Source organism: Petromyzon marinus, chromosome 21, assembly GCF_048934315.1.
Source record: "Petromyzon marinus isolate PM22_M1 ecotype Great Lakes invasive population chromosome 21, UKy_Petmar_22M1.pri1.0, whole genome shotgun sequence".
Taxonomy (NCBI): domain Eukaryota; kingdom Metazoa; phylum Chordata; class Hyperoartia; order Petromyzontiformes; family Petromyzontidae; genus Petromyzon; species Petromyzon marinus.
In genome coordinates, this window is record NC_133687.1 from 1,239,468 (window position 1) to 1,371,122 (window position 131,655).

At 49.2% G+C, this 131,655-nt stretch overlaps 4 protein-coding genes and 1 long non-coding RNA gene across 6 annotated transcripts; 1 reads left to right on the forward strand and 4 right to left on the reverse strand.

Moving 5' to 3' along the window:
• The first annotated feature begins 6,578 nt into the window (after positions 1-6,578).
• Positions 6,579-51,619, forward strand: LOC116944679 (uncharacterized). The gene is made up of 5 exons (XR_012942486.1): positions 6,579-7,014; positions 7,997-8,124; positions 43,516-43,791; positions 44,961-49,420; positions 50,164-51,619. It is a non-coding gene; the product is annotated as an uncharacterized LOC116944679 (long non-coding RNA).
• LOC116944678 (trace amine-associated receptor 365-like) lies at positions 22,207-24,459 on the reverse strand. The gene has a single exon (XM_032958444.2). The coding sequence runs from the start codon at positions 24,344-24,346 to the stop codon at positions 23,279-23,281; it is 1,068 nt and encodes a 355-aa protein (XP_032814335.1). The 5' UTR covers positions 24,347-24,459; the 3' UTR covers positions 22,207-23,278.
• Positions 51,620-64,981: 13,362 nt separating the features above from the next.
• Positions 64,982-80,942, reverse strand: LOC116944677 (trace amine-associated receptor 365-like). Its single transcript, XM_076068402.1, has 2 exons — positions 78,100-80,942; positions 64,982-69,802 (listed from the first exon to the last, which is right to left on the reverse strand). Exon 2 carries the CDS (start codon positions 69,736-69,738, stop codon positions 68,665-68,667), a length of 1,074 nt encoding a protein of 357 aa, XP_075924517.1. The 5' UTR covers positions 69,739-69,802; positions 78,100-80,942; the 3' UTR covers positions 64,982-68,664.
• Positions 80,943-81,483: 541 nt separating this feature from the next.
• TMEM167A (transmembrane protein 167A) lies at positions 81,484-93,778 on the reverse strand. Of its 2 annotated transcripts, none has more exons than XM_076068403.1 (4): positions 93,707-93,778; positions 87,263-87,372; positions 84,717-84,751; positions 81,484-83,746 (listed from the first exon to the last, which is right to left on the reverse strand). In XM_076068403.1, the coding sequence occupies exons 1-4, from the start codon at positions 93,719-93,721 to the stop codon at positions 83,676-83,678; spliced, it is 231 nt and encodes a 76-aa protein (XP_075924518.1). In that variant the 5' UTR covers positions 93,722-93,778; the 3' UTR covers positions 81,484-83,675. The 2 variants fall into 2 exon arrangements, with proteins under 2 accessions (XP_075924518.1, XP_032814334.1); XM_032958443.2 differs by lacking the exon at positions 93,707-93,778 and adding an exon at positions 89,642-89,749.
• A 19,490-nt stretch (positions 93,779-113,268) lies between these two features.
• On the reverse strand, positions 113,269-127,257 carry GOT1 (glutamic-oxaloacetic transaminase 1). The gene is made up of 9 exons (XM_032958442.2): positions 127,036-127,257; positions 122,611-122,789; positions 121,012-121,123; positions 120,422-120,534; positions 119,763-119,867; positions 119,355-119,505; positions 118,037-118,202; positions 117,020-117,162; positions 113,269-115,521 (listed from the first exon to the last, which is right to left on the reverse strand). Exons 1-9 carry the CDS (start codon positions 127,151-127,153, stop codon positions 115,382-115,384), a joined length of 1,227 nt encoding a protein of 408 aa, XP_032814333.1. The 5' UTR covers positions 127,154-127,257; the 3' UTR covers positions 113,269-115,381.
• Between the last annotated feature and the right edge of the window lie 4,398 nt (positions 127,258-131,655).

Here is a 131,655-nt window from a genome sequence, read left to right on the forward strand (position 1 = left end):
TCTTGTTGGGTGACTTCAATGCCCGAGTGGGTCATGATGCTGGCACCTGGTCTGGAGTGATTGGAGGGCATGGGCCAGATCAGCTACAATAACAACAGTAGGAGGCTGCTAGAGTTTTGTGCAGCCCATGGGCTTGTAATTACCAACACGCTGTTCGGGAATCGGCGCATCCACACAACATCATGGATGCATGCCGGGTCCAAGCAAGAACATCTGCTGGACTGCATAGTGACGGACCAGCGGATGCGAGCCCATGTCCTTGACACCAGGACCTACCGTGGAGCTGATCTGCCCTCTGACTATCGACTTGTCATCTGTAAGATGCGCCTGCCATTCTTCCGCTCCGGTGGTGGGTGTACACCCAGGACCCCATTCCAACCTAAAGTGGCCTGGTCTCAGTTATCTGATGAAAGTTGCAAGCGAGAATTCCATCATAGCCTCCGGCTGGGGTTGGCATCATCCCCCACTCCTCCGGATGTCGAGGGTAAATGGGCGAGGTTTAGGGCTGTCACTCATGCAGCTGCATTGGCTGCTTTGGGTACGCGGTCCAGACCTCCCCAGAGACCCTGGCTGACAGAGGTGTTCAGGATAGTTGAAAAAAACCGACAGGCCCACTGTCATCGGCTACAGAATCCCAAGTCAGAGAATGAGGAGGCTTACCGCAGCCTTCGCTCGGAGGTTCGGAGAGCCGTGAGGTGCTGCAAGGATGGGTGGTGGTCGCGGGTTGCTGAGAAGATGGAGTCTGCCTCAGTGGCCCGCAATCACAAATCTCTATTTTACTCCATCAAAAAAGTAACCTGCAGCGCCACACCTATTACCATCATTAGGGGAAAAAACGGTGATCCAATCTCCAACCCCCAGGAACAGGTTTGCAGATTTGCTGAGGTCCTGGGGGAGGGAAAATCCCTCAGCCAGGAAAACATCGTGGCACAAAGTGAGGATGACCCTGCTGAGGCTGCGGTGCCTCAAATATTGGAAGTCACCCCCTGTGAGTGGCTGGCTGAGGTGCCATCTGTTGAGGAAGTACTGAAGGCGATCCGGAGTCTGAAACCAGGAAAGGCAGCGGGCAGAGATGATCTCCCAAGCGAAATGCTGAGGGAGGGTGGCATTTGTGCACAGACTGCCCTATATGACATCATAACAACAGTCTGGACCACTGGACGGGTTCCGCAGGATTAGAAGGATGCCCTGGTGGTCCCCCTCTTTAAGAAGGGGGACCGCACAGACTGCAACAACTACAGGGGCATCTCACTCCTCAGTGTGCTGGGAAAGGTCCTGGAAAGGATTATTCAACATCGCCTTGCCAGGTACGCTGAGGAGAGGCTTGCGGAGCCCCAATGCGGTTTCAGGAAAGGGCAGTCCTGCACAGATGCCATATTTTCTGTCCGTCTGCTACAGCAGAGGTGTAGGGAATTCCAGCAAGACCAACATCTCTGCTTTATTGACCTGGTCAAGGCCTATGATACCATCAGTAAGCCAGGGCTCTGGGTTGTTCGTCGTGCTTTTGGAGTACCTGATCCTCTGCTCACGATCATTACGGACTTTCATGATGGTGAGCGGGCCCGGGTAAAACTACGTGGCCGGGAGTCAGAGCCATTCCCTGTACACCTTGGGGTGCGACAGGGATGTCATCTGGCTCCCACATTATTTAACATCTATTTTGACCACGTAGTTCGTGAAGCCTTCAATAGCTGTACCGGGGGAATCTCCATATGGTACAGATATAATGGGAGGCTGATCGATGCCCGGGTGCGATCAAGGGATGGCTCCCTATTGCTCAACCACGTCATGTATCCCGATGATTTGGTAATAGCTGCTCATTGAGAGGAGTTGGAGATGCTGCTGCTGAGACTGGAGCGTGCCACTAAGAGATGGGCCTTACCATCAGCCCCACCAAAACTAAGCACCTGCCTGGGTATTTTGTACCATCGGACACTCCACCCGCACAACTCCCAATCGGTGATGGGGCAGTTGTGGAGAGAGTGGAGAGTTTCCCATACCTGGGCAGTGTGCGTATGACCGGCTCCAGTTTAACAGCAGAGGTCTCACTCCGAATCAATCGAGCGGCAATATCTTTTCATCGGTTGCGTAACGCTGTGTGGAAGCTACCTGGTCAGTCGCTCCGCACTAAGCTTCAGGTCTTCTCGGCCACGGTCATTCCCTCCCTTCTCTACGCTTGCGAAACGTGGACCCCCCTAATGGAACATCTTCGCCGGTTAGAAACATTTAGGCTGGCCTGCCTACGATCCATCCTGGGTTTAACCAGGCTGGATTGTGTGAGGAGCTCACAAATCCTTGAAATATATGGGCACAGTGCCATCGGTGAGCTCCTCCGGCAGGCAAGGCTGCGTTGGCTGGGTCATGTAGCCCGCGTGCCCAGCCACCGCATGCCGAAACAGCTTTTGTTCGGCCGGATCGAGGGGGCTAAACGGGCGCGGCACGGGCTAGAGAAGAGATGGAGTGATGTGGTACAGGAGGACGTGGAGCTGAGTGGACTTGCCGATGACTGGTACCAGCGGTGTCAAGATCGGCCTCTGTGGAGGAGGCTCGTGAAGAACGCTACTGGGCAGTTGGAGGCAATTGCCCTCCAACAACAACGGAGCGCGGAGGAGCGACGCTCACAACAACGAGCGGAGCGCCAGGTGGCTAAAGCACAGCAGGTTGGCAGTAGGGGGCACAGGTGGTGCATCAGCCAGTCATCTCAATCAGTCGACCCGTGGCACCTGGGTCTGCCCTGTGACCTCCTGCCAGCGGGCGTTCGACACTTCACGTGGCCTCAAGGTGCACATGGCCTGGCACAAGCGTCGTGGTGATGTCACCGCTACTTAGTGGCGAATGGCGGTTGTTGTTGTTTTGTTTATGTCCGGCAAAAACAACGCCCTACCTATATTCTTGGTTCTTTCGGTAAAGTCACGTTGAAGGGATAACACGGGAACGCTGTGGTGAGCAGTGTCATGGGGGAGGGCCAATTTCGATTGGCCATTCCCCTAATGGCATTTGTAGCAACCACAGCGGCCAAAGGGGGCTGTGGTCAAGTGTGAGGGGCTGGTAACCCCTCCACCTTCAATTAATTACCACAAAAAATATATCCAACTAAGCTTGTGCTGGAGGCCCTGGGGGGGGACAGGCGTCTATGACATCTCCTAGCCAAACCCCATTTGGCGGAGCCAAGAGATTGAATCCTTACCCTTGGGGTTCCTCCAGAAACAGCAAGTCACTGCGGGTAACCACGTTGAATGTTCGAATGCTCACTGCGGAGGAAAGGCTGCCACTCCTCTGTCGGGAGTTGGACTGGTACCGCCTGGATCTGTGATATTTTAGAGGTCCAGTGGACCAGCTCTGGCTCCTGCCACTGAGGGGTGGACAGTCCTCTACTCGGGGCAGGAGACTGCCAAATAACAGGGAGTGGCTCTTCTTCTGAACAACAGAATGAAGGCAGTGTGGGAGCGTGACGGTGAGGTGTGGGTAGCTGTAATCCTCAGGATATTTTGGGTTCGCCTTCCCATTAATCAGAGGTGAGGAGTGGTGGTCATGGTTACTTATGCCACCACTGAAGATAAACATACAGTGAGGGAAAAAAGTATTTGATCGCCTGCTGATTCTGTACGTTTGCCTACTGACAAAGAAATGATCAGTCTATAATTTTAATGGTAGCTTTATTTGAACAGTGAGAGACAGAATAACAACAAAAACATCCAGAAAAAGCATGTCAAAAATGTTATAAATTGATTTGCATTTTAATGAGGGAAATAAGTATTTGACCCCCTCTCAATCAGAAAGATTTCTGGCTCCCAGGTGTCTTTTATACAGGCAACGAGCTGAGATTAGGAGCACACTCTTAAAGGGAGTGATGCTAATCTCAGCTTGTTACCTGTATAAAAGACACCTGTCCACAGAAGCAATCAATCAATCAGATTCCAAACTATCCTCAGGGACAAGATTGTAGACCTACACAAGGCTGGAATGGGCTAGAAGACCATTGCCAAGCAGCTTGGTGAGAAGGTGACAAGAGTTGGCGTGATTATTCGCAAATGGAAGAAACACAAAAGAACTATCAATTTCCCTCGGCCTGGGGCTCCATGCAAGATCTCACCTCGGGGAGTTGCAATGATCATGAGAACGGTGAGGAATCAGCCCAGAACTACACGGGAGGATCTTGTCAATGATCTCAAGGCAGCTGGGACCATAGTCACCAATAAAACAATTAGTAACACACTACGCCGTGAAGGACTGAAATCCTCCAGCGCCCTCAGGGTCCCCCTGCTCAAGAAAGCACATACATGCCCGTCTGAAGTTTGCCAATGAACATCTGAATGATTCAGAGGACAACTGAGTGAAAGTGTTGTGGTCAGATGAGACCAAAATGGAGCTCTTTGGCATCAACTCAACTCGCCGTGTTTGGAGGAGGAGGATTGCTGCCTATGACCCCAAGAACACCATCCCCACCATCAAACATGGAGGTGGAAACATTATGATTTGGGGGTGTTTTTCTGATAAGGGGACAGGACAACTTCACTGCATCAAAGGGACAATGGACGGGGCCATGTACCATCAAATCTTGGGTGAAAACCTCCTTCCCTCAGCCAGGGCATTGAAAATGGGTCGTGGATGGGTATTTCAGCATGACAATGACCCAAAACACACGGCCAAGGCAACAAAGGAGTGGCTCAAGAAGAAGCACATTAAGGTCCTGGAGTGACCTAGCCAGTCTCCAGACCTTAATCTCATAGAAAATCTGTGGAGGGAGCTGAAGGTTCGAGTTGCCAAACGTCAGCCTCGAAACCTTAATGACTTGGAGAAGATCTGCAAAGAGGAGTGGGACAAAATCCCTCCTGAGATGTGTGCAAACCTGGTGGCCAACTACAAGAAACGTCTGACCTCTGTGATTGCCAACAAGGGTTTTGCCACAAAGTACTAAGTCATGTTTTGCAGAGAGGTCAAATACTTATTTCCCTCATTAAAATGCAAATCAAATTATAACATTTTTGACATGCGTTTATCTGAATTTTGTTGTTGTTATTCTGTCTCTCACTGTTCAAATAAAGCTATTAAAATTATAGACTGATAATTTCTTTGTCAGTAGGCAAACGTACAAAATCAGCAGGCGATCAAATACTTTTTTCCCTCTGTATGTTTATCTTCAGTGGTGGCATAAGTAACCATGACCACCACTCCTCGCCTCTGGTTAATGGGAAGGCGAACCCAAAATATCCTGAGGATTACAACTACTTTTTTCCCTCACTGTAACTTCTAATTTAGCAATCTTTGGAGATCGTAATCAACCAGACTATGCGTTAACGTGTGTAAGCCGACTCTCTGTGTTGCATTGCATTACATTAAAAAAATGCTATTTCATTTCTCAAACTGCCTATTTCCCTTTCAAAAATTTACCAGGCTCTCATAGGTCCATTCGCTCTTTCTCTTCCTCGGTCGCTTCGGGGTGGATTTCCACGCAACTCTCTCTAAAATGTTCCAGTCTTGTTGAGTCTTTCAGTGACGTGCTAACTTATCTGCTCCAGCAGCTACTTCAGCAGACCCACCTCTCTCTCTGCCCCTCCCCCTCTCTATGCCCCCCCCCTCTCTCTCTATTTAAGGCCTCGACACAGAGGCATTGGGTCTCTCTGTGTCTATGTTGAGTGTCTCTCTCTCTGCTTGTGTGTGTCTGTGTTTGTCTCTCTCTCAAATTTAGTTCTACCTGATGACGGTTGCTTGTGTTGCAATCGAAACGTTGTATTCGATTATTTAATTTACCTTCTTTCTACGTGACTTTACCGAAAGAACCAAAGAGTAATTCCTGCAGTCACGAAAGTTTCAAATCAAGTTTGAACCACCCACTTTTAATTATCACATCCTATTTGAATAAGTCTGGGGTCAAAATAATGTACAGTATTTTCTACTTTGGAGTGCAAATAAAAACGTGTGCATTGAAAAACTAGCTTTTTTAAATATAACGTTATCAAGGCTTGACGAGGCTGGTTGTAATTACCGGCGAAACGTCGTACTCGAATCGTAAATGTTGTGGGTTTACTCTCCATCACACAGGTGTGCTGAACTAGTAACGAATTGGCATGTTTTGTTTACATGACAAACCTTACTTAATGGCTGTATCAATTATTAACCCAAAACAAAAACCTCTAATATGGACCAATCAAGGATGTATACATAAGATACGAATACCGTATTCATTTTAATAGCGTAAGCAGGTGATGCGAGCTTCCAAGTTACTCACGAGCTCATGGACACTACATCGCCTACATTTACAGCACTTGCCAATCCACTGCTGGATGAGGTCTCCCCACGCTGCTGCGGGCGGGCCGCAGGTGATGTTTGGCCATACTTCACCACGCTGGTCATACTTCACCACGCTGGTCATACTTCACCACGCTGGCCATACTTCACCACGCTGGCCATACTTCACCACGCTGGTCATACTTCACCACGCTGGTCATACTTCACCACGCTGGCCATACTTCACCACGCTGGCCATACTTCACGCTGGTCATACTTCACCACGCTGGCCATACTTCACCACGCTGGTCATACTTCACGCTGGCCATACTTCACCACGCTGGCCATACTTCACCACGCTGGTCATACTTCACGCTGGTCATAGTTCACCACGCTGGCCATACTTCACCACGCTGGCCATACTTCACCACGCTGGTCATAGTTCACCACGCTGGCCATACTTCACCACGCTGGGCAATGGGATTTGGCGAATGCGAATACAATCACAATAAAGCGATTGACAGTGAACGCGATTTCATAACGGCGACCGTAGCTGAAGTCTCACCGCCCTGGCCATCTGTGTGCAGTCTAATAACCAAAATTTAAACATCATCACTTGCACGCGAGACGATTTTACTGAACTAATTTGCAACAAATAAAGCGTTCAACGAAACGACAAAAGAATCTTCCACGTATGCGCAGGCCCGAGACGGCGAGGGCGACCTCGACTAGCGGCTTCGGCCGCGCGAGCTGCGAGGCAACGCGGCCACCGCGACAGTACCAATGGTAGGCCTCAATGTCTGCCAGGCCGCAGACATCGGTCTGTGTTTTAAGCTAAATTAACTTAAAACGAAGTTTACGCGCTAATATAGGCGGCGATGGCTGCACTCGAGTGATTAAACTGTTAAAGGGTTTTAAATAAACATGGGTATGCGGGTAAGGCCGTGTACCATAGCGGCTGGTGGTGATGAGGCAGGAGACGGCAAAGCCACTCGGAGGCGAAATGATGAGTTGAGGACTTTAACAAGTTTCACTCTACAGACGCAGCACACCCCTCTCATCTCACTCTGCCTCCTTTCAGCTCACTCTACCTCTCCCCTCACATTTCACTCTCCTACCTTTAACCTCACTCTACCTCTCCCTTCTCATCTCACTCTCCTACCTCTCATCACTCTACCTCTCATCTCACTCTCCTACCTCTCATATCACTCTACCTCTCCCCTCTCATCTCACTCTACCTCTCATCTCATTCTCTTACCTCTCATATCACTCTACCTCTCCTCTGTCATCTCACTCTCCCCTCTCATCTCACTCTCCTACCTCTCATCTCACTCTCCCCTCTCATCTCACTCTCCCCTCTCATCTCACTCTACTTCTCTCACTCTACCTCTACCCTCTCATTGTGCTCTCCTACACTCTCCGTTATCATCCCTTATCTCACTCTGCCTACTCTCACCTCACTCTCCCAGCTTTAACCCAACAACCTCTATTACGGTTATATGGTATTATCAATGTAACGTGTGCAAACACGCTTTGTGTTTCTATTATTTACTGCTGGATGAAGACCTCCCCGTTACGTGTGAGTCATGGGAGTTGTTTGGCCATACTTTGCCATTCAGTTTAATTCCTATGATTTTATAATTGAGATATTTCATCCGGGAAATGTTTTTGATAATGTTGTGCTCTTGAGATAGGGTTTACCACCTGGAAAATGTAATTTGTGTTTGGGTGGGAGGAATATATGTGTACTGAAATGTGGTGGTGGCAGGCTGTACAAAGATGTTGGAGTTCATCCGTCATTACTACTCGACTCAGTGCCCAGAGCGCTCCCTCCCTCCTCCCCATCTCAGCAGCGCGGTCTTGCTGGCTTCCAGCGTCAACTGCAAGTTCCCCTCGGTAAGGTGATGCTCAGGTGAGAAGCTCTATGAACACGGGGAGGGGAGTAGATGGGGGGATGGGGACGCAAAGCTCTGACCATCTTGACTGTGAATGCAAGTGCGTGATGTCGAACCGCACCCTCTTTTACAGGTACAACACCTGGGGTGTGGGTTGACCTTCCAAGATAAATGTCTCTCTGCGCGCCAAACCCGTTTGGCGAGATATACTGTAGATTAATTCATGTCGCGGATGCTGCCAAGGTGTAAACCAAAAAATAGTTATGAAGGACCAACTCCTAATGTGCTGCTGGAACTCAAGTTTCCTACCAAGTGCAAAGACTTAAAGGAATTGAATAAAAAAATATAAATTCAGGCCACTCACAAAACGGTTTTGCATGTTAACGGCAATATGAATTGGTACAATACAACGCGTGTGTAAACATGCCAGTTTTTACAGCCCATTGTCAATCCACTGCTGGATGAGGGCCTGCCCATTACGTGTAAGTTATGGGGGTTGTTTGCAACACCTATTTACCAGTTTAATTAGATGTTTTTAATTCAAATGTTTTACCTGGAAAATTATGTGGATTATTTAGTCTTTGGTTTCTATCTGATAAATGAAAACTGTGCTAAATAATAGGTATTCATGTGTATTGAGATCTGGTTTTATTCTGTTGTACTTTGTCACAGTACACTGCACAGTGTTGATTTACCTAGACTGACTGAGAAGCATGTCCCAGCTTGGTCTACAGTGGAAAGGATGTGTAGTGGTTCAAATCAGGGAGGCAGAGACTTCTTAGAGGCAACACGTTTATTTAACAATAAAGCCCTAACCACGAAGGGGTATATCTGCCCCTTCACCAGCTACCCTAGGGAGGTATCTCCTCCGGGATAGCTATCCCTAGCTCACACGGGGTGGCTATCTCGGACTGGACCCCAGCTGGGGTCCGGGTCTTGTAGTCGGGCAGGTCTTCTCCAGATGATGGCTTCAGTCTTCATTCTTGCAACAGCCAGCCAGACCTGTTCAGGGCTCCGGCTTATATTGCCCATGGCGGGGCTTACTCCGCCCCTAGGCACGCCCCCCTTCTCGAGCATTCGAGAGGGACCTGGTTCTGGTCCCGTGGTCCCCCAGCCCCCTCTTTGGGGCCCCCGGACTGGTACCTCCGGTCACCAGGCCTCCGGGTTCACATGGACTGCCATGGCCCCGTGTACCCCTGCACCGTCCCTGGCACTCTCGCCCCCTAACCTCCAGAGGCTGGCACTGCACATTGAGTGCTGTGCCATCCATCCTTGATCGGCGATCTCAGCCGGCCCCCGCTAGGGCCGGTACTGCATTCCCACTGCAGTGCTGTAGATGGTGTGAGCGGCGTGTGTCGTGCCTCAGGCCGGCTTCACACAACATCTAGTGACATCCCCCGATGCCACTACAGATAGTAAACCACATGTTATATCTATATATAAGGGAAATTTGTGAATGTGTCTGTTCGAAATGTTTAGCATACTTCCCGACATGCAACAAACTTGAAATTTGGCATGTGGGTAGCTTCCAGACTGTGCACAATGCAAGAAAGTATAAAAATAAACTTTTGTATTTTGGGGGGGGGGGGGGGCGCAATAATGCATGTAATATTTTGCATTGCAAGCAGAAGCGTTACGCAGTGTGCCTGCTAACGTCACACATTCCCCCCCCCCCCACAAACCCTCCGCGTAGGCCATGTATTAATCCAAGACAAGAATCCAAGTCCCGGGCAAAGCCGGGTAGTAAAGCTAGTCTCAGATAATTAATCGGACTCCAGTGTTGTCCCCGTTCTGTTGTAATATGCACTAATACCTGCTTCATTGAGGTCGATATTGGCACATAAAATCATAAAATACAGACTGATTGATTTGAGTTAGCCATGTCTGAATGCCTTGAGGACTACAGTACTGTAGGTTAGTCGCTCGCGCGACGTAGTTATGTTCACTCAATCGCGTTATAACCAATGCGCATCCGCGTTATAAAAAATAATTGTTCCCTAATATGTTAATCTGTTATATCCTATTCGCGTTATGAAAACACACGTTATAGGAGAACAGGCTGTATGTTGAACGTCTTTTGCAAGAGCTTTCTCCAGTATGCATGGAATTATGTGGACACTCCTTTTTCCAACCCCTTGCAAAAAAAACAAACTTAAAGGAATTGGATAAACATTAAACTCACCTTTTGCCATATTGCATCCATTCATGTGAAATTTGTAATGGTGCGGTGACACAGACCTATTCCATTTTAAGGTTATAATCCCTTGTTCATCATGATGCCCTTCTACTTCTATGTCTCAATAGCGTTACGGAGATCGCGTGACGTGAGGGTTCTGCCTTTGTATGGAGGGTTGTAAGTTGACGCCGAGGAGGGGGGAGGAGGCACCCATGTGGAGTGACGTCAGCCACTAATTATTATGAATGGAGGGTGGGGGGGTGTCCATTTGGAGGACGTCACCTTATCGTGATTATTAATTAGGGGGGCTGTTCGATGTGGAGTTGCGTCACCTGCTCATGATTATTAATGAGGGGGGAGGGTGCTCAATGTGGAGTGACATCACTCATGATTATTAATGAGGGGGTGTCCATGTGGAGGATGTAACCTGTTCATGATTATTAATGAGAGGGGCTGGTCGACGTGGAGTGACGTCACGAGCGATGCACACAGGCATTCTTGGCTCATAGTATATAATAATAATAATGGGGGGGGGGGGGTCCATTTGGAGGACGTCACTCACTCATGATTATTAATGAGGAGGGGTTCGGGGGGTGTCCATTTGGAGGACGTCACCTGCTCATGAATGTTGAGGGGGGCTGGTCGACGTGGAGTGATGTCACGAGCGTTAAAGACATTCCTGGGTGATTATAGTAGGTATGTGGCCACTCAAGAAACTGTTTTGCACGTGCCATTGGCAATGTGAATTGGTACAATGCAACACATGTAACACCAAGTAGCGAAGGTGTGGAGACAGTGGACCCCGATCCCACGGCAGCCCTGAGCTCCCTCGCCCGCTGCCTAATATTCTACCCAGCGTGGCCTCGCTCTGCCCCCGGCCACGCCCCCGATCTTCCCCGATGGTTCCCTCCTGTAATGATCCCTCGTGACCACTTGGCCATGCACTGTCCCTGCACCCGCACTGTCTCCCCCCATGCACTGTCCCTACATCACCCCCGTCCTCAAAAAACAACCAACGACAATAGGGTGGAACACCGCATGTAAAAAAAATAGCCGACGACCGACGCACGTTAAGGCAGCACACTGCATGTAAAAATAAATACATGACGACCAACGAACATTAAGGCAGAACACCGCATACAAAACACCCCGCTATAAGCATGGGAGACACGTTCAGTGAAACCGAAAACATTTAGACTGGGTCCTCGATGCCGGTCCATCACTTGTAGTGGGTTTCCGCGCCTCTGCGGGCAACAGGGGTTTGCATAAAAGCCCTGAAGGGAAAGGCCCCAGGATGTCCAGCGCAACCAATTCGTTAACGTGAGACACTGTGATAGATTGTAAGGGGGGTTGAGATTCTTTCTCCGGTGGCTTGCGGCACGCACAATCAGTGCAAACTTTTATGAAATGGAAGACATCGTTAGACATCCCCGGCCAATATAAATCTCTTTGCACCGTAAGCAATGTTTTCTGGTGCATCAGTTTCTCGGCATGCACAGCCTGCATCAACCTGTCTCGCAGGCCGGTGGGGACCATAAGACATAACTGCGCTAAAACCTCCTGCCACTGCATTAACAACCCTTCCCAAAGGACGAACTGCGAGATCCCCTTTTGGCCGGGTTTCTTGTGGTCAGATTCCGTGTGGCGTTGCAAGTTCAAGAGGGAGACATCCTCAATCTGCAATTTTCCCCATTCTGCATGCGTGATGCCCAACATGTCCCTATGTGCACCCGCCACGGTGGATGGCGGGTCATCTAAGGCCGCTACAACCCCAGGTGACCCACCCGTAGGCAGTCTACACCGGCCCACACCCGACGAGAAGCACAGCGATCATTTAACAGCAAGCGCGATAACGCATCGGCATTGCAGTTCCTCACACCCCAGCGGCAAACCACTCAGAAGGAATATTCCTGGAGTATTTCTAACCATCGAGAGAGCTGGCCGGATGGCTGGTCGAACTCTCTCAAAGAGAACTGGAGGGCCGCGTGGTCCGTGCGGATAAGAAAATTTCTGCCATAGAGATAAGGCCTGTACTGTTGGATAAAGTACACCATGGCCAACAATTCTCTGCAGGTGACACAATACCGCTGTTCAGCAAATGAGAGGACGTGACTCCCGTATACAATCACCCTTTCCACCCCATTTTTAGCCTGGGACAGGACAGCCCCTATGCCGATGTCACTAGAATCTGTGTCCAGTACGAATGGCAGGGAAAAGTCTGGATAGTCAAGAGGAGGCACATTGGAAAGGCGATCGTGCAACGCAGCAAACATGGCCTCCTCCTCTTGGCCCCATTTAAATTTCTGATTCTTCCCTGTCAGGGCATGTAAGGGTTTTGCAATCGTCGCAAACTGTGGAACCAACCTCCGGTAGTACAATGCAAATCCAACAAAACTGTGCACCTTGCCCACCGACTTGGGGATTGGCCAATTGTGCACGCACGCAGCCTTGTCCGGATCCGTCGTGATACTCTTTGCACTGACAATGTGGCCCAAATACCACACGGAGGTCTGTAACAAATGGCACTTAACAGGTTTTAATTTAAGGTTTGCCGACCTTACCCGAGAGAACACAGTCCGCAACCACTGCAAATGCTTGTCGAATGTGCGGCTAAAGATTATGTCTTCTAAATAAATGAGACAGGAGTCCCACCATAGTCCTGCCAGTACCAATTCCATAAGGCGTTGGAAAGTGGCCAGGGCTGAATGCAATCCAATTGGAAGGCGATTAAACTGGAATAGTCCCTGGGGCATGTGGAATGCCGTTTTTGTCTTGAACGATTCATCTAAGGGAATTTGACAAAATCCCGACAGTAGTTCCAAAGTAAAAAAAGAGCGCCGGCCAACACATCCAGGGAGTCGTCCATACGTGGCAGCGGGTAAGCTTCTGCCACTGAGCTGCCATCCTGTTTCTTAACCAACACCACAGGGGTTCCCCAGGGGCTGGTTGAAGGTGAAATTACGTCTGCGGCCAACATTTCCCCCACCGCCTGGTGTACATGTTTCTTTTTCAACAGGACTCAGCTGTTATGAGTCCTTCCGAATAGGTGCTGCGTCGCCCGTATTGATGTGGTGTTGCAACAAGTTAGTGCGCCCAATATCAAATTTCCCTTGGCTGAAAACGTCAGAGAACTCACTCAACGACTGCAGTTAATTCCGCTGCACATGGGACATCTGGGTTTTCTCTACACAATTTCTCCGTCCATGTCCCGTCTGACTTTGCTTGCTGTTGCACCGCACCCATGACCTCACCTGCCCCTGTGGGCATGCAGGCATCTGGATACCCACAGGGACGTCTGTGTCTCCTGTTCGACGACGGGCAGCACAATCCCCTTCTCTTGTGCCAGCCCCAAAAACGTATCCATCGTTGGAGAGTCAATCGCCGCTAGATCAATGCGCGGATACACTACCTGCCCCAGCGCTATCAGTGCACTGCGGTAAGCGAGGGGCGTCTCGGCCTCCCCTCGCCTCCGTTGCAGGAACTTCCTCCGCACATTGGATGGAGGATTGAAGACAGCTGCCATCTCTCCATATATTTGGCGAAGAGTGGCCCGCTTCTCCGGAGGGATGGCTCGGAACGCCACAAGAGCATCCTCATCGAGGGCCATGGGTTGGGCCCGCAAGGCCTCGTCTTCTGCCCCCTGCTGCCACGAACTTCCTGATGGGAGACAGCTTCCTTGGTCAGCCCTTTGCTCCTCCCTGCGCCGTCGGGGACGGAGCCGAAGCCGCGGCCCCTTGAGTCGGCCATTGCCCACGCGGTCTCTGGCGCGTGGGCAATGGCCGCCCCCGCTCACGCAGGCTCTGCCGCATAGATGGCGACCGGTAACTGCGCGGGCTCTGTCGCGTGGAAGGTGGTGGCTGGCAACTGCGCGGGCTTCGCTGCTTGGAAGGTGGCGGCCGGTGATTGCCTGGCCTCGGCCGCGTGTCCGATGGTGGCCGTCGTCCGCATCACATGGTCTCCGCGGCTCCTGCTTGCGCCACCGTCATGCCCAGTAGCAGCAGGTCCAGCCTCCTCGCCACTTCTCGCCACCCCTCCGCGGCACGAGACTGCTGGCCCGCAGCCCCCTCCTACGCCCCCGCCGTCGCTCCCACAGCACCCAGGGGCTCGTACACCGGGGCCCCTGTTCCCGGGGCTGCCTGGGGAGGGCTGTCCTCGTCCGAGGTCACAGTAGGTGGGTTATTTTTTCTTGAGTATCTTGACTTCTTTTGACATCAGTTGTAGCGCCGCTCAGACAACTTCTGTAGTCTTCATTTATTTATTAAGGCACTTCATGCAGGTAACTCGATCTCGTGTCCTATGGATACTTGGGCTAGGAGTAACATGCAGATACTTGGCTAGTATAATATACAGATACTTGGCAAGTATAATATACAGATACTTGGGCTAGGGTACCACACAGATACTTGGGCTCAGATAACACCAAGTAGCGATGACATGAAGACAGCGAAGGCGTGGAGACAGTTCAAAAGAACTGACAAACACCTTGTGAGACCCAACGCAGAAGATTAATGGGTTTGATCTTCCACGAAGCTCATGGTCCACCCTAATTCGCATCCACTGCACAAACCATGCCAGATGCGGATACCTGATGCACAAAATATGTACAATTAAAAACTCTCCATTGTGCGACTTTGGTCATCCAAAACAGGACCGTGCAACATATGATGAAGCAATGCCCGATCCACAAATACGAAGGAAACATCACAGCGATACAATCAGCTGCTATTTACGCAGTTGTCTGGCTTGACCACCTGAATGTGAAATTGTAGTTGTTGCTCTGTATCTACATCATCCATACGAAATAAGAGTAATACATCTGTAATGCCAGTACATCCCGTCATTCGGGTAATCAAGGGAGCGAGCCTGCTGGGGGGTGCCAGAAGGAGGATGTAGCTAGAGAGCGGGGGGAAGGCCCCGCTCGGAGGATAAAAGGGCAGCGTGCATACGGTAAAGCAGGGGTGGGGAACGTCCGGCCCACGGGCCGTATAAGGCCCGCGAAATCATTTGGTCTGGCCCTGCCAAGGCAACCGAAGACGGGACTCGAAATTCAATCAATCTAGGAGCAAACCTGGAAAAGCAGTTGCGAGTAGCAACATCATCAATACCAGCTAACATCACATGCCTCACCAAAGAGAAGCAGTTCCAGCCATCGCATTAGGGGTGAGTTAATTAAATGTTTGACCGAATATAACAGGCTAATTTTTAAGTTGATAATTTTGTATGGCCCGCGAATGATGTTATAAATATCCAAATGACCCTTGGCAGAAAAAAGGTTCCCCACCCCTGCGGGAAAAGGGTCGTCATTGTGGGTAACACTCGTTGGGTCGGGTTGGGATATTCAATAGACTCGTGTGTAAGGGGTTTACATAGTGTTACACAGTGTTACATAGGGGTAGTTACGTTTACACCAATTATAGAACCCGTCCCGTAAGGGAAGTGTTAATAAAAGACTCGCCTAAACTCACGTAGTGTGTATGTCTTTATTGAAGCACTACACATCAGCAACAGCCATCATCAATCCACTGCTGGCTGATTAGCCACACTTCACCATGCTGGTGAATGCACTGGGCTCCACTCACGGCCACCACTGACACCAGTGGCCTTTGACAAAACACGTGGGGCTGCTGCTCTTCATCACGACATCGCCAAGTTCACAGAACCACCCCAAACTAAACACAAAAAGCAGTTTATCAATGTCACCTCCCATATTAATTATTTTCATCCAGTCTACACTATTCTACAATATTTTTTGTTTAATAGGTCTCCACCTTTCTATCTACGTGACTTTACCGAAAGAACCATAGAATATTGTAGATATGTATCTCTCCAGCACTCTTTTACTGATTAAACTGTTTATTAGGTGGGGTGTTGAAACCAATCCTGGTCCCATTACCACCACATTTTCCACCACTCACCTGTAACTCAAAAGATTTTAAAAAGAGACCGGGTAGCCACAGCAGCCAGAGGCAATGCATAGAGCGGCGTCTTGTAGGGACCGGAGGGAGCGGGCAGGAGTGAGGACCCAGCTCAGGCCTCTATCCTCACCAAGACTACTGCCAGCTGAAGCTTGAGTGCTGGCCTCCCAGCTGAAGTTCAGTGGAGCAGATGTGCTGTGTAGACATGGAATCGGTCGGTGGACTGTGTGTAAAGATTGCATCGGGCCATAGGCGTGAAGTTCTGACTTTACAACTTTATGCATATGGCTTTGCGGTTCTTTTTCTCTGGGGTGTGTTGCACCATTTGAGGTGCTAATCACGTCTCCCTTTTTGTGTGTCATTGTTTGCACTCACTGAATGAAGTTTAATACAAAATCTGACAATCAGAAACAAGTTAAAGATGAAGTAGGACATCAGAATATAATGGTCTTGCATGTACTCACTGAATGAAGTTAAATATAACATCGGACACTCACAGAGTCAAGTTAAAAATGAAGGACATCAGAATACACTGAATCGCTATGATAAAATCGGACATCAGGATACAAGCTTTTGTATGTACTCACTGAATGAAGTTTAACACATCTGACACAGAATTAAATTAAATATGAATGACATCGGAATACAATGGTCTTGTATGAATTCACTTCACGAAGTTTAATACAAGATCGGACACTCACAGAGTCAAGTTTAAGATGAAGTTCGGTAGGCCATCGGAATACACTGAATCGCGGCTATGATAACATTTTTATTAGCATAACATTGATTTCTAAGTATAAAAATGGCATTTTTGCACAGCGATTTAATACAGCACTAATCAACTATATGAATAAACTACTATAACAAAATGTACCTACACTTCGGATATCAATGCCGTTGTTTTATATCCGTGAACCGCGTATTACAACCAGAATACGTTGAATCGCGGCTATGATAAAAAAAAAACTAGCACAACAATGATTTCTATGTATAAAAAGGACGTTTTAAAGAGCACTTTAATCGACTATATGAACAAACTACTTTAAAAGTTACATAAATATCGGACATCAATACCGTTGTTTTGCATCTGTGAACCATGGAATTAAATTTAAGATAAAATCTTTATTTTCAAGACGGCTGCCCGATCGACTTTGAGCTGGGAGCCGGATCGACAGAGTGGAATCTATAAAATTAGCCACGATTCACAAGACCATACATGGGCAAAAAGACACCACGCCCACTTACTTCCATATATGGGCAAATCTCTGATCGGTGATTTCGTCGGGTGTACGATTGTATCGTATTACAGCGCCTTATATACGGTGAGGCCACGCCCATTCCGAGTCTTATCTGGCCAATAGCCACATCTGCTTAGCTTTACAATGTGCGCAGCCACGCCCCCCAATGATTTCTGACATCCGCGATTCACGTGAAACGTGAACACCTCCAATGAACGTAGGACTAAGGTTGAGAAGCTTTGAGTTGTATACTCTTAGCGATTACAATAAACAGTAGAAAGATTAACACATGGACCATGGGACACATACCATTAAAATGCGTCACATCGTTAAAGGAGAGGAAGTGGGCTTTGGCAGGACATGACGCTGAAGGTTTGCCTGTAGTCGAGAATAATGAGTCAGCCAAAGGAGGGAATGCGCCTGAGAGGACGTCCATCGAGGGAGATGGATCGATGATATTAGCTTGTGTGCATGAGATAGATGCATCTCACATTGTAGGACCACGAGGTATGGCACTGTTTGGGGAGATGTTCATCCAGCATTGGGGTTGGTCATCACTGAAGGTGTTCATAAAATATTTCTCACTTGGTCTGTTACAACAACACACAGTCAACATGCAGTATGTATAAAACAACCCTCAGGCTCAGCATTATGCAAAACCTCCAGTTCTTGGAGAACGGCATGCATAATATTTAGTCGGATATAGCGTTATGCATGTAAATTAAATCTCACGCGTTCAGGAGCCACAACATCTGGAAGGCAACTAGGCGGGGAGCTGTAGTCAATCTTTGCCAAAGCTCTCATCATCAGGTCTTCTTCTATGTGCACCCTCTTCTATTTAAATTACTCTGTTGGTTCAGATAAGACGACACGCATGTTCTTAAGAAGTTCAGTTTGGTCTTGTGGCTGATTTGCTTACTTCTCCAGTTATTGAATCCTGCCATTACTCCTTTGGCCTTTGCGATCCTCATCTTTGTGTCTTTAGTACAGTTGTTGTCCCATGTCAGTAGACTTCCCAAGTATAACAATTCATTTACATTCACAATATTGCTGCTTTCTAGTATTACTTATTTCTCAATGTTCTCCATTCCGAACACCATCGCCTTTGTCTTTTCCATTATTCAGCATATGAACACTTTCCTGCAGTATTATGCAACTTTCTTCCATGAGATCTATGTTGTCCGTGAATCTCAGGTTATGTATTATTTCAATTTTCACATATTCCTGAATGGCATCCATCACTCTTTCCAAGTATGTGACGAAGTTGTTCGGTGAAAGTGAATCTCCCCATCTCATACTTATTGTTGTTGGGAACCCGTCTCCTATTTCCTGGCTAACCTTTACTGCTGACGTTGACCTTTCACCTATATCCTGCAAAATCTGGCAGTCTTTTCCCTACTCCGTATAATGTTAATGTGTCCCACGTTATATATTGCGTAGTTGAATCTTTTTCCTGGAAATCTATGAAACGGTTGTAAACCAGCCTATTTTTTCTCTGCTATAAGCCTTAACATCAAGATTTGCTGTACTGTGTTCCTAACTTTCCAAAACCCTGCCTGTTCATCCACCAAAAATCCTCAACCTGTGTTTTTAATCGATTTAATAGTACTATCATTAGTATCTTCCCCATGGAGTCCATACGTGCGATAGTTTTATAATTTTTAAAATTGGAGAGATCTCCTTTCTTGAGTATCGTCACGAGTGTGGATTTTATCCACTCCTCCTGTATTTTCCCTTCTCTCCATACTTGCTTACATAGCTCATGGATTTATTTTATAAGTTCCTTCCATCTAGCTTTTATTACTACTCCTGGACTTTTGTTGTTTTTCTTCAGATGTTTTTTATTGCCTTTTCTACTTTTTAAAGAAGATGCTATCATTTTCATAATCCCTCGGTGATGGGGATATCGTTTCTAGATCATCCAGTAGCTCGCAGTCACGTGCGGTCAGGGGTGGCAAGGAAGGCAGAGCTTTATCTGTCATACTCCAATGAAAATAGCTGTTACGAAAAAAAATACCACTGATCTGTGTTATAAATGTAATTTCTGTATGATTCCAATCATTTTTATAGTCAAAATCGCCACATTTGAGGAGCTCCACTGCAAATACAGGGAGAGACGAGAGGTAAGGCAGTAACGAGCTCAGCCTCCCCTTTGATTGTGCAACCCCTCAGAAACTGGATGGAGCACGGGCAATAAGCGCTTGCCTGTTACTATCTCTGTATGTAATGTTTGTAGACCTCTTCATTATATGTCCTCGCCTTCCATAGTCCAGGTAACTTATTTCACGTATGTGTAAAAATATATTTCGGTTCGCTGGTCTGGTCATGAAACTGTAATGAAAAAGCACCAGGGGAGGCAGCTATCACATCTGCCTCACTGAGGGGGGCGTGTCTTAGCCAGTGCCTCCCCAGCCATTGACCTCACCACACGTCACTGACAGCTCTGTCTTCTTTTGATAAATATCCCAATACAAATTGCTGCAATACTTCGTCAATGTGTTTTTTGCTTCTTCTTTGTCCATCAAGATCTTACCGTCCTTGCTTTTTATCGCTGTTTGCCTTGGTTGCCACTTCCTATTTGTGCTCTTCACTAGTCTGTACACTTCCCTGGTCTTGTTTTCCAGCATAGTATTCAATGTCACTACATTGCATTTCTAGCCATTCCTGCTTATACTTCGTCGCCATCTCATCCGATTTCTTTATTTTGAGCCTTATTTATCTCTTTTCCTAGGCTAGTTTCAAGGTTATCTTAGTTATCCATGTGCTTTTGGGGCTTACTACTCAGGCTCTCGCTGCTTCTACTGCTTGCTCCACTACCTTCTTTAATGATAATGCCTTGCTGTCTATGCTGAGATATTTTATATTCCCCCCCCCCTGATTCCACTCGATATTTCTTCATATTTCTCCTTGTCTCCTTGTTCTCAAGTGCCTCTATTGTGCCTCTTCTCAATTTGCGTTCTCGATATACATTTTAGTCGCAGGTTACATAGTATCAAGCTGTGGTCCGATGACACATTAGCTCCTCGGAATGGTCTGCATAGTCGAACTGATGTTTTCCAGCGTCTGTTGATCATTACCAGATCTATAATATTCATACGTTTTCCATCCCGTGCCCTCCATGTCCATTTTCTGCAGTTTTTTTTGTTTGAACCTTAGTATTACATATGAGCATGTCATGTTTTAAAGAAAATTCGAGCAGTTTCTTGCCTCTTTCATTTCTTTCCCCGTATCCATACATTTGCATGATGCATTCCTATCCAGTGTTATCCTTCCAAATTTTTGCATTCCAGTCTCCCACAATTATCTTAATATCTTTCCTAGGCAGTTCCTGTAACATGCTTTCCAGCATTCCATAGAATTCTTCATTATCCTCTTCTGCGCTATCTGATGTTGGCGCATATACAGTATTTGGATGACATTTAGGGGTTGCCCATTAAATCTCACTCCAATTACTTTTTGACTAACCAGTCTATATCACAATAATTATGCTTTGGCTTTTGCGCTCAACAAGAACCTTGCTCCTCTTGTGTGCACTGTATCTTCCCTTTACCAGATCACTTCACTTCCATTTATCTCCCCCGTTCCTGTCGATCTAATTTCTGCCAGTCCTTCCATGCTGTGCTTGTATCTTTCCATTTCCTCTGATTAGCTGGGTTGGTTACGTACGGTGTGAAAGAAGTTCTCACATGCTATGTCCCTACTGTAATCTCTTCATGCACCATTCTCAGCCTCTTCGTTGTTTCGGAATTTGGCTACTTTGTTTCCTGATGGTGTCGTAGCTGTTGCTGCTACTCTGCAGTTATCTATATATATAAAAAGCTGTTTTGAGCAAATTAATGCATTGTCGTCATTGGTCTGTTTGACGTCATTACGTGTAATTTTAGGAACTATTCAATTTCCATTAAACTATGAAATCTAAAATAATTATACACAGTCGCACATTAACTATTTAGAAAGATAATTGTGTACCACTTTATTGTAGGCCTATATAGGCTGACTACAAGTTTCCTTGCCATTTAAACGTGTCTATATGGGTTCTGTATGGCAGGGAAACATGGTCGATGACTGTGCATCCTTAAACAACTGGACGCCTTTCGCCAGTGGTCCTTGCAATGGATACTTGAATTTCACTTCAGTGAGCATATAACAAATGCTGAAGTCCTTCATCGAGCAGAATGTCACCCGGTGTCTGACTTCGAACAAGGAGGCTGCAACTCTTGCAGACACATTGCCCCTGCTGACAAGTTGTCAGAACTGTGCAATTATCGATGGCCTTGCTCGAGATTGGACGCTACCCAGGGACAGGCCGAGGTAGACCTGGATGCACACGGTTGGGGCCGATTTCAGACATCGTAATCTCAGCCTACACTTGGCGTATCTGGCGCATGAGAATGGCATCATCAGGCGATGTCCAGTATTGAGAACCGCTATGCCTCCTCTCGGGGCTTGCGACTAATTGACATAAAATTACCTGATATGCATCCGATCTCGTCAGATGATCGCAGAAGCTAAGCAGATTTTAAGACTGGATTTCACCTGAAAGGGCGATCACTGTGCATGCCAGGTGGTCAAAGGCTGCTACAGCAGACTATGCTGTGGTCGGTAGAGAGCAGTGCATAAAAATCCAATATTTTATTTGTATTGTACTATGCTTCTACATCTATGCTCCCTGCTTCACTCACCAGGCTGACCAACATAACGTCCGGTAAAATAACCGTTTCGACCTGCACGGTGTGGGCAGACTTTTTGTCCAGCAGTTGGTTTGCAAGAAAACTGAACACGTACTCTTCCTTATTTTACACGACAGCCGAAAACCACAGATCACAATAATCATAGCGAGCACTCAAGTCTTTGGCATCAGCTGTATTATCACACGATTTGACGTGGTGATGTCTTTAATCGTGTTTGTTAAAATTGAAAGCCAGAATGAGCCCTATTCACTATAGTGTGTGCTAATTATTGTCTCCATGTTAAATGTTTGACTTTAAAACTTTAAATGGCCGACTACCCTTGACCACATGAAAATAAAAGACTTTCCTCAGCCCATTTTACTTTGATAGTAATCCAACTGCAACAACATAGACCACTCACACATTTTAACTATTAGGCCATCAATCATCCATGAAAGATTCACTGTGTCAAGACTTCCAGCAGATCCTGCATTGAGAAGTTTGGCAAATTCCCTTCAAACGAATGGTTTACGTATTGCAACAGTCCTCCGTAACAGTCCCCACAACATCATCATTCTCTATCCCCTACACGCTGATATCAATCCCTGCACTTACCTGACCAGGAGTAACCCCGCAGTATGATGATCTGTGATTGGTGGCAGGAGATGAGGACACATGGTCCAAGATGTGACAATGTGATTGGCAGCTGGAAATTAGGTGACAGGGATGAGGTTGGGGGGGAGGAATGGGAGAGGGAACTGTGGGGATAAGAAAGCACATCCGAAGATGGGACGTGAGGAGAAAACTATGGATGAAGGAGGGAGCTGTGTGGTTCAGAGGTGAAATAAACGGACTGGAACCCTGATCTGTCTCAGCATGTTTGTGAGGAGAGTGTCCGCTACAGTAGTATGGGAGTAAAGCAACCAAAATCACAAGAGACCTCTTTTGCCTCGTCCATCCATAATGTATCCACGCGCAACAAATCTGGCAGGTAGTGTGAACCAAGGTTTAGGGAGCACGTGTTCTCCCCCCCCCCCCCCCACCCTGTTCAATAACTAGTGATGGGACTGAGAAACCATCAAACACATTACACACATAAACTCGATTTAATGTTAAATTAACACCTAGAAATCAAATTTAGGACCTCATTGGACCCTCACAGCTCGGCTGAGCGGCTCCCAGGCTGCCAAAACTTGCGGCTAAACATGATGCGGATGGCGTTGCGAAACGCGCGGTTGAAGCCCCCGTATAGGTAAGGGTTGATGGCTGAGTTAACGTGCCCGAACCAGTTCACCATGTCCCAAGTGAAGGAATTTGTTCTAAAATCGATCCAGGGATCTTTGACGATGGTGTAAAAAAATGGCGCATAGCAGAAAATGAAGACGCCCAGAATGATGGACACGGTCTTGGTAGCGTTGTGCTCTCGTTTCATGGCTGCCCACTGCTGTTTGTTGAAGCCCGACTTGCCCTGGCTCCCTTTCTGCTGGATGCTGATGGAGCGGGCCTGCTTGCGTGCCACGCGGTAAATCTTCGCGTAGGCAAGGGTCATTACCGTCATAGGCACCATGAAGGTGAAGAAGGCACCACAGCTCGAGAATGCCTTGTTCATGTAGAAGATGCAGTTGTTCGGACAGGTGCGGCTTGCCATCATGTCCTCGATGCCAATGACAATCCATCCTAGCATCACGGGCACCACGTAGAACACCGACCCGAGCCATGCGGTGGCAAGAAGGAGGGCTGATGTCTTCCAGGTGAAGCGCTCCCTATAGTGCATCGGGTCGCAAATGGCCAGGTATCGCTCGTAGGCGATGCAGCAGAGGTGCCAGGTGGAGGCGGTGCACATGAAGGCATCAAGGAAGTGGTGGACCTTGCAGAATAATTGGCCGTAGAACCAGCAGTCGTAGACGCCCTGCGTCGTGTAGAAGGGCATCACCACCACGCCCACCATGATGTCGGCCACCGCCAGGGAAAAAGTGAAGGTGTTGGGCAGCACCTGCAGCTGCCTGAAGTAGGAAATGGCCATGATGATGGTCATGTTTCCCAGGACGTTCAACACCGTGGTAACAATCATGACGATGAAGATGATGTTGGCGATACGCGCGGACATTCGAGCTGGGCGGCAGCGGAGGCCGGAATCCCGGATCAGACAGATCAGTGGCTCCACGTTGGAGGCATTGCGGTCAGGATCCCCATCCATGAGTCCCAGAGCCAGGCTGGAGTTCATGGTGCCACCTTCGAACTTTTCAGTGCCCAGCGTCTCAATCAGTTAAGGGCCTTCTGCTCCCTTCACAGTCGCTTTTTTGCCAACTTGTCCACTGTTCCTTGCATGCATTTGTCTTGCCTCTCTCTAGCACAGTCATTCACCCAGCATCAGTGTCTGGGGCACAGAAATCTTATAGCTCCTGACCATCTCTGATTCTTACAATTTTGGGAAAATGAAAAGCATCTTCTAAGATGTTTGGCCACTTCCTGTCCTTGAGCAGTTGGTGTGTCCACGTGTAGGAGGAAATCGGAGTGCCTGGGGAAAATCCTGCAACCATTCGAGGGGACAGCAATCAAAACTCAGCGATATATATCCTCTCAGCAACCTCCTTCATATTCTGTGGCCTATTCAGACAAATTCTAATTTAACGCTAAGTACTACAGTTGATATGGGTTTTGTCAATAAACTGACAAGACTCTGTTCACATCCGTCTCCCTGTATTTGTATTTTCTCCTGTCTATCTATTTCTGTCTTATAGCCTTAAACATTGTGCAATACCACGAGTTCCTGAAAAACTGCATGAATAATAATATTTAGTTGGATATAGCGTTGTGCATGTAAATTGATTCTCACACTCGCTGAGGCACCACAGAAAAGCTGGCAGGCAGACAAGCGGGAAGCCATAGTCAACAATTTCTGTCTTCCTATTGTTCTGTCTGTGTGCTGGGTCTCACTGTCATCTATCTATCTGTCCCGCCTATGTCCCTCTTTCTGCTAGAAAGCAATTTGTCAGAGTAAGAGGAGATGGTTCTAGATGTCATACTTGAAGAAGTAACCATTGCCCTTTACAATATTAAAACAGGGAACATTCTCGTTCCATATGGAATGACTGTGGGCATCACAAACAAAACAAGTAGTAACAGCTATTGCAACACAATGAGTGGATTAATTTACTACCCAATGTTTACACAAAATCAAGTACTTTTTTCCACGATACATTTTTTACAATTGAAATAAAGCATTTAATATGGAGGCTTTCGCGACCAATACTATCCATAATAGGGTTTGTTTTGGGTTAGATCGCGTAAATATAAATGCATCGTTATACGCACCACCAAACGAAACATGCCAATTAGTTACTACTTCAGCACACCGGTGTCCTGGAGAGTAAACCCACATTTACAATTCGAGTACAACTTATCGCCGGTAATTACAACCAGCTTCATCAGAGGACAGCCAGAATTGTGGAGAAATCCTCCTGTTAAAGCAACCTCGATTAAATAAAGAAGCAAACCTTATTTGGAACATTACATATATTGGTTAAAGACATGCATACAAAGTGTTCTCGAAGATCATAATGGAATTAGCGACAAATCCGAGCCCGCGCACCTTCGTTTGGACAGCCATTCAATACAAATACTTATAATGTACAGAGCGTCTTAAAATGAAAGGCATCAGTAGACGTTGTACAGAACCACTACTCTACTGATATAAAATAATGCGTGAAGAAAGACTTTCCACCATGATTCACAATTTGTTTATTTCGGGTTAGATTGTCTAGGCATAATGTGAATTAGTTTCAATCATAGCCCTCCGCCACCCAGCAGTCAACCAAAATCGAGTTTTCACGCTGGGGCAAATTTTGCCAATTTATTTGGATTTTCAGCAAAATCCGGAGGAGGAATATTGAAAGCGAGCAACAAGTTGACTATGGTGTTTTTTAAAATCGACGTTTCACTGGAGATTACATCCAGCAACATCACATGTGAACAAAACGCTCGACTCCTGATGACACTGGATGTAATCTCCAGCAAAATGTCGATATAAAAAAATATCATCTGACTGCCTGCTGCTCTGCTTACATGCTCGCTTGCTTACTATGTTTTGCTACCCATGCTGTAAAATGCTGCCGCTGGCTAGCCACCGGCTAGCTGCCATGGTGAAACAGGAAGCCGAGCGCGTAAATCTTCCTTGCCAGTACAGAGCCTCTCCATCACCAAGACTCCTACTGTGCCTCTCTGTTGGCAGCCCACGGTAACTGGTATCTCGCGACACCAGACCAAAGCAGTAGGGGATCTCGGAGCTACAGCGGCCCTCAGAGGTATCTCCAACTTCCCAACCACTGTCCCACTGCCTTGTGGGTAAACTTTGGCGAGGGGAGAAAACCCTGACTCCAAATCTGTGGTGAGGACCCGCAACAGTGGTATTCAACAAAACGATTCTCCGGTAGTCCCCTGCAGCTCTGGCCAGACGAAGGTTGTCGTGAGTTCCTCATGCCATTTGGCTGGAGTGAAGATGGTAGGCATTGGGACTGCACACCCCTACCCTCACTTTAATCCACTCGCTGTGCAAGCTTTTTGCTCCAACCCCCCCCTCACCTTCTTTAAAGCCCTGAATGGAATGCTACCAACGGAGCATTCCATTCAGTGACTGAAACTCAAGGAAACCCAAGACTCGTTTACTTCTTTAAGTTGCTTCATGGAACATCCACACCCTCCTGGATTCTTACGAAAAAAACTGACAAACCACACAGAAGGACAGCTCACGTGACCCATGAACTCAGGAAATACAATATCAACATTGCAGCGCTCAGTGAAATCCGCTTCCATGGAGACTCTCTCACAGAGGTTGATGAGGGCTACAGCTTCTTCTGGAAGAGTGTTCCAGAAGATGCTCGCCGTCTCCATGGAGTGGGTTTTGCTGTGAAAACCTCAATCCTCCAACGCGTCCCTGAATCCCCTGTTGGCATTAGTGAGTGGCTGATGACGTAGCACATCCCCTTGGCTGGGGGACGCTCTGCCATGCTCATCAGTGCTTATACGCCTACACTGGACGCAAACAATGACGTGAAGGAGGCATTCTATAAAGCTCTCGACACTGCCATTAAAACACACCACATACAGTAAAGCTATTCCTCATGGAAAACTTCAACGCCAGGGTGGACTCCGAACACCAGATCTGGAACTGTGTATTAGGCTGGTATGGGGTGGTTTAGCAGAACAGTAACGGGCTGCGGCTACTCTCCCTATTTTCCGAACACCACCTAGTGATCACCAACACCCTGTTCCAGTTGAAGGACAAACACAATAACTCATAGCAACACCCCTGCTCAAAACACAGGCACCTGCTAAATTACATCATCATCCATCAGTGCGACCAAAAGGAGCAGAATGTTAGACTGATCACAGTATGATCAGAGCCAAGCTCTGCATTGAGATCCGTCCACTAACAACCTGCAGCATCTCCTCTCCACCAAATTCCCCCCAAACTCCCCGGACTCCGACCCCAACACCACATGGATTGAGCTGTGCACAGCTATCTTCGAGGCAGCCTCCGAATCAATTGGGTACACCAAAAAGCATCACCCAGACTCGTTTGACGAAAATGCTGCCGACATCCACACACTACTTCAGAACAAACGCCAAGTCCACAAAAGGCGTCCTTTCCAACCCAGCCTACCCCACTCTCCAATCCACCCGCTCCAAGGCCAAAGCAGAGTCCCAACGTGCTCTCTATGCCATGGAGGACACCTGGTAGGTCCAAACAGCAGATAAGATCCAAATCCTCGCAGATGCAAACAACACCCAAGGATTTTATGATGCCATCAAAGCCCTCTATGGCACCCCAAAACAAGCCATCACCCCAGTCAGGTCTGTTGATGGCAAAACGCATTTCAAGGACCAACAAAAGATCTTGGAGAAATTGGCGGAGCACTTTGATAACCTCCTCAGTCACATCAACCCCACAGACCCACTCATCCTTGACAAACTCCCTGATATCCCGCCCATTCATAAACTTGACAGTCCACCACATTTTTCTGAGGCCAACTAAGTGGTCAAAGGCCTGAAAAACAACAAAAGTGCTGGACCTGACGGCATCTCAGCTGAGATCTTGAAGCAAGGGGGATACCTCATCCTTCGCCATATGCACCATCTCATCAAGTCATCTGACTGTCAGAAACCATCCCACAGTAATGGAAGGATGAAAACATTGTAGTTATCTACAATAAGAAGGGTGACAACATGGCTTGCGGAAATAGCAGAGGTATCTCCCTTCTTTCAGTCACCAGGAAGGTCCTCGCCAGAATAATGCTCTACTGGCTCGCAGAGAACCTATATGAAAAACGTCCTATCAGAATCCCAGTGCAGCTTCAGGAAAGACAGGAGCACCACCGACGTGATATGTGTGGCAAAGTAACTGCAGGAAAATGCCGGGAGCAAAGCATTGACCTCTTCATAGCTTTTATCGACCTCACCAAAGCATTCAAGACCATCGACTGTGAGATACTCTGGCAGCAGCTCATCAAATTTGGGGTGCCTCCCAAGTTTCTGAGCATTCTGAAACATTTCTATGAAGAAATACATGCCAGAGTGGTGCTTGGTGGGATTCAATCGGAGCCTTTCAACGCTGATGTCGGGGTCAAGCAAGGCTGTGTTCTGGCTCCAGCCATATTTAACATGCTCCTTGCTGCCGTCACAAATCTATCACATAACTCCTTCACCTCAATCGATGGAATCCAGCTACAGTAGGGATTGAGGTCTAAATCTCCTCAACCTAAGACGCCTCCAAGCCCACACTAAAACGAAAACCCAACAGATATTTGAACTGCCATATACAGACGACTGTGCAATCTTGGCTCACACCCCAGAATCCATGCAACATGCCCTCAATCTGGTCTCCTTCTACCACTACATCGGCCTCCAAATCAATACTAAGAAGATGGAAATAATTGCTCAACTGTCATCCACGTCCACCTCAATCCCTACCTTCAACATCGGTGGTGTTCACCTCAAATTGGTACCCCATTTCACCTACCTCGGTTCTGTCCTCTCCCCTACATGCTCCCTTGACGACGAAATCCACACTCGTGTCAACAGAGCCTCTGCTTCCTTTGGATGCCTCCGGGTCAGGGTCTTCGAAAATTGTAACCTCAAGACCGACACCAAGGTAGCAGTTTACAACGCTGTTTGTCTCCACACTGCTTTATGGCTCAAAGACCTAGACCCCATATAGGTGTCACATTAACATCCTGGAAGCCTTCCACATCAGATGCCTCCAGCGCATCCTAGAGCTAACATGGAAGGATAAAGTTCCCCACACTGAGATCCTCACCAATACCAAGTCATCCTGCATTGAGACAAGCATGGCTAAACGACACCTCCACTGGCTCGGCCATGTGATCCGCATGCCTGATCACCACCTCCCCTGTCATGTTCTCTACAGCCAACTCAGTGCAGCCAAACGCTCCGCTGGAGGACAGAAAAAGCGCTTCAAGGATCATAGCAAGGACCTGCTGAAGCACTCTAAAATCACTCCCTCCGGCCTGGAACCCCTGGCACTGGACAGGTCCACCTGGCGGTCCGGCTGTGCCAGAGGGGTTCAGCACCTGTAAGACACCATCTCACAGAGGAGATGCGAGAGACGCACACAGAGACACCAAGGCGCAGCTGGCATAACGCCATCCGACACCCAAAATACGTGTCCCAGCTGCAGCAGAATGTGTGGCTCTCGCATCGGCCTGCACAGCCACATGAATTGGCAAGTGCCAAAAACGCTAACCCATCCCTTCCCCCCATCCACAACAGGAGCACATCATCATCGTTTTTGATAGATAGCCAATAGAGAAAGAGAGAGACCGGGTGGTAAGTTGGATTTGACACTTGGGGCACCAACCAGATAGACATGGAAGGCCCAAAACGAATATTGCGGGTTTTCTGGGAACGTCTGGTGGAAGATACAGTGCAGAAACCTTTCAATTGCCACCTCCGGGAAAACTTATCTTACAGTCCAGGGGAGGTCATGGACTTTGAGTTCGAGTGGACGGTATTCAGGACCTCGATTGTCGATGCAGCTGCAATAGGCTGTGACCTGAAGGCATTTGTTGCCTGTCATGGTGGCAATGCTAGGACCTGCTGGTGGACACCAATGGTGAGGGAAGCTGTCAAGTTGAAGAAGGAGGCTTTCCGAGCTATGCTCGGAAAAAGGTGTCCCAACTCGATTGAGAGGTACTGGCTTTCCAAGGGAGCGGCAGCGGTAGCAGTCACTGAAGTGAAAGCCTGGATGTGGGAGGAGTTTAGAAAGGCCATGGAGATGGACTACCAGGCAGCCTCAAAGATGTTCTGGCAAACCATCCAACGCCTTAGGAGGGGTGGACGGGACATTACCCAGGCTGTTCTCAGTAAAGGTTGCGTAACATTTAACTCAACGAAAGAGATAGTCGTGAGGTGGAAGGAACACTTTGAGGAACTCCTCAACTCGTTGGACATGGCCTCCTCTCAGGAGGCAGCCCCGGAAACAGCTTGGAGTGTCGGATCCATTACAGCTGTTGAAGTCACTGCGGCGGTCGAGGGCCTTCATAGCGGCAAAGCTGCTGGGGTGGACGAGAAAGCACCAGACAGTGTAGGAGTGTCGTGGTTAACACGCCTCTTCAATGTTGCATGGAAGGTGGGTACAGACCTCTGGATTGGTAAACTGGGGTCATGATTCTCATTTTTAAGGGGACCAGAGGGTGTGCTTCAACTACAGAGGGGTCATACTCCTCAGCATCCAAGGTAAAGCCGATGTCAAAGTGCTGGAGAGGAGGCTCCGCCCAGTGGTCGAGCCTCAGATTCAGGATGAACCATGCTGATTCCGCCAGGGTCGTGGAACAATGAACCAGCTCTTTTCCCTCTCACAGATATTGAGGGGTCATTGGAGTATGCTTCTCCAGTCTACCTCTGCGTTGTCGACTTGGAGAAGGCATATGAACGTGTTCCCCAAAGTGTCTTGTGGGAGGTGCTACAGGAGTATGATGTACCAGTGCCACTTTTGCCTGCTATTCAGTCCCTCTATTCCCGGAGTGAGAGCTGTGTCTGTATTATTGGGGTTAAATCAAGTCGTTCACTGTGGGTGTTGGACTCCGCTAAGGGTGCATCTTGTCTCCACTCCTGTTTGTGATTTTCATGGAGAGGATATCAAGGTGCAGCCAAGGTATAGAAAGTATCCAATATAGGGGCATGGAGGTGGCACCGTTGCTTTTTCAGATGACGTTTTTTTCCTTGTCAGTCTGTGATCTTCAGCATGCAACTCGAACGGTTTGATGCCGAATGTGAAGGGGCTGTGATGAGGATCAGCACTTCTCAATCTGAGGTTATGGTTCACTGCCAGGAGTTGGTGGATTGTGCTCTCCAGGTGAGGGGGTAAAAGCTGCCCTTAGTGGAGGATTTAAAGGACCTTGGGGTCTCTTTCATGAGTGGGAGATGGAGATCGGCCGGCAGATCAGTGTGGAGTCCGCAGTGTTGCGGGCGCTGTACCGTTCCATGGTAATGAAGCGGGAACTGAGTTCTCGAGCAAAGCTCTCGGTTTACAGATCGATCTACGTACCTACCCTCACTTAATGGTCATGAGCTTTGGGTAATGACCGAAAAGATGAGATCGCGGGTATAAGGGGCCCTAATTTGATTTCTCCGCAGGGTTACTGGGCTCACTCTCCGTGATCAGGTGAGGCGCTCGGTAATTCGGGAGAGCCTCAGAGCCGAGCTGCTGCTCCTCCGGATCGAGAGGAGCCAGTTCAGGTGGTTCTGGCACCTGATAAGGATGCTCCCTGGTAGAATCCCCGTGGAACTCTACCGGGCACATCCCACTGGGCGAAGGCTCCGGGGCAGGCCGAGGACACGTTGGTGGGACTAATTCGCTCAGCTGGCTTGGGAATGCCTGGGAATTCCCCAGGAATAGCTAGAGTCTGTCGTCAGGGAAAAGAAGGTCTGGACCGCCCTACTCAACATGCTGCCACGACTCCCCAGAAGAAGCGGATTCAGAAACGAACAAACAAACCTGTTGGCGAGTTTGCCCCCACGTGACAAATTGATTGCCATTACTATGTCGGGTGGTGGAGGGTTATAATTTCTATAAAAAAAGGAAATTTTACACTCAATGAAGATCCAAACCAAATTAAACTAAATAAGAATCATCAAGACATTATTGGTTGTGAAAGCCTATATGTCAAAAAATATATATACAGTGACCTAGCACACATCGGTAAAAGGCTACATTTATTTCAATTAACATTGGATTAAATGTTAAAATCCAAAAACCAACACACTCTCCAGCTAGATGTGTAAAGACATACATTCATATAAGGAAGAACATATTTAACATGTAGAACACGGTCATACACAACCTATATGCGATATACACACACAGAGACATGTATAGCAGATGCTAACGCAAATTGACAGACTTTCTGTATACATACACACAGACACAAAGTCCCTCGTGTAACCGTTAACAAACTGTTGGGGCGAGTGCTGTGACCATAAACAGCACACAAGGGGATGGTGTGACCAGCACCACGCCTGGCCACTTTGGTTTCTCCGGTATTGGTATTTACCACACATAATGTAGACTGTAGCAATGGTTATTTTGCTGGGTGAGTGTACTGGCAGTCTATAATGTAGACTGTAGCCTGAAAAATTAAAAATAATTTTAAAAAACCAGACAAACAAAAAGCCACGACGTTTCGAAACGTCGTGGCTTTTTATTTTATTTATTTCAGTCTACATTATAGACTTCCAGTAAACTCACCGAGGTTAAGAACCAGGCTACAGTCTACATTATAGACTGCTAGTACGCTCACCGAGGTTGTCTACATTATAGATTGCCAGTACATTCACTCCGATTACGAACCAGGCTGCAGTATTATTTTTAATAATTTTTATTCACTTTATTTTTATTCTTATTTTTCTATCTACGTGACTTTACCGAAAGAACCCAAGAACATTTTTATTTTACCAAGTAAGGCGCACTGAGCTATATAACTATTTTTCAGAAGCGACCTGGCAACATATGATATCCCAACGAAGTAGCTTATGTGGACATTTAATGCATCCAAATAATCTGAAGCACGTTGATTCTAATTATGGAGGGAAAATCCGGAGGGACCCGAAGAAAAATCCAAATATAAAACAGGCGTCAGGGTCGGGATCGAACCCACGACCTCCTGTAGACCATGCGCGGTAGTCAACATCTCACCACCGCGGTGCCTCCCTGATGTTGACCGTGAACGGTAATCGACCTCGGGCCGCCGGTTCGTAGAGCAGTTGCACGGACCACTACACCACCGCTCTCCATACACACACACATGTTCACAGACAGTCTGGAACTCGCCACTGATAAATGCGATACAATACGATACTATATAAACACGGGGGAGCGGTGGTGCCGTGATTAACGCACTGCGTTACGACCCGGACGGTCGGAGCTCTATTCCCGGCTATTGATGTAATTTCAGTTAAAGCACCTACGATTGGCTACGTAGGGTCCGAAAGAAATTCAACATACATACATCAGTGGCGAGTGGTGTCTTTACTGGTCCTGGGCAACCGCCCTTCACCAACCCGTATTGACCAGCGTGAAGTATGGTCAAGCAACCCCCACGACCGAGAGTTGAAATTTACAACGGATTGTAAATTATGACACAAATACATAACTAAGCGATATTTGTGTACATGCATTGACATTCAATAAGCGCATGGAGACTATACACGCATAGACATTATACAGACAGTATACACGTATACACAATTAATAACTACATACAGACAGCCCACGTGTTAAATAGACATTTTTATAACATTTACATCCATTTATCAATCGCCTGCTGGGTTAAGACTTCCTTTATGCCATGGTGTTTACTTATACTTCACCAGGTGGGTTAGTACGAATTAATCAGAGGGGATGGAGGTGGATCGGCTCAGTTATCACTCGTCACTGAGATATAACAACCTACACATAGAGGGAGCGATGGCGAAGCGGTGAGCGCACTGCGCTACGAACCTGGCGACCTGAAGTCCATTCCCGACCAAGACCAACATCAATGGCGAGGGATCTGAACCGGTCCCAAGTTGTACCTGTACACACACAGACAAAGATCTCCCCGTATAGCCTTGAACAGACTGTTGTGGCAAATGCTGGCACCTATGAAGATTAGCGCGGCACACGAGGTGGTGTGGTCAACAACACGCGTGGCCGCCTTTGTATCCCCAGTGCTGAAGTTTACACACGACAACTGGTATTAATTTAATATTGAGTAGACCTAGAGGGGCACAGGACCGGTACAGATATTCTTCACCGATATTGGTCGTGAACGGGAATCAAACTTCGGGTCGCCTGGTTCGACACGCTGTGAGATTGCCTCTCAGCAGACTGTTGGGGCAAGTGCTGTTAGCGAGTAGCACCTATGAAGGTCGGCACAGCACACGAAGGGGTGGTTGGCCTGAACCACGCGTAGCTGAATGCGCTAACCACTGCTCCACCGCTCCCCCCGCCCACACAGAGTGACACATACAGTACTAGCCTAGCGGAACGAGCCACGATCGAGGACGTTCCAACGGAGATGAAACGATGAAAGCGGCTCTTGAGATATGACGAAGGGCTTGGGGGGGAGGGCAGGAGACCTTCATCCAGCAGTGGATAGACCACGACTAATGACGATGCTATACGGGGTTACGCGTGTGTCGTTTTTTTTATTATTATTACACGTTTTATATTAAATCACTCTGTTGTATCCTCAAACCTTGTAACTCAATGTTAACCCACTTCCCAATGTGGTATCGACTGCAAACTTGGTATACTTATGTCTTACTGATGACAATACTATATTCTATCATAAAAAAATAAGAAATACATATTTTTAAACAATCATTTTTACATGTTATGTTTCGGCTTGGGTCTAATTGTCCACGCTCAACTCACGTTGGCTGTAATTGGCCACGGCCCCCTTACGTTATGGCAAGCTTCGGGGCCACTTCATGGAGTCGTGAAGTTCTTCCATTACTAGTACGGTACATTTCATTAAAGCGTGTTTTAAAAAAATATTTTTAAACATTACTTATTACCGCCTCGTCTGCAATATCCTGTGGGTCTTACTGTTGATTCTGAACGAGAATTTCGCCCCCTTTTTGACATCAGATGCGGATTTCATTTAAAGACATTTATTAAAATACTCACACAAAGACAGTCAGGGACACCCCGTATAACCTAAAAAGACACGGCGTATTGTTTACGAGCTCCTATTATTGTCGTTGACGAATGAGTCTGTTTTTATTAGCCGGTGAGGCAAGGGCATCGACCTCTGTTGGGGATGCTGGGGTCAGATCCGCGCCTCACTGCCTCCGTCCCTCCGTTCGTGACGATTCAAAACTCACGGCAACGTGAATACTATTTAAGGCCGAGTCAACCTAGACAAGTTATCGTCGTCGTCGGTGCGGAGGGTTTGCTCGCGGTGGCCCCCCTTTTCCGCCTTCTGCCCCTCGCCCGACCCCCTTTGTCTTCCCAGTACAATGATGGCTCGTTACTTTTCAGCCCCCCAGCGTTCTGTTGACACTCAGCTACGACCATGGCCTATCCCAACACCTCGTCATCAATCCCTCTTGTACTACAGTCATCAACACTGCACCACCACTTATACAATAACCAAATTATTCATTTAAATTCATGACCATCTTACGTATAAAGTTACGATTGTTGTAAAGCGCATTGCTAAGGGATCGATAAATATATAGTATTTTATAAGATATGTTTAGGTAAATGACTTGCCACGGAGTCTAACCCAGGTTGACCGAGATCGCAGTGCAGTTGGCGAAACACGGTGCCACCACGCTCCTGGGTTGAACTCGGATCGCCGGGTTTGTTGCGCAGTGCTGCACACCCCCACACAGACGTGAAATGAAGACAAAGACCGCTCCCTATAATAGACTGTTGGGACAAGTGCTGCATACGAGGGGATGGGTGGCCAGTACCACGCCCGGCCGCCTTTGTATCCCAAGTGATATTAATGCCGCCCCAGGTACTCATTTAAGGCCAAGTCGACCTAGGGGAGGCTCAAGACTGATTCAAATGTTCACCACTGCTGGTGGTCATGAGCGGAAAACGAACTGGGATCCGCGGATTCGTAGCGCAGTGCGCTAAGCCGCTACACCTCAGCTCCCCACAGATTCACACAAACTTTCACTCGCAACAACCGCCGTTCGCCCCTAAGTAGCGGTGATGTCCCCACGGGGCTTGTGCCAGGCTAGGTGCACCTTGACGCCACGTGAAGTGTGGAAGGATCGCTGGCAGGAGGTTATGGGACAGGTTCAGGTGCCATGGGTTGAATGAGATAACTGATACCTGTGCTCACCACTGTGCCAACTTGGTACGATTTATACGCCCGGCGCTCCACTCGTTGTTGTGAGAATTGCTCCTCTGCCCTCCGTTGCTGGAGGGCGGCTGCCTGCAAATGCGCAGTAGCATCCTCCATAGAGGCCGATGTTAATACCAGTCATCGGCAAGTCCACTCCTTCGGTACCACATCAGTCAATCTCTTCTCTAGACCGTCCCGCGCCTGTTTTATCCCCCTTTATTCGGCTCCGCTTGGGTATGCGGTGGCTGGGCATGTGAGCTACATGACCCAGTCAACACAGCCTCGCCTGCCGGTGGGAGCTATTTGATGGTTAACGGATCGTTAACGGATCTGTGAGCTCACACAATTCAATGCTAAATTCCTCTGTTGATATGTAAACTCCTTTGTCAAGGCGCTCTCCTTCTCCCACCCAGCTTAAAATATACGCTTCCAAGCTTAGCAGTGTTTATTAGGACGCTGTCTTTCCGACAGCTCTGTTTCTTCACCCGAGGACGGCTGCTTGCGTTGTGGCCGAAACGTCGTGAGAACTGTATTATATTAAGTTTTATTTTTATTATTTCCCTTCTACGTGACTTTACCGAAAGAACCAAGAATATGAATAAAGAAATACAATTCAAGCTGCTGGTTAAATACAGGATGGATCGTAGGCAAGCCAGCTTGTTTGTTTTAAACCGGCGTAGATGTTCCATTAGAGGGGGTCCACGTTTGGCAAGTGTAGAGAAGGAGGTCGTAACTGTCTGTGGCCGAGGAGACCGGGAGTTTCGTGTGGGCTGATAGACCAGGTAGCTTCCATACAGCTTTATGCAGCTGTGTGTTTACACACATACGTGGAGAGTGATAGACCAGAAAGCTTCGACGCAGCGTTACGCAGCTGATGAAAAGATAGTTCCACTCAACTGGTCATAAGAAACACACCATACCAACACGTTAATTTTTTACAGCTTAAATGCCACATACACCGAACTCCCGTATAGACTTTTACAAATTATTGGGGCAATTGATCTTCGCGGGCCTATATTAAGGCCGGCATGGCACACGAGTAGGTGGTGTAGCCAACACCGCACGCTCTTGTCTCCCATGTTTACACACCGCACTCGTGGTAACTCATTTCAGGCCGATTTTACTTCGGAGAGGTTCTGAATGGGTTCAGATATCACTCACCACCGATGTTTGCCGTGAGCGTGAATCGCCAAAGACCGATCGCCACGTTCTTAGCGCAGTGCGCTTACGCACTCACAACCATTGTAACAACAATGGGCACTATTCGCCACTAAGTAGGCGGTGGCGTCACCACAGCGCTTGTGCCAGACTAGGTGCACACTTTGCCACACACACCCTCTCAAACTACTCTGGTTCTCAACCAGCTAAGTACAAGCTCATGTAACACATACAAAGACAAAGATCCCCATATGGCCTTAACAGACTGTACGAGCAGACCGTAGGAGCAAGTCAGAATCAGAGTATTTAAAAAATAATTTCAAGAAAAAGACAAAAAATTTAAGATTATATTAAATTTATTCAATAAAAATACTAAATATCACATTTGGTGTAAATTGACGATCATCTGCCAAAAGTTTTCCTTGAGATGCATTTTGTTGAATCAGCACTGTAATATTGGTTGGATATTTGCATCTTGCCAAAGCAACATAAAGTTGTCTATAGGAAAAAAAACAGGTTCGTTGAGATGAAGTCCAACGTACTCAAAAGTTTGTCCTCCTCACTTATTGACCGTGATAGCAAATGCAGGAATGGTAAAGTCACATCAAACGGTGCCAGATCAATTATGGGATTGAAGACTATCTCCACGACTGGATTCTGAATTGAGTTCAGCCACAACAAAATTACGGTATTTTTCACGAATCACCAGGTGTGTGCTGTTACATAATCCCTTTTTGGGGGTTGAGAATTCGAATAAGCATTACAATGGTTCCTTTTTTCAAAACCAATTTATGATTATGTTAACGTGTGCAGAAATTCTACGAGATCATTTGTGATTTCGCACTTGGCTATTATCAAAAGCGGTATTGGTATATTTTTGGATAAAATGTATTATTCTTACTTGATTTGAAGCTTTTGTGACTGCAGGAATTACTCTTTAGTTCTTTCGATAAAGTCACGTAGAAAGAAAATAAATTAAATAATAGAGTACGACGTTTCGATTGCAACACAAGCAACCGTCATCAGGTAGAACTAAATTTGAGAGAGAGACAAAACACAGACACGGAGACACACAGACACAATACAATCAGAGAGAGACAACACAGTGACACACAGAGAGGCACTCAACATAGACACACAGAGACCCAATGCCTCTGTTTCGAGGCCTTAGAGAGAGAGGGGGGGGCAGAGAGAGAGGTGGGTCTGCTGGGGCAGCTGCTGGAGCAGACAAATTTGCATGTCAATTAATCCACCCCGAAGCGACCGAGGGAAAGAAGATCGAATGGCCCTATGATAGCCTGGTAAATTTTATTATTCTTGTAACAAACTAATAATTAGTTACAATTTTAATAAGCCTTTCATGAAAAACAAAAAAATATTTGAAATTGCATGAAAATCCACGTAGCCTTCATAGCATTACACACAGTGTAAAGAGTGTTAGGCATTAAGCACAGATTACCAAAACGATATGTAATATACTGGAGAAATCTGATGAGGTATAAAGCTCCTTTTCACAGATGTCCAGTAGGGACGGGTAAGAATGGTACAACCACAAACAGTACAACAATATGATACTAGTGCAAAATACAAGAAAGGTAAACAAATCACCCAAACAAATACAACTAAACCATCCCAATTCTACCAGGCAAATCGTGGAAAGAGGGGGTGTGTGGCCAGCACCACGCCTGGTCGCCTTTGCCTCCCCAGTGGCTATGTTTACACACCGCACCAGATACTCATTGGAGACCGAGGCAACCCAGGGCCGGTTCAGATAATCACCACTGGTGTTGGCAGTGAGCAGGAATCGAACCCGCGTTGCCGGGTTCGTAGTGCAGCACGCTAACCGCTACACTACCGCTGCTCCCCAATCACCCATAACCGTAACCCCTGAAATACACACGGCAGGGCTCACAGTGCTAACACAAGGCAAGTTACAACTCTGCATGGACAGCAGAACGATAGGAAGAGACTCTCACCCAACTTCCTCTAAGCCCTTGAATCACTCGGGACTCAGGCCTCCTTCACCTCCAAGCCGAGACTCCCAGTTCTAAGAACCCCGGACACCATCTAGCGCAAAGCATCTCCTGTTCGCCGTATTTAAACTTCTCGTCCTCCTCACTTTTTTCACTTGAGCAATGACGTGGTCGACTCGCCCCCCCCCCACCCTCTCTTCCCTTGAGGGGGGGGGGGGCTGTCCATAAATAATTGAAGCAATTAAACAATTTAATTGCTCAGTTGTAATCGCTGGCGATCTGGGAGAGAGGTCACAGGTGTGTGGACCCCCGTGTATTCGGTCTTCACCCCCCAAAGCTATTAGCCGATAGCGCCTCCTCTAATTGATCACCGAAGGTGTGACCCCCCCTGAGTAATTCCACGCGGTCAACACGGGTAGAACAAGTTAGATCTTTACGGGCTCATCTCATGCCAAATATATAACAGCCCTAACGACGAGGTCGGTCCGTGTGTTCGGTGTCCTCTGGCTACAGGGGAAGTGGATTTCGGATCTATTTTGGGGGCTCAAAAGATTTGAGTTTGTGTTTGGTGTTTCTGGTCTCAGGTATTTAATCAGCTTTAACTTGCAAATTAATCTCAACACGTTCGTCAATAACGCTGCGTGTGTGAGGCCTTAAAAGGAACATAAATATAATAGGTGACGTTTCGAGCAACGTACTTTCTTCATAGCACGTAATTATATGAAGGGTCATTTCCCAAAGTGTCGCTCATTGTAATCGTTTCATTTAAAGGCCACACAGTATTGTTAACGAATGTGTTCGAGTTGTTTTTGTGCTTTGTGCACCACTGCCAACGTATCAGCATCACCACTAGATGATGTGCTTTCTTGATTTGAAGCTTTCGTGACTGCAGGAATCCATACTCTTTGGTTCCTTCTGTAAAGTCACGTAGGTATAAAATAAAATAAATCACGACGTTTCTGGCGCAACACAAGCGTCCATCATCAGGTGGGAAAGCCGGAGGTGGGAAAGCCCCATCTGATGATGGACGCTTGTGTTGCGCCCGAAACGTGATTTATTTTATTTTATACCTACGTGACTTTACCGAAAAAAACAAAGAGTATGATGTGCTTTGTATTAAAACTGGTCAGATCGTGACATCGCAGGACCATGAGAGATGGCTTAAGTATTTCAACCAGCGGTGAATCAATAATGGCTGATGACAATGATCCAAACCCATATTTTTTGGTAAATTATCTTTATTGATCCAACCACTGTGTGGGGGGGGGGGGGGGGTGGGGGGGAGGATGTATACTACTTCCGCGACAGGTGAGTGGTACAGAGTGGGATAGGCAGCTCGGAGAGACAACCAACGCGGACGTGTAGGACCGTAGCATTATGTGGTACGTGCATCAGATCCATTTTCTTCTGGGAAGGAAGGGGGAGGAGGGCATAGAGGGGGGCAGTCCGTCACATTTCAACTTCAATCAAGTAAACTCAGGGTCTCTGGAGTAGAATTCACGAGGGGGGCCCAGATCAGGGTGAACTCCCCTTCCATATTCCTCAGTTTCAGACTCAAGTGTTCTAAAGCCACTAGGGCGAATAGGGAGGTATGCCAGAGGGTGAATGAGGAGTCCAATGATTCTTCAAGGAGCTTAGGATGTTTTTTCTAACCGAAATGTTAAATGGTTGGAGAAGGATGTGTTGGTGTCTGGTGATACCTTGAGGTTTAAGGCCCAGGAGGAAGGATTCAATGCTGGGTAGTATCTCAGTACCACACATCACGTTGTACAGATCGGTTATTTATCATAGAATGTCCTGATGGTGGGACAGTCCCAGAAGGCGTGAATGTACATTTAAATGGTGCCCTGGGGGCACCTAGGGCAGTCTGGGGATATGGTCTAGGAGAATTTACACCTCCGTTGGTTAGTGAGATATGTTCCATGAAGGAACTTAAATGTAATCATCCTGAGAGGGAGGAATCTTAGACCTTGTCCAGAGGTTGTGCTAAATTTTTTCCAAGACTCTGATGGGATCAGGTGGCCCATCGCCCCCTCCAAAAGTATCCTGGTCTTTGGTCTCACCTCGGTAGGGCCCGGAAGTAGGATTTGGTATGCCTCAAAGATTTTATAGTGAGCCCTCTCCTCCGTCAGCCATACCCATCTTGTGGAGGGGATCATTCGGAGGTCAACATCCCTTGCCTTGTTCATAGAGTCCCTGATCTGGAGAAATTTGAAAAAATTGCTATTAGGGATATCATGTCGCTTTCGAATTTTTTGGAGAGTATCCACCCCCACTGAGTCAGATAAAAGATCACCCACTCTCCTGATTCCTCTCTGAGATAAACCTATTAGAAGTAACTGTTGCAGTCAGAAGAACATAAAGGAGTCGAACATTTCAATGGGGGGGGGGGGGGGGGGGGGTGAGAGGCTAGCCTCTGCATGGTGCCAAAAATAATCCCCCACTCTTCCAGATCGAAAGCCTTCTCTTCGTCGAGTGCAATGCGTACGCTTTCGTGCTTGACCTGGAGACAATATCAACCGAGTTAACCAAAGTTCGGATGTTGTCTGAGGAATCCCTGCCTTCGACAAACCCCGTCTGGGCAGGGCCAATGACCTCTGGAAGGGCTTTCTCAGGCACCATGCCAGGGTTTTAGCATACAACTTATAGTCTGCATTCAAGAGAGAGAGAGATGTGCCTGTAGCACTTGGTCTGGTTTACAGGGGATCTCAGTTTATGTATGATGGTGATTGTCACCTCTTCCATGGAGTCTGGGAGTTTCCCTTTCTGAACAGACTCGTTTAAAGTGTCAAGGAGGTGTATTAGCATCGGGGGGCCCAGGCTTCTGTAGAACTCCGATGGGAAGCTGCCGGAATCTGGGGCCTTCCCTGCAGGGGAGGAACCCAGGGCCTCCATGAGTTCAGGGAGCTTGATCATGGCTTCCATAGCTTCCTTTCAATCTGGGTGGATATGGGGTAGGGAAGTCCCAAGTAGGAATTTCTATATGTCGGGGCTCGATGAAAGGTCCAACCGGTACAGGTCCTTGTAGAAGCTGCAGAACTTTTCATGAACCTCCACTGCCCTCGTCCTAAAGTGCCCATCAGTATTCTGGATCCCAGCAATGTAGTTATGAGTTTCCTTGTGCTTGACCAGCTGGGCTAAGAGCTTGGTCGTGGAGAGAGAGGGGTCGTGAAACGGAATATTGGCCCTCAAAGAGGAGGGAGATTTGGTAATTTAACACTTGTCTAGTTCCAGATATAGTCTATTGACCTCCCCTTGAACCGCACGAGATTGGGTTGTCTTGAATAGGCTATGTTTCTCATTCAGCTTTTCCAGCTCTAGGATGTTTATAGTCTTTTGGCATCCCAGACCACTACACGGGAGGTTGGGGAGAATGATCTCAAGTTTATTTCCGTGAAACTAGTGACCTCATTTCTGATTCTCGTTAATAGGCCCGCATCCTTTAATAATCTGGTGTCCAGGGACCATGTGCTATGGGATTCTTCAGTGTGGTCCAGAATAAACTGTGTAAGAACAGGACAGTGATCACAAAGCTGTTGGTCAAGTATCCTTACTTTTGAGACCGAAGAGAGGACGTCTTGGGGATTAAGAAGTAATTGATTCTAGACAGGATCCTGTGGACCCGAGATACATAAGAGAAGTTGGGTGGAATTGCGGAGGTGGTGCGGGTGGGGGGGGGGGCGATGAGTGGATATCACGTTGGTCCCAAGTATCCACCAAGGCTGCTGGTATGATGGCTCCGACGTCAAGGTCTCAGGGAAGATAGGGGGACCCACATGGCTGAGGTGCATGAGGCGAGGGGTTCACCAGCTGTCCCCACCGCCTCACTCTTTGTGCCATACCTAGGTGTGTCCCGGCGGGTCATGTTCTCTCCCCTGGTCTCCGTGTGGTCCCTGCAGCAGGTCCTGCATCTCCCTGTTGCTGGGGTTGGTGAAGTCTAGGTGTGGCCACAGACAGCCGCGCAAGTAACTGTGCGAAGGCTGCAAGGAGGTCATGGCAGCTCGCCACCTCTCGCCATCCCTCCTCGGCATGTGGCTGCCATGGATCAGCGCCTCTCTCCCCCGACTCCACAGCCGCCGCTCACGTGCCTGCGGGATCTCCGACCGAGATCGCGAATCCCGGGGCTGTCCGAGGGGTCCCGTCAACGTCGTCCTCCTCATCCGAAGATGCTACCGGTGGGTTCGTTTTACGTAGACTCTTAGACATCATGTCTAAACACTTCTGACACCACATGTAATGTAGGACTCCAGAGACAATAACTGTAGAGGCACCTTCTTTATTTATATTACTCATACTCACACTGCATGACTCACTGAGCACATAACGTAACGCTGACCGTCAAGCTCGACGGCGCTAACTAACTGGATAGCTGGCTGACTATCCAGCAGTGGTGACGTCGGGCGATGACAAGGACGACAGCCACAACGGAGACAACGAGGACGATTTCCATGGCGAGACGACCCTGATTCCCACAGACAGCCTCGAGCTTCCTCTCTTGCCCCCTTTCATGCTTCCAGCGGGGCCCAGCCCTGCCCTGGCCATGCCCCCCTTCTCGAACCTTCTAGCTGGTTCTGGGAGCTCAAAGATGGATCCCTTCCATGACCGTTGGCCCAGTTCTTATCACTTCCATGACCCTTGCCCCAGTTCTTCCCCTTGTGGACTTTCCCATGTTTACTTTCTCCCCTTGGGTGGGTAAACCCACAATTGCTACTTCTGGCCGCCAGTCGGCGCTGCTACACGACACATGTATTCAGGTGTTATCGGTCAATTAATGAGTGCTTACATGTGGGAGGAAACCAGAGTAACCGGAGAAAACACCATGCCTGCGAGGGGGAAATGCTCTATGCCCGTGTAGTGACATCTCAGGCAGGGGCTAGGGGGTGGTCATGTGTCAGGGTGAGATCCTACGGGAAGGGTCGAGAAACGACAAGAGGTTTCTCGAAGGTGGTCGTGGCCAAGGGTGGGGCCAACCATGACCCGGGAGCATATAAACCAGGTCCACACAGGAACTGGGGCTCTGTGTTGCTGTTGTCATCTGAAGATCTACAATATGCATTCTACGTCCAAGAGAAGTAGTCACCAACACGTGGACGAGGACCCAAGCCAGGGTCCTGTCTGCTGTAGCTACTCCCAGTAACTAGCGTAGTTAGCCTGGTGGTCCACCACCATAGGTTATCTGGTAAAGGGACAGTAACCCCTTTGTGTTAATATGTTGGTGTAAATAAATGTGTTGCCTCCAAGAATTACGTCTGCGATTCAGTTGAATCCACGACAACTGGTGTCGGAAGTGGCCAAAAGCATTGTTTTACTTAGCTAGCTGTTAGACTATGTCTACGCGCTGCAGACTACGTACCAGGACGTCGGATGATGAAGACCTCATCCCGCAAACAGCCCCGGAGGAGGGAGATGAAGCGTTGCCGGTGGAGCAGAGCACCGACCAGGCACGCGACTGCTCCACACCGATGGGGAGGGTGCTCTCGGCTGCACACGGCCACCTCGCAGAGCTCCTCCATGCCGCGGCGTCCATCCTCGCGGAGCTCCACATCATGGAGCCAGCAGTGGAAGCGGGAGCAACGGAGCCACGTGGCGACGAAGATCCCGCCGCCATTTCCGGCCAAGCGGAAACCTCCGTGGCGCAACCCGCGCTTACAGCCGCCATATTCTCCGAAGAGCGGAGCGCGGGACCCGCCAAATCCAAAGTTGCGTCAAAATCGCCGGTGGACATTCCATCTCTCCGGCAAGGACTTCCTTTCGTAAAATAATTTATAGCCGCCGGAGGCGACTGGGTGGCCTTCAAGCGGTGGTTCCTGACGAACGCCGACTTGGCGGGGTGGACGGAGGCGGAGGCGCTGATAGCGCTGCCCGCCGCCCTTGATGACGACACCCTGGCAGCGTTCCTTATCATCCCGCCATCGGAGAGTGCCACGTTGACTCAAGCCTTCGACCAAATGGCAGCCATTTACGAGCCACCGTCCAACGTACGCTACAAGTTCGCTACGCAAAAGAAAGGGGAATCCGAGACGCCCCCTTGCCTTCCGTAGCACACTTTTGGTGGTAGTGAAGGCTGCCTTTCCAAGAAAGGACCACGACGGAGTCGACTCGTTGGTTCTTGAGAGACTGCTAGCTTTGGCTAAGGACCTCAACATTGTTCTGCCAGCTGTAGACGACGATCTATCGTCCATCAGGGTTGCAAAATGCATTCAGGCTCACGATCTCCTGCAACGGCACAAGAGGTCGGTGGCGTGTTCCGTGTCCCGCGAGGGGCCGAATACACCTGAAGATGTGGAGCCCGTCCCAGCCTGCGCATTGACCCAGAGTGGAGGCGGGCGAGGGGACGGCATGGTGTGGCGGGCGGACGACCAGCGACGGCGGAAGACATCTCCTCATTCCGAGAGCAGCCCTGTCGTGTGCTACAGCTGCGGCCTGCCGGGATACGTCTCGTCGGGCTGCCGCGTACCACGACGATGCCTCCCCGGACCACCGCCATCATCCGCCCGACCGTCCTTCGCTCCACTGCACCCTAAGATGAGTCGCGACACATTCCACACTCGGCCCCTGAATCCATCTGACCCATCTCGTGCGTTCGGGTTTTGTGCCGGTCACGGGTCGGGGTGGGAGGATTTTGATGTTGATCGGGCCGGCTGGACGCTCCGACCGGGTCATTGGTTGGAGCTCGCCAATAGAGTGGTAGCCACGACTGCAGGTTCATCCACTGTTGTTGGACTGATAGAAGGGGTGGAGATTAGGATGCTCGTTGACACCGGTGCATCAGCGACCATCATTTCAGAATTTATTTATAATATCTTACCCTCTAAATGTCGTTCCTTATTGGGAAAATAACAGTGGAGGTGTGCATTGCGGATGTTAAATTGACAGGATAGGTCCTTGTTTCGACATCCCTTGCTATTCCTTGCTTGCTCAGGACTGATTTTTTGGGATGAATGCCCCTGAAAATTTTTATTGACCAGGGGTGCCTGGAATTACCATCCGGCCATTGAATGACATTTTTGCCTTCTCCCACCCGCCTATACACGGCTAATGCTACCGTGCAAGGACTTGCGTGTAGGATGGTGAGGATTCCCCCCGGCACGCAAATGTTGGTTCCCCTATGATTGCAGAAACCGCTAGACCGGGAGTTGACGGCGGGAGGAATTATCTTGGGGGCGCAGATGTTGGTATCCAACGATCAGGAACCCTTCATTGAGGTCCTTAACGCAGGGTTAGACACGTCAGTCACCCAAGAAGGTACCATGCTAGCTCATGCGTCGCCAGCGCTTCCTGAGGGAAGCATTGTTGGCAATGTGCGTGCCGCGTCGAATGTGCGGCCGCACCAGAAACTTGATGAGGGGTGGATAGAGAAGCTGTGTTCCGAAAATGTGGTATTGTCCGGGTGTTTAAAGTAAAGGGAAATTTGATATTGGACGCACTATGCTTTTAAGTCATCACATTGATACGGGCGACGCCGCTCCCATCCAGCAGAATTCCTACCGGGGAGCCCTGCGGAAAATTACACGTTCCGCTGGCGGTTGACGAAATGTTAGCCGCGGACATTATTTCACCGTCCCCCAGCCCATGGGGAGCACCAATTGTACCTGTTAAAAAGCACAATGGTAGCTTGCGCTTTTGTGTTGACTTCCGTAAGCTTAATTAGGTCTCTGTCGCTGATGTGTACCCTTTACCTCGAATGGATGACTCACTGGATGCTCTAGCCAGAGTGCGGTTCTTTTCCACTCTCGATCTCCTATCCGGGTTCTGGCAGTTACCACTAGACGAAGCCTCTAAGCCCAAGACAGCCTTTTGTACACCACAAGGCTTGTTCGAATTCAATCGGCTTCCAATGGGTCTTCATTCCGCGCCGACCACGTTCCAGCAATTGATGGAATTGGTCCTGGCTGGTCTCCAGTGGGACTCGTGCTTGATATACCTGCAACGGCTACGCACTGTTTTTCTAAAAATGCGTGCGGCCAACCTGAAATTTAAATCGCAGAAATGTCACTTCCTCCAGAAATTGGCCACATAGTGAGTGAATCGGGTATTGCGACTGACCCGGACAAAACCACGTGTGTTCGAACTTGGCCGACCCTCATGTCGGTGGGGGAGGTACGCAGTTTCATAGGATTCGCATCCTATTACCACCGTTTTGTCCCCGGGTTTGCTACGATCGCTAAGCCTCTCCACACCTTGATGGCTAAGGGTCATAAATTCCATTGGGGGGAGGAGGAGGCCGCATTTGTTGCGCTCCGGGATGGCTTGGTGAATGCCACTCCCCACCACTACCCCGATTTTTCATTGCTGTTTGTCCTTTATACAGATGCTAGTAACACTGGAATTGGAGCTGTTCTGTCCCAAGTTGTCAATGGCGTCGAGAGTGTTGTCGCATACGGCAGCAGGGTGCTGTCTCCGGACGAACAACGGTATTGTGTCACACGCTGAGAACTGTTGGCCATTGTGTTTTTTGTGCAACAGTATCGTCCCTATTTGTATGGTAGACACTTTGAGGTGCGCTCTAACCACGCAGCGCTACAATACGCGCTGCGTGCTGATCAGCCGTCTGGCCAACTTTCACGCTGGTTGAAGGTCCTCCAGGATTACTCCTTTAAAGTTACCTATCGCAAGGGCTCCCGTCACACGAACGCTGACGCGCTGTCGCGATTACCAACGAGCGGCGGGTGCGCCTGCTTTTCGGGCTCTGGGCCCTGTAAGCCGGCTGCTGAGCCCTCATCCCCTCCCCTCGCGGCGTTGGCCGACTCGGTAACATCTGAGTTGGCCGAGGGTCCGGCGGTGCGTGACACTGTCATTGGGTTGGACCATGCAGAATGGGGGTGCCTCCAGGAGGAGGATTCCTCCCTGCTTAAATTGCCATGCCGTGTCAGAGAATCTGAGGGGGGACTGCTCATGCATTGGGATGGAGGTTTGCACCAATACAACATTGTTGTGCCCACTGCCCTACGGGGCAAGGTCATCTGTACGGTACACGAGCACTTGTTTTACCTAGTTTTGCATAAGACGCTGGCCACACTTAAGTTGGACTTCTTCTGGCCTGACATGGCTGAGGATGTCGCTAATTTGTTAAAAGGGTGTGTGCAGTGCGCGCGGCGGAAGCTGCCGGCGAAACCCTGTTGTCCACCATTACAATTAATTCAGGTTTCCCGCGTGAATGAGTTGGTTGCGCTTGACATCCTTGGTCCGTTTCCCACTACTCCTCGTGGGAATAAGTACTTGCTGGTGGGAGTCGAGTATTTTTCACGATGGCCTGTGGCCTAGCCGCTCCCCAACCAGTCAGCGGCGACGATCACTGAGGCATTCCTCAATGGCTATGTAATCGGGTGCTCCCGAACGTCTTCTGACTGACCAGGGCAAAAATGTTTCTTCAAAGATGTTGCGGGAGGTGTGCAATTTGTTGGGAACAAAGAAAGTACGCACGTCACCGTACCACCCGCAAACGGATGGCATGGTGGAGCGCCGATGTAGGGACGTAAGTAGCGTCCCTACGGGGTGTATGCTGTAAGCACCCATGATTTATGCGAGCGAGTGCACGTACCTCTGCAGGGAGTTGACGGAGACATTGCGGGAAGCGGGCCCTGCTCAGCGGGGTCCCGTCGCTAGAAGAGAGAGGGGACGTGCCGGCTCAGGGGAGTTAAGGAGGCCCGGAAATGAGGGCCCAAGGACATGTGATGCTGGCTCCTGTTCCGTCTCGAGAGACTGAGCAGGGGCGTGGCCGGTGGTGGCATGAGGCCAGGCTCGGGGGAGGAGAAGAGGAACGGGGGCGAAGCAGAGGACGGAGTCCAGCGTGGAAAGCAATCGGTGCGGCGGCGCAGGGAGCCCGGGGAATTGGCTATAAGGGGACTGAATTATAAGGGGACCCTTTCCAAGGGGTCTAGTGGAATCCCCAAAGTGTTGTGTTATCCCTAGCCATAAAAGTTATAATAAATTGTGGTGCCTCCAGATCTCTGTGGTTGCCTCGTCGGATACACACTACACGTCCATGTTGAGCCACCAGGTCAGCGAGTCCCAACTCGACTGGGATTTGCACATTCCCAGAGTCCTATCTGCATATAGGATGGCCCCTCACACATCCCGCGCCCGACAAAGCTAAATCTAAAAATTCTGACTCTGTGCGTTTCACCCTTCAAAAGCTTTCAGATGCGTGGGAAGCCTCTAGGGTAAATTCCGATTTGCGTCAATTGGCTAATGAGCGGATGAGGGGTTCCCGTGTTTCTACACATGAGTGGGCACCTGGGGACAGAGCCTGGTTGCACTGTCCACAGGTACCGGTGGGTACGTCGCCCAAATTGTTCAAACCTTGGAGAGGGCCGGTTGATGTCATTTGGGCCATTCGGCCACAGTGTGTCCAGATCTGCTTAGGGCGGCGGAGTTGGTTTGTACATCCCTCGGGCCTCAAGCCTTTCATCACGCTGCGCAAGTTCATTCCATCTCCACACCGCAGGGGCCGAGTGTCAGATGTGTCCAGTGAGCCCGGGTGTGTACCTGCTGAGGGTCCTGTCCGCTGGGTGGTCCTCAGCGGAGTCGTCTGATTCCGTCCCTAGGTGCCGCACGCACGACGTCCCCAGCGCCGCTGCCTGCGCCGTCTCCACTGGATTTGGGAAGGGACAACCCGTCGACCCGGCCTACTGCTCTTCGTGAGGAGCCGGGCTCCACGGGACATTTGCATGTTCCCCCCCCGGGACCTCCAGGGAGAGTGAGTCCACCTTCCCTGGAGGCCCGGTCACGATGGCTCGTTATAAAACTCTTCAGGTTTCGTGATCCCCATGCACACACACTCCCACACCCTCGGTTGGTTGTCACACTCGGTCAGCCGTATTGGTTATTGGCTGAACCTAGCCCTTATTGTGCTTGCGGGTGTTGTCACACGGTGAGGGTGGGAGATGCTGGCGATGAAAGGGGATTCCGAGCATTCGCAGTTCACTGCACTCTTTATTCTTTTTCTCTCTCATGTTGTTCTGTACTCACACCCTTTTCCCCGTTGTTAATGTACATTTGTAGGTAGTATAAATATTGTATAGGTGGGTTTGGGCATTTAATTGATGATGTTGTTATTTGTTGAGGCACACAGTGTTTAATCACTTTTTAATCACTTTTTATCACCTTACTCACTTAGTTCGTTTTAAGGGGGCGTTGACAGCTGGGACGGCTGAGTGCTACGAAGAGGGGGGTGATGTAGTGACATCTTAGATGTCACTGTGTGGTGACGGCCCTAGAGAGGCACGGCGTGCGATGTACTCAAATCGCGGACATCACGTATGTAGCGACATCAAGAATGTCGCTGAATAGTGCCGGCTCTAGCAAGGCACGGCGTGCGATGCATTGTCATCGCAGACACCCCGTAGGTGGGTGTAGTACCAGCCCTATAGGGGGCTCGGTGAGTGCTGAGATAGCGCAGTGACACCACGCGTGGCGTGTAGTGCTGACTCCTACAGGAGTGTGAGAGTGTCAGCCATGGTATGAGGTTACCCTCAGCCACGGCACTCTGGTTGACCCTGGAAGGCACGTGTAAGGTAACATCTACACAGGGGCCCCAGGCGGGGGCTAGGGGGTGGTCACGTGTCAGGGTGAGATCCTACGGGAAGGGTCGAGAAACAACAAGAGGTTTCTCGAAGGTGGTCATGGCCAAGGGCGGGGCCAGCCACGACCCGGGAGCATATAAACCGGTACCCCACAGGGACCGGGGCTCTGCGTTGCTGTTGTCATCTACCTTCTACGTCCAAGAGAAGAAATCACCAACACATGGACGAGGACCCAAGCCAGGGTCCTGTCCACTGTAGCTACTCCCAGTAACTAGCGTAGTTAGCCTGGTGGTCCACCACCATAGGTTTTCTGGTAAAGGGGCAGTAACCCCTTTGTGTTAATGTGTTGGTGTAAATAAATGTGTTGCCTCCAAGAAGTGCATCTGTGACTCAGTTTAATCCACTACACCGGTACAGATGGAACAGGTGGAGTCCACACTCTTGCTGTACCGCCTTCTCCTGGCAAAGCCAGCGGTACGGCTCCTCCTCGACGCCCACGGGAATGGAGTTTCACAGCAGCGTCTGCCGTGTGATCCACCAGTCCTCTATGCTGCCTCCACAGCGCTGGGTTACAGGCCACGTGGATAGCCACCACCACTCGGCGAAACCTGAGTGCACAAACCACACCCCATGCATGACACCTCGTTGGGTTATACATTAATCTACTTAATGCACTACCTCTACACACAATTGCATTTCCCAACAGTTAGCGGGCGATATTTAATCATGGAAAGTTAACGACTTTCAATTCATACAATTTACCAAGGAAATAAAACTAAATTCATATATATTTAAAATGTAGTCGGAAACCCTCATTTGTAGAAGGTGTACTGTGTTTTTCTAGGGAGACTTTTGTAAAGTTGATCCCACAATGAGCAGTTCCTTAAAATGAAGCATCTCGACACACGCTGCAAGTCTGCTGCCGAGTAAGTGAAACAATGCGAATTGCATTTTTACCAAGAACACCAAAACTCCCTCGGTATGACACTGAGTGGTGGGAGTGGGGAGGAGGGAAAACCTCGGATCTCCTACCACGGCACGCCTCCAGCGAGCGCGCCGCCAAGTCATCGAAACAGCAACAATTCCTCTCGTTCATCGTCGGTATTGTTAGCACTAGCCATGGTAATTCCACTGATGGATGAGGCCTACTGCAACCACCGCTACCACCACGATAATAAAGTTAGACCAAATAGTTGGGATGCGAGAAAATTACCCCCAGTAATGTTCGTCAATAACACTGCCTTGGGAATAATAAATAAATGCCTATGCGATACAAAAAAGTCCATCCCTTTAAGGCCGCTGTGTTATCGACGGACGCGTTTTTTGTGATGTTGTTTGTGCACCACTGCCTTACGCAGCATCACAAACGAACTGCAAGGAGAGAAAGATAATAATAATAATCATGATATTGATAATGCGCCAGATTTTTTAAGACAAGAGCACATTACGCGTGTGTGTAGTCGGAGGCTCACTTTAACCCAAGACGGAGGAGGTGGTGGTGGCGGTACAAAATGTGCGAGAATGTGACCGGTCCGGTTGGTGGCATTGGAGCATGCAGGTAGCATAACGGAGAGCTACGCGTCGAGAGACAATCCCGCACTTTGAACTAAATCGGTTACTTATGGATAAACTCTGCGCATATTCTGTTTCCTCGGGAATAGTTTTATACTGCGCTTAGGTATGTTTGATATTGAACTTCTGTCGCACCGTACGTAGCCAACCGTGCTGACAGGAGGTATTTGAGCTGTCTTCACGCTCCCTGGGGGGTGCCCGGAGGGGTGTGCCCCTGCTGTCTCTGTAAGGGGATGGGGACACGATGGCTCTTGCTTCCTCTTCCTCGTGGGCGAGGAGTGATCCGCAGCGCGCCGTCCCGAGCTGAGCTACCGAGGAGAAGGCAGCGGCGGCGTCGCGCCACCTTCCCTCTCGATCACTGCAGTGGGGGGCTCAAGAGAGAAAATCTGGGCTTGCTGCAGCCGCCTCCATTATATTGATTATTTCTCTGCTATAAAAGTCCACGTGATGAGCCACTTCGTTGAGCTGTCATTTGTGGCCAGGTCGTGTCTGAAAAATACTTATATATAAACAACCAGCTCTGTCATTCTGTCACTCTGTGACTGTGATTAACGCGGCACGGATTGGTTTAAGTGTGTCACGTGACCACGAGCAAGCAGCCAACCAGAGGTGCGCCCCCCCCCCCCAAACATGTACGCCTCCAGATTGGTTGAAGTGCGTCACGTGACTGCGAGCAAGAGACGGGTGAGCGAGAGTAAGAAGAAAGGTTGATTGAGAGTGAGGAGACGGGTGAGTGAGAGTGAGGAGACGGGTGAGTGAGAGTGAGGAGACGGGTGAGTGAGAGTGAGGAGACGGGTGAGTAACAGTGAGGAGACGGGTGAGCGAGAGTGAGAAGAAAGGTGAGTGACAGTGAGGAGAAGGGTGAGTGAGAGTGAGGAGACGGGTGAGTGAGAGTGAGGAGAAGGGTGAGTGAGCGTGAGGCGACGGGTGAGTGACAGTGAGGAGACGGGTGAGTGAGAGTGAGGAGACGGGTGAGTGACAGTGAGGAGACGGGTGAGTGACAGTGAGGAGAAGGGTGAGTGAGAGTGAGGAGACGGGTGAGTGAGAGTGAGGAGACGGGTGAGTGAGAATGAGGAGACGGGTGAGTGAGAGGAGAAGGGTGAGTGAGAGTGAGGAGACGGGTGAGTGAGAGTGAGGAGACGGGTGAGTGACAGTGAGGAGACGGGTGAGAGTGAGGAGAAGGGTGAGTGACAGTGAGGAGAAGGGTGAGTGACAGTGAGGAGACGGGTGAGTGAGAGTGAGGAGACAGGTGAGTGACATTGAGGAGAAGGGTGAGTGAGAGTGAGGAGACGGGTGAGTGAGAGTGAGGAGAAGGGTGAGTGAGAGTGAGGAGACGGGTGAGTGACAGTGAGGAGAGGGGTGAGCGAGAGTGAGGAGACGGGTGAGTGAGAGTGAGGAGAAGGGTGAGTGAGAGTGAGGAGAGGGGTGAGTGACAGTGAGAAGGGTGAGTGACAGGAGAAGGGTGAGTGACAGTGAGGAGACGGGTGAGTGACAGTGAGGAGACGGGTGAGTGACAGTGAGGAGAAGGGTGAGTGAGAGTGAGGAGACGGGTGAGTGACAGTGAGGAGAAGGGTGAGTGACAGTGAGGAGAAGGGTGAGTGAGAGTGAGAAGAAAGGTGAGTGACAGTGAGGAGAAGGGTGAGTGAGAATGAGGAGACGGGTGAGTGAGAGTGAAGAGACGGGTGAGTGAGAGTGAGGAGACGGGTGAGTGAGAGTGAGGAGAAGGGTGAGTGACAGTGAGAAGGGTGAGTGACAGTGAGGAGAAGGGTGAGTGAAAGTGAGGAGACGGGTGAGTGAGAGTGAGGAGACGGGTAAGTGAGAGTGAGGAGACGGGTAAGTGAGAGTGAGGAGACGGGTGAGTGACAGTGAGGAGAAGGGTGAGTGAGAGTGAGGAGACGGGTGAGTGAGAGGAGAAGGGTGAGTGAGAGTGAGGAGACGGGTGAGTGAGAGTGAGGAGACGGGTGAGTGAGAGTGAGGAGACAGGTGAGTGACAGTGAGGAGAAGGGTGAGTGACAGTGAGGAGAAGGGTGAGTTAGAGTGAGAAGAAAGGTGAGTGACAGTGAGGAGAAGGGTGAGTGAGAATGAGGAGACGGGTGAGTGAGAGTGAGGAGACGGGTGAGTGAGGGTGAGGAGACGGGTGAGTGAGAGTGAGGAGAAGGGTGGCAGTGAGGAGAAGGGTGAGTGACAGTGAGGAGAAGGGTGAGTGAGAGTGAGGAGACGGGTGAGTGAGAGTGAGGAGACGGGTAAGTGAGAGTGAGGAGACGGGTGAGTGAGAGGAGAAGGGTGAGTGACAGTGAGGAGACGGGTAAGTGAGAGTGAGGAGACGGGTGAGTGAGAGTGAGTAGATGGGTGAGTGAGAGTGAGGAGACGGGTGAGTGAGAGTGAGGAGACGGGTGAGCGACAGTGAGGAGACGAGTGACAGTGAGGAGACGGGTGAGTGACAGTGAGGAGACGGGTGAGTGACAGTGAGGAGACGGGTGAGTGAGAGTGAGGAGACGGGTGAGTGACAGTGAGGAGACGGGTGAGTGAGAGTGAGGAGAAGGGTGAGTGACAGTGAGGAGACGGGTGAGTGACAGTGAGGAGACGGGTGAGTTAGAGTGAGGAGACGGGTGAGTGAGAGTGAGGAGACGGGTGAGTGACAGTGAGGAGACGGGTGAGTGAGAGTGAGGAGAAGGGTGAGTGAGAGTGAGGAGAAGGGTGAGTGAGAGTGAGAAGGGTGAGTGACAGTGAGGAGACAGGTGAGTGACAGTGAGGAGACGGGTGAGTGACGGTGAGGAGACGGGTGAGTGACAGTGAGGAGAAGGGTGAGTGAGAGTGAGGAGACGGGTGAGTGAGAGTGAGGAGACGGGTGAGTGAGAGTGAGGAGACGGGTGAGTGAGAGTGAGGAGACAGGTGAGTGACAGTGAGGAGAAGGGTGAGTGACAGTGAGGAGAAGGGTGAGTTAGAGTGAGAAGAAAGGTGAGTGACAGTGAGGAGAAGGGTGAGTGAGAATGAGGAGACGGGTGAGTGAGAGTGAGGAGACGGGTGAGTGAGGGTGAGGAGACGGGTGAGTGAGAGTGAGGAGAAGGGTGGCAGTGAGGAGAAGGGTGAGTGACAGTGAGGAGAAGGGTGAGTGAGAGTGAGGAGACGGGTGAGTGAGAGTGAGGAGACGGGTAAGTGAGAGTGAGGAGACGGGTGAGTGAGAGGAGAAGGGTGAGTGACAGTGAGGAGACGGGTAAGTGAGAGTGAGGAGACGGGTGAGTGAGAGTGAGTAGATGGGTGAGTGAGAGTGAGGAGACGGGTGAGTGAGAGTGAGGAGACGGGTGAGCGACAGTGAGGAGACGAGTGACAGTGAGGAGACGGGTGAGTGACAGTGAGGAGACGGGTGAGTGACAGTGAGGAGACGGGTGAGTGAGAGTGAGGAGACGGGTGAGTGACAGTGAGGAGACGGGTGAGTGAGAGTGAGGAGAAGGGTGAGTGACAGTGAGGAGACGGGTGAGTGACAGTGAGGAGACGGGTGAGTTAGAGTGAGGAGACGGGTGAGTGAGAGTGAGGAGACGGGTGAGTGACAGTGAGGAGACGGGTGAGTGAGAGTGAGGAGAAGGGTGAGTGAGAGTGAGGAGAAGGGTGAGTGAGAGTGAGAAGGGTGAGTGACAGTGAGGAGACAGGTGAGTGACAGTGAGGAGACGGGTGAGTGACGGTGAGGAGACGGGTGAGTGACAGTGAGGAGAAGGGTGAGTGAGAGTGAGGAGACGGGTGAGTGAGAGTGAGGAGACGGGTGAGTGAGAGTGAGGCAGAGCCGTGCTCCGTCCACTGCTGCCCTAAGGGACCCCCATGCTCTCCACTTCTGGCTTGAGAGCCACGCTGTCTCCGCTGCTGCTGTGAGGGAGCCAGACGTCCTCTCTCCACTGCTGCCCTGGGACAGAGCCGTGCTCGGTCCGCTACTGCCCTGGGGCAGAGCCGTGCTCTGTCCACTGCTGCCCTGAGAGACCCCCTTGCTCTCCACTGATGGCCGCCTGAGGCTCGTGGTCCCGGGGTGCGCTTCCAGCAGTAGCTGGCGGGGCCATTTGTGAGGGGGCCGGGGGAGCCAACGGAGCCGACGAAGGGAGCCGATGGAGCCGACGGGGCCGGGTGGGTTGGCGTAGCTGGGTGGGCCGGCAGAGCCGGGTGGGCCGGCGGGGCCGACGGAGCCGGGTGGGCCGACAGAGCCGGGTGGGCCGATGGAGTTGGGTGGGCCGCCGCAGGCTGTGGTTGTTCGGGGGCGCCGCAGGCTGCGGTTGTTCAGGGGCGCCTATGGCACCCCCGCACAACCACATACTCAGTTGGCTTTACCTGGTAAGGTTTCGTTTTATATGCGTGTATTTTTTTAAGTAATTTGTTTATGGGCCATCCACTTAGTACGTATGAAAAAATCTGTCAAAACTTGACCCCTCGCTGTACGTAAGCGCACTTTTTACACCCCCTCCCCCCCCGAATCCTATAGAACGGCCGATATTTAATCCGCGCCTAAATTATCAAGGATGAATAATAAAGTGGTGCCACAGCAACGGAGCAACTCCGCCGGCGCTGCTAACCCCTCGCACCCCTCCACACGAACGTACGCACACCCCCACTAACAACAACAACCGCCATTCGCCACTAAGTGGCGGTGACGTCACCACGATGCTTGTGCCAGGCTATGTGCACCCTGAGGCCACGTGAAGTGTCGAACGCCCGCTGGCAGGAGGTCACGGGGCAGACCCTGGTGCCACGGGTCGACTGCCTGAGATGACTGGCTGATGCACCACCTGTGCCCCCTACTGTGGCAACCTGCTGTGCTTTAGCCACCCGGCGCTCCGCTCGTTGTTGTGAGCATCGCTCCTCCGCCCTCCGTTGTTGTTGGAGGGCGACTGCCTCCAACTGCCCAGTAGCGTCCTTCACGAGCCTCCTCCACAGAGGCCGATCTTGACACCGCTGGTACCAGTCATCGGCAAGTCCACTCAGCTCCACGTCCTCCTGTACCACATCACTCCATCTCTTCTCTAGCCCGTGCCGCGCCCGCTTAGCCCCCTCAATCCGGCCGAACAAAAGCTGTTTCGGCATGCGGTGGCTGGGCATGCGGGCTACATGACCCAGCCATCGCAGCCTTCCCCGCCGGAGGAGCTCACCCATGGGACCTTGCCCAGATCTTTCAAGTATTTGTGAGCTCCTCACACAATCCAGTCTGGTTAAACCCAGGATGGATCGTAGGCAGGCTAGCCTAAATGTTTCCAACCGGCGAAGATGTTCCATTAGGGGGGTCCACGTTTCGCAAGCATAGAGAAGGGAGGGAATGACAGTGGCCGAGAAGACCTGAAGCTTAGTGCGGAGCGACTGACCAGGTAGCTTCCACACAGCGTTACGCAACCGATGAAAAGATATTGCCGCTCGATTGATTCAGAGTGAGACCTCTGCTGTTAAACTGGAGCCGGTCATAAGCACACTGCCCAGGTATGGGAAACTCTCCACTCTCTCCACAACTGCCCCATCACCGATTGGGAGTTGTGGGGGTGGAGTGTCCGATGGTACAAAATACCCAGGCAGGTGCTTAGTTTTGGTGAGGCTGATGGTAAGGCCCCACCTCTTAGTGGCACGCTCCAGTCTCAGCAGCAGCGTCTCCAACTCCTCCTCTGAATGAGCAGCTATTACCAAATCATCAGCATACATAACGTGGTTGAGCAATAGGGAGCCATCCCTTGACCACACCCGGGCATCGATCAGCCTCCCATTATATCTGTACCATATGGAGATTCCCCCGGTACAGCTATTGAAGGCTTCACGAACTACGTGGTCAAAATAGATGTTAAATAATGTGGTAGCCAGAGGACATCCCTGTCGCACCCCAAGGTGTACAGGGAATGGCTCTGACTCCCGGCCACGTAGTTTTACCCGGGCCCGCTCACCATCATGAAGGTCCTTAATGATCGTGAGCAGAGGGTCAGGTACTCCAAAAGCACGAAGAACAACCCAGAGCCCAGGCCTACTGATGGTATCATAGGCCTTGACCAGGTCAATAAAGCAGAGATGTAGGTCTTGTTGGAATTCCCTACACCTCTGCTGTAGCAGACGGACAGAAAATATGGCATCTGTGCAGGACCGCCCTTTCCTGAAACCGCATTGGGGCTCCGCAAGCCTCTCCTCAGCGTGCCTGGCAAGGCGATGTTGAATAATCCTTGCCAGGACCTTTCCCGGCACGCTGAGGAGTGAGATGCCCCTGTACTTGTTACAGTCTGTGCGGTCCCCCTTCTTAAAAAGGGGGACCACCAGGGCATCCTTCCAATCCTGCGGAACCTGTCCAGTGGTCCAGACTGTTGTTATGATGTCATATAGGGCAGTCTGTGCACAAACGCCGCCGTTCCTCAGCATTTCGCTTGGGAGATCATCTCTGCCCGCTGCCTTTCCTGGTCTCAGACTCCGGATCGCCTTCAGTACTTCCTCAACAGATGGCACCTCAGCCAGCCACTCACAGGAGGTGACTTCTTCCAATATTTGAGGCACCGCAGCCTCAGCAGGGTCATCCTCACTTTGTGCCACGATGTTTTCCTGGCTGAGGGATTTTCCCTCCCCCAGGACCTCACAGAAATGCTCAGCAAATCTGCAAACCTGTTCCTGGGGGTCGGAGATTGGGTCACCGTTTTTCCCCTAATGATGGTAATAGGTGTGGCGCTGCAGATTACTTTTTTGATGGAGTTAAATAGAGATTTGTGATCACGGGCCACTGAGGCAGACTCCATCTCCTCAGCAACCCGCGACCACCACCCATCCTTGCAGCGCCTCACGGCTCTCCGAACCTCTGAGCGAAGGCTGCGGTAAGCCTCCTCATTCTCTGACGTGGGATTTTGTAGCCGATGACAGTGAGCCTGTCGCTTTTTCTCAACCATCCTGAACACCTCCTCTGTCAGCCAGGGTCTCTGGGGAGGTCTGGACCGCGTACCTAAAGCAGCCATTGCAGCTGCATGAGTCACAGTCCTAAACCTCGCCCATTTACCCTCGACATCAGGAGGAGTCGGGGACGATGCCAATCCCAGCCGCAAGCGATGATGAAATTCTCGCTTGCAACTTTCATCAGATAACTGAGACCAGGCCACTTTAGGTTGGAATGGGGTCCTGGGTGTACACCCACCACCGGAGAGGAAGAATGGCAGGCGCATCTTACAGATGACTAGTCGATGGTCAGAGAGCAGATCAGCTCCACGGTAGGTCTTGGTGTCAAGGACATGGGCTCGCATCCGCTGGTCCATCACTATGTAGTCCAGCAGATGTTCTTGCTTGGACCCGGCATGCATCCATGATGTTTTGTGGATGCGCCGATGCCGGAACAGCGTGTTGGTAATTACAAGCCCATGGGCTGCACAAAAATGTAGCAGCCTCCTACCGTTGTTATTGAGCTGATCTGGCCCATGCCCTCCAATCACTCCAGACCAGGTGCCAGTATCATGACCAACTCGGGCATTGAAGTCACCCAACATGATGACTCTATCCCGAGGGGCAACTTTAGCCAGCACCTGTGACAGGAGGTCATAGAAGGCATCTGACTGCATCCCTCCACGGATGTTCATCTTCGGTGGGGGCATAAATAACCACGACCACCATTCCTCGCCTCCGGTTGATGGGAAGGCGAGCCCAAAGTAGCCTGGGGCTTACAGCTTCCCACACCTCACCGCCATGCTCCCACACCCCCTTCATTCTTTTGTTCAAAAGAAGAGCCACATCCTGTTGTTTGGCAGTCTGCTGCCCCGAGTAGAGGACTGTCCACCCCTCATGGTGGCAGGAGTCAGAGCCGGTCCACCGGACCTCCTGAATGCCACATAGATCCAGGCGGTACCGGTCCAGCTCCCGACAGAGGAGTGGCAGCCTCTCCTCCGCAGTGAGCGTTCGAACATTCCACGTGGCCACCCGTAGTGGTTTTTCGTTGTTTCTGGAGGAGCCCCGAGGGTAGATATTCAATCTCCTGGCTCCGCCAATTGGGGTTTGGCCAGGAGACGTCATAGACACCTGGCCCCCCGGGGCCTCCGGCACAAGCTTATTAGTTATATACTTAATTCGCGGTTTAGTGGTAATTAATTGAAGGTGGAGGGGTTACCAGCCCCTCGCACCCGTCCAGAGCCCCCGTTTAGCCCCTGTGGTGGACACATATGCCATGAGGGGAGGAGCCAATCACAATTGGACCTCCCCCCACAGCACTGTCCACGACAGAGTTGCCCGTCCGGCACCGCGAGGAGGTAGAGGGTTGTTTTGCCAGACACCCCCACTAAACACACACATGCACCCACGTAGGGTCTCGTGGGGGGGTCACCTGATACCATGGGTTTTTACCCGAGGGGCCCCTAGTGGGGATGCCCCATGGTTTCCCAGTGCCAGGAGATTGCCCGACCCCCCACCCCCCCCCCCCCCCCCCCGCACGCCGAATTGCATTGCGGCCCCCGTGAATGAGCTTAAAATTGTATGGGCACGACGTAGCTCACCGAGCGAACCGCAAAGAGAACAAGTTTCATTTATTAGGTATAGCCCTGTGAGCCATGCAGCTCTTAAGTCGGGTGCAACCGCAACAAACTAAATATGAACAGAGGACATCTTAAAGCGACGACGCGCAACAGAAACATCCTGGATAAACCAGCAAATCTGAAAAAAAAACGTATTACAACGCTGTGTGCAAAAATCATAGTGTGATGCAAGTCAAACAATAACAACCATGAGACAATTTAGATGGACCATATGTTTTCGAAATCACCAAAAGAAAGCTATAAAAACAATGTACCAACAGTAATCATACTCTTTGGTTTTATTCGGTAAAGTCACATAGATAAAATAAAACAAAAATTAAAGAAAACAATTAAATCACGACGTTTTGGAGGCAACACAAGCTTCCGTCTTCAGGTGGAATAGTCACAGCAGAATATCTGTGTCAGGAGCACAGTTCAGAGATGACCGGGATTATATACAGGTTAAGGGGGGGGAGGAGTCAGTTAGGGGCGTGGGTGGGTGGGAGGGCTGGGTTAAGCAGCCTTTTAATAGACTGCAGGGGGTTCGAGGGGAGGGGGTGGTGTACTGCAAGAGAGCGGGTAAAACCCACTTCGCACTGCACGAGAGTGGGTAACACCCACCTTTTGTTATGCTGCGTGGGGGGTCGTGGGGAGGAGGAGACATGCTGCCTGTGCACAGCTCCATTTTTTGAAAGCGGTGACAAACGGCTGTTCAATTATAAGGTAGCTAAAGTTTGATAGACAACCACTGAGAAAAGGAAATGGTTGTACAAGAAATTAAAAGGCAGCTAACGTTTGACTTGATTTCTAACATATTTCCAGTGGTTGTTCAATTTGAAACCATCCTCTCGGTTGAAGTTGTGTCTGTGTTTGTAAATCTGGATGGCCTCGTGGACAAATCTCTGATAATAACCGGTAGGTTTGCAGAGTACCTTGGTATCAGAGAAAACAATATCATGATCACCCACAGAGTTGTAACAGTGATCAGCTACGGCAGAATAATTTGTTCTGCCGTGTTTCAAATCTGATTTGTGCTCGCGAATTCGGTCAGAGATATGTCGCTTCGTCTCCCCGATATAGCAGTCACCGCAGGTACAACTCAATTTGTAAACACCGAGGTACTGTAAGTCAGGAATAACATCTTTTACTGATGGGATCAGATCACGGATTTTGTGCACTGTGTTGAACCGGACCTGGATCTTGTGTTTGTTAAGAATTTTGGAAATCTTTTTAGTAACGCCTGCTATGTATGGTAACGTGATGATTTTGATCGGAGTGTCAAGTGGTTGTTTCTGTATGGTGGGAGAAACAGCTTGGCGGATGGTACAGTCAGAGTAACCATTCATCTTGAGGGCCAGATGTACATGTTTTAATTCACTGGTCAGGTGGTGTTTGTCAGAAATGCAATGAGCCCTATGGTATAACGTTTTGATGAGAGAATTCTTCTGAGTCGGGTGGTGGTGGGAATCAGGTTTCAAGTAGGAGTCTGTGTGGGTGGGCTTCCTGTAAACAGAATGTCCCAAAGAGCCATCAGCCCTTCTCTCAAACAGGACATCCAAGAATGGTAGCGTGCCATCTTTCTCTTTTCCTAGACCACATCAATTCCAGACACCCTTCCATCAAATTCACCATGGAAGTGGATAAAGATGTCAGCAGACCCCCCATACTCAAGCGTACACATTTGTGTTAAACCCCCTCTTCCCCCCTCCATGCGTACGTACTAAATGGATGGCCCCTTTCAATTTTCTCGACTTTGCACTCCGATCGCGTTTTTGTACTGTGTTGTAACGTTCTGATCTGCCCCCTTCTGGACATCTGTGAGAAAGAGCTCTATCGCTCATCAGATTCCTCTAGTATGAATACATATTCTAATTTATACGGGGTCCCTTGCCATGTCCCGACAATCTCCACGACTATCACAATACCACGCACCACTATCACCCCACCATCACCACACCATGCACCTTCAATTAGCACGTTTGGCTACGTACGGTGCGAAATAAGTCAACATTCATGCACAGGTTTCAGATCGACAACATAACAGTTTTCATTTAAAATGGGTAATGTCAAATTATCATTGGATGCGAAAACCTACGTGTTCAATTGAAAATTGCATTTTGTGTGTGTCAGCTCTTGCTAATGTTACAGCACTTTCCCTCATTGAGAAAAAGTACGCACTGATACATTGACTAGGCTCAAGTTTGTAATGCCTAGGCCTTAAAATAAAAAAATGAACAAATAATGTAGCTTAGTTAAAACACCTTAAGTGATTAATTCCCGTAAATGTTAATGCATTCACTGACAACGTAATTGGCCCAATGCCTGGTTCCCAAAGCATGATGATTACAGGTCTGGTATTATAATGCCTTTACAATTTCACAAAGTGTCAAAACACAGACATGGGCTTTGGGTAAATATATTATTAGTGGATTTCTCCTCGAAAGAGTGGTTGAAACCCGCCACCACCCGATACAGCAAACTAGTAAGGGTTCATCTTCTTTGGTTCTTTCAGTAAAGTCACGTAGAATGAGAATGAAATAATAAATTGATAAAATAACACAATAAAATTATCACGACGTTTCGGCCACAACACAAGCGGCCTTCGTCAGGTGAAGGGACGAGACTGTCTGGAGGACAGCGCTGGAGCGAACACAGCCAAGCTCAGACCACGACCTTTAAGCTGTGTGAGAAGAAACAGAGCGCCTTGACAAAGGAATTAGCATAGAATTTAGCATTGAAATAGCTAAGTGATTAGCTTGTGACTGGTCACAGAAATGGCTATGTTAAAGTCAAAGCATACACATCCACAGAGGCACCTAGTACAAATCAAACAGGAGAATTTAGCATTTAAATAACTGAGGGATTAGCTTGTGACTGGTCATAGAAATAGTTATGTTAAAGTCAAAGCCTACACATCTACAGAGGCACCTAGTACAAATCAAACAGGAGAATTTAGCATTGAAATAGCTGAGTGATTAGCTTGTGACTGGTCACAGAAATGGCTATGTTAAATTCAAAGCCTACACATCCACAGAGGCACCTAGTATAAACCAAACAGGAGAATTTAGCATTGAAATAACTGAAGGATTAGCTTGTGACTGGTCATAGAAATAGCTATGTTAAAGTCAAAGCCTACACATCTACAGAGGCACCTAGTACATGGACGCCAAAGGGGCTGCAATAAATCGACTATCATAGTAAACCGATGTGAAAAAACCTAAGTCTAAATTACATCAATATAATAAATGTACTCAATATATTCTACAATAAGCTGAGCTATTAACAGTAACTGGGTATACACTACACTATATAATGAATACTATATAGTAAACCAATAAAAAACTAAAATATAAATTACCTCAATGTTATCAATATACTCTATATATTCTCCAATCAGCTAAGCTACCAACAATAAGTCGTTATATATCACAATGCTATATGGCGAAAAAAGTGGGTGGATTCTTACCCTCAACTTTAGCACCACGGATAGCTACGAGCCCCGTTCAGACGGACGAGTTCATCCATGGTCGGAATGGAGGAGGGGGAGAGAGACAGCTGCGAGGCGCTGTTATACTCCATGTTGTAAACCATACCATTAACCGTGGTGTGAGAGGTATTAAGAGTCAATGCCAGCGAAAGAGCTGCGGTCTGAAGGTCATCGTGAAATACAATTAATTAAGAACGGAAATGGTTTACAACATCTTTCCAATGGTTACTAAGCCAGAATCCATCTTCTCGGTTGAAATTGTCTCTGTGCTTGTCGCGGTCTGAGCTTGGCTATGTTCGCTCCAGCGCTGTCCTCCAGACAGTCTCGTCCCTTCACCTGATGAAGGCCGCTTGTGTTGTGGCCGAAACGTCGTGATAATTTTATTGTGTTATTTTATTTTATCAATTTATTATTTTATTCTCATTCTACGTGACTTTACCGAAACAACCAAAGAAGATGAATCCTTGCAGTCACGAAAGCTTTAAATCGAAATAGTAAGGGTTGTCACGTAAACAGAACATGCCAATTCGTCACTCGTATAGAACACCGGTGTGTTGGAGAGCCAAGCCACAACATTTACAATCTGAGTATGACGTTTCGCCAGTAATTACAACTAGCTTCATCAGGCGACAGCCGGATTTGAGGGATGTTTATTGTTGCATTTATAGCTCCAGCAGCAAAGTACAAGGATGAGCAACACATACAAAGTCAACATCTTCCCTGTGTTTGAAGTGCTGGTTTATTTTTTTAAGAGAGCATGCATGACCAGGCCTCGAGAATGGGAAAATCATTGAATAGAGAATGATTCCATGTTCGATATAGCTATTTGATATACCATTAAATTACAATACTTCTTAAATAACCATTGTATTACTATTTAAATAAGTTATCATCATCTTTCAACAAAGTGATGTATTAAAATATAGTGACCACAGTGACTGTTCATTCATTTCTGAATCCGCTTGTCCTGGTGAGGGTCACTGCGGCAGCATGTTGAGTCGGGCAGTCCAAAACCTCCCTTTCCCTGGCGACAAATTCTTGCTCTTCCTGGGGAATTCCCAGGCGTTCCCAGGTCAGCCGAGCGACAAAGTCCCGCCAGTATGTCCTCGGCCGGCTCCAGGGTCTTCGGCCAGTGGGACGTGCTTGGTAGAGTTCCAGGGGGAGTCTACCAAGGGAGCATCCTTACCAGATGCCCAAATAAACTCAACTGGTGCTCTTGATTCGGAGTAGGAGCGGCTCGACTGAGGCTCTCCTGGATTACCGAGCTCCTCACCCAATCATAGAGAGTGAGCCCGGCAACCCTGTAGAGAAACCGTATTTAGACCCCTTGTACCCGCGATCTTATCCTTCTGGTCATTACCCAAAGCTCATGACCATAGGTGAGGATGGGAACGTATATAGACTTGTAAACCGAGACCTTTGTTCGAGAACTCAGCTCCCGCTTTACTACCACTGAAGCGTGCAGTGCCAGCAACACTGTGGATGCCACACCGATTCGCTGGCCGATCCCCCGCTCCCACTTACCATTACTCACAAAAGAAACCCGAAGGTACTTAAACTCTCCACTAAAAGCAGCTGTCCCCCTCTCACCTGGAGAGCACGATCGACCATCTCCCGGGAGTGAACCATGACCTCAGATTTGGAGGTGCTGATGCTCATTCCAGCCGCTTCACACTCGGCACCAAACCATTCAAGTGCACTCTGGAGATCACAGTGTGACAAGGCAAAGAGGACAACGTCACCTCCATGCCCCCGTACTGGATACTCTCCATAGCTTGGATGCACCTTGATATCCTGTCCATAAAAATCACAAACAGGAGTGGAGACATAATGCACCCTTGGCGGAGTCCAACATCCACGGTGAATGACTTTGATTTAACACCAAGAATATGGACACAGCTCTCACTCTGGGAATAGACGGACCAGATAACACACAAAAGCAGCAGCGGTGCATCATACTCCTGCAGCACCTCCCACAAGACATTGCGGGGAACATGGTAATACGCCTACTTCAAGTCTACAAAGCAGCAGTAGACTGGAGAAGCATATTCCCATGACCCCTCAAATATCTGTGAAAGGGAAAAGAACTGGTCCATTGTTCCACGACCATGATGGAATCTGCATTGTTCCTCCTGAATCTGAGGCTCGACCACCGAGCAGGTCCTCCTCTCCAGCACTCTGACATAGGCTTTACCTTAGATGCTGAGGAGTATAATCCCTCTGGTCCCCTTTCTGAAAAATGATAACCATGACCCCAGTTTGCCAATCCAGAGATACTGTACCCGCCTTTCATGCAACATTGAAGAGGCGTGTTAACCACGACACTCCTACACTGTCCAGCGCTTTCAACAACTCTGGGCGAATCTCGTCCACCCCAGCAACTTTGCTGCTATGAAGGCCCTCGTCCGCCGCAGCAACTTCAGCAGCCGTGATGGATCCGACCTCCACAGCTGTTTCCAGGACTGCCTCCTGAGAAGACGGCATGTCCACCAGGTTAATGAGCTCCTCAAAGTGTTCCTTCCACCTCTCCACTATCTCCTTATTTGAGTTCAATGTTACGCCAACCTGAGAACAGCTTGGGCCATGTCCTGTCGACCCCTCCTAAGGTGTCGGATGGTTTGCCAGAACATCTTTGAGGCTGCCCGGTAGTCCCTTTCCATGGCCTCTCCAAACTCCTCCCATGCCCGGGTTTTCATCGGTACCTCTAAATCGATTCGAGAGACCTTTTTTCCGAGCATAGCTCGGAAAGCCTCCTTCTTCAACTTGACAGCTTCCCTCACCCCTGATGTCCACCAGCAGGTCTTAGGGTTGCCGCCATGACAGGCACCAACTGCCTTCAGGCTTTTTGCAGCTGCATCGACAATCAAGGTCCTGAAAATCGTCTACTCGGACTCAATGTCCATGACCACCCCTGGAGCATAGGAGAAATTTTCTCGGAGGTGGAAGTTGAAATCTTTCTGCACTGGGTTTTCCGCCACATATTCTCAAAAAACCTCCATTATTCGTTTGACCCAACCACGTCTCTCTGGTTAGTGCCCCTGGACTGTTTAGGAACAAAATGTCAGTTTGGAAAATTACTCAACCCATACAAATATTAAAAGAGGGTAATTTTCATTCGTTTACAGCAAATAGTTTATTCCAAGTCTTTGTAAAAACTAATGAAGTGCTTCATCAACGTTACTCTTATAACACCAAATTGATGTTACTGGTGGACCCAATATACAGAAGACTCTCGATTATCTGCACTAATGACGGGGAGGATGGCCGCAGATCTTTCAAAATCGTGGGTAATCCAAAAATATCCATTTTCCGCGGATCTCTGTCAAAAAACACAAATTTAGGGATGAATTAAAAACAAATACTAACAATCGATCGATCAATGCGCGTGCTCAGTGATAACACTGGCCTGCTCCCGTGCAGAAGACTCCGCCCACTAAGTAGATAACAGAGCCACGCCAATAAACATCAATCAAACTCTATCCACTGTTGTAATGCTATGCAACTACTGTACTGTAGAACAATAATGTGGATTTCGGATTAACTGGAGCACATTTCTTCGGTTTAAGCACTTGACTTGTAAAAACAATTTCCAAGAATAACAATATAAAACTGTTTTTACATTATTGGGCCTAAGGGGAAATCCATGAGTCATTAATTCATGTAAAAATCTCAGGTGTGCGGTTAATCCACAAATCGGACAAACCACATGTGGATAATCGAGAGTCTACTGTATATGGATAGCGCTTGCCATCAGGGATGGTCAATTGGGCTTAAAGGCAATGCCAACGAAACTCATGAAGACAAAAAATATGCAATTGCAAGCGCTATGGAGATGCAACCAATACAGGGTCGAAGTTGTAGAGGGAGACCAAGGATGCAATGTAACGATGCGGTGGAATTACATTTGAGGGCAGTTGGATGCTCCTTAAATAAATAAGAGGCACAGAATAGAAGAAGCTTCTTGAAAAAGAAGGCAGTAAACCATCACAGCTCAGCACTGCGGATCCCAGGCTGCAGGAGCCTGCGACTGAAAATTATGCAGATGGCATTACGGAATGTGCGGTTGAAGCCGCCGTAGAGGAACGGGTTGATGGCCGAGTTGACGTGCCCGATCCAGTTTAGCATCTCCCACACCACGGGCTTTGTCGTGTAGTTCAAGTAAGGATCGATGACGATGGTGCCAAAGAACGGCGCCCAGCATATCATGAAAATGCCCAGGATGATGGACACGGTCTTGGTGGCATTGTGCTCTCGCTTCATGGCTGCCCACTGCTGCTTGTTGAAGCCCAGCGCGGTCTGGCCCAGCATCCCATGCTGTTGGGCACCAATGGAGTGGGCCTGCTTGCGGGCGATACGGTAGATCTTGGCATACGTAACTGTCATGATGCCCATGGGCAACACGAAGCTGAAGAAGGCCCCGCAGCTCAAGAACACCTTGTTCGTGAAGAAGATGCAGTTGTCGGGACAGGTGCGTTCGGCCACCATCTCCTTGATGCCGATGACGATCCAGTCCAGCATGATGGGCACCACGTAGAGCAGTGAGCCAAGCCACGTGGCTGCGAGTGCTATGACTGCAGTCCTTCTCGTGAAGCGCTCTTGGTAGTGGAAGGGGTCACAGATGGCCAGGCAGCGGTCGTAGCCGATGCAGCAGAGGTGCATGGTGGAGGCAGTGGGCAGGAAGGCATGTAGGAAGTGGTGCACCTTGCAGAACGCATGGCCGTAGAACCAGCAGTTGTAGACGCACTGGTTCATGTAGAAGGGCATCACCACCACGCCGACCAGGATGTCGGCCACTGACAGTGAGAAGGTGAAGACGTTTGGTAGCACCTGCAGCTGCTTGAAGTAGAGGATGGCCGCGATGATGAGGGCATTGCCGAACATGTTCAAGATGATGGACATGATCATGGCGATGAGGATGATCTCTGCGTATTCAGGGGGGACAGTAGGCTGCCGGCACACCAGGTTGAACTGTGTCAGGACACAGTGCGACTGGAACGTCCCATTCTGAACCGACGAGTTTAAGGCAAGTGCCGGGCTTGCATATTTGCCCATGTACATTTGCTTTAAAATATTTGAACTCTACAGCTGTGATGTCCAACAACTTGAGGCGTGGCCACTCCCTCTGTTGAATACAAATATGACAAGGTATAAAATGCGCAAGACTTAAATGGCTGAAAACTCAGCCCATGGATGGTAAAATGTTCCTCGTGGCACTTGAGACATAGCTAAAAAAAACGGGACAATAACTATTCCTCTACTTTAGGTATTGCGATTAAATACCTCTGGATCAGTCACTTCATGAAACTTATGAATCTTCTTGAAGATTACAGAGGTCTAAATGATATTCGGAGAATAAATCTCCATGTGCATTCCCTTGACAACACGGGTGAAAGAAATGCTATTCCAAAGAAACAGCACGGGCAAAATGTAAATCTTAAAGGCCTCAGAAAGTGTTATTTTCAGCTTGTTACAGCTTTCTTTGTAGACTGATGAACCAGCGCTTACAATTTTAGTCAAGTAACTCACTTTCTGGCGGTCAGTCGCCTCCTCATCACTCTTCTGTGGCTACTACCATGGCACAGATATTGGTAGTGTGCCGCTATAGACCGCCTAGTGGGAAGGATGTTGAAGCTGCATCTGCACTGAGATAACTTTTTGGGGGCCTCCCTAAAGGTGAAATAGTTTTAGTGGGTGATCTAAATTGGAATTGGCTAAACCCGCCGGCCGTGGCCACAAATTTTACAGATTAATTTAACCCGTTTCAATCAATAAATGTCCCCACAAGACCCAACCTAAAAAATCCGGGAAAGTCATCTCTGCTTGACGTCCTATTGACAAATGCCCCTCACAATTTCACACTGACTGGTGTTCTGGGTAATAACCTTAGTGATCACTCCTTCACTTTTGGTGTGAGATCATCAGCCAGACCCAAAGCCCCCCCTAAATTGGTTGAGAAGCACTCTATGAGACACTTCAGCACTCAGGCATTTACTAATGATGTGCTTCACTTGGATATTGACAAGGTCTGTGATATCCCCAACCTGACTCCGGCTTGGGAGACCTTCAGGTACACGTTTCTCCAAATTCTTAACAAACATGCTCCATTGGTTAGATTTAAAACTAAAGGTAACCGCCCACCATGGTTTGATCCTTTGATTAAAAAGCTCATGAAAACTAGAAACAAGGCTTGGGCATGTGCTCAGAAAAGTAATTTGGTCAATGACTGGCTAGAATACAGGATTTTAAGGAATAGATGCGTCAAAAAAATACGGCATGCAAAAAATGCTTACTTTTCCTCCACTCTCCTGGAATCACATGGAAATGCCAGGATTTTCTGGAAAACAATCAAATGTATCGAAAAGGCATCCAAAACAGACAATCTGCCCGTTGAGCTTAATCGAAATGGGGAATATTTTTCAGATCCCCAAAAAATAGTTGACAATTTTAATCTTCATTTTTCTGAAGCTGGTAATCTTTTTGATAATGTATTGGGAGTCACCCCTGCTCATGCAAATTCCTACACCCCTGTCCAAACATTAAACGAATTTAGTTTCCAGCCAATCCACGAAAGTAATGTTCTGAAACAACTGTCCTACCTCAAAGGGTCCTCCTCTACCGGAGCAGATAGTATTCCTGTCTTTGCTCTACTAACTGTTGGTCACCTAATATACAAACCTATAGCCCATATTTTCAACCTGTCCATCAACGAAGCATCAGTTCCTCTACAATGGAAACATTCCTATGTCCGTCCACTTCACAAAGGGGGCCCTAAAGATAATCCAAATAACTACCGACCTATCTCAATTTTGTCCCCGTTGATGAAAATTTTTGAAAAATGATTGACCTACCAAATTAGCAGTTTCCTGTCCACCAACAATCTACTACATCTAAAACAATCTGGGTTCCAAAAAAAATACAGCACCACATCTGCTGCATTAGACTCTCTGAATCACATTTACAGCAGCCTTGATAATAAGCATTACTGTTCTTGTCTTTTTCTAGACCTGTCCAAAGCTTTTGATACAGTAGACCACAACACTTTGCTTAGTAAACTAAGTTGCCTCGGTTTTTCCAAAAACGCAGTAAAATGGTTACAAAATTACCTCTTTTCTCGCACCCAAACTGTATTCACAGATGGTTGGAGGTCAAACAGTGTTAAAATAACAAAAGGGGTTCCACAGGGTTCCATCCTCGGCCCCCTTTTGTTCTCTCTTTATGTCAATGACTTGGGCACTGACCTGGATCATTCCAGGGTAAATCTTTTTGCAGATGACACGATACTGATTACTGCTGGCCACTCTCCGGATGACGTGATTGCTAAGCTACAGGGTGATTTCAACAAACTACAACATCAGCTAGTTGCTCTTAAACTAGTCCTGAATACCTCCAAAGCCAAGGTGCTATGCTTCTCACCAGGACTAAAGCAGGAAGTTATTTTTGCCCAATTACATTCCTTAAATAATTGTTAAATAGAGCAAGTCAAGATCTATAAGTATCTTGGGGTCATCCTGGATTCAAAACTGAATTTTGAAGATCACATTGATTATATTGATAAAAAGACAAAAATTGGTTTTCTGTATCGACACAAGCACTGCTTCCCCCCAGTGTTCCGTTTGGAATTGATAAAAGCTACAATACTGCCTCTACTTGACTACTGTGACATCGTGTATAAATCAGCCCCAAGTACTGTACTGAAGAAGCTTGATTTCATCTATCACTCGGCCTTAAGATTTACATTGAACTGCCCATATAGGACTCACCACTGTGATCTCTACATTGGGTCAAACTTAACATCTCTTAATGTTCGACGGCTTGTGTACCAGATCTTATTTATTCACGATGTACTTACAAAAAAATCCGCAGACTACCTACTGGATCTCTTCTCTGTTTCAAAGAACAAATTTGACCTCAGGTCTTCGCTCATTTACCAGCTTCACATTCCCTATTGCCGTAAAAAACTGGAGGAAGGGCCTTTGCTATTGATGCATCCAGGGTCTGGAATGCTATTGCCAATAAACTGCAACTTGAATCGCTACCAATGAGATATTCTCTCAAAACTGCTCTAGAGGAGTTGTACACCCCTAGCTGCCACTGCTATTCATTGTTGTAAAATAAAATAAAATGTTTCGCTCTGGATGACGCTGCAAAATATTATCTGTATTTTGATTTAGCGTGCTTATCTTAAAGGTGCATTGAAAAATTTGATACTCCGACCGATGCTTCTGTTGTTGTGGAGTAACTCATGCAGCCAGCTCGGGCTCTATGGTTTGGTGTTACATGTTATTTATGTAGTTTATCGTAAAAATTCGGTAACAGTCCTTGTGATCACTGTTACGTTGCAATTATGGCTTTATTTTTTGGTGATTTGGAAAAGTTTTTGGTTTGGACATGTTTTTTTGTTGTAGTACGGAGTTAGACTGATGGCCTTAATCTAAGTTTTTGTGGTGGTTGTTGTTTGACTTGCATCCCACTGGGATTTTTTGCACACAGCGTTGGTGTACGGTGCTTTTTTCAGGAATATTTTTGCTGTTTTTTTTTTCCATGGATTTTCTGTTTGCACAGTCACATAGTCACTTTAAGATGTTTTTCTTGTTCGTGTTTTTGTTTTTTGTTTGTTGTGGTTGCACCCGATTCAAGAGCCGAATGGCTCACAGGGCTATACCAAAATAAACTGAACTGAAACTGAACTGAACTACCTTAATGGTAAGCTTGCCTCATTGATTCTTCTACCCATGTTGAGTACTCGGTCTCGCAGACTTTTTCGTGTCATCCATTGTGTGTCCAGCCACCACATTGCCGGTCACAAGTACTCACTCACACATCCACTCACTCACGCACCCACTCACCGCACTGCAGGTCACAACACTTCCCTTTCTGTCTCTTCCCCCGCACTGCTCCAATTTGGAATACCCTACTCCCATCACTGTCTGCTTTCCAAAGTTCTCACAATAACCTTTTGTAAAATTCAATAAACCTATTTCAGCTTTAATAGTGCTGTTTGTTACTGGCTACTTGTAAATGACACCGTCGATGAATGATTTCCATGAAATGTTTCTCAAGGTTATTAATCCAGGTTATGGACTATAACAGTTCATTTAAACCTATATTTGAGCTGACCTATCCAATTGTTTTCGTAACCGAACCTCCGATTCGCACGGTTGGCTACGTACGGTGATAAATAAGTTCAACATAATCCAGGATTGCAGACTCCAGGATTCAGTTTTCTACTCATCTAAAAAGCCTAAGCACCATACTCGACCAGAATATGCCATTTGCTCACCATATAGTTAAGTACTTTGTTTTTTTTCGGTAAAGTCACGTAGGTATAAAATAAAATGAAAACTAAATTAAATCACGACGTTTCGGGCGCAACACAAGTGTCCTTCTTCAGGTGGGGACAACATAGCGAAAGCACAAACGCTTAAGTGCGTCTCAGAGATGGCTGTGAGGAGGGATTATATAGTCGCGGGGCATGGAGGGAGGGGGAGGGCCATGGTGAGTGTGGGGGCGGGGTGTGGGCTGGAAGGCAAAGTTGCGAAACCGAGGGTGCGCTGGAAGGCAACTGGTGGAGCCGAGACTGAGGCTTTGTGATGTAGATGGCTGAAGTAGATAAGCCAGCTAGGATTAAGCCGCATTTTGCGCTGGTTAGGCACTACCTCACCAACACTTACTTAACCTGGAATGGTACCTTCTACAAACAAAATGAGGGCACCCCTATGGGTTCCCCCTTGTCACCAGTGATAGCCAATGTTTTCATGGATAAATTTGAAACGGACGCCATCCAGACATCCACCCTGCGTCCTTCCCTGTGGAAGAGATACGTGGATGATACTTTCGTCATTTGGCCACATGGCCTCCCAGCATTGAACCAATTTCTAGACTACATCAACTCCATACACCCGTTCATCAAATTCACCATGGAAGTGGAGAAGGATGGCAAGCTACCATTCCTGGATGTCCTTTTTGAGAGGAGGGCCAATGGCGCTTTGGGACATTCTGTCTACAGGAAGACTACCCACACAGATTCCTACCTGAAGCCTGATTCCCACCACCATCTGGCACAAAAGAATTCCCTCATCAAAACACGATACCATAGGACCCATTGCATCTCTGACCAACACCACCTGGCCAGTGAATTGGAACATGTACATCTGGTCCTCAAGATTAACGGATACTCGGACCGTGCTATCCACCAAGCTGTTTCTCCCAACGTGGAGAAACAACCCACTGAGACTCCGATCAAAATCATTACGTTGCCATAGATAGCAGGCGTTATTAAAAATATTTCCAAAATTCTAACCAAACACAAGATCCAGGTCCGATTCAGTACAGTACACAAGATCCGTGATCTGATCCCATCCGTAAAGGATGTCATTCCTGACTTACAGTACCCTGGTGTCTACAAACTGAGTTGCACCTGTGGGGATTGTTACATCGGGGAAACGAAGCGACATATTTCTGATCACATTCACGAGCACAAGTTGGATCTGAAACATGGCAGGACGGATTCTTCGGCCGTAGCCGACCACTGTTGTAATGCTGCTGGTTCTCATGACATTGTGTTCTCCAATACCAAGGTGCTCTGCAAGCCTCCTGGATACTACCAGAGATTTGTCCATGAAGCCATCCAGATATACAAACATAGACTTCAACTGAGATGATGGATTCAAATTTAGCAATCATTGGAAAGATGTAATTAACCGAGTTAAACTTTAGCTACCGGGCAGTTTACTGCTACACAGCCGGTTTAGATTTCCTGTCATGAACATATCCATATTCCCAGTCTGTTACACCCAGTTTCACACACTACCATCGCCATGGTAGTGTGTACCACAAGTTGTTTTTTAGCTTGCACATTTTAGTTTGAACACCATACGTTGTTATCCTGCGCATTGCTAACTTACCCACCTGGCAGCATAACAAAATGCGGCTTAATCCTAGCTGGCTTATCTACTTCCGCCATCTACATCACAAAGCCTCAGTCTCGTCTCCACCAGTTGCCTTCCAGCGCACCCTCGGTTTTGCAACTTTGCTTCCCAGCCCACACCCCGCCCCCACACTCACCATGCCCCCCCCCTCCCTCCATGCCCCGCAACTATATAATCCCTCGTCACAGCCATCTCTGAGACGCACTTAAGCGTTTGTGCTTTCGCTACGTTGTCCCCACCTGAAGGATGCTTGTGTTGCGCCCGAAACGTCGTGATTTAATTTAGTTGTTTTCATTCATTTTATTTTTTACCTACTTGACTTTACCGAAAAAAACAAAGAGTATGAATCCTTGCAGTCACGAAAGCTTCAAATCTCGAATAGTTAGATCCTGCAATTTTCATACCAGGGCTCTATGACACATTCGGCCAATACGGTGGCATGTGGGATAGTATTGGTAAGGCTCGCTGATTGCAACTTACTACTCTACAGGATGTCTGGAAAAAACATTAGCAAGTTGCAACGTACTCAACTAAACGGATAACACAAAACCAGTGGAGAGGTGGGGGAGGGGAAGTCGCGCATCTCTTTGCACGTGTACCGCTAGATGAGAGGTAATGGGCGAGGCTTTGTGACGTCATCATCATGCTGATCCAAGTCAAGCTGGGTGTCTTTTTAAAGGGGCCAGAGTAATTGGCCACAAAGATAGTCAACTAGAATGATTTTGACTGACTTAATTGACTAATAGTCTCAGCTCTACACACGAGAACTGTCAAACTGCCCTGTGTTTAGAAAGCCTTGCGCTGCCCTCGATGTAAGCCCCTCAAAGTGAAGGTGCAGATGTGAGAGGTGGAAAGGGTGTTACAGACACTGCCCTCTGCTGGCAAAATATGCAACTGAAATCAAGTACAGTAGTCCCTTTATTAAGTGACATTGGTGAACGGTTTTTTCATTTAACCTTTCGCCTCCCATAGTACCCCATAGTTTCGACTAATGTAAGACATTTTGATTGATGGTACGTTTACGTTATGCACGCGGGGGACAATTTCGGCCAATCCAAACGCAAGTAAGTCGTGCTGAGTCATGCCCTCAGCCAATCAGTGACGCCCATTTATGAGCGTTTAGACCTCAACTGGCTTTGTTTACAGGACAGGGATTCCTCTACTTACCAACGAGTTAGGTTCCACAGGTCTATTTATAAGTCGATTTGTTCATGAGTCTTACTCCTGTCGATTTCAAACATGTTGTGCGGCATGTACACTAAACATGGGGAATGGCTTTAAAAGTTGTAATATCTCCTGTAGATGTAGATGCCACTGGTTATTGATGTTCTGCAGATGTAGATGCCACCACCGACATCTATTGCGTAGCGGATGAACTTTCGACTCCCGGTCCGAACAGGCAACTGGACATATGAACAGGTTTGTTCGTATCTCTGAAAGTCCGTAAGTCGAATATTCGTAAGTAGAGGAGTCCAAGTACATCTTCTATTTTGGCAGTGGAAACAGCTATCTTGCAGACTCAGTGGTTTTTATTTATTTTTATACTTATAAATAAATGAATTTGGTTTTCGTGGAATGCATTAAAAACGGTAACCAGACTACTGTACTCGACGAATTGAATAACACACCAACTTAAACATAACACACTTTAGTCAAATAACATTTTCCCGTTGAATTCAGAGCATCATCACAAAGATAACCTTAACTGTTTTAAAACAGACAAGTATGAGGCGATTACACCATACAAACTGCAGGGAACTTAAAACAACTATGGTCTGCATATAAAGTGAGTTACGATTCAGAATAAGAATATGTATTTATACTGCAGGAGGAATCCGATTAGCTTTAAAGCTCTTTTTCACAGATTTCCATTAGGGGCGGGTAAGAACGTTACAACAAAAAACAATACAAAAGCATGATAGTAGTGCAAAGTACAAGATATGTAAACAGAGCACTCAAATACATACAAATACAACTAAACCATCGCCATACTACCAGACAAGCCCACTGAGGTATTAACTTATTTTACAGAAGCGACCTATCACAAATGATAGCTCAACAAAGTGGCTTATCATTTAGATATTTATCGCAGCGCAGATAAATAATTAAAGTAATGTCTATGCATGTTTCTAAATGTGGAGATAAAAACCGAAGGCCACGGATAAAAAAAAAATCCACGTGACCACGGGGAGAGCATACAAACTCAAAATATACAGGCGTCAGGGTCGGGACCAAACCCCCGACCTCCTGCATACCAGCCGAGGAAGATAACATCACACCACGCTGGCGTTCAGACTATTGACCTCCTCGTGATTCCAATAAACTCCAATTCAATTGGATTGCATTATATCCATATTGATTTGTAAATGTAACCGGGGGCCCCAAGTATCCCGCTCTCTGGCTGCTACCTGCCAGCTGTTCTGCTCCCTACGAGTCATGCCGAGAAGGCATTGAGAAGGGTGACGATGAGCCACAGTGCGGCTTCATTCACCTGCTCAAGGGAATCCTGCTCAGAAGACACGAATCTCCATCACGATGTAACACATACTTAACACGCTCACGCACAATGCAAATTTTCACACACACACATTCCGGATTGCATCTAGCCGTCCAGTCGCTGTGACTGGCTGCATCTCATTGATTGTTTCCGCGACAGCCTGGCAGGTGGGCCACGCCTTATCCTGACTCGTGCATTATGTTGATGAGGGCAGTCATATGGACGCCTAGATGGCGTGCCGTTCACGTTGAAGTGAACTGGACATCCAGACTGCACCAATTACGCCGAACTTTGGGTGTTGGATTTGGTTCATCTCCATATATATAAAAGGCAAAGTTGTGATTGTGTGTCTGTTCAAAATGTTTAGCGTACTTCCCGACATGCAACAAACTTGAAATTTGCCATGTGGGTACTTTCCAGACTGTACACCATGCAAAAATTATAAAAATACACTTCTTTTTTTTGGGGGGGGGGGGGAGCTCAATAATGCATTTTTTTTTGCACGGCAGTGAGCTGTGACGTCACATCTCTGTCACGTGACCCGCGCATGTGGAAGCGTAACGCATTGTAGTGTAGTGGTTAGCGCGCTGCGCTACGAACCCCGCGACCCGAATTCGATTCCTGCTCATGGCCACCACCGGTGACGATTAGTTTAACCGGTCCTGGGCCTCCCCTAGGTCGACTAAGCCTCAAACGAGTAGCTAGTGTGGTGTGAACATCGCCACTGGGGGGACAAAGGCGGCCGGGCGTGGTGCTGTCACCCACCCCTCGTGTACCGTGCCGGCCTTCATAGGTGCTCGCTAACAGCACTTGCCCCCTACAGTCTTTTCTTCTTTTCTTTTTCTTAACTACCCGGCTTCGCCCGGGACTTGGATTCACCACGCCCGGCCGCCTTTGTCTCCCCAATGGCGATGTTCACACACCACACCAGTTACGCATTTGAGGCTGAGTCAACCTAGGGGAGGCCCAGGACCGGTTCAAATAATCGTCACCGGTGCTGGCCGTGAGTGGGTATCGAACTCAGGTGGCCGGGTTCGTAGCGCAGCGCGCTAACCACTACACTACTGCTCCAAAGACAAAGATCCCCCATATAGCTTGTGGTGGCAGGGTGGTTGTGTGTTGAGGTGAAATCGACAAGTATGGGCGCGTCGTCTCGCTTAACGAACGAGATACGTTCCACAAAAAAATTGCTCGGTGAGTGAATACTCGTTCAACGATCGTCGTGTTCCCATTGACTCACTCACATGTTAAAAGCTGAGCCTACTTTTCAGCCCCAAAATGTTTCCAATCTTTAACTTTTTCTATGGCAGAAATACGAATTTTATTTTTAAAATTAAGTAATGACATCAAATGTAACACTTACCACACATGAAGAACCACAGTAAAAGATCCCCCATAGTAGCCTTAACAGACTGTTGGGGCAAGTGTTGTTAGCGAGCAGCACCTTTGAAGGCCAGTAACAGCACACAAGGGGTGGGTTGCCAGCACCACACCCGGACGCCTTTGTCTCCCTCGTGGCGTTGTTTACACACCGCACCAGGTACTCATTTGAGAATGAGTCGACCTAGAGGATGCCCAGGACCGGTTCAAATAATCGTCACTGGTGTTGGCCGTGAGCGGGATTCGAATTCAGATCGTCGCGTTCGAAGCGCTGCGTGCCAACACCTGCGCCACCGCTCCCACCACCACCCGTGTCACATGAACATGCACCCTAGTCCCGTGCTGTCAATCCACTGCTGGATAAGGGCCACTCCAGGCCGTAAAGCTTGTGGTGACTTGATTGGCCACACTTCACACTCGGGTTGCCACCTTGTTCCAGGTTTTCCCAGGATCTTTCCTCTCTTTCCCATCTGAGAAATCTGTAGGTCTTCCCGGGACATTCACCGGCATTGTCAGTTGCCTCGCAAACAACAACAGACCGCCTTCAGAGACAAAGCGTGTGCATGTAGTTCCCTCTTCCGGTATTGAAATATTCCCCCTGCAACAGCTTCACAATCAACTTCTGCTTTCGGTTTGCGTTTACGGTTACCACACACATTGTCGTGCGCAGAACCTCAACTCTGTGCGATCTCGTTTGGCCACAAATTCACATCAGCCTCTATACCGGGGTGTGCCGAACTCCAGTCCTAGCGAACCCACGCTTTATGCTACATCTTTCCGCACTTACTAATTTACTCCCACTCAAATATAAACTCAGCGTTTTCACGCCGCAAGTGCCCGATGAGTCGAGTAAATGACACATAACAAACGCGTGCTGATCACACGTAGTGCCGTAATCTTTTTGGATTGAGAACGTTTTACATCTGCCGCAAAACTGGCTTAGACTCGACGATGTCTCTCGAACTTCTACCAGTAAACTGGTTACTGGTCTTCGGTCCGGAGACCCCGACACTGCGCTGGCCGTACTGCGCGAGGTTTGCGCGCGCGTGCAGCAGGAGCTGATTGCACAGTGGGCTGTGGATTGCAAACGGTGTCGTTTGGGGTCCATTCAGGCTGCTACATGCACTGCTCTTGTGAGATAGGACAGAGTGGACTGGTGCAGACCCTTGTAGAGAAGTGGGCGTTTGTACGTAATCTTGTGTTTGATCGGCAGCCAATGTAACTCGTCAATGTCGTGATGAGAACAAACTTTCACTTGCGAACTATCAGGCGATCCGCAGCATTTAACACCGACTCCGACTTCAGCAGAGGCAGATTCACAGCCGAAGATGCCGTTTGCGATCGTCCACGCGCGACTGGTAACGACCGCATCCTCGATCTCCACGGTCAATGCACGACGGACGGTGCGCAATTATCGAAACTAATAAAAGCAGTCTGGTCAAGCGCCTGATGTGAGCAGGTGAACGTCAGCTCAACGTCAAGGACGCCGAGACATAACTGTACTGCATTCGACACTGCGATGCTAACAGCCATTTAGGTGAATGGATTACAGCCAACCCGAGCGAGCTGATGGAGAGTCCAGTTGGACAATGACCGTGTTAGAGATGGATCCAGCACCGCACGCATTTCACGTGGTGGAACCACACACATTTATACACGTACTTAAACGCACATATAAAACAGAGACATCCCCATGTAGTATATACTTAGAAATCTGATGTTAAAGATCCAGTACAGTCAGCAATCGATGGGTTTTGCCACCTCTTCCACAGATCAAACGTGGACATATCTTCCATTCAGCCCATGTCTATCTGCACTCTATAGTTCACTATACTATAAAGTTCAAAAACAACACCACACAGATCTTGGTACAAATCAACCTCTACGCCGGAAAATGGATGCCAATTATTGGCCTGTACCAGGTCAAACCGGAATAGGTGTCACCCCGATTATGTCTTTGTTGAGACTTAAGTCGAACTGGCATACACGACAGCAAAGGTTATTCAAAAAAAGCTTTACTGGACAAAGATGGAATACAGGAGTGGGTTCTGTAAACAGGCCCATGGCCAACTTCTATGGAATGTCAAGTGTGATCTTTGAACACTAACAGGGTCAGTTAATGGTAATCGTTGCCTTCAGTGGTTTATCGACGGACCATTTCACATTTCTGCCCCGATAGAGGGCAAATGGGATTGTGTCCACTCGCCATGACTGGGATGGCAACTTACAATCAGATCACGTAAAAGTCTACCCAGAAGGCTGTGTGCTCTACAGATCGATCATTGTTAACCAAATTCACTTTTTTTTATTTAACAAAAACTCAAACATGTGCATCAATAACTCTTTCAAAAAGTATATTCGGTGACGTACTGGGCAATAGCCCTGATTCACAGCACATGTGTGCAATGGCCCTTCTTCATAGCACGTGTTGAGTGTTTTTATTTATTTGTGATTGTGCACCACAGCCAACGTAGGGTCACCAAATAATTGTTAACGTTACCAACTTTTGTTTCTATTGCTCAGACTTCTGCCGTGCCAAGCCATTTATGTCTAACGTTTTTGTACGTAGGTGTTCAGCGTAGATGCACCGATGGCGACGATAACCTTCAAATTGCCCCAGTCAATTGGGGGACAAATCCTGGACAAGCAGTGGTCAACGTCGAAAGGAGTTTTCCCTTAGAGCGATTTCTTATAATCTAAACGAGATGCAAGCAGTCTCAATCAAGAAGCGACGATCACCGATCCTTTAACGATCCCATCACTGGGTCACGTGGCTCTTCTTCTGCACCAGCAAGGGGGAGTCCCAGACGGCAGGCACCTTGAGCCTCGAGAACATTTGCGAACCCACGTGGACGAGGGAAAAATATCTCGAAAAGAGAAAGAAAAAACGCACCTTAAATTGCCGCTGTGGGGCAAAACCCAAACCCTTAACTGAAAAATCTCACCGTTTTGTGAAAAATTATTGTTTCACGGAGGTTAAAACTATTTTCCGATGCATTCTTTGTGGCTGCCAGCGCAATACACGAGGGCGCCCTCCTCTGCGTTTGGGCAAGGCCCTTGTTGAATTGTTGTAGATAGTTTTTGGTCAAACACTGCTGCACTAAAATACAATGCTGGAGTCAATCTTGATGCCATAATCCAAACTCTACCTGCCCCATTTTGACCAGAAATGACTTTCGTGCATCCACTAACATACCCTGCGAGTAGCACGGCTTGGGCCGATTGGTGGAAGTGGTGCCACTGCGTAAGTTTTAGCGGTTGTACGGCGCAGCTCTCCGACTTGTATTTGGGTTGTGTTGTTCTGTCAGTTAAACCTTCAGTTTCTTCAGTTGAGGAACTTCAATTCCTGAAGAAACTCCTCCAGTACGTCGAAGTGAAATGTCAGACATTGGGCCGAACCATGCGCGGTACGACCCCGGAAACGCATCGCGAAGGTGGGAGCTGTGTTCGTCATGGCGCACAGAGAGAGTGTTTCTAAGTCCAGCGACATCACAACTCGTGTTACACTCACTTAGGACTACGACTACCGCAGCAATGACGATGGAATGTGTGTACGAATGACGCCGTTTCCCGTCACTGTGTTCCCATCCACGCCGCACTTCTCAACAGCTAGAGAACCAAAAGCGCAGTGAAAAAGCAGCGCGCATTGACATTGGGCATGTGATGTTTGCGAATATGATGTTATTGTAAAGAGATGATAGAATGTGGCACCGAAGTTCCAAAAATGCATAAAGTGATAACGATGCGGAGCTACGGATGTCAGCAGGAGGCAGAAGAGCAATATGCATTGCTGTACTGTACTATGCTCCCAACGTCTACGCTTTCTCGCCTTCCCAAACCGCAGCGTTGACCAGTGTGCACGGCATGGGGAAGGCTCTCATCTAGCAGCTAATGGAAATGTACCTAATGATAAAAGTGATAATGCAACATTGATTATGCCAATGAGGCAATGGTGATTATATCAGTAATCCTGTTGATGTAGCGGTGACGATGGTGAGATGATAATGATGATGGCGATAGTGCTGATAATTTGGAGTCTCCTAGGAGTGCAAACTCAGAGTGAAACTCGGCTCCTGACTGCCCGGTGCATGCACCTCATCCCCCTTCTCTCTTCCCCCTCCCCCCAAATATTTCCCCCCTACCTCCACTTCCCCTCCCCCCAGCCGTAGTGACTAGCCCTTCGCCCTGTGCTACTGGAGGAAGAGGATGCTGAATGCCATGGCAATGCACGCCACTCCCACATACGCGCTCTTCCGTTCACCTGCACACACCCACACAAACGCACGCACGCACGTGTACACATACACACACACGTGCGTGCCAGCACACAGGCACAGCACACATGCACGTGCTTGAATGCACAGATGCAAGACCACACAATAACAACAAAGACAAAGATCCCCCGTATAGCTTTAACATACTGTTGGGGCAAGTGGAGTTAGCGAGTACTTATGAAGGCTAAGACGGTACAGGAGGGAGTATGTGGCTAGCACCATGCCCGACTGCCATTGTCTTCCGAGTGGTAATCTTTACTCACTGCAGTAGGTATTCATATGAGGTTGAGTCGTCCAAGGGGAGGCCCAGGATCCGTTCATATCGTTACTGGTGTTGGCCGTGAGTGGGAATGGAACTTGGGTCGCCGGGTTCATATCGCAGCACACTAACCACGACACTACCGCTCCCCACAAGCACAAAGACCCCCCATATAGCCTTAACAGATTGTTGGGGTAAGTGCTGTTAGTAAGCACCTATGAAGGTCGGCAAGGCACACAAGGGGGTGGGTGGCCAACATCACGCCTGGCCGCCTTTGTCTCCCTAGTGGCCATATTTACACATCGTACCAGAGACTCACTTGATGCTGAGTGGACCTAGGGGAGGCCCAGAACCAGTTCAGATAATCGTCACTGGTGTTGGCCGTGAGCGGGAATCGAACTCGAGACGCCGGGTTCATAGCGCAGGGTGCTAACAACTACACTACTGCTCCCCACAAGTACAAACACACGTGCAAGCACACACAGGCAAGCAAACACACGTGTAGTCAGACTTGCATGCAGAACACTATGCATGCACGCACTTAAATAAATGCACGTACACGCACACATGCACGCACGCACGCAGGCACACACACGCGTGCATAAATTAATACAGCACAATGCAAAGGAGTGCAACAGCATGACAGCATGACAGCAACAGGAGCATGCCCGTGGGCACCCAAACCCTTCATAACGCACCTATCCTGGCACACTTCCAAAAAATGCCGAGAATTCTGTGAACAAAAGAAAATAAATCAAAATTACCAAAAATTGCAATCGTCCATTCTCTGGTCAATATTCTTTCAAAAGAGACAATTTACAATGCATTCGTTTAGAAAATAAAATGAAATATGTTAAATAATACATTTTAAATAATAAAAGCAAAAAACCCACGACGTCTCGATCGCAACACAAGCGGTCTTCATCAGATGGAGAGAAAAGAGGGGGCAAGCTTCCAAATGTAACTGCTTATAAGGGCTTTCAAAGTGAGCAAAGCTGTGCGGCGTAAATAGCATGGGCGGGACAGCCAGCGCAAATGAAGGAGCAAAGCACTACAAGTATAAGTAATACAAGTAAAGCGAGTGCGTTAGACAATGGGGGGAGGGGCAGAGACAGGGGGAGATAGAGGGAGGGTAGAGGTGCTGAAGGCGAGAGCGCAGTCCAGCTCCACCTCTATCTCACCCCCCCTCTCTCCCCCTGTCTCTGCCCCCCTCCCTCCCCCCAATGTCTAACGCACTACTTGTACCCCCCTCTCTCCCCCTATCTCTCCCCCCTATCTCTACCCTCTTCCTCCCCCCATTGTCTAACATACTTGGACTGCGCCCTCACCTTTAAGCTCCACCTCTATCTCTACCCCCCCTCTCTCTCCCCCTGCCTCTACCCTCCCTCCCCCCATTGTCTAACGCACTCGCTTTACTTGTACTAGCGGTGCTTTGCTCCTACATTTGCGCTGGCTGCCCCGCCCATGTTATTTACGCAGCACAGCTTTGCTCACTTTGTAAACCCTTATAAGCAGTTGCATTTGGAGGCTTGCCCCCTCTTTTCTCTCCACCTGATGAAGACCGCTTGTGTTGCGATCGAAATGTCGTGGGGTTTTTGCTTTTATTATTTTTAAAAAATAACATTTTCTTTAATTGTATTATTTTTTACTTTTATTGTATTTTCTATCTACGTGACTTTACCGAAAGAACATGACTTCCTGCAGTCACGAAAGTTTTAAGTAAAAATTTGCATCCGTTTAAATTCGCGTGTACGCGTTGCGTGACATTGCTGTACGTGATCCCTGCAGCCTCTAGAGAGCGCTACATTCACCGCAATGTTAAATTGATTTGCGGGGGAGGAATTGTGACTGAATCGTGCCGATTTGTTGTTACTCTCTCGAGAGGAGAGATTCGCTGCATCCCATACTCACCACAGCATTACTACCGGGCCTGGGCAGCGACAGACCGCAAGAAGAGGTGATGATGGCTGGTAATCCAGACTAACAATGGGGTGCCAGTCATTTTATTGACCATGCCATCACTCCATTGCCTATTGATATCCATAAAAAATATGCATATGCCTGATACCCGATTATTCGTCACATGGAGTGGAGATAACGCATGTGAGAGGATGACCACCGCGGAGATAGAGCAATTTAGATCATGTCGCGTGCATTATTGAGGGTCTTGGTGTGATCTGGGACTGTTTTTGCTGTTGTTTTGCTGCCTTTCCCAAGCTGGTGCACTTGCACAATTTGAACCAATATACTTTATCTATTTTTAGTGGTTAGCTTACCTTTCCTATACTTAGCACTCCTATCGTGTTTTTATATTATTTGTTGTTGTAACTTTCTGAGCCCGTGCCCCTACTGGACATCTGTGAAAAAGAGTTTTATAGGCTCATTGGATTCCTCCAGTATAAATCGAGATTCTGCATGTGCCCGAGGGTACTTCAACCATGGAGATGATAAGAGCAATAAAATTGGCAAACCCTGTGACCTGAGGCATGTGAGTCTATCGTGTGCTCTGCGAGTAGCAACCCTACCCTCCCTTGATTTTATTTACACCATCTAATTTATTTATGGTCTCAGCCCAATCACCAACGCCGCACAAAAAAAAAACATAATGCTAAATTTGCCACACTTAGTTTGGTTAAACTCCATCTCAGACAATCTAAATATTGGTATGACTCACATTAAGACACCTTACTCTCTGTAAGCAGGGCAGGTTGGAAAGTGCTGCCCCCTACAGTGTGGTACAAAGGTAGCTCTGGGATATCTGGTGCTGCAGGCTGTTCTCTAGACACAAAGGGTTGCACTGCTCTAGGACAGATTTCCGAATTGGATTCTTCGTCTCATAGCATGATGCCAATAGCACAGTCGGGATAAAATTGAAGATAAAGATTACAAATAACTAATTGGCCTGTCACCTGCTTGCTCCACGTATTTGATTTAATGCTTTTACCTTAAAACAGGAATGTTCAACCTTTGTAGGCCCCACCTCCTTATTTCTCCAGCTCCACCCCCTTCCTCGTTAGGAAGGGGGTGGAGCCTCTTTTGGCTCCGCACCTTTCCTTTTTAGGACACGCCCCCTTCTTTAGACCCCATCTATTTCTGTTTAGGCCCAATTCCCTCCTCCGGACACACGGTTGGGCTTGTTTTGGTAGTGGTGGGGACAATGGGGAGGGGGTGGGAACGGCTTCAAGACAACCAAAATCCCCCTTAGAGCAATGTAATAATAGATTTATATCCCCCTGCCGCTCACCCGGTCTTGTTGTGGTCCAGCATGGAGGGGAAGAGCGCCCGCACATACGCGCACGTGCACACCAGCAGCAGCAGCACCGTCAGCAGCGCCTGGAAGTTAAATATTGCCGACTGGAGGGAAGGAGGCAGATGGGAGAGACACGAGGCATTTAACTTGTTAAATCGGGTAGTGGGAAAACAGCCAGTCAGAAGCAGTTGGAATCTGGCAGGCCACCCTGATGAACGCTGCAGACATTAATCGTGAACTACTACGCGCTGTTTGCATTATAATGGATATTAACATAATTTGAAATGAGGCCATTGTATGATGGCATCATAGTGGACATTTTACCAATTAGAAAACTTACTTTGAAAGTAACGCAAAATTGCCCCCGACTGTGAAACTACTGGAGACTGTGTGGATGACAGCAGCACCTACTTTTGTGTTGCTAGCCTTGCGCTGTGAAATCACCAATATGAAATGTACTGGATTATTATGAATCGCAACACTCAAACAATGACCAAGAGTATTTGTATGGTGACTATGAGGGTTTTACTACAAAAAAGTGATACACCACAACATCCATAAAGTAGAGGCTTGTGTTGATAGGAGATGGATTCTAAACGGTAGACTGCAAGTTCACCCAGTCACAGCCAATTAATAAAGTTATCACGTGAACAAACATGCCACTTTATTACTGTTTCAGCACACGGGGATGCTGGAGACCAGCCCACAATTTTTAATTGGGTACGACGTTTTTCTGGTAGTTACAACTAGCATCATCAGGCAGCGACGTAGATTATTGAGTTTACCTGGACACCCCCTTCATTTGTTATTTTAACTTCACGCTGCATCCACGCGAGGTGGTTCGATTCTAAGCTTCAGCCGCCCAACCAGTAATTAAACTTGGTTCTCTAAGAGTAGTTAATCATTTGCACTTGGTTCACACGCATTTGTCGTAAAACTCATTATTACACTCCAACACGGCGGCTACTTCCTCTCTGTTGTTTATTGTTGTTGTTCCTCGCAGCAGCTTTTTCCTAAACGATTTTAACGAAGACGGTCCCTGCATCGCGAAGCTTTCAGATGCGCTACTGCGGCCGACTGGAACGCTCTTTCTTCCGATGTTAAGCAGCCACTGGAGCTATGCACTTTTAAGTCAAGATTGAAAACTAATTTCTTTAGAACTACGTTGTGTTTAGTTTGTTGTCTTTCCCCCACATCTCCGATTAGCAAGGTTGGCTACATATGGTACGAAAGACGTTCAACATACATACGCAGCGAGTTGAAGGTACCAAAAAAAACCCAATGACATTAAATGTGTGCGTTCTGCACTTAATGTGGCAAAATTTCAACTGAGAATAACAAAATGTCGACTTGACAGTCATGCAATGAACATTTATCTAGGCGCGAAAGTGCTGCCCCCTAGTTTGTGGATAAAAATAGGTCACTTGAAGGGAACTTAAGGAGTTGTGCACAATACGGTACTTGGTATTACACAAGTAGTAAAAGCAATTCTGCGAGGATTCATCCCATGGCATGCTGCCGAAAGCACAATGACAATGAAGTTTGAGGGATGACGACAAAAAAAGGAAAAATGACTAAACATAACAACGCGATTAACTTCAGCCACTGTAAACGATTAACAAGCCCCATCTAAAAAGCTCTCCATGATCTTTAAAAAGCTGACGTTTCGGGCAATGAAACTGCTCGATAGCAGCAGGTCCATTGCCCAAAACGTCCACCTCATCATCAAGAATGCATGCTCTAACCACTGCTGGATGAAGGCCTCATCAAGTAATGACGCCTAAACAAACAACATGTTTCAGCTCACTCAATCGTCAAGTCGAAGAACAATTTTCACAGCCAAACGTAGAAATTGTACACAAGGCCACGTTTAGCCTTAACTCAAGACAATAACAACAAATTAAACATCAACATCACCACCTGCCGTGAGCAATAACACTGTTCAACGCCTCGCACCCATCCCCCAAAGCCGTCACCACCTCTCACGCTCCCGCGATGTCACAATCCACACACTTCCCTGCACGCGAGCTCATTTTACTCAACTCACTACAAACAAATAAAGCATTCAACCAAACGATAACAAACAAAATGCGAAGTAAAAGCTGCCACGTATGCGCAGGCCCGACACGGCGAGGGCGACCTCGACTAGCGGCTTCGGCCGCGCGAGCTGCGAGGCAACGCGGCCACCGCGACAGTACCAATGGTAGGCCTCGATGTCTGCCAGGCCGCAGACATCGGTCTGTTATTTTAAGCTAAATTAAATTAACTTAAAACGAACTTTACATGCTAATAGAGGCGGCGACAGCTGCACTCGAGTGATTAAACTGTTAAAGGGTTAAAAATAAGCGTGGGTATGCGGGTAAGGCCGTGTACCATAGCGGCTGGTGGTGGTGAGGCAGGAGACGGCAGTCAAAGCCGCTAGAGGGCGAAATGTTGAGAGTTGAGGACTTCCGAACAAAAAAATATTAAATAAGTTTCACTCTACAGTAGCAGCACAGCCCTCTCATCTGACCCTCCTACCTCTCCCCTCTCAGCTCACGATCTCTCTCCTCTCATCGCACTCTCCTGCCCTCTCCGACCTCTCCCCTCTAATCTCACTCTCCTACCTCTCCCCTATTGCTACTTCTCCCTCTCATTGCACTCTCCTACCTCTCATCTCACTCTCCTACCTCTCATCTCACTCTCCTACCTCTCCCCTCTCATTGCACTCTCCTACCTCTCATCTCACTCTCCTACCTCTCATCTCACCCTCCTACCTCTCCCCTCTCATCTCACTCTCCTACCTCTCCCCTTTTGCTACTTCTCCCTCTCATTGCACTCTCCTACCTCTCATCTCACTCTCCTACCTCTCATCTCATCCTCCTACCTCTCCCCTCTCATCTCACTCTCCTACCTCTCATCTCACTCTCCTACCTCTCACTCTCCGACCTCTCCCCTCTAATCTCACTCTCCTACCTCTCCCCTTTTGCTACTTCTCCCCTCTCATTGCACTCTCCTACCTCTCATCTCACTCTCCTACCTCTCATCTCACTCTCCTACCTCTCCCCTCTCATCTCACTCTCCTACCTCTCATCTCACTCTCCTACCTCTCATCTCACTCTCCTACCTCTCCCCTCTCATCTCACTCTCCTACTTCTCCCCCTCTCATCGCACTCTCCTGCATTCACCTACAGCTTCCCTCTCATCTCACTCTACCTCTCCCTTCTCATCTCATTCTACTCCCCACACTCTCCTACTTCTCCCCTCAAATCTCTATCTACTCCATTCCACGCACTATGCTCTATCTCCCCTCTCATTTAATCCAGGCCAAGTTTGCCAGCATTACGGTGCACATTTGCCAGATAAGCATCAGCTCTCCTGCCCCAGCTCTCCTCCTCCCAGCTCTCCTGACCCCAGCTCTCCGCCCCCAGCTCTCCGCCCCCAGCTCTCCTTCCCCAGCTCTCCTCTCCCCAGCTCTCCTCTCCCCAGCTCTCCTGCCCCCCCTCCCAGCTCTCCTGCCCCCAGCTCTCCTGCCCCCAGCTCTCCTGTCCCCCAGCTCTCCTGACCCCAGCTCTCCTTCCCCCAGCTCTCCTGTCCCCCAGCTCTCCTGTCCCCCAGCTCTCCTTCCCCCAGCTCTCCTGTCCCCCAGCTCTCCTGACCCCAGCTCTCCTGTCCCCCAGCTCTCCTGACCCCAGCTCTCCTTCCCCCAGCTCTCCTGCGTCCAGCTCTCTTCCTCCCAGCTATCCTGCCCCCAGCTCTCCTGCCCCCAGCTCTCCTGTCCCCAGCTCTCCTCCCAGCTATCCTCCTCCCAGCTCTCCTGCCCCCAGCTCCCCCCCTCCCAGATCTCCTCTCCCAGCTCTCCTCCCCCCAGCTCTCCTACCCCAGCTCTCTTCCACCCAGCTCTCCTCTCCTTCTCCCAGCTCTCCTTCCCCCGAATCTCGTTCCCTGTCCACTCACTTTTGAAACTTATCAGCAGTGGCATTTGGAGGTTTGCCCTCTTTCTCTCCGCCTGATGAAGACCACTTGTGTTGCGATAGAAACGTCGTGGGTTTTTTGCTTTAATTTTTATTTTATTTTTAATTTTATTGTGTTTATTTTATTTTCTATTTACGTTACTTTACTGAAAGAACCAAGAATATGAATTCCTGCAGTCACAAAAGATTGCAGTCAAAATGTATTTAAAAGAGAAAAACCACATAACATCACTCCCCTAATGACAGATCACACTTGACTATGCAAATAGTGCCTTTATAATCACCTTGCAATGTGAATACCAAATATAGTTACTTTTAATTATAAAGTACACAGCTTCCACAGACCTGCAAAGTCGAGAGATGAGCTTCAACTGGGGTTGAGTACTCACATTCATCCAGGTTTTCAAAGTTGGTCATTGGCACGCTCCAATTCAATTTTAATATAATCGAACTCTGTCTTAATTGATAACTCAGTGATGAGCTGGGCTCCCCCTTCCCGGTGAGAGGGGAAGGGGGAAACCCTCCACACACCACGCGACGCCTCCGGCCATCATTTCCTCAGTAACGGTGACAACCAAGGCAATTGTGGAAGGTCGTCTGTTCTCCTATAACACGGTAGTTGCCTTCCTGAAGAACACCGCGTTATGGAAAAATCGCGTTATAACAAATAATATACAATGTAGGGTAAAGCACAGTCCGCGATAATATACGTGAGATGCGTACGCAGACTGAACAAAGATTGAGGCGCGTGGGTAGCATCTAGAAGCATCCAGCAGCCGTATAACTTCTTATTCCTACTCGCGCGATGTAGTTTTGTTCAATCAAACGCGTTATATCGAGTTCGCATCCACGTTAGAAAAAATGTGTACCCTGTTACATTCATCGGTGCTCGTGTGGTTTGCACGAAACGAAATGCTGCTTAATCCAGCAAAATCGGAAGTGCTGCTGGTTGGTAGTCGGGCTCTGGATTCAGTTTTCTACTCATATAAAGAGCATACTCGACCAGAATATGTAATTTGATCACCACGTGCAAAATAGTCAGGTTCTGCAATTTTCTTGGTAAAATAAAAAATAGTTTTTTATAGTTTACTTTTGCATTTTCCCTGGAGGTGAACCAATTAATTCGGTGAACACTGAACCTCCTGACAACCAGGCGAGAGACCTTAGGATGCAGCGACCACTCGCCGGGATCCAGTCTCCCAACTCAGTCTGGTTGTTAACTCTGGCAAGTGTCGAGCTAGCAGCTGCACCCCCTTGTTCTCCGCCCAAGAGGCGAGATGACTCGCGCATCAGCTCGTTGAACCGCGGGTAGCCCTGCCCGTTCACCATGGCCAACGCAGTCATGTTATCGCAATGTACCAAGACATTTCCCTATCACTGCTGCTTCAATGATAGCTGTATTGTTCTGAGTTCACGGAGAATGATATTGCCCCCTCTTTCCTCTGCTGACAATTTGCCATGCAATGTCCAACTGTGGAAAAATGCTCCCCATCCGAACAGACGTGCATCTGTCTATACCGCTATCTGCTCTTTGAAGAAGCCTAAAGGGATTCCTTCCTGCAGTCCCCTCTCTTTTTTCGAACACGCTGCTGTCATCCCTCCCCTCAAGAAGTCAGCCTTTAATCTGAACTACCTTACAATTATTACACGATCTCCAATTTACCCTTTCCTTCCAAGATTCTCTAGAGTGTGGTTGACTTAATTCCAACACCGTTTACTTTCATAATCGAAGTTTTGGGGTTAGATCACGTAAATATCATTGCGTCGTTAACTCACCTCCATCCAACACAGCCAATTGGCAAGGTTTTCCACATGAACAAAACCTGACAATTAGTTACTATTTAAGCACACTCGTGTGTTGGAGAATAAACCCATATACTTTGATTATTAATATTTGTCGTGAAAGCCTACGTGTCAAATTAACCGTTTATTTTCTATATCTCATTGACCCTTTCCATTCTGATTTTTTGGTTTTAGCACAACACTGATTATTAATGCCTTGGTGAGATTGACAAATTATTTATTGACTACCCCTGACACTGGCTCCTCCAGCATTCTAGTTATAATCGACCGGAGTCCTGATTTTGTTACTGCTTGAATACAGTAATTGGAAAATGCTAGGTGGGTTAATGGCACTACACTATGTTGAATTAGATACTATTTATTGAATCGAAAAAATGTTCTTAGCCTGGTTGACTCTAAGTCTGCAACTAGAACAGTTTGTTTTCGCGTCCCCCAAGGCTCTGTCCTAGGTGCGTACCAAACATTGCTTACACGGCTTACTACGATGGCATGAGATAATGGGGCTTTAAATGGCAAAGTCTGAGCGTATTGCGCTATGTGAGACGGCCTTCGTCAATTGGTTCAGCTGTTTATAACAAACCAAAACACCAGTGATTCCACCGCGATATCACAGATATTATAGGTTCACTCTACACATCTGAGTGCAGATGTGCCGTGTTTCTTTCTACAGACCTGCACTTACAGGGAGTAACAACATCTGAACTCCTTCGTCGAGATGTCGAAGGCAGCAAGCGATGACACGGGGTGTGGAGGATCCGCTCGGGCACTGCTGTAGAATGACTCCAACTGCCCTAACTGTCACGACCGTCAGAATGTCTGCGAGAGCTTGAATGAGTTCCTTCAAGAAAAGGTGCTTCAATCAGGCTGTGATTGGGGGGAGGGCGGAGTGGGGGGCAAAAGCCTTCGAGTTAATATCCCCAATAACTTACAATAACTATTTTCACTTTAGCAATTATAGCAAGTGTTAAGAGAATAACGTATCGTGGACAGTTGGAACAATTAAAATCTTAATAAAAATGTAGTTTTGGGGAACGTTAAAGCAGCAACAGTGTAGAATGAATAATCACAAACAAAAGTGAAACTTGCTTGTCATCAGTTACTCAATTGCAACTAAAAACTTATGGACACGATTGACTGGCCGGCGGTATGAATAATTGCCATTGCATTCACTGCACAACAGCTAAGCTGGTTGATATTCAAGAATGCCTTGCACTATATTTTTCCAGAAAAAATGGGCTATAATTAATTTCATGCACTGCCAGTACAAACATCAGTAACATCTATTTCTCTGAGTTTTACATAACCACCATTTCAAATATTTTAAGGAAATAAAAAAGTGCTTGCGTTTAAATTGCCTTCTGATTAAAATATTACACACATTTAAAACAGAAATAGAAAACGTTTATGTACTTTGATATCCCTGGACTGATTTGTAAATCGTGAGATTTACTGCATTCCCGATGAAGAAAGAAATAAAATCACTAAAGTAGCATTTATTGCCAGAAATTCGTTTTTTTGGACAACTCATTGACCTAAATATTAAATTGCATGACTTAATCATGGGCATACGGATTTAAATCACGTAGCTATAGTTGAGACATTTAGAATAAGCGGGTATATCATCATGGGACCACCTTTGCCAGAACCAAAATGTGAGAATACGTTTTCCCCCTTTTATCTAGCCACAAAATAGGTGTTAAGTTATTAAAACACCAGACTGAAACCTTTTACAAGGAATCATGTCTGCATGAACCACAATACTTGTGGTCAAAATGCAAACAAAAAACATACTTTTCTAGATTTGAAGCTTTCGTGACTGCAAGGATCCATACTCTTTGGTTCTATTCGGTAAAGTCACGTAGGTAAAAAATAAAACAACAAAAATCACGACGTTTTGGCCACAACACAAGTGGCCTTCATCAGGTGAAGGGACCAGACTGTCTCGAGGACAGCGCTGGAGTGAACACAGCCAAGCTCAGACCGCGACCTTTAAGCTTGTGTGAGAGGAATTAAGGTGCCTTGACAAAGGAATTAGCATAAAAATTAGCATTCCATTGGCGGACTTAGCATGGTGAACAGTGTAGAGGGGGTGAACATGTGCAGACCGGCGAGGGGGGGAGAGGGAGTTTACATATTGATGGTGTGAAAAGGGAATTTAAGCAGCTGCGAAAGTTTGGGATACCACTACTTGAAAAAATATACTGTATACCATTGAAAATTAGTTTAATGTTTGGTTCGATTTAGAACATCTTTCCAATGGTTGCTTAATTTGAAACCATCTTCTCGGTTGAAATTGTGTCTGTGTTTGTAAATCTGAATTGCCTCGTGAACAAATCTCCGATAAAAACCCGTGGGTTTGCAAAGAACCTTGGAATCGGAGAAAATCATATCGTGATCACCCACAGCATTGTAACAGTGATCAGCTACGGCAGAAGAATTCGTTCTGCCGTGTTTCAAATCTGATTTGTGCTCGCGAATTCGGTCAGAGACATGTCGTTTCGTCTCCCCGATATAGCAGTCACCACAGGTGCAGATCAATCTGTAAACTCCAGGGTACTGTAAGTCAAGAATAACATCCTTCACGGAAGGGATCAGGTCACGGATTTTGTGTACTGTATTGAACCGAACCAGGATCTTGTGTTTGTTTAGAATTTTGGAGATCTTTTTAGTAACGCCTGCTATATATGGCAGTGTGATGGTTTTGATCGGAGTATCAAGTGGTTGTTTCTGTATGGAGGGAGAAACAGCTTGGCGGATGGTACTGTCAGAGTATCCATTCCTTTTGAGGGCCAGATGCACATGTTTTAAATCACTGGTCAAGTGGTGTTGGTCCGAAATGCAATGAGCCCTGTGGTATAACGTTTTGATGAGAGAATTATTTTGCGTCGGGTGGTGGTGGGAATCAGGTTTCAAGTAGGAATCTGTGTGGGTGGGTTTCCTGTAGACAGAATATTCCAATGAGCCATCAGGTCTCCTCTCAAACAGGACATCCAAGAATGGTAGCTTGCCATCTTTCTCCACTTCCATGGTGAATTTGATGGCGGGGTGTCTGGAATTAATGTGGTCTAGGAAAAGGTTCAGAGCTGGGAGGCCATGTGGCCAAATGACGAAAGTGTCATCCACATATCTCTTCCACAGGGAAGGTCTGAGGGTGGAAGTCTGGATGGCGTCTGATTCAAATTTCTCCATGAAAATATTGGCTATCACTGGTGACAAGGGGGATCCCATGGGGGTACCCTCATTTTGTTTGTAGAAGGAGCCATTCCAAGTAAAGTAGGTATTGTTGAGGCAGTGCCTAACCAGTGCAGGTGTATCGGGGTCTAGTCCATGTTGGACCAAATTTTCAATTATTTCAATGGTATCAGGTACTGGGACCTTGGTGAACAAAGAGACCACATCGAAGCTGACAAGGATATCGTCAGGGGACAGTACAACGTCTGTGACCATAGAGACCAATTGGGCTGAGTTAAGAACTCCTGAGGCGGTCTTGCCAGCGAAAGGCCGCAAGGTATCTGACAGAAAACGGGCTAGTCTATAGGTAGGGGAGTTGATCGTGGATACGATGGGTCGTAGTGGGGTGCCTTCTTTATGAATCTTGGGAAGACCATAGGATCTAGGGGGTCTTGCAGCAGAAGGTTTTACACCGTTCACCATGCTAAGTCCGCCAATTGAATGCTAATTTTTATGCTAATTCCTTTGTCAAGGCACCTTAATTCCTCTCACACAAGCTTAAAGGTCGCGGTCTGAGCTTGGCTGTGTTCACTCCAGCGCTGTTCTCGAGACAGTCTGGTCCCTTCACCTGATGAAGGCCACTTGTGTTGTGGCCGAAACGTCGTGATTTTTGTTGTTTTATTCTTTACCTACGTGACTTTACCGAATAGAACCAAAGAGTATAAAAAACATACTCTGATAATATATGCCTTGTCGTTGAAACTGATTGGTCCAGTTGAAACAGTGGGCAAGTTTTGGTTGTTAATCCCCCACCTGACAGTATGAATGAGTGCACAACAGTTAGTCGATCGGCAGGTCACGTGTGGTGGGGTAAAGTGTGGGTACTCCCACCTCTTAAAAGACGTTTTATCAGTGTGGAAAAGTACAGTGAGGGAAAAAAGTATTTGATCCCCTGCTGATTTTGTACGTTTGCCCACTGACAAAGAAATTATCAGTCTATAATTTTAATGATGGGTTAATTTGAACAGTGAGAGACAGAATAACAACAACAAAAATCCAGAAAAACGCATGTCAAAATTTTTATAAATTGATTTGCATTTTAATGAGGGAAATAAGTATTTGACCCCCTCTGAATCAGTAAGATTTCTGGCTCCCAGGTGTCTTTTATACAGGTAACGAGGTGAGATTAGGAGCACACTCTTAAAGGGAGTGCTCCTAATCTCAGCTTGCTACCTGTATAAAAGACACCTATCCACAGAAGCAATCAATCAATCAGATTCCAAACTCTCCACCATGGCCAAGACCAAAGAGCTCTCCAAGGATGTCAGGGACAAGATTGTAGACCTACACAAGGCTGGAATGGGCTACAAGCAGCTTGGTGAGAAGGTGACAACAGTTTGTGCGATTATTCGCAAATGGAAGATACACAAAAGAACAGTCAATCTCCCTCGGCCTGGGGCTCCATGCAAGATCTCACCTCGTGGAGTTGCAATGATCATGAGAACGGTGAGGAATCAGCCCAGGACTACTGTGGTACCGCCGCGGCGGAGCAGCTCTGTCGGGGGCCGTAACCACCGTCGTGACACCGCCACCGGGGAGTGACGGCGCCGACGCGGTGTGCCCCCCCACCCCCCCCCCCCCACATGAATACACAGACACCTCACGTAGGGCCGGGAGGGAAGGTCACCTGGCCGACAGGTTTTTTATCCAGAAGCCCCTAATGGGATCAAGCTTCATGGTTTCCCACGGCCGGGAAATTGGACCACCTAAGGGTGCAATCGACGGAGTCCCGAAACAAAACGACGATAGTAATAATGGTGAGCGAGTGACTCCCGCACAGATTCCAGCAACAACACCCAAGGACGCGGTGAGTACGGGCGACTGGCTGCGGGAGCTGGTGGCGGGAATCACGGGGGCCACGTCGCTGGTAGAAGGACAGGTGAATGGGCAGCGCACCCGTATCCTACTGGACACGGGGGCCGTAGCCTCACTCGTGAGCGCCGCACACTGCAGCGTACTCGGGGTTGGCGTGAGCCGCCTGCAGGCGCCGGATCGCGTGCTGCACACAGCGAGCGGAGCCGGGATGGGGTTGCTGGGAAGGATCTCCCTCGAGGTCCGTCTCGGAAACCAGGTGTGCACACAGGAATTCTACGTCTCGAGTGTGTTGTGCCACGAGTGTATTGGAAAAGCTGGGGCACAACGTGCAGCCCTGCCAGCGATACGCCACCGTGGAGGGCAGCGGGGAGCGGATCCCGTTCCAGGGACCCGAGCCGAATCACCCTCGCTTCACACCCGTGGCCACTACCCTGGTGCCTGCCGTCACCATCGGGCCGCTCGCCGAGATGCTGGTGCCAGTGGCAAGCCCCTCCACCGACCCCACACACCGACCATCGGACGAGGTAATGTTAACTCCTCACGCGGAGTTGGCAGCGCGGTACGGAGTTGTAGGGTCAGCCACGCTGGTAAACGCAGATGGGGGCCGACTGTTTATGCGGGTGTTTAACCCACACAGTACCCCGGCAATGCTACGACGATGCACCAGGGTAGCCACCATACACCCCCTGCACACACGCCACTCTAACGACTCGGTGTTTGCACTCTGGGCGGAAGACCCTGGCCGCCCTGAGGACAACCAGGACTTGGCCTGGCGGGTCGGCCCGACCCCCCAGGCCGAGATCGTTCCCCTGCATTATGCGTTACATGTACCTTGGGCAAATTTACCTAAGGGGGAGGCCGATCAGCTGCGCGGGTTGTTGCGGGAGTACGCCGACGTGTTCATTGAGCACGATTCCGACGTAGGCCGGACAGACCTTGTTAAGCACCAAATTGACACAGGTGCAGCCCGACCTATCAAGCTCCCCGCACACCGGGTGGGCGCGCTTGAACGGACCTAGATCAAGGAGGCAGTCGCGGATATGCTACGTGATAACATAATCTAGCCCTCGGCGAGCCCCTGGTCTGCCCCGGTGGTGCTAGTGACGAAGAAGGATGGGTCGACCCGGTTCTGCGTTGATTACCGAAAGTTGAACGCAGTCACCCTCGGCGACGCCTTCCCATACCGCGCATCGACGACACCTTTGACAGCCTCGCAGGAGCACGGTATTTTTCCACCCTCGATCTGGCGTCCGGGTACTGGCAGGTGGAGATGGCGGAGGAGGATCGGCCGAAAACCATATTTACCACCCCGATGGGACTGTTCGAGTTTCGAGTGCTCCCGTTCGGACTCACTAACGCGCCCGCGACGTTTCAGCGGTTGATGGAGTTGGTGATGCGGGGTTTACAGTGGGAACAGTGCCTGATTTACCTGGACGACGTGATAGTGTTCAGTAGATCTCTGTCTGAGCACTGGTCCAGGCTACGAGAGGTGTTCCAGCGACTGCGAGCAGCCCATCTCAAGCTCAAGCCGCGTAAGTGTTACATTGCGCAGCGCGAGGTGGGGAACCTCGGACACCGAATCAGCGAGGCGGGGGTGCGCACCGATCCGAAAAAGGTGCCACGGCCAAGAAACCTGACAGAGATCAGGTCATTCTTGGGGCTCGCCACCTATTATCGTCAATTTGTAAAGGGATTCAGCGAGATTGCACGCCCCCTCACCCAACTCACCTCCCCTAAGAACCCTTATCAGTGGACGGAGGCCTGCCAGACGGCCTTCACCACCCTCAAAGAACACCTTACCCACACCCCCACCCTAGCTTTCCCCGATTTCACCACTGACGTTATTTTAGACACCGACGCCTGCAGCAGTGGGCTGGGCGCGGTGCTGTCACAGGTGCAGGGTGGGACGGAGCGGGTCATCGCATACGCCAGTCAGACCCTGAGTGGGGCCAATCTGAATTATTGCGTGACCCGTCAAGAACTGTATGCTGTGATCTTGGCGTGTAAACAGTTCCGACCGTATTTGTACGGCAGGAAATGTCGGGTGCGCACCGACCATTATGCCCTGCAGTTCCTCCTTACATTTAAGGAGCCGCGGGGACAGATGGCCCGATGGCTGGCGCAGCTGCAGGAGTACAACCTGCAAATCGAGTACCGAGCTGGGCGTACGCACGCAAACGCATACGCTTTGTCGAGGCGGCCCGTGGTGTGCGCCGAGACAAGGGTGGAGGAAGTCTGCCCGTGCTTCACGGGGGGCCGTTGCCGGCAGGTGGCGGGCCCCCAGGAGCGCACCGAAACTAACCCTCCCCCGGTGAGAGACAGTGCAGTATGTGCCACAGAGACCCCAGTAGGAGGAACCAGGGACCCGGGGGACCACTCGGCGGGCACGGAGTCCACACCCCGGAACCCGACGAGCCGCTCGACCCCACCCGATCGGATCCAGCAGGACGTCGGCTGCGACTTCCCGGGCCTGGACGACGAGCAGCTGAGACGGACCCAGCTGCGGGATCCGGATCTGGCAGCGGTGGAGGCGGCCCTACGCGAGAAGAAGGACGCCATACCGGGACCCTGGAGTGGTTTGTATACCCGGTTGGGCGTACAGAATGAGGTGGTACGGGAACTAACCGAAGCCGGCCAGCCGGGATGCATCTGCGTGCCCGCCCAGGTGCGACCCCAGCTGCTAAGGCTAGTGCACGACCACCCGCTCGGGGGCCATGACGTGGACCGGCGCACTCGGGAAACCCTGCGTCACCAGTTTCTCTGGCCCAAGTTGGCACAAGACGTGGCCGTCTGGGTATAGGGCTGCCGCGCGTGTCAGCAATGCGGGCCGAAACCAGCGCAATACCAGGTACCCCTGAGACCATTCCGCATCAGCCGGACGAACCAGCTGGTTGGGATCAACCTGCAGGGACCATTCCCGCGATCCCACCGGGGCAACCGATATATTCTTGTAGCGGTGGAGTACTTCACACGCTATCCTGTAGCGGTGGTCATCCCCGATAAGACAGTCCTCGTAGTGGCCCGAGCATTCGTGGAACACTACGTATATAAGCACGGGATCCCCGAACGAGTCATTACTGACCAGGGTAGTGAGTTCGAGGCAGAGCTATTCCAGGCGCTGTGACACGAGTTCGGGATCCAGAAGGACCGAACTATGGTGTATCACCCCCAGGCAAATGGGATGGTAGAGAGGATGAACCAGACGCTAGCCGGGAAGCTTAAACACATGGCGGCCACGAATCAACGGGACTGGGACGAACACCTCCCCTATGCTCTGTTCGCCTACGCCACCACAGTACACACATCTACGGGACAGACCCCATTCCTAATGATGTTTGGTCGTGAGTCTCGCCTACCCGCAGATCTACTGTTCGGTGTCCCCCCGCCACAACGGGAGGAAGGGAGCCGCCCCGTGGAGCACCTGATGGAAACCCTACGAGGAGCTAGGGTCCGGGCCTACCCACAGGGCGAGGCCGCACACCAGCGGCAGGAGCAGGGCGCCCAACCCCGAATGGAGCCCCCCCTTCTACTCGGCGGGCTCTAAGGTGTGGCTGCACACCCCTCGCGTCGGGGCAGGACAGGTAGGGAAGCTAACCACGTACTGGTGGGGACCCTGGACCGTGGGGCGACAGATCTCCCCCTGGACGGTACTGATTCAGGAGGGAGAGAAAGGCCGGGAGATGGTAGTCAATGTCCGGTGACTGAAACCATGGAGGGCGGCCCCAGCGAGGGAGAGCCCCGCCGTTCGAGAACCCCGAAACCCCAGGGTCCCCACACCCCCCATACCCGGGGGCCTCGCCCAGTATATGGGCCCCACGGAGCCCCGGGCCCCAGTGGGTCCCGACCAGAGCCAGGAGAGACGGGGACGACGGCCCCTGAACCCTACCGCCCCCGAGTTTGTCTCCCAGCCCGCAGGAACCCAGGACCGGAGAGAACCACTGGAGTGGAGGAGGAGACCGCCACCGGAACCCCGAGAGACGGAGCCACCACCGCCGAGGCCAGCCACGAGAGCCGGACGAGTCCCGCGGACCCCGCGGCGCTACCTCGTAGGGGCAACCCAGGCGAGGTGCTCCAGTCAACCGGGGACAGGGACTGGCACCTCGGGGGGCTGTGTGATACCGCCGCGGCGGAGCAGCTCCGTCGGGGGCCGTAACCACCGTCGTTACACCGCCACCGGGGAGTGACGGCGCCGACGCAGCACGCCCCCCCCCCCCCCATATGAATACACACACACCCCACGTAGGGTCGGGAGGGAAGGTCACCTGGCCGACAGGTTTTTATCCAGAAGCCCCTAATGGGATCAAGCTTCATGGTTTCCCGCGGCCGGGAAATTGAGCAATCTACCCCAGAGGCTTACACGCATCGCGGCGCCGTGACCTGACATTAAAGTTGCGTGGTCACGGCGGAGGCCGTTGAGCCACCGTGAGTGAAACCGCACACACACGAGCACGAGTCAGGAGGCCAAGGGGAGTACGGATCGGAATGCCTTTGTTAGGATTAGGGGTCTAGATAACAAAGGAACACGAAAGTAACTCAGCCTCTGAATGGACAGGGCGGCACAGAGGGTGGGAATGGCGGTACGCCTTTGTCATAAGTAATATTACAGATCCAAATGTGAAAGAGACGAAAGTAACTCAGCCTCTGAATAGAGAGGGCGGCACAGAGGGTGGGAACGGTGGTACGCCTTTGTCATAAGTAATATTACAGATCCGAATGTGAAAGAGACGAAAGTAACTCAGCCTCTGAATGAACAGGACGGGCACGGGTGCGGAAGGATCTGAATGCCTTTTGTTCTAGGTAAGGTCACGAATTCGAATGTGAAAGAGACGGGAATAATTCGGCCTCCGATTGCGAAAAAGGGGCACGGGTAGACAAACGAAAGGACCACGAACAGCCTTTGTGATCGGGTGTATAAAATACGGGGGCTTAGCGTAGCAAGGGAGAGTCTTCTTCAAAATCTTCGCGGTCTGCGGAGCAACAGAGTCAGCCATTCGGGCCGTCCGTGTGACGAGCTCCAATGCAGCCAGGCTCCACTCTTGACGAGGCCGACCTACCATCTCCTCCTTCTACAACGTTCAGCGCAGCAGAGGGGAAGTAAGCGTGTGTGAAAGAAGTGAGTCCGGAGTGAGTTAATCGAGAGTAGAGAGCGGAGCAATAGGCAGAGTAGGTTCAGCCTAGAATCCCCGGGAGAGTAGGCTGGCAGCCACTGACGCACACACTTACGCGTAGTTTAAACGGGTTGCTCGGGTAAATAAATTCGCTAGTGGGGGGATAAAACTGTGTTGTGTGGTCTTTGGGAGCGTGAAGCGGAGGGTAGAGTGTGCTGGGTGTCTATGTGTATGCGCGGCTGTTCACCACGAGACGAAGTGTTTGGTGTTTATGTACCCTCACGATTGTTTACAATAGCGCATAGCGCTCGCATACCTGTGTGACTGCGTTGCGATCGCGCACCTGTGCGATTGTGTACAGTACTGTGCGACACGTGCGGGCATACGTGGCGATTTTCGGTGGTGTCCAGCGCTCGCGTACCTGTGATATCGCTTACAACAGTGCTTAGCGATCGCGTACCTCTGTGGCTGTGTTGCGGTCGCGCGCCCACACGATTGTCTAATCGCGAAGTAGCGAGCTAAGCGCGGAGCGCGCGCATATTCGCACGACTGTTTGAACGGGCCCTTTAACTCAGAACTGAGCAACCCTCCCCAATCAGCGGCGCGCGCACAGCAAACGTCCCGCCCGCCCATCCCTCGTCCCCAACCCCCTCGCGTGCGATTGGTGTATGGGGCTGGGCAGAGGGTAGAGGCGTGTTTGTTATTACCGGAGCACGTGGAGCGTGGGTGGGAGGGAGACACGTGCCGCGCCTGTTTGTTTACGGACGGGACCCAGTTTTTACTGGCGAGCGCACTCACCGCGGCACGCCGCCTCTGAACAGCAACGCGCGCCGCAAGCGTAAAAGCAGACCACTGCACCAATTGAAACATGCCGACGCGGGCAGCCGCAAAGTCGGGAGTGCAAGGGGGCGAAGAATTGGGGGTCGGTCGCCCGGACCCCACAGAGCAGCCAGGGGGTAGTGGGACGAGTGTTACGGGGGAGTCGGAGAGTAATGGCCCCGACAATTCGGTGATGGCGGGGGACGGTAGCCCCCACAGTTTGGTGTCATAAGTGGGGTACGAACCCCCGCGGTACTCCACACGAAAATAAGATATGTGTTTACAGGCACAGGGACACCTTCGTGGAAAGCATTTGTCCGCAGCATCACAGGGGCTAAAAAGCTGAATGGTTGGATTGACGCGCAAGCGTTACGACAACTCACTATTAATCTAGATGGGCGGGCAGCGGATTTTGTGGAGGCACTACCCGCAAGCACCCAAACCCAGTTGGAGGAATTGATGCACCAACTCGACCTGCGTTTTGGCATGCGTAACGTGAGACAGGCCAAGACAGCCTTAGAGGCGTGCCACCGCCAACCCTGCGAGGATTTTTGTGATTACGCTGAAGACGTGCGATCGCTGATACGGATCGCCCACCCAGAGTTCGCAACCGAGGTGATTGACGAGCTGGCCGCCGACAAAATCCTCTGATATTTAGCCCGCACTGCGTGGTGGCAGCCTAAAGTGGGTGGTACGAGCCTCCCCTTTAATACCCTCGTCGAGCGCGCGCTCGAGTACGAGGAGCTGGCCAGTGAGCGCACGCAGCTTCGAGGGCTGGGACGAGAGCGCGCCATCGCAAGCCTGTTCCCAGGGGAGGAGGAGGAGGAGGAGGGGCGCGCCAGTACAGTAAGGGGTCGAGCAAGGGAGCCGCCTGGACCCCGCGAGACAACCCCGGGATGGGTAGCAGGGCTGCAAACTGGCATGGGGGATATAGCCGGCCAGGTGACCCACGTACGCGAGGAAGCTAATAAAAATATTAAAACCATCCAGTCCGAGATGGGGGAGCTACGCTCCACAGTAGGGGGGGCTGGCCGGGCTGGTGTCCCAGTTAGAGTCTGACCTTGGACAGCTGCGTACGGGAAGGGGGAGAAGGGATGGGCAGGGGACCTCCTATGGGACCGCCCCCCGGGCATGCTACCTGTGCGACCAGCGAGGGTATCTCGTGAGAGACTGCCCTCAGATCGCCTGCGCTAGAAAGGTGCCAGGATTAAACGCCAACGCCCCCTAGAGAGTGGACCACCTAGGGGTGCAATCGACGGAGTCCCGAAACGTGATAACATAATCCAGCCCTCGGCGAGCCCCTGGTCTGCCCCGGTGGTGCTAGTGACGAAGAAGGATGGGTCGACCCGGTTCTGCGTTGATTACCGAAAGTTGAACGCAGTCACCCTCGGCGACGCCTTCCCCATACCGCGCATCAACGACAACTTTGACAGCCTCGCAGGAGCACGGTATTTTTCCACCCTCGATCTGGCGTCCGGGTACTGGCAGGTGGAGATGGCGGAGGAGGATCGGCCGAAAACCGCATTTACCACCCCGATGGGACTGTTCGAGTTTCGAGTGCTCCCGTTCGGACTCACTAACGCGCCCTCGACGTTTCAGCGGTTGATGGAGTTGGTGATGTAGGGTTTACAGTGGGAACAGTGCCTGATTTACCTGGACGACGTGATAGTGTTCAATAGATCTCTGACTGAGCACTGGTCCAGGCTACGAGAGGTGATCCAGCGACTGCGAGCAGCCCATCTCAAGCTCAAGCCGCGTAAGTGTTACATTGCGCAGCGCGAGGTGGGGTACCTTGGACACCGAGTCAGCGAGGCGGGGGTGCACACCGATCCGGAAAAGGTGCGCGCCGTAGTGGAATGGCCACGGCCAAGAAACCTGACAGAGATCAGGTCATTCTTGGGGCTCGCCACCTATTATCGTCGATTTGTAAAGGGATTCAGCGAGATTGCACGCCCCCTCACCCAACTCACCTCCCCTAAGAACCCCTATCAGTGGACGGAGGCCTGCCAGATGGCCTTCACCACCCTCAGAGACCACCTTACCCACACCCCCACCCTAGCTTTCCCCGATTTCACCACTGACGTTATTTTAGACACCGACGCCTGCAGCAGTGGGCTGGGCGCGGCGCTGTCACAGGTGCAGGGTGGGACGGAGCGGGTCATCGCATACGCCAGTCGGACCCTGAGTGGGGCCGAGCTGAATTATTGCGTGAGCCGTCAAGAACTGTATGCTGTGATCTTCGCGTGTAAACAGTTCCGACCATATTTGTACGGCAGGAAATGTTGGGTGTGCACCGACTGTTATGCCCTGCAGTTCCTCCTTACATTTAAGGCGCCGCGGGGACAGATGGCCCGATGGCTGGCACAGCTGCAGGAGTACAACCTGCAAATCGAGTACCGAGCTGGGCGTACGCACGCAAACGCAGACGCTTTGTCGAGGCGGCCCGTGGTGTGCGCCGAGACAAGGGTGAAGGTTGTCTGCCCATGCTTCACGGGGGGCCGTTGCCGGCAGGTGGCGGGCCCCCAGGAGCACACTGAGACTAACCCTCCCCCGGTGAGAGACAGTGCAGTATGTGCCACAGAAACCCCAGTAGGAGGAACCAGGGACACGGGGGACCACTCGGCGGGCACGGAGTCCACACCCCGGAACCCGACGGCTCGCTCAACCCCACCCGATCGGATCCAGGAGGACGTCGGCTGTGCCTTCCTGGGCCTGGACGACGAGCAGTTGAGACGGACCCAGCTGCCGGATCCGGATCTGGCAGCGGTGGAGGCGGCCCTATGGGAGAAGAAGGACACCCTACCGGGACCCTGGAGTGGTTTGTATGCCCGGTTGGGCGTACAGAACGGGGTGGTACGGGCAGCTGCTAAGGCTTGTGCACGACCACCCGCTCGGGGGCCATGACGGGGAACGGTGCACTCGGGAAACCCTGCGTCGCCAGTATCTCTGGCCCAAGTTGGCACAAGACGTGGCCGCCTGGGTACAGGGCTGCCGCGCGTGTCAGCAATGCGGGCCGAAACCAGCGCGATACCAGGTACCCCTGAGACCCTTCCGTATCAGCCGGACGAACCAGCTGGTTGGGATCGACCTGCCGGGACCATTCCCGCGATCCCACCGGGGCATCCGATATATTCTTGTAGCGGTGGAGTACTTCACACGCTATCCCGTAGTGGTGGCCAATCCCGATAAGACAGTCGTAGTGGCCCGAGCATTCGTGGAACACTGCATACATGAGCACGGGATCCCCGAACGAGTAATTACTGACCAGGGTAGTGAGTTCGAGGCAGAGCTATTCCAGGCGCTGTGCCGGGAGTTCGGGATCCTGAAGGACCGAATTACGGCGTATCACCCCCAGGCAAATGGGATGGTAGAGAGGATGATCCAGACGCTAGCCGAGAAGCTTAAACACATGGCGGCCACGAATCAACGGGACTGGGACGAACACCTCCCCTATGCTCTGTTCGCCTACGCCACCACAGTACACACATCTACGGGACAGACCCCATTCCTAATGATGTTTGGTCGCGAGTCTCACCTGCCCGCAGATCTACTGTTCAGCGTCCCCCCGCCACAACGGGAGGAAGGGAGCCGCCCCGTGGAACACCTGATGGAAACCCTACGAGGAGCTAGGGTCCAGGCCTACCCGCAGGGCGAGGCCGCACACTAGCGGCAGGAGCAGGGCGCCCGACCCCGAATGGAGCCCTCCTTCTACTCAGCGGGCTCTAAGGTGTGGCTGCACACCCCTCGCGTCGGGGCCGGACAGATAGGGAAGCTAACCACGTACTGGCGGGGACCCTGGACCGTGGGGCGACAGATCTCCCCCTGGACGGTACTGATTCAGGGGGAAGAGAAGGGCCGGGAGATGGTAGTCAATGTCCGGCGACTGAAACCATGGAGAGCGGCCCCAGCGAGGGAGAGTCCCGCCGTTCGAGAACCCCGAAACCCCGGGGTCCCCACACCCCCCATACCCGGGGGCCTCGCCCAGTATATGGGTCCCACGGAGCCCCGGGCCCCAGGGGGTCCCGACCAAAGCCAGGAGAGACGGGGACGACGGCCCCTGAACCCTACCACACCCGAGTTTGTCTCCCAGCCCGCAGGAACCCAGGACCGGAGAGAACCACTGGAGTGAAGGAGGAGACCGCCACCGAAACCCCGAGAGACGGAGCCATCACCGCCGAGGCCAGCCACGAGAGCCGGACGAGTCCCGCGGACCCCGCGGCGCTACCTCCTAGGGGCAACCCAGGCGAGGTGCTCCAGTCAACCGGGGACAGGGACTGGCACCTCGGGGGCCTGTGTGATACCGCTGCGGCGGAGCAGCTCCGTCGGGGGCTGTAACCACCGTCGTGACACCGCCACCGGGGAGCTGAGCGACCCTCCCCAATCAGTGGCGCGCGCACGGCAAACGTCCCGCCCGCCCATCCCTTGGCCCCAACCCCCTCGCGTGCGATTGGTGTACGGGGCTGGGCAGAAGGTAGAGGCGTGTTTGTTATTACCGGAGCACGTGGAGCGTAGGTGGGAGGAAGACACGCACCGCGCCTGTTTGTTTACGGGCGGGACGGAGCTTTTACTGGCGAGCGCGCTCACCGCGGCACGCCGCCTCTGAACAGCAACGCGCGCCGCAAGCGTAAAAGCAGACCACTGCACCAAATGAAACATGCCGACGCGGGCAGCCGCAAAGTCGGGAGCGCAAGGGGGCGAATAATTGGGGGTCGGTAGCCCGGACCCCACAGAGCAGCCGGGGGGTAGTGGGACGAGTGTTACGGGGGAGTCGGAGAGTAATGGCCCCGACAATTCGGTGATGGCGGGGGACGGTAGCCCCACACTACACGGGAGGATCTTGTCAATGATCTCAATGCAGCTGGGACCATAGTCACCAAGAAAACAATTGGTAACACACTACGCCGTGAAGGACTGAAATCCTGCAGCGCCCACAAGGTCCCCCTGCTCAAGAAAGCACATATACAGGCCCGTCTGAAGTTTGCCAATGAACATCTGAATGATCCATAGGACAACTGGGTGAAAGTGTTGTGGTCAGATGAGACCAAAATGGAGCTCTTTGGCATCAACTCAACTCGCCGTGTTTGGAGGAGGAATGCTGCCTATGACCCCAAGAACACCATCCCCACCGTCAAACATGGAGGTGGAAACATTATGCTTTGGGGGTGTTTTTCTGCTAAGGGGACAGGACAACTTCACCGCATCAAAGGGACGATGGACGGGGCCATGTACCGTCAAATCTTGGGTGAGAACCTCCTTCCCTCAGCCAGAGCATTGAAAATGGGTCGTGGATGGGTATTCCAGCATGACAATGACCCAAACACACACGGCCAAGGCAACAAAGGAGTGGCTCAAGAAGAAGCACATTAAGGTCCTGGAGTGGCCTAGCCAGTCTCCAGACCTTAATCCCATAGAAAATCTGTGGGGGGAGCTGAAGGTTCGAGTTGCCAAACGTCAGCCTCGAAACGTTAATGACTTGGAGAAGATCTGCAAAGAGGAGTCGGACAAAATCCCTCCTGAGATCTGTGCAAACCTGGTGGCCAACTACAAGAAACGTCTGACCTCTGTGATTGCAAACAAGGGTTTTGCCACCAAGTACTAAGTCATGTTTTGCAGAGGGGTCAAATACTTATTTCCCTCATTAAAATGAAAATCAATTGATAACATTTTTGACATGCGTTTTTCTGGATTTTTTTGTTGTTATTCTGTCTCTCACTGTTCAAATAAACCTATCATTAAAATTATAGACTGATCATATCTTTGTCAGTGGGCAAACGTACAAAATCATCAGGGGATCAAATACTTTTTCCCTTACTGTCAGTGAAATGCCATAATGAATTTACAAACCGATACGAATATATTTAAACGATGAAGCATTAAACATTGTAGCTTTAAAAAAAAAAATCCAGACCAGCTGCGTACATCTTAGGGTTTGGTGCAGATTGGGGTGTGGTACGGGGTGTGGTACAGAGCGGGGTACAGAGCGGGGTGTGGTACAGAGCGGGGTGTGGTACAGAGCGGGGTGTGGTACAGAGCGGGGTGTGGTACAGAGCGGGGTGTGGTACAGAGCCGGGTGTGGTAGAGTGGGGTACAGAGCGGGGCGTGGTACAGAGCGGGGTGTGGTGCAGAGTGGGGTACAGAGCGGGATGTGGTATGGGGTGTGCTAGAGAGTGTGGTACAGAGTGGGGTACAGAGCGGGGTGTGGTACAGAGTGGGGTGTGGTACGGGGTGTGGTACAGAGTGGGGTGTGGTGCAGGGTGGGGTACAGAGCAGGGTGCGGTACGGGGTGTGGTACAGAGCGGGGTGTGGTACGGGGTGTGGTACAGAGCGGGGTACAGAGCGGGGTGTGGTACGGGGTGCGGTACAGAGCGGGGTACAGAGCGGGGTGTGGTACGGGGTGTGGTAGAGAGTGGGGTACAGAGCGGGGCGTGGTACAGAGCAGGGTGTGGAGCAAGCCACCCACTGTCAGTGCTGTTGCTAATAGCACGACAAAGGATTGGCATCTGTGATTGGGTGGCAGGAAACTAAAACAAACCTGTTGCGACCGAGTTACAGGTGTTATAGGTGCTACACGTGGACTTCGTGGAATCACTAAGATCCACTCACCTTCATGGTGAATGATGGTCAGAGAATGTCCAAGACTGACGTGGTATGGTGAAGCCTTCATCCACCAGTGGATTAGTTCATCGAGGGCTGTTTCCCACAGGTTCAAAATGACGCAGGTAACACTGCTCCTGAAAAAAGTTGGCTTGAGCCCTATTGACCCAGAAAACTATCGCCCAATTTAAAACCTGAGGATGATTTCAAAGGTCATAGAGCGCCTTTTTCTGAAGCAGTTATTTCCCCACGTCGTTGCAACAGGCATATTCAACCCGTTTATGTCGGCATACGAGAAGTTCCACAGGACTGAGACGGCTCTACTAAAGATCACGGATGACCTCTACAAGATCATAGATGACTGGTGGCCGAAGCGGCGGTTGGCCTCAATATTTGAACCACCTTCGACATCATTGACCATGAGATACTCATCGGGCGGCTAAGGTCAAGGTTCGGTGTATCGGGTACGGAACTGGGGTGGATTGACCCATACCTTAATGGTCGATCACAGTACATCAAGCTGGGTAATGAACAGTCATCGCCTATGCCATGCCTAGTTAGCGGACCACAGGGGCCTGTCCTTGTGCCCTTCCTATTTTCAATATATATCTCTCTGATCGCTGATGTCATGTCAACGCATGACATCAAGTTCCATCAAAATGTAGATGATACAAAATTGTACACCGCAATGAAGTCAAATTTGATACGGAGAGCCTCGGTAACCTTGAAGATTGCACACGAGAATTTCGTTTCGTGAAAACCACACGAAACGAAATGCTGCTTAATGCAGCAAAATCGGAAGTCTGCTGGTTGGCATTCGGACTCAGGATTCAGTTTTCTACTCGTATCAAGAGCATACTTGACCAAAATATGTAATTTGATCGCCACGTGCAAAATAGTTACAAAATAGTCAGGTCCTGCAATTTTCATATCAGGGCTCTACGACACATTTGGTCACTATTAAGTCGTGGCATAGCCAACACGGTGGTGTTCAGCATAGTATCGATAAGGCTGTCACTCACTACTCAAAGGGGCGTCTGGAAAAAAACATTTGCAAGCTGCAGCAGGTACAAAATTATTTGGCACATGTTGTGACGGGTACAGCACAATCCTACCATGTCTCTCCGGTGCTCGCCGAGCTGCATTTGTTTCTAGTTGCTGAACAAAAACATGACGTCGTGCCAAGTTGGCGGACCACAGATGTCATCTCATCGCTTGACATCAAGTTCCATCAATATGCTGATGGTACACAATTGTACACTGCAGTGAAGCCAAAGTTATATATGGAGAGTCTCCAAAACCTCCAAGATTGAACGTGAGCAATGCCCGTGTTGTTTACATGACAAGAATTGCTGCTTAATCCAGCAAAATCGGAGGTTCTGCTGGTTGTCACTCAGGCTTAGGCAAAAACATTTGTGGGAGGATCACGTGTGGCACCTCCGATTAGCACGGTTGGCGACATATAGTGCGAAAGAAGTTCAACATACATATACACGTGGCAGTTGCAGACTCCAGGATTCAGTTTTCTACTCATCTCAAGAGCCTCGACACCAGAATGTCGTTTGATCACCACGTGCAATTTTCATATAAGGGCTCTCCAACACATTTGGCCAATTGACATAGCCAGTACGGTGGCATTTAGTAATAGTATTGCCAAAGGTCGATTATTGAAACTCACTACTCTACAGGACGTCTGGCAAAAATATTACCAAACTGCAGCGTGTACACAATTATTTGGCATGTGTCGTGACGGGTACTGCAAAATCCGAACATGTCCGTCTGGTGCTCGCTGAGCTGCATTGACTTTCAGTTGCTGAACGAATACAATATAAGGTCGCACTCATTATACACAAAGTGCTTGCCACAAATGAACCACATCTTGCTGATCTCATCGAGGAGCATAAACCATCACGTAAACTCCTCGCAGCAGCATTTGGCTATTCATCGAACAAAGACGGTCACCGCATCGCGTCTTTCAGATGCGCTTCTGCGGCCGCCTGGAACATTCTTACTTCTGATATTAGGAAGTCACTGAAGGTATGCACTTTTAAATGTAGATTGGAAACTAGTTTCTTTATAACTGCTTTTTTTGTTTAGTTTGTTGTTCTTTCCCCACACCTCTGATTAGCACAGTTGGCTACGTACGGTGCAAAATAAGTTCCACATAGATATATACATGGCCCCGTTTTTATCTTTTTTCAATTGTCTCAATTTTCACTGTTATACTGATGACACTCAAAATTGTATCCACTGCAAATCGAATATTTTTAATTCCCTCTGCTCTCTGATCATCATTTTCAATTGTCAAGAGATGGGATGCAGTACAACTATCTCCAGCTGAATGGGGATGGGGCTAAAACGGAGGTTATTGTTATCGGGTCTCGCTGATTATTGATGGTCATAACGTACACCTCTGTACAGCACTTTCATTTAACTTGGATCGCTGGGCTTGTAGCGGAGCGAGCAAAAACTTCCAATAGATGGAAATTATTAATTTGGGATTACACACAGCAGCAACATTGCCCCGAACTGCAAAAACTTGGCTGGATCTTCCTGAATAAGTTTATCGAGATTCAGTGAGGTTTCCCTGGGTAACAAGCACAATAACAAAAACTGGCTGGTTCAAGCATTTATGCATCGCACGGACACCAAATCAAGCGCTTTAATCTTTATCAAGTGATTTTCGAAGAACATTTATTGCCTCCTAATCCACCACCAGCAGCACAGGCCACCAACTGACGATCGCGGTCATCAGTGCTTGTGTAGTGATACTAGGAATAGGAGGCACGCTATTTATTACAAGAGGTAACCACACTTCAGTCAGGACAGCGAACAGACTGCCTGACTGACAACGCTGAGGTGAAGACGGCGACGAAGACTCCAGCAGCCCGACGAGATTCCACACCAAGCAACAGCCCCGAACCATTGCTCGGGGTCCCCTTTTATCCTCCTGGCATAACCTTGCTCTGTCCACAGCCACGCCCCTCTTCTAGAACCTACTAGTGTATTCCCGGGCTTACCTCACGTGCCCCCTCTATCACCTTTGCCCTACATCCCTCTCTCAGGTTATCGTGTGACCTGCTGACAGACAGGGCTGCTGCAACCGCAGATCCTCTGCCAACAATCAGCGCCATGCTCCATAAGGACCCATTCCATGTCACTGCACTTGTAACAAAAAAATCCACTCTCCGAAAAAACCCCAAACTTGACAGGCATAAAATGCCTCCAAACTCCACACAAGAGCAGTTTTAGTATGACTCTAGACAAATATATTTTGAGAGAACTCCAAAGTGGGTTTGGAATAAGGCCTCAACTACAGTGTAACATTGGGTTGTCCCCACAGGTTACCTGTGGGTGAGGTCGTTTTTTATAGCTTATGGGTTTGGGTACTGGTCAGATCACGTTAATTGACCACTTTATTTGCGAGTGACCGACGTAACATGTTCTTATCTTCTAATTTTGCGTACTCCGTCTTCATAGAACTTTCTAGAAACTGGGCATCACTGTTTCGAACAACTTGAAATGTACGTTTTCACTTTAACTTTAGTCCAATAAATATTTAGACAACTTACATTACAGCGATGATATAATATAATCAGTAAAGTATACGTGTCACGTGTGGTTAAACATTTTCCAGAGTTCGTATTTCAGGCCTTTTAGATTTAATGGAAGTTAGTACATTACCACTGCGAGAATCACAGAATCGCCCAAACATGCTATTGAATTTGGTTGTCGCGGATCATATCGGTTTGCGGGTGAGATGGTGTTGAAGTGGACAGTCGTGAGCCGGGTAGTCTTGGGTCAATAGGTTAGACCTGTGGACTCCACAGTGCGTCTCAGTATGGCTCAAGTTTGAATTCCTATACCAGTTAAGAGTCTGACTTCCACACCAGTTTGACTAATTGACCTAAATTCAAACAATGATTGACCAAGTATTGAACTACCCAGATGCAGGATCCTTAATACGTACCTGGAATTGCTCTGAAATCTGCATGACATTCTTGTCCCAGGTCACCAGATTTGTCACTGGTTTGCTTTCACATTGCATCGCTGGGATTTGACAACACTGGTCCAAGTTAAGACGTCGCTATCGACAATAAATATGCACGACCCCGTGCCAGCCGGACCTGCAATTCAACTCTTGTATCAAATGTTTTTGGATCGTGGATATTTTTTACAGCACAGCGCCATGTAAATACAATATATATTGCACTAATGAAGCATGCAATGTGGTAAGACTAGACAGAGCTATTGTCCCCACCACATCTAAAGTCTCATTTTAGTTGAACTGAGATTGGACGAAATCACCGCACAAAAAGGTAAAATTAAGTGCATTATTCATTTGTGTGTCCTGCGTGACCCAAAATCACCCGCATTGTGGGCTTGGTCTGTAACCAGAACATTGTGTGCATGCGAGAGCCTACGTGCGTCTGTGTTTTTATTATTATTATTTTGGTTTAGAAATTATACACGAGTGATGGGCATATCTATGCTCTGAATATGTGATGTGTGGCGTGTGAGTGTGTGCGCGGAGTGATGCGGGTGCGTAAGCGCATATCGTGGTCAGCTGTACTTAGTTTTATACGCTGTTTGGTATGTTACAAACATGAAACGGTGTGGACTTGGTTCTTTAATGTGGTGTGGTGTGCACATTGTGGTACGTTGCAAACGTGAAGCATGAAGCGGTGTGATTGGTGGACCTTTCACGGGGGGCGAGATCCTGGTGCTTCGGTCTCATGCCGTGTGGTGTCGTGCCGTGTGGTGTCATGCAATGCGGTGCCGTGCGGCTCTCAGGCCACCGTTGTGACGGCGGCGTGGATGGCCTCGGCCACGTAATCGAGGTTGTGCGAGTTGAGGCCGCACATGTTGATGCGCCCCGACTTCATGAGGTACACGTGTTTCTGTTTAATGAGGAACTCCACCTGGGCAGCTGTGAGGCGAGGGAAGGGGGCAGAGGAGAGAGTGAGATTAACACGAGGAAGTGATGCACATAATTCAAACTTAATGACAAAAAGTCGACCATTAAGAGAGTAAAAAATAAATAAGACTTATTTTTTGTTTGTTTTGCAAAATGTCTATGAAGACAGTATTATTCCCTCTCAGGGCAGTGTTACTGACGAATGTGTAAAGGTTTGACAGCCGTTACATAAATTTTGATTTAAAGCTTTCGTGACTGCAGTAATTCATATTCTTAGTTTTTTTCGGTAAAGTCACGTTGAAGAGAAACAACAAAATAACAAAATATATATAAAACAATAAAAAATTCTCACGCCACACATAATTGAGTAGTTTGGTAATATATTCATAATATTCAGAGCGTAGCCGATGTAAGTCGACCTGCGATGAATCGTGTAACTGCACTACGCAACGTGTTGCAGTACGCTTGCACGTACTGAATCTCAGTACGTGAAAGCGGTTAGCGTTAATTTTATTTAGAGAGGCGTATCGCGCTGCTGTTTTTAAAGATATTGTACTGTATTTACCGCAGAAAACTGGAGTGACATGACCGCACTCTATGATACCTGGCAAGAAACTGCTACACGCCCTCCCGCATGGCCTTTTGCTTCCGATTCCGCTCCGATAACATAAACGTATGTAATCGGAAGAAAAACAGTGCACGTACGTCATCGGAACGGGAAAGGGTTTTGTGCTGCATCTTGCTGCTGCATTCTTTATGTTTGGGTGAAAATACCACGTGGCACCTGATGCGCCATATAATTGCTTTAGGCAAGGTGAGGGTACATGTGATGCAAGAGCAGCTCGGGGATTGGACCCCAAGCTACACGTGCACATTAGGCCACGTCCAGACAGCAGTTGTAAAATCCATGTTCATGGGCCCCTCTTCAGGTGCGAGATTGGCTGAAGTCTGGTGGCGGATTGAAGTGTGGCGCTTGTGTGGCAATTGGGCTAATGTGGTGTCTTTTTGTCACCGTTGTAGAAATACGAAGGCTACCCAGAAGAGCACTTTCAAACAAAGTGTTGCCGTTGCATGGCCCACTCGTGGTCCCGCTTGGTGAAGCTGTCCAGTCACCTCAACCAGCCGTGTGATACGCAAGGCGACGGGAACCAAACTTCACATCCATCGTCCTCCATTAATGTATTTAGTCACCCTGTGCTCTCGTTACAATCACGGTGAGAGACACAAGACGGGACGGCTACAGGAGTAAATATATGACTAATATGTAAATTCGATTGGCTGCTGTTGATGATTAGTGATGATGATGTATATCGCCATGTAGTTTTTTGTGGTTGTGCGACGGTGTATTTTTTTGGTTTGAGCTCGTGCTTTACCAGCACAATGTCTAACGTTTCACTGTGTTAGGGAACTCTTCGGAATGTCGGAATATTTTTGCCAACATTTCAGCAAAACCCGGCAGCGTGGCAGACAGCGGTGATGCGTTATCAGTCTTAAAGGGCGTGAGACTCACGGTTGAGGCCGGTGTAGCTGAACATGCCGATCTGGCGCGTGATGTGGTCCCAGTTTCCGGGTGTTCCCAGGCTCTTGAGTTTCTCCCGCAACTTCTCACGCATCAGCAGCACGCGCTCCGCCATCATGCGGACGTTGTCCTTCCTGTTCATGCGTGCGTGCAGCATGATCAGACACAGTACCATAGTCTTCTTTGGTTCTTTCGGTAAAGTCACGTAGAATGAGAATAAAATAATAAAACAAAACAATCAAATTCTCACGATGTTTCGGCCACAACACAAGTAGCCGTCCTCAGGTGAAGAACCAGGACCGTCCTGTTTCTTCACCTGAGGACGGCTACTTGTGTTGTGGCCGAAACGTCGTGAGAATTCGATTGTTTTATTGTACTATTTTATTCTCATTCTATGTGACTTTACCGAAAGAACCAAAGAAGATGAATCCTTGCAGTCACGAAAGCTTTAAATCGAAAAGCACCATAGTCGTCGTCATCATCACCATCATCATCCATCATTTCAAGATAATCTTCCCCCCCCCCCCAAGTTTATCCTCATCAGCATCATCAGGAGACGGAGATCAATTCTGAACGTTGGCAGAGCAGTGCGACCCTTCGTGTTAGGGAACAGCCCATAGAAGCAGACATTACTGAACTACTTCCGAGGCCTTCATCCAAAAGTGGATATCATGAGTGTCCATGGAAGTGTATGTGGAGCATAGTGGGGGAGCGTCAGTGCAGTGCTACGAATCTGGCGACTCAAGTTCAACTCCCGCTCACGATCAATAAGTGGCGAATATTTGAACTGGACCTGGATCTCCGTTAGATTGACTCAGCCATAAACAAGTATCTAATGTGGTGTGTAAACATCAGCAGTGGGCAGACAATGGCAGCCGGGTATGGTAATGAACACCCAAACCCTGGTGTCTTATGCTGGCCTTCACTGGTGCTCACTAAAAGCACTTGCCACAACAGTCTGTTTTAGGCTATACAGGGAATTTTTTTCTGTCTCTGTTTGGAGCTTACCACTCGGCAAATAGCGCGGGGTTGTTGAGCGTCGTGGCTACGATGGTTCCCCCATGGTGAGGAGGGTTGGACCACATGGGCCGCACCACCATCACCATCTGGGAGATGATGGCCTGGAGGCGCATGGGGTCACGTGCAACCACCACCAGGTTTCCTACACGCTCGTCTGCACCACACACATACACATATATACGTATATTAATAAACATACAAAGATCCCTCCCCCATAGCCTTAACAGACTTTTGGGGCAACTGCTGTTAGCGAACACATTTCCCCTCGACATCAAAAGAGGGGGGATGATGCTAAGCCCATTTACAATTGATGAGGAAATCCTCGCTTGCAAACTTCATCAGCAAGCCGAGATCAGGCTATTGTGGGTTTGAATGGGGTCCTAGATAGATGCTTACACCACAGTGAAATTCTGGCAGGCGCATCTTACTGATAAAACGGCAATGATCAGTGGGGCAGATGAGCTCCACGGTAGGTCCTTGTGTCAAGGATATGGGCTCACATTTGTTGTTCATCAATATGTAGTAAAACAAATGTTATTTCTTGGACCTGGCATGCACCCATAATGTGTGGATGCACCCATGCTGGAACAGTGTGTTAGCGATTACAAGCCCATGGGCTGCACATAGGTCTAGCAGCCTCCTCACGTTATTAAGTGATCTGACCATGCCTCCACTCCGGCCCAGGTGCCTGTATCATAACCTACTTGGGCATCAAAGTCACCTAAAATTAACTAAATTCCGAGTACCTAGGACAGGCAGTCACACAGAGAAGGCATTCAACTCATCAGCCTTGTCTGTATCCCTCCACTGATGTCAATTTTCTGTGGGTGCATAAGCCACCACGACCATATACATAGCACACGAATACACACACAAGGATGAACATACATAAACTTGCTGGTACACAGATGCACACACGTACACACACCCACATTAAACTAAACTGAACTTTTCATTTGACCAGATAAGGCCCACTGAGCTATATAGCTCTTTGTCAGAAGCAACCTGGCCACACATGATAGCTCAAATAAGTAGCTTATCGTGTGTAAATGTATTGCAGCAAAATACTGTAAACGCATGGTTACAAATGTGAAGGGAAAAACTGGAAGACCCAGATAAAAATCCACACGACCACAGGGAGAGAGACATGCAAACTCCAAATATACAGTAGGCATCAGGGGTTGAAATCGAACCCACAACCTCATGTATACCAGGGGAGGTAGTTCATATCTCCTAGCTACCATGGCGCCACAACAAAGACACACACCAGATCCCTCTACCACAGCACCACCCCCCTGGGGCTCACTGTAGAGGCCGAAGTTCTTGCTGAAGGACTGAGCACAGAGGAGCTCCATGCCGCGGCTCACGAAGAGACGCACAGCGGCCGCGTCACGATCCAGGTCTCCCGAAGCAAAGCCCTGGTACGCCGAGTCGAAAAATGGGAAGAGCTGCTTCTCCTGTGCACAGAAAGACAAAGATTAGCTCTCCCACCCCCGTGTGGCCTCAAGAGACTGTTGCTGCAAGCATTGTTAGAGAGCACCTATGGAGGCCCGAGGGGGCCCGCAGAGCCAGCATCACGCCCGGCCGCCTTTGTGTTTCGAGTGCTGATGTTATGATACCGCACCAGGTACACATTTTTTTATGGCCAAATTGACTTAGTCGAGGCCCCGAGACCGGTTCAGATCTTTAGCCACTATGCTGCTGTGGCCGTTACCTTGATGACGGTAAAGATGCGGTCCCACTCGGCCGGTGTGGGGTCCGTACCGGTTGGGTTGTGCGCACAGGCGTGGAGAAGCATCACGGAGTGCGGAGGAGCTGCCTACACACACACAGTACACACACACACGGGTAAACACACAAAGTTCACAGACACAGGTCAACACACACAGTGCACACACATAGCGTAAACACAAACACACACGGGTAAACACACAGTGCGCACACACATGGGTAAACACACAAACGGCTAAACACACTTTTGCACGTATGTAGCCAATCGTATACATACACGGGTGGGTACATACATAATAACGATGGTGGAAATGATGGTAGAGATGACTATGGTGGAGATGGTGGAGATGATGGTGGCGTTGATCGTAGAGATAGTGGTAGTGGTGATGGCGATGATGGGGATGGTAAAGATGAGGGTACGAATGGTGAAGATGTTGCCGATAGTGCTGATGATGAAGACAATGGTGCTGAGAGTGAATATGGTGGTGGTGTTGGTGGTGATGGTAACCGTAATGGTGCTAATGGTAAAGATAATGATGATGATCTTGCCAATGGTGATGAGAATGATGGCGGCAATGATGGTGATGCCGTGGTTGGGCAAACACACACACTGCACGTGCCCGGCCGCCTTTGTCTCCCCACCTCGAAGTCAGCGATGAGCGCGTCAATGGCAAGTCCACGCTTTTCGGCATCCCAGTAGCGATACGAGCGGATGTCGGTGAAGCCGGCATTCCGGAACACGGCGTTGTGGTTCTCTGAGCGAAGACAAAGATCTCCTGTGAAGCCTTCAGACTGTTGGGTAAAGTGCTTTTTTGAGAGCACCTATGAAGGCCAGCAATGCACACTAAAACTGCTACTTTAATTTTACCAGGTCAGACCCCACTGAGCTAAATAGCTCTTTTTCAGAAGCAACCTGGCCACAAATGATAGGTCAACCAATTGAGTTATCGCGTGGAAATGTATAGCAGCCAGATACTCTAAACGCATGTTTACAAATGTGGAGGGAAGGGGGAAAAAAGAGGCCCTGTAGAAAAATCCACACGACCACGGGGAGAGAGACATGCAATCTCCAAATACACATGACCACACGTAGGATTAGTGTGGTCCCAAACATGTGTGGCGAGCCCCTGTATAATGTGGCAAGCCCCTGTGCATTGAGGTCTTGTGTGTTGTGGCGACACCCTATGTGGTGTGGTGAACCCGTTTATCGATGGTGTGGTGTGACCCCGCACCCCACGTGGGTGAGGAGACGTAGACGGGCACATTGGGTGTGTGCCATCGCTTTAGGAACTCAGCTCCCACATGGAGAGCGCCCGTGCCTCCCAGAGCCTGCACCCCACCGGCCTGCGCACGCATCCAGAGAAATAGAGAGATGCAGAAGACGCAGCGACTCCACCCTCGCCACACCCCCGACACTGTCACCACACAGACTCCACACACACCACAATGTCACCACAAACAGACCACACACACAAACCATGCTGTCACCACACACTCCAAAGACAGAGACAAACATCCCCCGTGTCGTTTAATATGTAGGCTTTCGTGACCAATATCATCTATAATACAGGTTTTTTGGGTTAGATCACGTAAATATAAATGCATCGTTAAACCTGCCACCACCCGACACAGCCAATTAGTAAGGTTTGTCACGTAAACAGAACATGCCAATTCGTTACTAGTACAGCACACCTGTGTGTTGGAGAGAAAATCCACAACATATAGCCTTCATAGACGGTTGGGGCAAGTGCTGTTAGCAAGCACATTCAGAGCGGTACAGGGGGTGGGCGAGCAACACCATGGCCGGCAGCCTTTGTCACTCCAGCGCGGATGTTTACACATGGTGCCAGGCACTTGTGTAGTGAGCGACTTACAACACAAGTCTAGTAGAAGGCTTCTTATTTATTAAGACCACACAGGGCGATACACTTTGTAACGCGGCTACACCTAGGTTGACCAAATACGCAGCCCATCCCTGGTCCTGCGCTATGTTGGCTGGTTGACGAGTGTAGCGGCAGAGCTGGTTTTGCAGAACAGCTACGTGGTCGAAGACGAAGAGATGACGATGGCGGCGACTCAACCAGGACCCAGACCCCACACTAACAGCCCCGAAGCTCTGGTTCGGTGCTCCTTATATCTGCCTGGCATGGCCAAGCTCCACCTCTGGCCACGCCCCCTTTCTAGAACCCACTAGACGCTTAGAGATGGTTCCCGGAGCTTCTCGACTGACACGGCCCTTCACCTTTACCCCAGATACGCCCTTCATAATAAGGCATTATGTAATGCAGCTATAACCGTAATTACCCTAACAGGCTGGCAGGTGTCACCCTGTCATTACACTTGTATAAGGCCGAGTCGACCTAGGCAAGGCCCAAGACCGGTTCAAATATTCTCCACTGCTAATAGTCGCGAGTGGGAATTACACTCGGGTCGCTAGCTTTGTAGCACGTTGCACTAACCACTGTCACTGCAAACAAAAGTAAAGATCCCCCATATAGCCTCAACATACTGTTGGAGCAAGTGCCGTTGGCGAGCACCTATAAAGGCCGGCACGGCACGAGTTGGTGGGTGGCCAACACCACGTCTGGCCACCTTTGTCTCCCTAGTGGCGATATTTACACATCGCACCAGGTACTCATTTGAGGTCGAGTCGACCTAGAAAAGGCCCAGGACCCATTAAGGTAATCGTCACTGGCATTGGCCATGAGCGGGAATCAAAACCAGGTCACCAGTTTCGTAGCGCAGTGCACTAACCGCTACCACACTGCGTCACTGCACCTCACCATGCACATCCCCCCATCCTACCAACACACGCGCATGCACCAACGCACCCTGCCCTCAGCGATGGCGATGCTGTCGTGGCCGAGGGTGATGGCAGTGGCGGCGCGCGTGAACAAGGGGCTCCCCACCACAGGCAGGTACTCGTGGTCCAGGACGCCAGCCCCCATCTGCTGCTCCACGCGCGCCACCACGGGCAGCACCCAGGGCTGCCCCTCGTCCGTGCGGTACGCTGCACACACGCGGACGCACACAGGTTTAGACGACGATCCCCCCCCCTTGTGTAGCCTACCCAGGCTGTTGATGCGAGCGCTCTTCATGAGCACCTGTGAAGGCAAATATTGCACTTGAGTGGGTGGTGTAGCTAGCACCACGCCCGACCAAGTTTGTCTCCCAAGTGGGGATATTCACATACAGCACCAGGTACTCATTTAAGGCTGAATTGACCTTAGGAAGGCCCGGGACCAGTTCAAATAATCACCAAAGATGTTGGCTGTGAATTGAAATGGAACTCTGGTCAGTGAGTTCGTAGCTAGTACACTGCGCCATCACAAATATAGACAACAGCCACTATTCGTCACGCTAGGTGCACTTTGAGGCCATGTGAAGTATCAAAGGCTTGCTGACAGGTCATGGGACAGACCAAGGTGATACGAGTTAACTGACCGATGCACCACCTGTGCTCTCCACTGTATGAACTTGCGTTTTAGCCTCCCGGTGCTCTGCTTGTTGTTGTGCACATCAATCCTCTGCTCTCCGCTGTTGTTTGAGGCCAACTACTTCCAACTGTCCAGTAGCGTCCTTCACAACGCCTCCACTGTTAGTAGCAGTCACTAGAAAGTCTAATAAGCTTCACATCCTATTGTGCCACATCAGCCCGGACAGAGAATATGGCACCCACCCAAGTCTGAAACCATATTGGGCTCCGCATATCTCTGTTCAGCGTGCTTGGCAAGGTGATGTTGAAAAATCCTTACCAGAACGTGAGATGATCTAGCCCATGCCTTACAATCAATCTGGGCCAGGTGCTGCTGACCCACTTGGGAATTAAAATAACCCAAAAAGGTTACTATACTGAGGGGGTTTACTTTCGTCCACACCTGGGACAGGTCATAGAATGCATTTGACTCCTCAGCATCCCTCCACTGATGCTCATATTCTGTGTGTGACCAAGGCACCACTCCCACCCTTCCTTGCCTCCTGCTGATGGGGAGGCAGCTTTCCATATCTCACCAAGCACTCCAACACCCCCTTCATTCTTTTGTTCATAAAAAGAGCCAAGAGAAGAAACTGTCCACCCTCATGGTGACTGGAGCCAGAACCAGTCCACCGCACCTTTTGTATTCCACAGAGGTCCGGGTGGTACCGGTCCAGCTCCCCACAGAAGAACTGCATGTGGTCAGTCACAGTGTTTTTTTATATTTCTGTAGGAACCCAGAGGGGGAGGGTGAAGTGGTTCAGTCTCTTGGTTCCAAATGAGGTTTGGCGAGTAGAGGGGTCGGAAACCTGTGGCTCTAGAGCCGTATTCGCTTCTAAGGACCATCTTCATGACGTGATTTATTAAGGACCACCGTCTCATATTCACATTGCATTGTGGCTCCTGAATTATTTTTTTATATATAGAATTCTTTAAAAAAATGGCTCTTCTTGTTATTTCAATTGCCGACCCCTGGGCTAGGAAATGTCATATAGGCACCTGTCTTCCTCTGCGCCTCTGGTACAAGCAGAGTTTGAACTTTGTGTTTTTAGTGATTTAGTTGAAGGTGGAGGGTGTTACCAGCCCCTTGCACCCATCGAGAGCCGCCGGTGGCCTATTAGATGAACTATAAAATCATGACGTTACAAGCATGCTGTCAATTACCCGCACCACCACCACTCTTCGCGCACCCACACAGCCAACATCCCCGCGTAGCGGGGTAATCCTAACATCATGTGAACAACCCGGAGATCCAAGGTCACCCCTCCGACAGAAACATCACCACCACATCTCCAGCCATCAATGTCTTCATCACCATCACTGGTACCACTGCCTCTATTATCATCAAGGTTATCATCCCTGACACCACCCTACCGTCGGTACCAGCATCTCCTTAATTATCACTGTCATCACCACCACTATTACCCCTGAAGCCATCACGCGAGCTAGGAGCAATAAACGCAATAGCTGCCGACGAGACGACGGGGCTTGGATAGCAGTTCTACTGGGGAGGTCACAGGGAACCTTTTGAATAAGACTGACTTCCCTATGGTAAGTCTCGAATAGCAACATAACGTTATACTAAACTCAACACCAAAGTTTTGTTCAAACTGGATTCTTCTTTACAGGTAATCATAACGGGACAGAGTAAACACATTTACACTTACGACCTTGGATGAAAAGTATTAAAAAGTCAAAACACACAAACACAGATGTAATCTCCCGAGTGCCCAGTAAAAACCTGCGTGACTGATCTGTCACAGCTGCACCAAGGAAACATTGAACTTTGAAGCGAGTGGGGAGGGGGGCTGAACTTGCAATCTGATCTTCTGAGCTGCCAAATCCGAATCCTTTTAAAGGCAGTGTCAACTGACCAAAGTCTTGCGTTTTTTTTGCGATGTATGCTTGTGCGCCGCTGCCATTATCATCAACTAACGTGACAATCTGATGGGAAAAGCTCCCAGACTAAATAGCCCCAAGTGACATGAACCCATGGACATAGCCCTGCAGACTGAGAACTTGGGTTGCCACCTGTCCTGGTTTTCCCCAGGACGTCCTCTTTTTTTCGTGGTAGTTCTAGTGGGAGATCTGTAAATCTTAGTATGATATAAAAAATCCCAGTTTTTGTCAGCAGCGTAATAATAGCAGAACATGCTCCATGGACAGAAGCTTCCTTCTTCACTCTGCTATCCAGATATGGAACTGCCTACCAGAACACACTGTCGGCATGATAACCAATTTTGGTCTTCAGGCCTTGAAATGCCAAGCACATGGACATCTCCTAACTTGATCTCACACCTCGTCGGGACTGAATCTTTGAGCACAATGATTTATGTATTCATGTCTGATATGGCTATTCACAATTGCACCCAATAAAAAAATACACCACGCAATGAGATTTTTAAATTTCCATGTTGCGTTTTTCTTGTATCTCAGGAGGTGGCAACTGTTTGAGGGTCCAACCCTGTTTCACCTCCGCGGATAACCCAACAGCGTCATTACTTTACCCAGGATCAGCTGGGAATATGATAATTACTGAGTGAGCCCATCAACAATCCCCTCCTGCCCAAGAGTTGGAATGTACTAGCTGCGCCTAAGCGCAAAAAGGGACCGGAGCGTTGACTGATAGATGAACATGGTGTGCTCGTGTATTAAAAACCAATTTGGCAATGGTATACAATGTACACACATATATTTGTCATGTCTATTCGCAGACTGTTTACGCAATTGTATGCAGGTTTCCTCTCATTTGGGAGATCCGGAGTGTGGCGGACACTTGTGAATTACATACATATACACTAAAGTGCCCGTTGTTTGAATCAGAATCTGATGAGCTATGAAGCTCTTTATCACATATCTAGTAGGGGCGGTTCATTAAGTTATAACACCTTGGCACGCTCGCCGTGGAGGATGCTCGGCGGTCTACCATTAACATGCTAATCTCTTACATTAACATAGCCTTACACACCTCAAAACACAGTTCACACAGCGCACGCCCCAATTACGCCTCGACATGCACACCCCACTCGCCTCACCGTGACACCTCCACACTCGCCCCTCTCCTCTCACCCCGCACACGAATGCACCACTCCATCCACCACACCACAACAGCTGACACACACACTCACTCCCTACCACACATACGCACAGGCGCAGATCGCTATACACCCCTAACCGATTAACACGATTGGCTACGTACCGTGCGAAAGAAGTTCAACGTGTACACCTCACCACGAAGTGGATAGCAAACCTGTCAACCCCTTATCAGTGCCTACCTTATTACAGACCAATTTAGAGTCACCCCGTGCCCTTAGAAATCTTAACGTTGATCCTACAAAGTCACATCACAAGGGAGAAACCCAAAATAGACATTATTTTGCCCGTATTGAAACGGCTATACGCAGTATGGACCTGATAACTCAATTTCCCTGTACAATAATACGGGTAACCCGTATGGGTTGACAGGTATGGGATAGCCCCGATACACCTCACGGACCCAACCACCACCCCGCAGCACACCCGACACGCACACACAAACCACCCCAACACCCCACACAGCTCTCCCTCACACTCCACACCATATGATCCCGAAAACAATCGGCGTTCATCATTCAGTGGCGGCTACGTCACCATGGCGTCTGTGCCAGGCTAGGTGCACTTTGAGGCTACGTGAAGGGTTCACGGATCGCTGACAGGTCACCGGACAGACTCGGGGTGCCACGGGTTGACCGCCTAAGACGACCACCATGACAACGCCGCAACCACACACGCCACCACGCACCTCCCACGCCGAGGTTGACTTTCTTGGGGTCGGGGTCGGCTTTGAAGTCGGCCGTGAGTTGGAACACGGCCACGGGCGGCGCCAGGGGAACCTCCGAGAACCACGACTGAGATGACATCGTAAGGCACGGGAGGGGGGGAAGCGGAGGAGCGAGTTAGGCGGCGGCGGCGGCGGCAGCGGCAGAGCGCGACTAAGAGCAGCGAGGCTGCACCAACTTCACGCCGCCCCCTATTTACCCGCTCCGACTCGATGGGCGTCACCAAGCGGCCATGCTGTGTAGGGAAGCAGATAGCCCAAACCCAGCCACCTCCCAACGTGAATGCGAGGGAGGGGTGGGCGGTGCGCAGGGCTCGTAAGCCGCCACGCTTTGTCCCCCTGAGCAAGATGGCCGCCGTGGGATTGTCGCGCGGGGAATGACGCGCGGGGCGGTTGTGACCTCCAATGGGGTTGGGATAAGGACGCGGGGATTAAATGTCACCGTTTGGTGCTTGTTTTTGTTTTTTTATCGAACACAAATGTGTTGCAGTATTATAACACCGGGGATCGCTGAGGCCATCCGATTCGATTCCCGCTCACCGTCACAGACGACACCAGCAGTGTGACGATTATTTGAAACCGATTCCGCCCCCCAGGTCGACTCGGCCTCGTGCGGTGTGTGAAAACATCGCCACTGGGGAGACAAAGGCGGCCGGGCGTGGTGTCGGCTTTCATAGGTGCTGCTCGCTAACAGAACCTGCTCCAACTGGCTGTTCAGGCTATAAGGGGGACCCTTGTCTGTGTTTGTGATTTTAATGCAATGTGTTTTAAGATCCCACTGTTAAGGGGGCACTTTAAACAAATACAAAGCCCCCTGCATCGCCGAATGTGAAATAGGGATGCAAAATTATTAAGCAAAAAATGTGCGAAAAATGTATTACGAGGCAACTACAGAACAGAGATTTAATCTTAACGAGTGCCCAGAGGTCGTAGAATGAAGGGCGAATTCCTATTTGTCGGTGCCTAAATCTCGCGAGGGCGAACTGACCAATGATGTGGCTGGACATGAAGAGCTTGACCAATCACCTGCCACGATAATCGCGTTTATGGGGGGCGCGGTGACCTAGGAGTGCTGTGATTGGCTGACGCCACGAACCAATGGACAGCACCGTTGGCGAGGATGCGCATAAATATGGCGGTTCAATGTGACCCTGGCGGTGCCGCATTCAGAAACCGTACCCCAGATAGCCGGCCCCGCCTGACGGAAAATCAATATGGTCCCATTGATAAGCATAGAGGGGCCAGTATGATATTGAATAACAAAATGAAAAAGATAAACACCGCGAATGGCCCCGCGTGTCAACAATAGCAGCGACATAAACGCGATCGTTACATTGCACACGCAGTGCACGCAATCACTCATAGCAGCCCTCGCGTTTTGGCTTTAAGTAAAAGTCTACAGATTTGTCCATAACTGCCATAAAGAGGGCCATTCCCCGAAACGTCGTATTGTTTTCCTTTTCATGGGAGTGTTCAATATTCTGTCTCCTCCCCCCACACCCATGCAGATGCTTTATTATAAAAGTGTGTTTTATTAAATCCATTCAACTATTTTGTTGCTTTCACCTTTCATACCAAAGCAGTATCGCGAATTTATGCCGAGTTTCGGCTGTAGGTGTTCTTGCCAGTTTCACCTGCGGCCGTCTGGAACACTCTCCCTTCCGATACCGTACTAGGAAGCCACTGGGAGCTACGCACCTTTAAATCTAGATTCAAAACTAATTTCTTTAGAACTGCTTTTTGTTTTTAGTTTAGTCCTTCCCCCGCACCTCCGATTAGCACGGTTAGCTGCATAAGGTGTGAAATAAGTTGAATATACATGCACCACGTTGTGCTTAAATTGTTTTGACTGCTCAAATTCCCGACAATTTCTGCCTCCCCCCTACCCTACAGTGGCAGATGTGAATTCCTATTCACTCATTTCAGGGAACTTATTCCGCCAATCACTTCCGAGAATTCAACATTTTACACAATGTTATGATCAACCATAATCACTCATCCACATTAATTAAGTCAACTCATTCCCACGTTCACAATTTCACTCATTTAGATGCGTCCGTCACGAGGCGAGGGTTGTTTGACCATACTTCATCACGCCAGTCAATTGTGTCAAAAGGATCGCAGTTCGTCTCGCCTCTCAATGGGAACCTGGCCAATGTGCCTGTCTTTTTCTAGACCTGTCCAAAGCTTTTGATACAGTAGACCACACCACCATGCTTGTTAAACTAAGTTGCCTCGGTTTTTCCGAAAACGCAGTAAAATGGTTACAAAATTACCTCTTTTCTCGCACCCAAACTGTATTCACAGATGGTTGGAGGTCAAACAGTGTTAAGATAACAAAAGGGGTTCCACAGGGTTCCATCCTCGGCCCCCTTTTGTTCTCTCTTTATGTCAATAACTTGGGCACTGACCTGGATCATTCCAGGGTAAATCTTTTTGCAGATGACACGATACTGATTACTGCTGACCGCTCTCCGGATGACGTGATTGCTAAGCTACAGGGTGATTTCAACAAACTACAACATCAGCTAGTTGCTCTTAAACTAGTCCTGAATACCTCCAAAACCAAGGTGCTATGCTTCTCACCAGGACTAAAGCAGGAAGTATTTTTTCCCCATTTTACATTCCTTAAATAATTGTCAAATAGAGCAAGTCAAGATCTATAAGTATCTTGGGGTCATCCTGGATTCAAAACTGAATTTTGAAGATCACGTTGATTATATTGGTAAAAAGACAAAAATTGGTTTTCTGTATCGACACAAGCACTGCTTCGCCCCAATGTTCCGTTTGGAATTGATAAAAGCTACTATACTGCCTCTACTTTACGACTGTGACATCGTGTATAAATCAGCCCCAAGGACTGTATTGAAGCTTGATTCCATCTATAACTCGGCCTTAAGATTTACACTGAACTGCCCATATAGGACTCACCACTGTGATCTCTACATTGGGTCAAACTTAACATCTCTTAATGTTCGACGGCTTGTGCACCAGATCTTATTTATTCACGATGTACTTACAAAAAAATCCGCAGACTACCTGCTGGATCTCCTCTGTTTCAAAGAACAAATTTGACCTCAGGTCTTCGCTCATTTACCAGCTTCACATTCCCTATTGCCGTACAAAAACTGGAGGAAGTGCCTTTGCTATTGATGCCCCCAGAGTCTGGAATGCTATTGCCAATAAACTGCAACTTGAATCGCTACCAATGAGATCTTCTCTCAAAACTGCTCTGGAGGAGTTGTACACCCCAAGCTGCCACTGCTATTCATTGGCGTAAAATAAAATAAAATGTTTCGCTCCGGATGACGTTGCAAAGTATTATCTGTATTTTGATTTAGCGTGCTGATCTTAAAGGTGCATTGAAAAATTTGATACTCCGACCGATGCTTCTGTTGTTGAGTAACTCATGCAGCCAGCTATGGCTCTAGGGTTTGGTGTTACATGTTATTTATGTAGTTTATTGTAAAAATTCGGTCACAGTCCTTGTGATCACTGTTACGTTGCAATTACGGCTTTATATTTTGGTGATTTGGAAAAAGTTTTTTTGTTTGGACATGTTTGTTTTGTTGTAGTACGGAGTTAGACTGATGGCCTTAATCTAAGTTTTCTTGTGGTTGTTGTTGTTTGACTTGCATCCCACTGGGATTTTTTGCACACAGCGTTGGTGTACGGTGCTTTTTTCAGGAATATTTTTGCTGTTTTTTTCATGGATTTTCTGTTTGCACAGTCACATAGTCACTTTAAGATGTTTTTCTTGTTTATGTTTTTGTTTTTTTGTTTGTTGTGGTTGCACCTGATTCAAGAGCCGAATGGCTCACAGGGCTATACCAAAATAAACTGACCTGAACTCACATCTACATGGCTATCAAGCTGCTTTGTTACATTCAGGCAGTGCCCCGTTTAAAAAGAAACACAAAACATTGAAACAGCACACTTTCCAACAGGCCAGACATGTTCTCAATAGTTTTGTATTCTACAAACCAAAAAACTACTGGCTATAACAAAACAATATTCAAGGTAATGTGCGGAATCAACTGTGGTCATTATACATTCATACTCGTTTCCGCCATGAAAACGTGGAATGTCCACCACTTTGTCCTGGACCACCATTGGTTATTTCAGGACGTTTTTGTCTTCCCCCCGCCTCCCCCACCAAGTTGTAACTAGATATTGTGAGAGGTGCCACGAGACGAAGGATCTATTCGAACTCTCGCAAAGCGAGATGCACAAATCTCCACGCTCGAGAAGGGCCCGCAGAAGAGGAAATCAGTGCCACCTCTGAGCCACCATCTTCAACAAGTGGCCTCTTCTGGTTCACACTGTAGGCTAAGTGTTATTCACTCATTTTCATGGGGGGGGGGGGGGGGGTGCACTTTCGCTGATAAGACATCAGTGAGGGCCGCCACACATTTGAAACCATTGGGTTTGAAAGCATGGTAGGATGTTTTCACTGTGTATTGTCTGGGGGCCGCACTAAAGGACACCAGGGGCTGTCAGTGGCCCACGGACCTTGCAATTAAGAACACTGCAGCAGGCAATGGTGGATATGGGTAGAAATGAGGCGAAACGCATCACAACGCC

Coding starts and splice junctions, on each gene's coding strand:
- LOC116944678 (XM_032958444.2), bottom strand. CDS start 24,346: ATGAACTCCAGCCTGGCTCTGGGACTCATGGATGGGGATCCTGACCGC.
- LOC116944677 (XM_076068402.1), bottom strand. CDS start 69,738: ATGTACATGGGCAAATATGCAAGCCCGGCACTTGCCTTAAACTCGTCG.
- TMEM167A (XM_076068403.1), bottom strand. Junction 84,752..87,262: donor CTGGACCACAACAAGACCGG/GTGAGCGGCAGG, acceptor TTTTGTTCACAG/AATTCTCGGCATTTTTTGGA. Junction 83,747..84,716: donor TTGGAAGTGTGCCAGGATAG/GTGCGTTATGAA, acceptor GGGTGTGTGCAG/GTGAACGGAAGAGCGCGTAT.
- GOT1 (XM_032958442.2), bottom strand. CDS start 127,153: ATGTCATCTCAGTCGTGGTTCTCGGAGGTTCCCCTGGCGCCGCCCGTG. Junction 122,790..127,035: donor AGTCAACCTCGGCGTGGGAG/GTGCGTGGTGGC, acceptor GCGTGTGTGCAG/CGTACCGCACGGACGAGGGG. Junction 117,163..118,036: donor CCCGCGCTATTTGCCGAGTG/GTAAGCTCCAAA, acceptor ACGCATGAACAG/GAAGGACAACGTCCGCATGA.